This window comes from Mobula hypostoma, chromosome 10 (genome assembly GCF_963921235.1).
Source record: "Mobula hypostoma chromosome 10, sMobHyp1.1, whole genome shotgun sequence".
Classification (NCBI taxonomy): domain Eukaryota; kingdom Metazoa; phylum Chordata; class Chondrichthyes; order Myliobatiformes; family Myliobatidae; genus Mobula; species Mobula hypostoma.
The window spans coordinates 117174582-117297928 of record NC_086106.1 but is presented as its reverse complement, the minus strand read 5'-3'; the positions used below and the strand labels follow the sequence as shown (position 1 = coordinate 117297928).

At 44.6% G+C, this 123347-nt stretch overlaps 1 protein-coding gene across 4 annotated transcripts; it reads right to left on the bottom strand.

The window, feature by feature from the left end:
* Positions 1–9345: 9345 nt before the first annotated feature.
* Positions 9346–86281, bottom strand: LOC134353138 (septin-6). 4 transcript variants are annotated; one of them, XM_063061090.1, is made up of 11 exons: positions 86116–86281; positions 62899–63013; positions 36047–36242; positions 33997–34183; positions 26851–27012; positions 23197–23293; positions 18976–19144; positions 16488–16620; positions 16147–16337; positions 14602–14644; positions 11826–12868 (listed from the first exon to the last, which is right to left on the bottom strand). In XM_063061090.1, the coding sequence occupies exons 1-10, from the start codon at positions 86143–86145 to the stop codon at positions 14641–14643; spliced, it is 1284 nt and encodes a 427-aa protein (XP_062917160.1). In that variant the 5' UTR covers positions 86146–86281; the 3' UTR covers positions 11826–12868; positions 14602–14640. The 4 variants fall into 4 exon arrangements, with proteins under 4 accessions (XP_062917159.1, XP_062917156.1, XP_062917160.1 ...); XM_063061089.1 differs by lacking the exons at positions 11826–12868; positions 14602–14644 and adding an exon at positions 9346–10971 and having other exon boundaries at positions 86116–86278; XM_063061086.1 differs by lacking the exons at positions 11826–12868; positions 14602–14644 and adding an exon at positions 11185–11813.
* Between the last annotated feature and the right edge of the window lie 37066 nt (positions 86282–123347).

The window sequence follows — 123347 nt, the reverse complement described above, 5'->3', positions numbered from 1 at the left end:
TAGTATTTTTGCTGTAATACCATGGGCTAGCTTGTTTAACAGCCTCATCTGTGGCACCAGGCCAAAGTAAACAGCATTCACTGACTTTCCTTTGCCTATCACTTCCTCAAAGAATTCCAACAGATTTGTCAAGGAAGAGTTCCCCTCAAGGAAACCATACTGACTTTAACCTACTTCATCATGTGCCTCCAAGTACACTGAAACCTTATCCTTCCCAACCATTGAAGTCAGGCTAACTGGCCAATACTACACTCACTTCTGACCACTGACACGTTTGAATTTCAAGCATACTGCTGGTGTCTTCCATAGTGAAGACTGATACAAAATACTTACTCAATCCATCTGCCATTTCTTTGTCCCCCATTACTGCCTCTCCAGCATCATATTCCAATAGTTGATGACCACTCTTGCCTCTCTTTCACTCATTATCTATCTGAAAAAATTTTTTGTTATCTTCTTCTATATGATTGGCTAGCTTGCCTTCACGCTTCATCTTTCCCCTCCTTATTGCTGTTTTAGTTGCCTTCTGTCGGTTTTTAAAGCTTCCCAATCCTCTAGTTTCCCATTGATTTTTGCTGTATTATATGCTCTGTCTTTTGCTTTTATGCTGACTTTGACTTCCCTTATCAGCCATGGTTGCCTCATCCTCCTTTCAGAATGCTGCTGTTTCTTTGGAATGAACCAATGCTGCATCTTTCGAATTAGTCCCAGAAACTCCTGCCATTTCTGTTCTGTCATCATCCCTGCTAGTGTCTCCTTCCAATCAACTTTGGCCAGCTCCTCTCTCATGCCTCTGTAGTTCCCTTTACTCCAATGTAATACTGCTGCATCCAATTTTAGCTTCTCCTTCTCAAACTGCTGGGTGAATGCTATCATATTATGATCACTATTTCCTAAGGGTTCCTTTACCTTGAGCTCCCTAACCAACTCTGGCTCATGCAAAACAACCACTCAGAATTTTCTTTACCCTTGTGAGCTTGACCACAAACCACTCTGAAAAGCCACCTCATAAGCATTCTACAAATTCCTTCTCTTGGGATCCAACACCAAGCTGATTTTCCCAATCTACCTGCATATTGAAATCCCCATTGCCCTTTTTACATTCCCTTTCTATCTCCCATCATAATTTGTATCCCACATCCTGGCCACTGTTGAGATTCCTGAATATAACTCCTATCAGGGTATTTTTAACCTTGCAGTTTCTTAACTCTACCCACAAGGATTCTACATCTTCTGATCCTCTGTCACTTCTGTCAATTGATTTAATTTTTATACCAACAGAGACACCCCTGCCCCTCTTCCCACCTGCCTGTCCTTTCAATTTTCATGCAAATCCTTGGACATTAAGCTCCCAGCTGTGATCTTCTTTCTGTCACAACTCCGTGATGCCCACAGTGTCACACTTGCCAATTTCTACCATGCTACAAAATTATCTACCTTATTGCATATATGAATATAACACATTCAGTCCTGTATTAATCACTCTTATCAATTTTGTCTCTATGTGACTGGAAATTAAATTCTTATTCCTTTCTAAACTTTGTTTTTTTAAAATTCTGGAAACTTTGCTTGTTTGTTTTATTCTGGATTCTCCGGTGCATTCTCCTTCCCTTTTACTTTATTCATACTTTTCCAAGCTGTTAAACCCATCTCCCCACTATTTAAAACCATATCTATAACACTAGTTGTACAATTTGCCAGGTCCTTGGTCCCAGCATGGTTCAGGTGGAGTCTGTGCTATTGGACAGCTTCCTCCTTCCTCAATACTCATGCCAATGTCTCACTAATTCATACCTACTTCCACACCGATCTTTGAGCCATGCATTTAGCTCTCCGATCTTAACCTTGTACCAATTTGCTCATGGCCCTGCTAACAATGCACTCTGCATTTCACTGTACGTTTCGATATGCACGTGACAAATGGTTTTTTGGTTGTGCATTATACACTTTGTAATTTAGTCCTTAGTTGCTTAAATTCCCTCAACTGTGCCTCTTTTCTTCTTCTTCCTACATTGTTGGTACCCACATGGACCTCTCCAAATCCTCTGCACGTCAGATAAAATGTCCCAAATCGAGGCACCAGGCAGACAACACAGCCTTTGGGATTCTTGATCCTTGTGACAGAGAATTGTGTCTAATCCCCTGACTATACTATCCTCAATTACCACTACGTTTCTTTCTCTCCCCCCTCTTTAATAACTCCCTGAACCAAAGTGCCACAGTTAGGTTGCCCCCACTCATTCTCAAAGGGAGGAACAATCTCAGACCTGTTGGGCAAGCTCAAGGGAAGAGGCTCCTCCAGTACGACCTCATGGTCCCCCCCCCCCATCACTCTCACTTACATCACACCCTCCTGTCCCTGGCCACGGACTGAATTTGAATTATTTAATCTAATGGGTATAAATGTTCCCTGAAATAACTTCCAGGTAGCTCTCTCTCTCCCTGCTTGATGCATCACAGTGCTAGAGCTCAGATTACAGGTCATAAACTCTGAGCTGGAGTTTCTCAAGCAGCCAACAGATGTGGTCAATGGGAGCCACAATGGGGTCCACCAGCTCCCACATCATGTAGCTACAACACATCACTTGATCATGCATCCCTATTTTACTTGTACTAATTTGGTTATCTTTTTAGTTAACTACTATATATTTTTTAAAAACTTACCTGTTCTTACCTTGTCAAAGTTTCTTGAAACAAACCTCAGATCCTCGGCTCCTCCGCAGGATGGTTGATTCAACATTGTCTCTGCCTCTTCTTGCTGAAGCTTCTTGAGCCAAAGCCTCCATTTCCCACAATGGCCACTCCACTTGAACCTCACTTGGCCCAAGTGAAAGTCACACACAACGAGACTTGATCTTTTTAATAGTTCCCATTTTTGCACTCACTACTCCAAAGTGAAGTCATTAAGTGTGTGAGAGGGTTCCTGGATGATAATACCATGGAATATTTTCCGGAGTATTGTAACAAGGGATAAATGATGGGTAAATCATAAAAGGAGGGAAATCAAGCTGTCATAATGTTTCATATTCACGGAATAGATGTGCATTTCTGTCAATGCATTACACTGCCTATGGTACCTACTGGTGGGACACATCAGTATAGAATAAATGAGAAAAGCATTTTTCTACAGTGATTTCTGGATTACTTGCAGCTGCACAAATCAGCAAGAGCATAAAAAATGGGGAAGGGTCAACAGCATTATGCAGGATGAAAGGTACAAGATTTACAAGCCACCAGAAGGAGACAGGAATAGAAAATGCCAGGGACACTCATCCATGGAGAGAGTAACTGTTCTCAATTCAGATTGAGAACAATTCTTCAGGCAAGAAGCTAGCTGGAGAGGGATGGGGAAAGGAGTAGCGGTGTCCAGGTAGTTCTCATTTACCTTTGCCCCTTCTACCACGTACTAAAATTCCAGATTAGGGTGTTATTAAAGGGGCAGAGAGGACTAGGAATTTCTTCCATAAATGTTGAGATATTCTTCTCATGGAGGAAGGAAACATTGCTGGATCTGGCTTTGGTGAGCAAGGCCAGTAGAACATCATTGTCTTTTTATTTATTTGTGGGATGTGGGCATTGCCAGCTGAGCCAGCATTTATTGCCCATACCTAGTTGCCCTTGAGAAGGTGGTGATGCGCTGCCTTCTTGAACCGTTGCAGTCCCTGAGGTGTGGGTACACCCACAGTGCTGTTAGGGAGGGAATTACATCATTATATCCAAACGTATTGATCACCCATGGAAGAGGGCAATGTCTAAAGTAGAACCATATGTGAACATTAGTCAGATGGGGTGGGGGGGGGGAGGAACAAGATGAGCATCAATAAATTCAAGGGTCAACAGGATAAACTAATAGAACGAGTGTGGCCCTGAAAAGAAACAATTCAGATATTGCTTGGGTCCATTCCAGGCACAGAAACAAGCAGGGAAACAAGCAGGTGATAACATGCGAATAGGGTTAGGATTTGTATTAAAGAAAATATTAGCTTTATTTGTCACATGCATATCAAAACGTATAGTGAAATGCAACATTTCCGTCAGCAACTAGCACAGTCCAAGGATATACTGGGGGCAGCCCACAAGGGTGTCATGCTTCTGCTGCCAACATAGTATGCCGACAATTTACTAACCCTAACTGTTTGACTTTGACATGTGGGAGGAAACTGAAGAATCTGGAAGAAACCCACACAGTCAAGGAGAGAACATACAAACTCTTTACGGACAGCATTGGGAATTGAACCCCAATTTAACGCTGTAAAGCATTACACTAACCGCTACACCAACGTACTGCCTTATTATCAGGGAGATGTCAGAATCTGTGATAACAACCAAGCACCCATCTGTCGAGAGTAATCCTTTCCTAACCAATTTTTATCTCCCTGCCTTCCCATCATCTTACCTCTCCAGATTCTACCACTCATCTATGAGTTAAGGCTAAAAAGCAATTTACAGTGGCCAATTAGCCTATGAGGGAGTAACTCCACTCTGAGTACCCAAGGCTGCAGAACCTGGAGCCAAAAAAAGACCTGTTGGAAGAACTTGGTTGGTCAAGCAGCCTCCGTAGAGGTGGGGGGTGGGGGGGAAGATAGCCAGTATATGGAAGTGAGAGGGCTGGTGGAAGCAAATGAGAGGGTGGAGTGAGGGGGTGGCTGATGGAATAATGGAATCATGACAGAGGGGATAGGGGATGATGAACCAGGGTAGAAGAAACCCAAGTAGTGGTGATGGGCAGAATGAATCTGAGTCTGGGTAATGCAGGGCAGGGTGTGAGAAACATGGAAAAGGTAGGCAGAGGAAGAGAGACCCTGGGTAGACTGGAGGGAATGCAACGATTGCTTGAGGAACATAAGGGAATGGTTTACCTGAAACTGGGTAATTCCACATTCATGCCATTAGGTTGTAGGCTACCCAGGGGGAATACTGTAGGTGGCGCTGTTCTAATTTCTCTATGGCCTCTGCAGCAGTGGAGAAGGCCAAGGACAGACAGATCAGTGTAGAAATGAGAAGTGTAACCTGCCCCCTGCCAACTTGGCTTCAGCCTCTCGCCCCAAATCTGGTTCCACTTATTGCCATTCAGCCTGTCTCACTTCTCCACTCCCCTCTTTCTGGCTGTCTTCCCTCAACGCTGTTAGTCCTGACTCAAAGCCGTGAGCCTGTCAAGTTCCTCCAGAAGTTTTGTTTTTACTCTACCATCCCAAATATGATGGGAATATGAACGTAACAAGGTGCAAAAGGTCAAACTTTGAGAAAGGACCAAGACTGAAAAAAAGAAACCCAGAAGTTTTATTTCTGAGGGTGTTGATGTAATAAGTGGTAAAAGGGTGTGCAAGTCCGAGACGAAATGTGACAGTGTAGGAGTAGGGAACATTCACAGCAGGGTAACATAGAAGTTAGTGTAACTCTTCACAGTGATCGGGATTCAATTCCCACCACTGCCTGTAAGAAGTTTGAAACCTTCTCCCCTATGACCGCGAGGGTTTCCTCCAGGTGCTCCGGTTTCCTCACACATTCCAAAGACGTACAGGAGTACATTATGGGCGTGCTATGTTGGTGCTGGAAGTATGGTGACATCTACAGGCTGCCCCCAGCACATCCTCGGAATATGTTAGTCATGATGCAAAAGGCACATTCCACTCTATGTCTTGATGTGAATATGACAAACATAGTTTATCTTTAAATCTCTTAACATTCAAAACACTCTTGCACTGGTCTGCGGTGGAAGAGGATGATTCTACAATCTCACTGGATAAAGGAGGTGGCTCTACAAAGTACGGCTATACTAGATGTTACTTTGCTTGAATCAAGTGGAGTGTATCTTCAGGTGCCGGGGACTGGAAGTTACAAAAAAGCTGCCCATGACCCTCCTGAATGAGAATGAGCAAGAGAAATAGAGGAATGGAACCCCTGTTCAAGGGAACAAAATCAAACCCAGCAACACCAGACTGTTCAGTTTAACCTTGGTTCAAGGAAAGGTTGGCAGCGATGTGACTAGCACGACACTTTACAGCACGCCAGCTGTAAGATTGGGTTCAATTCACTGTAAGGAGTTTGTACATTCTTCTCATGACCATGTTGCTTTCCTTTGTGTGGTCCGGTTACCCTCACATTCCAAAGACGTACTCACTGGGCTTAATAGATTGTGAACATGTGATGATGGCACCAGAAATGTGGTGACACTTGCAGGCTGCCCTCCAGCATATCCTCCGCATTTTACCATACGTTTTGATGCACATGGACAAATAAAGCTATCCTTTTAGGTTTTAAAATTCCAAAGAAAAATATTAATGGTACTGCCACAGAGAGGCCAAAGACAAGCTAGAATGGCACCACCTATTCCACCTGGATAGCCTGCAACTGAATGGCATGAACATCCAGTTTCAGCTAAATCACTCATCTGTGTGTCTTAACTATTTCCTCCATTCCCCCAGGCACTCTCTCCTATTGTCCACCTTTCCCATGATTCCTCCCCTCCAATTACCTATATTAAAGACACAAGAAAGTCTGCAGATGCTGGAAGTCCAAAGCAAAACACACAAAATGCTGGAGGAACTCAGCAGGCCAGACAGCATCCATGGACCAGTCTTGATGGAGACCCTTCAACAGTCCCAAAGAGTCTCATCCTGAAACGTCAACTGTTTACTCTTTTCCATAGATGCTGCCTGTCCTGCTGAGTTCCTCCAGTATTTTGTGTGTGTTGCTTACCTATGTTAAAGGTACTTAGTAAACTTGAGTTAAAGGAAAACCATTGCAAATGTGCTAAATGTGAATCATATCTGACTAACTCAACAAGTTGTTGCTTTGATCAGGTGGAGAGCGGTGGATAGTTTAGTTGTGGCTTTCATAAAAGGAATGGATAAAATTAAAGAAATTAATAATAAAGGATGTGCTGACATTGGAGATGGTTCTGAGGAAGTTCATGAGAATGATTCCAGGAATGAAGGGCTTTTTGTATGAGTGTTTGATGGCACGGGGCCTGTACTAACTGTAGTTTATAAGAATGAAGGGAAATGTCATTGAAACCTATCAAGTGTTGAAAGGCTGAGATAAAGTGGATGTGGTGAGGATGTTTCCTATAGAGGGGGACTCTAGGACCAGGGGGTACAGCCTCAGAATAGAGGGACGTCACTTTAGAATGGAGGTGAGGGGGAATTTCTTTAGCCAGACAGTGGTGAATCTGAGGAATTCATTGTCACAGATGGCTGTGGAGGCCAGGTCATTAGGTGGATTTAAGGTGGAGGCTGATCGGTTCTTGATTAGTCAGGGTGTGAAAAGCTATAGGGAGAAGGCAGGAGAATGGGGTTGAGGGGGAAATGGAACTGCCATGGTCGAATAGTGGAGCAGACTCGGTGGGCCAAATGGCCTAATTCTGCTCCTATGCCTTATGGGTAAATGAGGGTGAAGAGGATATAAAGGGAATTGGCACAGTACTACAAAACAGCTAGCCTGGACTTGATGGTCCAAGTGGTCTCCTGTGTATACTTCCAACATTGCTTTTTGAACCAAGGTTGTGTTCTGCGTTCTTGAAGCATAACCTTAATGGTCAATTGTGCAGCACACTCTGTCATTTATTGCCTTTGGGTTTGACATCGCTTCAAGAGAGTGAAAATAGAATGACTGAGACAACAGAAATGAGTGCTTGAAGCCGATCAAACGACATCTCCACAGTTGGAACACCAACTCCACGATACCGCCGAACCTGATGAAATAAAGACCCCAAAACGCTGGAAGCACTGTGCAGCATTTACAAGGAGCTGCTTTTCTGGGTTGCTTTTGGAAGCTCGGGGACCTACAGCTAAGCAGTGCAAGTGCTCCTCATCGGCACGTGGAGAACCACAAAGGGCCCACAAGACAGTCGGCCTGCTGACGCAGTCACTACAGCAACTATAATCCCAGCTTCAGCTGCCCCATTTTAAAAGGGAATGGTACAATAATGGGGATAATCATCTAATAACTCTGTAAAGCACTTTTTTTTCTTGACTTTACTAGTTGCCACAACTTTTTTTTTTCCCTCTGCTCAATTGAAGAAAAGGACTTCCAGCTGTGATCAAGGATAATCTTCATTTACCACACCTCCTGGTACCCAATAAAGTAACCATCAGGTGTGCATTCGTGACCTCTTGCTCCTTTAGCCCATCCACTTCAAGGTTCATTGTCTCGTGTGATCAGATGCTCCTTCCGAACTCCTCTGTTGTAACGTGTGATTATTTGAGTTTCTATCACCTTCCTGTCCGACCATTCTCCTCTGACACTTTTGCCCACTGAATTGCTACTCACTGGATGAATTTTGCTTTTCACACTGTTCTTTGTTAACCCTGGAGAGTGTTGTGCATGAAAACCCCAGGTGATCAGCAGTTTCTTGAGATTCTCAAACCACCCCATCCGGCACCAACAATCATTCCACGGTCCAAGTCACTTCGATCACATTTCTTCCCTGTTCTGATGTTTGGACTGAACTGAACCTCTTGACTATGTCTGTAGGTTTTTATGCATACGGTTGCTGCCAAACAATTGGTGAATAGAAACTTGCATTAATGACGGGTGGTCACAGAATGTACATTTACATGCATTATGAATTTGAGGTGGGGGGTTGGCACGGCATGCACCAAAGAACAGCAACGTTCAAAAATTGTAAAGAATAAACAATTATATAAAAAATAGAAGTATGGATATGGAATAAATGTGCAAAACTACATAAATACTAGCATGTACTTAATATAAGTAGCATTATAAAAAGTGGTTTAGTGTTTACAGTGCAGTGACTGAGGTAATAGAGGGAGTGGGAGGACTAGAATGCTTGATCGGATTTTCTTCCCACCGGCTGTTACTTCACTAAGTTTTGTTTTAATAGCCCTTGTATATCAAAGTTGTGGAAAGTGAAGCAGCATCATGTAAAGTTTCAAAGTGCATTTATTATCAATGTATGTATACATCCCCGAGATTCGTCCTGCTGCAGGCAGCATAAAGTGTCCCAATCATAAAACCTTTCTGCTTTTGTTTCAATCCAGGGCTTCCCAACCTTTTTTTATACCGTGGACCAATACCATTAAGCAAAGGGTTCATGGACCCCAGGTTAGGAACCCCCATTTTAATCGGAAATCACATTTTCTTCCCCTTCCCCCCAACTTACTCCCTAATCTCGCCAGGATATGAACAGAGACATCAGTTTAATTCTGTGCATGTAGACCCTGTGTTGTTTTTTTCCTAGCACCCACCTGAGGAAGTGCCTATGTACCAGTTGCCACGCAAGTTTCAAGTCAGACGTCCACTTATTTCAAAGATATTTTAAGAGCGTTGAGAATTTACAATCAGGAATTCATTAGCATGAAACGCAACAAGATTTTTTCTCACCTAGAATTTTATTGAAAAGTTACAGGCATGAATAGCAATGTCAGAAAGAAAAGATCATTTTCTAATGGGTCAAACACTTGAGACCTCTAAACAAAAGTGGAGAGTACACCACTCCAGTAGCTTCACTGGAGTGAAATAAGCAGAAATATATACAGCACAAAGCAAGGTGAAGATCAGAAAGATGCAGGAGTTCGGTGTGATGAGCAAGACAAACAAGGGTTAAAAGACCAATTCAGGAATGTTAACAAGGCAATGTTCAACAAGGCCTTCTGGTCACTACCTTTTAAATCTAATGCAACCACAATTAGTAGCCAAAACAATAACTAGCATGTTTATCAAAAGACATTCTACAATGTATATTTAACATGCCAAAAATAATCCAAAGTATTCCAGTTAAATCTGTTCAACATCCTTAACTACTTTTGCTATTTTATGGGAATGTTAAAAGTTAAACCTGTGTTACAACAAATTTAAGGATCCTTTCATTCTACCACTGAGTGACTGAGACACACACTCCTTTAAGCATAGAACACTACCTAATCTCGTCTCCTTCCACATGCACTACAAAGCCCCCCTTCTCTTGCCTGTTCCTCAGCATTAAATGAATGCATTCAGTTGGAGCTGGGTTCTCCAGCTCCGACTTCCCTTGTCCTACCCATTCACTTACTCAATGGCTAAAATTCCCACCGCCATCTAGACCAACTCACTACAAACCAGGACCTGAATATGGAGCTTTCTGGGACAAAATTTATTTTTATTTAGAGATAGTGTGGAACAGGCCCCTCCTGCCCAAACAGCCACACCGCCCAGCGACCCACCCGTTTAAACCGCAGCCTAATCACAGGACGATTTATAATCACCAATTAACCAGTACGTCTTTGGACTGGGGGATGAAACCAGAGCACCCGGAGGAAACACAATGCGGTTTCACATCATGTGCCATACCTATTTACAGCAGTGTTAGTGTGAACCTGTCTAGCTCCAACCTCTCATATCTGTGTAGGAAACAATTAGACTATTCATTTATAATTATACTTTACTGTATTTCCACAAAACCACTGTACGTTTCTCATAACCACAAGAGATGCTGGAAATCCAGATGATCATTTTCCATCCTTTTTACCCATACTTCAGATCATCCCTAAAAGCTGATCATAATTTAACACCCCTGAATAGCAGCACACCCCGCACCCCCCCCCGTCCCTCCCACAAGTGTAAAGTAACTCACAATGAAACTTTAAAATAAGAGTTTAAATTTAACTTCAGCTCCGCAGTATGTCAATTATATTCCCGGGCGGTGGATGGTAATTTATACAGCACGGTGGGGAAATGAGAGTCCATTTAAACACAGAAGCTTCAAAATATTGCAAAGCTGCAGTCTTCAACAGGCAAAAATTAAAAGGAAAACAGAACATTTCAGACCCATTAGCCCTACTGGTAAGACAGACTGCAGACATAAAATGGACTTGTGGGATGAGCCCACATAACCCACACAGGCTGACTATTGCCCTTTAGGAGTACAGATTTAGTTTCACAGTTAAAGGAACAGCGCAAGAGCCCCCCTGACTCTTCTATGGGTCGCAGCCTTCTCCTCCAGACAGCAGCCCGTGCAGATATTAAAAGAAGCTACAGAGAGAAAAACACAAATGAGATAGATCATCAACACAGCAAGATATTTTCAGACGTGTGCACAGAAAAGGATACTGACCAGAAACTGAGAGAAATAACTAGAGGCAGGGGAGAGAGGGCTGAGGGACCTTGGAGCATGAAAACGTGCAAAGTCGCTGATTGCCGAGGGACCCCCTCAAGGAACTGCCGCGAGGGTCATAATTCCAAATAAATGAAGACACTTGTGGCTGAGATGCAACAGATTTTAATAGCTTAATATACCATAAACGTCCAGAACATTCTGTGGAGTCGCACACAAGAATAAAAAAAAAATCCTAAGTGAAAATTACAAATCTGTGCAAATTTGGCACGACTGTCAGAGAAATGTTATTCTGTAGCTCTGAAAATAGCAGGGTGCTGTCTGACTGGGGTAGCTGAAGAGATGTAATCCCAAAGTCTTGCATTTAAAAATACTTCAGCAAGTCTTGGTATACAGTGTTTAAAACTTTCAACCTCTCTACATTTGCAAAACAAATAGTGCAAATTATTCCTTTTCAAAAACACTCAAATATGATGTACTTAATGCTCGTCACATGGGCCTAAAGAAAACATGCACTTTAAGGTGTACATTTACATTTGTTTTAAAGAAGCCTCTTAGTTTGAGCTAAATGATGCAAGCTTTTCTACTCGTGAAAAGATAAAGACTTCAGATTTTGGATTTCGAACGCCTGGAGACCACAGGCAGTGCACGGCTATCTCAAACTGCCCCGTCTAATATTGGTCACAGCTTAACAGAGTAAAGCAATAATGTTCCATAATCACTCAGGGCCTCTAATTATTCAGTGCAGAGCCAAGGGTTACTGTAAGGAAAGAGTGTACAAAATACAGACAAATGAATTGCCAGTCTGAGAAATTCATACAACTCAATTCACATTTATTTGCATTTAAAGACTACTTCCGTTCAAACTACTTCTTAGCACAACATTAGCATGCCTTCACAACAGAAGGACAATTAAAGCGGTATAAAAGTCATCTTATAAAAACAAGCATGCGCTCAAACAAAAAAGCCCCCGAACTAATCCCTCCAGTGTCTATTAAAATAGAAATGAACAAACCCTACGTCAGTGCTATGCACTGCCTCAGATGCAGCCAGGAACAGATACAGAAACAGTTCCAATGTAAAGTTTTAAATACTGAAACTTAACAAAAATAAATATCTGATTTCAAAAATTGGGGAAAATTAAAAAATACTTATTTCCTGTTCATAATAAACATGAGTTTCCTGTAAGCTTCAATTTATTGCACAATTTCAATTGATCCATTCTCTTTCTGGGACTGTAAACAATATCTTTATTTTGCTCAAAATTGTACTTTATATTTTCCCCCCACCCCACATTAACATGCCTTTTGTCACATGCTGAAAATGTAACAAGTTCCATTTGATGTCAGTTTATAAAGGGAAATAAAAGCAATGATTTGTTAAGTCCATCGTTACATGGTTCAGTAGGCTGAAACACGAGCAGCAAGTAGGCAGCACAAGGGATGAGACATAAATGATGACGATTCATGCATAAGTTTCCTGAGTTATCTAATAACCCATGAACCCCACAAGGTCTTATGTTGGGATTAGTGAGTTGGAGCAGTCTCTGATGCTCACTGGCGGCTTGTGTGAAACCATGCAAGTACTGAAGTGGTAAACTGGGAGTCCTTTTCACAGCTCCATACTATTTATTGCTGGATTCCTCCATTCAGCATGGCCACAGTATCAAGCTTGAACATGTATGTTCGGCATTGAGGGAGGGTGAGGTGACGGTTGGGAGGGGAGTGAGAGAGGGGCAAGTACAGCAACGTATTTGGAAACAAAAGGGAGTTCATTCTCGACTTGCTGAGGAAAGGATTCTACAGGAAGCCTGAACTGAAAATGAAAGAAAAGCAGGATTAATTTTTCATGAGCTACTTTAAACTAGGTGAAATGTTTAGCCAAGTACTGTTCACAATGTAAACAATAAATGAACACAATTCCAGGTTAAATATGAGAATGGTTCATGTAAAACACACATATAGCAAACATTCCAATGTGCACAGCAGTGGAAGTCCTTTACCATACAGTTACTTTATCCAGTCAGCTGTCCTGGATACAGACCGAGGCACTTTGGGAGGCCAGCAAAAGTTGAGGGCCAAGTCGACCACAAGTCAATACAATCTAGATCGCTGTTTCAGTGCAGTGGTCAGGGTGTGCAGCCTTGTGGACAACCTTGTGCACGATCTCGGGTGGATGGAAATAAACGAAGTTGGGACAATAAAGATCTTGTACCCTCCCACTACATGGTAGGAACGTTATCCCCTCATGGCTGTGCATGGAACTCTGTACAGTTCTGCTGCTACTTTTCCAATATCAATAATGCCCAAAGTTGTTCACTGTCTCCAAAGCATCTGAAATAATCCCAACAAGGGACGTGAGTGGGGCCATGTACCTGGTAGCATACACTGTGTCCACTTTATTAGGTACCTTCTGCATCTAATGAAGTGGCCACTGACTGCACGTTCATGGTCTTCTGCTGCTGCAGCCCATCCACCTCAAGGATCAACGTGCCGTGCATTCAGAGATGCTCTTCTGCACAGTACTGTTGTAATGTGTGGTTAGTTGAGTTATTGACACCATCCCGTCAGCTTGAACCAGCCTGGCCATTCTCCTCAGAACTCTCTCATTAACAAGGCGTTTTCACCCGCAGAACTGCCACTCGCTAGATTTTTTTTTTGACTTTCGCACTATTCTCTGTAAACTCTGGAGACCATTGTGAATGAAAATCCCAGGAGATCAGTTTTTGAGAACCTTAAACCACCCCGTCTGGCACCAACAATCATTCCATGGTCAAAGTCACTTAGATCACATTTCTTCCCCATTCTGATGCTTGATCTGAACAACAGCTGAACCTCTTGACCACGTCTGCTTGCTCTTACGCACTGAGCTGCTGCCATGATTGCTGATTAGGTACTCATGAACAAAGTTTACAGGTGTATCTAATAAAATGGCCACCTAGTGTATGTGTAGGCACTTACACCATTCTGCTGTGCTCAGGTTAAAAAAAAACACCACCAAGTTTCCTTTTTTTCCTTTTCAGTCCTGAAGAGTCTCGGCCTGAGACGCTGGCTGTTCATTCCTCTCTATGGCTGCTGCCTGAATTGCTGAGTTCCTACGTTTTGTGTGTGTTGCTAAAAAAGGAACGAACCTCACACTTTCCCCAGTTAGGAAATATCATTGCGTTCTTGCGCCAAAACCCAGACTATCCCATCTAATGGCAATGTAGGAGGACTATCTAAACAACCACTGGCTTCAGGTCATCAACATTTATCAAAGGTGACTACAGACAGACAAATACTGTCCGTCCCTACATTTGAAATCCACATCATACTTGGGTAATAAGTAGTGTTAAACTTTTCTAAAAGTGTGGGATTTAGAACTACCCGATATACCATCAAGGATCTCAGTTACACCACGAACGAGACTTCTGCACTAGACGAAGCTAGATGTACTGCAGATGGAAATCTAGCAAAAACTCAAAAAAAATCATTACTCAATGTACTGGAGGACAGAACTGAGGTAAGATTCCACTGCTGTGATGGGGGTCCGCAATCAATCAAGCTTACCAGAAGTTATGGGTCTCATGCAGCATGCAGTGAACAGCGTTAACTGTAAAACAGTACAATACATGCAAAAAGCTAATGTAGATGAACAGTGGTAAAAGTGTAAACACACACTTGCTTGTTTTCACAAAAACCTTCCCTGCTCCAGAATAAAAATGTTTTTTAATAAGAGCTCACTGATTTCCAATGACCTTGTCACTTTACTTACCAATTGCACACACTGCTTATGATCAGAAGGCCAATGATTACTGGTAACTGAGGTCCCAATTCAGTGACCTAAAGCTTGTGTACTATTAAAGTGCTTTAGCAGACGGGCCGCTTCCTTCAACATCTGCACACTTGCAAGTGCTCCATAACGAGCTCTTGTAAGGAACTTGTGTATGCATTTAATATAGAACCTACAGCACAGTACAGGCCCTTTGGCCCACGATGTTGTGCCGACCTGTTGACCGATTCTAAGATCAATCAAACCCCTCCCTTCCCCCAGAGCCTTCTATTTTTCCATCTAAGTGTCTCTTAAATGCCCCTAATGTATCTGTCTCAGCCACCACCCCTGGCTGCATGTTGCATACACTCACCACTGTCTGTGTAAAAAAAAACTTACCTCTGACGTCCCCCCCATACTTTCCTCCAATCACCCTAAGATTATGCCTCTCCTATTTGCAATTTCCGCACTGGGGAAAAACTTCCTCTGTCCTCTTTACATCTTATACATCTTTATCAAGGGACCTCTCGTCCTCCTTCACTCCAAAGAGAAAACTCCTCGTTCAGCCAGCCTATCCTCATAAGACAGAGTCGGGCAATAGTTCAAACATTCCCTCCTGGTGCTTTGAAATTGGTGGCCGGGAGTAAACAGTGTACACACACAACACAGAACAGTATTGCTTTGGAATCTGACTGAAGGTGTGTGGTCAGCCATCTAAACTGCAGTACGTAGGTAAATCCAGTTTCTGTTCATTGGTGGAAAGACCAGGTCAGAGTAATTACTAGTGGCAAGACTTCACAATCCAGCAAGCCAGCCACAATGATAAAGTGGGAACACAGGTTGACCAAGGTATCACAGTTAGGTGAATGTTCCTACTCCTGCAGCACTGTGTGAATGTGGCTCCCCTTAGAAATGATTAGAACTGGATTTCATTCATCAAATATTGAGCCTGCCCTGCACACTGTCTCCATAAACAGTCTCTCTACCAGACGAGGCACAAGAACAACCCGTTACTGGCTGCAGGCTGCATTGTCCTGATTAAGACTGCAAACACTCAGTGCCAACGTTGCAATGATGAAGTGCCTCAGCGAAGCACTTGGCTGGCACACGGACACATGGAAATGTACATATGGAAAATTGCATCTGCTACCAGAAAGGATCCTTTTACGGGTAACAGTACACCCCAACACCATCCCAGTCATGGTCTCGTTTATATGGGATGTAGAATTGAAAGGAAGCATCTCCTTCCTGAACATAAATTGAAAAAAGGTGATCTGAACTTTGGGGATTGATAAAAGGAGGATAAAAGAAGGCAAAACTATATTTTTTAAAAATATACTTACTTTTTCCGTTCCTTCTCCCTCTTGAGAGTCTGCTGGCTTCCGGACTGCTGGGCTTGTGACTGAAGCAATTCAGCTGCAGTCTTTCGCTGTTTAAAGGCATTAATCTCATCATCTAGGCTCTTCTTCTTATCCTCTAACTTCTTCTTCTCATCCTGATGAAGTTTTTTTAAACGATCAAACTTATCATGCAACTAGAAGAGGAGAGAAGAGAGACATCAGGATACTTGTCAAAAGTAACTAACTGGTAGCCAAAAAAAAACTTGGGACATTCTCAAGCACAATTTCTGATTCTCCCATGTTGCTTGGTTTTAGTGAGGAGGGAAAAAGGTGGCAAAGTTTACCTCTTTCTCTGCTTCCTTCAGTTCGGATTCCTTCTCCTTCACTCTCGTAACAAACATTTGTCTCATCTCCTCCTCCTTCTTCTGCAGCTCTCCGAGAAACTCGTTTCTCTTCGCTTCATACGTTTCCTGCAGACTAGAATAGGGATTAGTCATTCAGAGCTGGAGTCATAGAGCACGAGAGTACAGGAACAGGCCATCCTACCTCGTCCCATCCCTTATTCTGCCTGCACCCAAATCATAGCCTCTCATACCCTTTCCATCCATGCACCTATCCAAATTCCTCTTAAATGCTGAAATCAAACCTACATCCACCACTTCCACTGGCAACTCGTTCCACTCTCTCATCACCCTCCGACTGAAGTTCCACTTCATGTTTCTCTTAAACATTTCACATTTCACCCTTAACCCACCCCAGTCTCATCCAACCTCAACAGAAAAAGCCAGCTTGCCTTTACCCTATCTATGCAACTCATAACTTTATATTGCTCATTATGTTTCGTATGACTTGGGCAATCACGGTCTTTCCGTGACCATGATTGTTCTTGGCAAATTTTTCCACAGAAGTGGTTTGCCATTGCCTTCTTCTGGGCAGTGTCTTTACCAGACAAGTGACCCCAGCCATTATCAACAGTCTTCAGAGACGGTCTGCCTGGCATCAGTGGCCGCATAACCAGGACTTGTGAAGTGCACCAGATGCTCATATGACCGTCTCCATACCACCTGATCCCATAGCTTCACGTGATCCTGAACTGGGAGCTAAGCAGGTGCTACACCTTGCCCAAGGGTGATCTGCAGGCTAGCGGAAGGAAGGAACACCTTACACTTCCTTTGGTAGAGACAGTATCTCTACCCAGCCACGACTTTATAACCTCTATCAAATCTCCCCTCATTCTCCTACGCTCCAGGGAATAAAGTCCTAACCTGTTCAACCTTTCCCTATAACTCAGGTCCTCAAGTTCTGGCAACATCCTTGTAAATGTTGTCTGTACTCTTCCAATCTTACTGACTTGCCAGACAGTGAAGTTTTCAGTAAACAATGAAAATCTTTATGAGGCTACTGCAACCAAAAAGCACATGGAGAGAACTAAATAATTAGAATAACAGATCAAATACATTTGTTCAGTTTCCATCTGAAGCTTAGAAGTCTGAATTTTCCGCTACATCTTGCTAAGCCAGAATAAATCTCCTTTGTCACTAATGAGCCCATGGAGAGAGGAATTTAATGTCAGAACACATTTCCAACATTACATTTATTTCCTTCCTCCACATTATCCAGAGCTTTTGCCAGTCCCTTAAAGACCACACAACTATTCAATCTCTAATAAACTTCAGTTCTAACAGCAACTCTGACATGTGACATTTTGCTGTTTCACTCATCTTAGTCATTGCGAAACCCACCCGGAATTTAAGTAAAATCTTGCTTCCTTTACGACTTTCAACACCTGCAGAAATTTGCCTTTGCACAAGGAGTGAAACACATTGCCTTAAGATTTCCTGCATGTAACGTCGCAATGAAATGCCTGATTCCAACCCCAATACCCCCTGCAGAAACGCAATGGCTCTCAGACCTTTCGAAGGGAAACTCAGAGCAAATTCAGTTAAGTGAGATATAATGTGGAACAGTGACAACAAAAGAGGTGTGGAGAGTTGATGATTAAGCTGATTCAAAGTGAACAGCGGGAATGCTGTTCTTTTAAGGTGATCAATTTGGCCAAATGTAGGACTGTGATTAAATTAGGAACTGTGAAGTTCTACAGCACTTTAAGGATATCAAGATACATTTATAGGAGTTGGTTGAATACAACGGTGCATCACAAAACTAATCTGCAGTTGCTGGAAATCCAAAGCAACACACACAAAATGCTGGCGGAACAGCAGGTCAGGCAGCATCTATGGAAAGGATTAAATAGTTGACGTTTCAGGAAGAGACCCTTGATCAGGACTGGAGAGGGAAGGGGAGAAGTTAGAGCCAGAAACTGGGGGTGAGGGGGGTGGGGAAGACAGGAAGAAGTGCAAGGTGGCAGGTGATAGGTGAAACTGGGAGTGGGAGGGGGAGGATGAAGTAAAGAGCTGGGAAGTTGATTGGTGAAAGGGCTGGAGAAGGGGGAATCTGGTAGGAGAGGACAGAGACCATGGAAGAAAGGGAAGGGGGAGGAGCACCAGGGGGAGGTGATGGGCAGGTAAGGAATAAGGAGTAAGAGGGAAACAGGAACGGGAAATGGTGAAAGTGGGGGTGCAATTACCAGAAGTTCGAGAAATCAGTGTTAATGCCATCAGGTTGAAGGTATCCAGCCGAAGTACAAGGTGTTGCTCCTTCAACCTGAGAGCTGTCTCACTGCACTAGCAGAGGAAGCCAAAGGCTGACATATCGGAATGGGAAGTAGAACTGAAATGGACGGCCACCGGGAAATCTCGCCTTTTGTGGGACTGGTGCACGACGGTGTCCTGTTGGTGTGGACTGCACCTGAGTAACTCATGAACACTGTACCTGAAGGGCTTGTTATCAGGGTCCGTGTCCTTAAATCCCATCTCCTCCAGCTTGCAGCGCCGATACAGCTCATAGTGGCGGGCGTGCGTCTGCTCCCGAAGGTCCTCCATGTTGACGCGAATGAGCATCTCCCGCAGTTTTACAAAGTCACAGTGATTTTCATTCTCCACTGCACCACAGAAGTTTCAGATTTGTTTACAGACAGAAGTGAAAATCAAATTAAATTAAAAACACTCTGCACATTTTCCAATCTTCCCTCTAACTGTTCTGGCATTCTGGTTACCGTCCCCCTGCAACTCTAGTTTAAATCCCATCGTGCAGGGTGGTGAATTTGTGGAATTTGTTGCCACTTGCAGCTGTGGAGGCCCAGTCGTTGGGTGTACTTAAGGCAGAGATTGATAGGTTCTTGACTGGACATGGCATCAAAGGTTACTGGGAGAAGGCCGGGAACTGGGGTTGAGAAGGAGATAGAAAAAAAAGGATCAGCCATGATTGAATGGTGGAGAAGTCTCGATGAGCCAGATGGCCTAATTCTGCTTCCATGTCTTATGGTCTATTAACAAACCTTCCCACTAGGATATTCAGGTACAAACTGTCCCTTTGTACAAGTCTCACCTTCCCTGGAAGAGAAGAGAACCCAATGATCCAAAAATCTTATGCTCTCCCTCCTACACCAACACCTTAGCAATGTATTAAACAGAACCTCCGGCCTGTTTTCCTAACTAATGAATCTCCTATCACCACAGCGTGCCTTTTCTCACTTCCCACTAATCTTTGCTCTATTATATGCCCTCTGTTTGGCTTTTATGTTGGTTTTGACTTCTCGTTAGCCATGGTTGTGTCATCTTCACTTTAGCATACATCTTCCTTTTTGAAATGTACATATCCCATCCCTTCTGACTTGCTTCCAGAAATTCCTGCATTGCTACTCTGCCATCATTCCTCCCAGTGTTCTTTTCCAATCAATTATGGTCAACTCTTCTCTCATCCCACCTTCCCTTCTGAGTCACAGAGGCAGACTCAGTGCCAGAGACCTGACCACTGAGACTTTCCTCTGTTAGGCCAGCCTCCTGACAGATCCAAAGTGATATACCGGTTGTTGAGGGGGATGGCCACAGGGGTACTCTGCACTGATTCCTTAACCCCTTTCCCCTTCCCGACTGTCAGCAAGTTTCCAGTGTCTTGCATCTTGGGTGTAACTACCTCTTTATGTCTTATCTATCACCCCCTCAGCCTCCCGAATGATCCGGAGTCATTCCAGTTCCAGCTCCATCTCCTTAAACGCAGATTGTTAGAAGCTGTAGCTGAATTGAATTTAATTGACTTTATTTCTTACTTCTTGAAGTTGTAGTCGTCAAGGACACTGGAGTTCTCCCTGCCTTCCCACATCCCACAAGAGGAGCATTTCACTGTCCTACCTGGCGTCCCCACTGTCCTAGCTGAGCAGGTATAAAGAGAAGGAAAAAGCTTGAGCTTTTCTTTCCTTTGCTTTCTCTGAGTGAAGCCTGTCTTCGCTGAAGCCTCAAAGAGCTACAAGCCTTAAGATCACCACTCTCCATCCACTCAGACGACGGCCGCCGCGCTTGCCCCGCCTTCCTTTAAGCTGCTCTCGCTAACTGAATCCCAAACGTGATCGGCCGCTGGGCAAAGCTCAAACGACGCATTCCACCGCGTGTTTTGATGTCAGGTGACAAATAAACCTGAAGCAGCTGGAGGGAAAGTACTGACCGGTGCCAGATATTGAAAGGTTGCAATTTGCTCAAATGGCACAGACCAGTGGAGGGACAAGTCTGACTTCTTGCCACGGACACACCTAATGGGGAGCTACCTTCCAGAGCTGTTCCACTAGCAGCTGCCAAATTCCATGGAAATCAGCCACAATCAAAATTCATTTATTCAATGGAAATCATCTCAAGAAGGCAGCATCCACCATTGAGAATCCTCACCACGCGGGACTTGTCCTCCTTGTTTTACCACCACGGGGGAGGAGGTACAGACCAAAGATCCACACTCTGTGTTTACAGAAAAGCCTCCTCCTTCCACAAAAAGATTTTGGAATGGTCCGTGAACCCTACCTCGCTCTTTGTCTTTTGCACTATTTATTTCTGTGACTCTCTTCTCGCTGCCGTCAGGTAGAAGATACAGGTCCCTCAGGACTCACACCACCAGGTCCAAGCACAGTTACCACCCCTCAGCCATCAGGCTCGTGAGCAAAAGGGGATAACGTCACTCCTCCATTGAGATGTTCCCACACCAACAGTCGCACTTCATGCTTTCTCTCTTTATTTATTAGTTTATTTATCTTTGCATTTGCACGGTTTGTTCTCTTCTGTGCTCCTACTCCTTCAGTGATCCTCTTTACAGTTACTGTTCTATAAATTTGCTGACTATGCCTGCAGGAAAAAGAATCTCAGGGTTGTATGTGGAAACATATGCACTCTGATAACAAAATTTACTTTAAAGTTGTACCACCATAAGACGTGGGTGCAGAATTAGGCCATTGGGACCATTAAGGCTGCTCTGCCACACCATCATGGCTGATTTATTACCCCTCTCAATCTCATTCTCTTGCCTTCTCCTCCATAAACTTTAGCAGCCTGACTAATCAAGAACCAATCAGCCTTTGCATTAATCACACCCAATAACTTTGCCTCCACAACTGTCCATGGCAATGAATTCTACAGACTAACCACCCTCTAGCTAAAGAAATTCCTCCTCATCTCTGTTCAAAAGGGACGTCCTCCTATTCAAAGGATGTGCCCTCTGGTTCTAGACTCTCCAGTGTTTGGAAATAACCTCTCCACATCCACTCTATCCAGGCCATTCAATATTGGGTAGGTTTCAATTTTCTAAATTCCAGCGAGTACAGGCCCAGAGCCATCAAATGCTCCTCATGTGATAAAACTGATTATGATCCAAGCATCAGTCCATCGCCTCCCTGCTGATGCCCCCATTTTCACTACACAGTTGTGGATTCCAGCACGCTTCTCAAATTCCACTGTACGCCAAGCCATGACTTCAGAGCAAGTACTCTCCAAGACCTTGCTCCCTCTGGGTGGGCCGAAGGCAAGAAAACTGCAGAACACCACAGAACAGTCCAGCCTTGCGCTCGACAGACCTGCTCCCTCAGCTGCCGTCAGGAGTTGGCTACCAACAGCATGGCCCAGAAATCCCAGGCCTTCAAGCCATCCATCTTGAAAACAACGTCCCATCCGGGCCAGCTAACACAGAGCCACTGAGTAAATACCAATTAAATTAATCTAATGACAATCATCAAGCCATTGAGAACAAAACCAAGAGGGCATAATTTGAAGGTGATTGGAGGAAAGTACGGGGGGCAGGTATAGGGTAGTTGTCTGAGGAAGTTTTTCCCGTGCACACAGCGAGTGGAGGGTGCATGGAACGCATTGCCTGTGGTGGTCGTGGAGGAAGACACATTAGGGAGATTTAATATAGTCACATGGATAAAAGAAGAATAGAGGGCCATGTGGGAGGAAAGGGTTAGATTGATTTTAGGTTAAAAGGTCAGCACAACATCATAGGCCGAAGGTCCTGTTCTGTTCTATGTTCCAAAACCCCCTGTGATTATCCATGGCTCTCACAGGACCTCATCGAATGCTGGCTTTCACCACTTGTAAAAACAACCTGCAGATCTCCTTCATGAATCACTGAGCAGCTGTATAAACAACTTAGTGAAGGCAACTTGATCTGAGTTAGACTACACAAAAACAAGGGCCTCCTATCCTTCTCCCAGGCAAACCCAGCAATACGACCATTTGGGTAGCAGAAGGACGCCATCACAATAAAATATGCTCTTACGGAACCTGTGTGAAATTAGTAAATAAGTACAATTTTTCCACTCGTGTTTGACTTAAGTGGAGATGACAGTGTGCCACACTGCGGACAGAGACAGGACTGCGTGCCGAGCTGTGGACAGACAGAGTGTGTTAGGGAAAGAGAGGAGAAAAAAAAAACAGGACACAGACTGTTTTCTAGGACTGCAAGCCCTCAGTAATGTGGGGGTTGCCTGTACTACAAAATGTACCTGCAGACCATAAGGATCAATGCGGTCATGGTGTGGAAAACTGATTTGCCAGGGTATTTTTCAGTAACAATTTTCGTTGTAAGGAATCGCACTGAACATTCAGAGAAAGTCGGACACAAGATTGCTGCTCACCAGCACAGAATAAAAATCAACTATGAGCCCTGCAGCCAGCTTACCCTGCACGGTGCCCCAGGGGTACTGTCGCGCCTTCATCATCTTGTTCCCAATCTTAACCTCCTCTGTACTTCCAACGACAGCAAAAGGCAGTTGCGCCTGAAATACATCAATATTAGTTCGTAAGAGCGCAGTACTGACAGGGTAACTCGTAAGACTGAATCTGGTTTGAAACTGTACCAGTGGTCAGGAGCTCACTGGACCTTCAAAGACACATCAATTATTTCCCCTCTCCCCCAGCAATTAGTCCCACCCCCATCCTTTGACTATTGCACTGCAACTCTCTCATCAGTCCTCAGTTTAACAGCCGTGATCTCTTCTCACTGCTGCCATTGGGAAGAGGTACAAGGGGCTTGGGCTCCCCACCACCAGGTTCAGGGACAGTTATCACCCTACAACCATCAGGCCCCCGAACCAGTGTGGATAACTTCAAACACCACAACACCACACTGATTCCACAACCTATGAACCCACTTTTCAAGGACTCATGCTCACGGTATTGTTTAATTTATTTATTTTTGCGCAGCCTGTCTTCTTTAGCACATTTTGCATTGATTCAGTTCTATTTCACTGTTCTACTGTGAATGCCTACAAAAAATTGAATCTCAAGGTAGTATATGGTGACATATACAGGTGCACATTCCTTTATCCGTAATTCTGAAATCCAAAAAGCTCTGAAAAGCGAAGATTTTTTCGCCGACAGCTGACGTCACTCAGGTGTGACGTGGCAGCACTGGCAGAGGACACCAGATGTCAGTTGTGGCTCAGCGCTCATACTGGTTACACGTACATTTGCTGTTCGCTGATATTTTGTGTTCACTGTTGACTTTGTGTTTAATTTCACTGTGAAAATGTCAAAAACAGCTGCAGATACCCCTATGGGTAACAATGAGAAAAAGAGAAGGAAGCATCTATCATTATCAATAACGCAGAAAGTGGAGTTATTGCAGAAGCTTGACTGTGGTGTGTCTGTGCAGCATCTTACTGAAGAAAATAGTGTCGGAACTACCGCTGTATATGATTTAAATAAACAGAAAGACAAGTTACTGAAGTTTTATAGTGACAGTAATGTTCTACATTTATTCCAATAAGTCATTTACTATGTGTTTGATTTGGTTCGTTTGAAGCTGTATATTTTTATGTTTTATTGAATGTTTTTGTTGGAAATAAATTTTTTTCTTGTCATTATTCCCTAAACGATACAGTATAACAACTATTTAGATAGCATTTACATTGTATTAGGTATTATAAGTAACCTAGAGATGATTTAAAGTATATGGGAGGATGTGCGTAGGTTTGGTGCACCGCCGGGTCCTAAAGTCCACCGCACGGAGATAGGTTAAATAAGGGACTTAAGCATACGTATTTTTTGGTATCGGGGTCGGGGGGGGGGGTGTCTGAAATCCGAAAAATTCTGAATTCTGAAATGCAACTGGCTCCAAGGATTCGGTTAAGGGATTGTGGACCTGTATGTACCTTAATGATATATTTACTTTGAATTCTCTTTTGGTCTATATCCAAGTTACTGTTCGATCTGCTTCCACCAGCTTTTCAGGGAATGCTTTGCTCAAAAAGAAATCCAATTTTCCCCTTTATTTCTCACTATTTACCTTGCTTTTGTTACAAACGCTTACAGTAGAATTAGTTTCTCCAAATCCACTATCAAAAGGCCCCAAATCAACCTACCCCATAGTCAACTACTCATCTCTCTGCCTGATGCTCCCCCAGACTCTTTAATCCCACTCATCCCACATTCCCCCCTCGGGAAAACCTGTATTACAATCCCAGATTATATTAAAAAGCAACTGCTTCTTGTGTAAAGGTTACAAAATCACTTTGATCCTCAAGTTGGCATCAAAAAAGCTGCAGGGAGAAGGCAGAAGAATGGGGTTGAGAGGGATAATAAATCAGCCATGATGGAACAGGCTGAATGGCCTAATTCTGCTCCTCTGTCTTATGGTAATTTATTTTGTAAAATAATAGATTTTTGAAACAAGGCACACTAATGGGTGGGTGTATGCTAGCTTGTATGTTCCTTTGCCAAGTCTGAAATGGAAATCACCTTTACAATCCGCCCACATTCTTCCGGGAGCAGTCTCTTTTGTTCAGCTCTGTAACTTACTGTCCCCTTCATTCCCCTTAAGGTGATTGGCAAGCCTCATTCTCCAACCACAGCTGCGGTGCGGACAGAGTCCTCACGTAGCACTAACGGGGCCTGATATTTCCAAAGTACAGGAACTGGTTTGACAAACAGTAATTTCCAGTTCAGTGTCGAGTTCACACAGCACATGGGAGAGTACAGCATGGGAACCGGCCCCTCTGCCAAACATCATGTTAAATTAAACCAAATACCTTCTGCCTACACTATTCATATCTCTCCATTCCCCGCATATTCATGCATCTGTCTGAAAATCTCCCAAAGGCCACTATGGCATCTGCTTATACAACTACCCCCGGCAGCCCGTTCCAGACATCTACTACTCTGTGTGGGGGGAGAAAAGATTCCAACTATCTACCGTAACTCTGTTTTTCATAATCTTACAAATTTCTGTAGACTATCAGCCTCTGGCGCTCCACAGAAAACAGTCTAGGTTTGTCCAACTTTTCCTTACAGCTCATATCTTCTAATCTAGGCAGCATCCTGGTAAACGACTTCTGTACCCTTTACAAAGCTTCCTGTAATGGGGTGACCAGAACTGCACACAATACCCCAAGCTGTTTTCGTTCTTTTCGCGCCTTCTGGTGCATCGGGCGACATTTTTGCAGTTTCCATAGCATTTGACCGTTTTTTTTTTATGAGGCCAACTTGCTAACTCGATGCTCAACCCAGCACGGATGGAAAGCATGCAAGGGGCTGGCCGGATTCGAACTTGGGACTACTCGCCTTGAAGTGATGCAAGTACAGCACCGGCCGGCCACAATACCCCAAGTACAGCTTGACAAATATCTTATACAGCTGCAACACACACAAAATACTGGAGGAACTCAGGAGGCCTGGCAACCCTGCTGAGTTCCTCCAGCACGTTATGTGTGTTGCTTGACTTTCCAGCATCTGCAGATTTTCTGTTGTTTGTGATTGGAGTTCTATACAGCTGCACCAGCTCCATCATGGGCACAAACCTCCCCACCATCAAAGAATTCTTCAACAGGCAGTGCCTTAAAAGGATGGCATGCATCATTAAGGCTTCTCACCACTCAGGACATGTCCTCTTCTCACTGGGAGAACGTACAGAAGCCTGAAGACACACATGCAATGTTTAAGGAACGGCTTCTTCCTGTCTGCCATCAAATTTCTGAACGTCCATGAACTCCACCTCAATACTTTGCTCTTCTTGCATCATTTTTACATTTTTCATCGTAACATAATTTTATGTATCGCACCAGACTGCTGCCACAAAACAACAAATTTCTTGACTTATGTCAGTACTCAGCGGCTGATCAGCGAAGGCAAGGCAAGCATGCCTTTACTACCCGATCGACTTGCAACAAGGAGTTACAAGATCCCTCTGCTGTTAAGGGTCCTGCCATTAACTATATACTTTCCCCTTACAGTTAACCTGCCAAAGTACAACATTTTACACTTGTCGCAATTAAAGTCCATCTGCCATTTCGCTACTCATACTTGTAAACTAATCCAAAAGAAAAGGCAAACTCACGTTCATGGTTCCATTGATCTCCGCCACCGTCTCATCGTCTGTGGGGAACTGATAGATCTGAACACCATTGCTGACCAGTTCACTCATTATTTTGATCTTGAATTTCTGGAGCTCAGTTTTGGAGATTGAATCTGCTTTGGCAATGATTGGAATGATGTTGACCTGAAGGATAAGAAAAGGACATTGGCTATGGGCTGAATACAGGACAATGGCGCATGAGAGCTTCTTAGTTGGACCAAAATCCATGCACGAGCAAAATCTTAAGGTCCAAGTTTCTTCAGGAGCAGGAAACAATGGTAGGTTTGTTGCAGTAAGTGACCATCTTACCTGTTGATTGAAAGCCGCTCCCCTGCATTAGCTAGGGATTGGTTCGTTGCCCACTAGTTGCTGCTTAGCTGATGATGTTATGGCACCAGTAGTGTACAAATCCAGCACGCTGAAAGTATGCAATCTCTTTTGCACTTTGGATGGGGCCATAGAAGCAGTTTAAGTGAGAGGTGGCGTGAGTGTGCGAGTGTGCCTGTCTAGTGTCTTGTCCTACTACTTCGTGCACACTTTAGATAAATATTTATAACTGGGTGTAACTTGAAGGATTTACTGAATGTTTAATGTCTGTCTTGACTCCCCAATCGCAGAACCCACAAACTGATTTCACACAAGGTTACAGGAGAAGGTTAGAGGGCAGAAGAGGTGAAGCCCAATGCAAGCTTGAAGAACAGCATTCATCTTTTTACAGAGAATGTCAGAGCCTACAAGTCTCAGTTCAACAATTTAAGATAACCTTCCTTTTTAATATATACACAGAACCAGACTTGTAATTTCTACCCCCACCCCTCTGATTCTGCTGCTAAGTGTTCAAAGTAAAATAAAGATCTTTATCAAAGATTAGCTTTATGCGTCACATGTAAGTTGAAACAGAGGGAAATGAGTTGTTTGCATCAACGACCAGCACAGTCTGAGATGTGGGCTGCCCCCTGCACAAAGTGTCACCATACTTCTGGCCCTAACACAGCATGCCCTCAACTTACTAACTCCAACCCATACGTCTTTGGAACGTAGGAGGGACGGGAGCCCCTGGAGGAAACCTGTGCGGTCATGAGCAGAACATACAAACCCCTGAGAGACAGCAGCGGGAATCGAAGCCTAGCAGTGATTGCTGGCGGTGTAAACTGATTGTGCAAATTGCTACATCACTGTGCCAACCCGACCCCACCCCACTCATCCATATCGTCCATTTCAGATCTACAGCAACAAGTGTTTCAATCTCAGTCCCAGAACTGTTCTTCATCATTCTCCAAACAGATCAGCTCTGATTAACAACTCTTCCCTGTGCTCTTTCAGCAGGCAACAATACATTTCATTCAGTCTTTCTTGGTTTATTCCTTTTCACAGACATTCTCTTTGTTCTCTGGTTCTTGTCTCTTGCTTTCCCTCGTTCTGATGAAAGGTAATCAGCCTGAAACATTAATGCTTTCTCCAGTGACCTGCTGAATGTTTCCAGAAGGAAAACGGTCAGATTTGCATACACAATTCTGAGAGCAGTGGGCAGGCCACACATTTGAGGAATTGCTTCATCTGGCTACAGAGCTGAGAGGTAGGGATGAGTTTTGAGGATGGAAAGTTGGATGTTTAGGACCTTTTTTTAATACCCATTAAGCCCATAAACATTCTGAATTCTCTGTCCTAGAGGGCATAATTCATCCCAGGCAGAGACTGATAGATGGTGATAACGTGTGATGGACTAGAAGGTCTGCCATGAACAACACGAAAGCACAGCAAGGCTGAGGGAACAGTCGGACTGTTCCTGTTCCTTCCGACAGACTGCCAGCTGATTGCTCCAGGTTACAAGAGTGCAGGAGAGGCAAGATACACAACTCCACACAAGGAGAAGGAGAACAACCATATGGACAATCAGCCTCTACGGGTCAAGATCAAGGTTGAATCCAACAGGAAGGACCTTGGCTCGTTGATCATTTAGTCCATTCGGCCCATCACATCTACTCCATCATCCCGTCATGGCAGATTTATTAACCCCCTTCTCCGACTCCATTCTCCTGTCCTCTCCCTATAACCTTTGACATCCTTACCAATCAAGAACCTATCAACCTCCGCTTTAAATGCACCAAATGACTTGGCCTCCACAGCTCTCTGTGGCAACTAATTCCAGAGATTCACCACCCTCTGGCTAAAGAAATTCCTCATCTCTGTTTTAAATGAATGTCCCTCCATTCTGAGGCTGTGTCCTCTGGTCCTAGACTCCCCCACCATAGGAAACATCCTCTCCACATCCACTCTATCAAGGCCTTTCAATATTCAATAGGTTTCAATGAGATTCCCCACTCAATCTAAACTCCAGCAAGTACAGGCCCAGAGCTTTCAAACTCTCCTCATATGTTGACAATTTCATTCCTGAGATCATTCACGTGAACGTCCTCTGGACTCACTCCAATGTCAACATCTTTTCTTAGATAAGAGGCCCAAAACTGCTCACAGTTCCAAGCACAGTCTGACCAATGCCTTACAAAGCCTCAGCATCACCGCTCTGTCCGCCAAAACAGACAGGATCTCCCAGTAGCCACCCACCAACTCTGCTTCCCACTCCCATTCAGGTATGTCCATACATGGCCTCCTCTACTGCCATGATGAGGCTAAACTCAGGTTGGAGGAGCAACACCTCATATACCGTCTAGGTAGTCTCCAGCCCCTTGGTATGAACATAGAATTCTCCAACTTCCGGTAATTCCCTGCCCCTCCCTTCCCCTATCCCTAACCCCCTCCCCCAGCTGCCTACCACCTCCCTCTTGGTTCTGCCTCCTTCTACCACCCATTGTGTTTTCCCCTATTCTTTCTTCAACTTTCCTGCCTATCACCTCCCTGCCTCCCTTCCTCCACCCCTTTATCTTTCCCCTTACTGGCTTTTCACCTGGAACCTACCAGCCTTCTCCTTCCCACCCTCCCCCCACCTTCTTTATAGGGCCTCTGCCCCTTCCCCCTACAGTCCTGACGAAGGGTTCTGGCCCGAAACGTCGACTGATCTTTTCCACGGATGCTGCCCGACCTGCTGAGTTCCTCCAGCGTGTTGTGAGTGTTGCTTTGACCCCAGCATCTGCAGAGTATTTTGTGTTCTTGTTTTTTATATTCTAGTCCTCTCGGACTGAATGCTAAGATTGCACCTGCTGGGAGGGATCTTCTTGTCTCAACGTGCTAGGACAGATCCGGTCGACTGGGCAGATGAGCTCAGTGAGATCCAACCACCAGGAATGCGGTTTTGCAACACTCTGCAGAGAGCGAAAGGCATGAACAAGGCACAGAAGTAGCCATGGCCATCCACTGCAAGCAAGGAAGACCCCAGTTGTGTCGACTACCTATACTACTCGACCTGGACATCCGAGGTTGCGAGAGTGAAACTGCCCCATCACAAATAAAAATCGCCCACACAGGTTTCTTATCATTATTGGATATGATGAACACCCAATCAATTAATAAACCTGATTCTGAGCTTTGACACCCAACAGAATGACTGAGGGAAAAATGCCCAAGGGAGAATGGAGGATGCACTGAAGACGGTGATGAAAGAGCACCCTCATGTGGGCAGTGGATCAGCGGTTGTGCTCAGTACATGGCGTGCAATTTAAGAACAGCTAGACCTTGGAGCGAACAAGGCTGCACATTAATAGCTGACAGTTAATAATTACTGGCAGGTAGATAAAAGTACACAGGATTAGCGATGCAACCATCACCCATAAAGTCATGGGAAAGTTCACCTCTTGGTGCAGTCATAGCAGACATCAAAAAGTGGATAAGGTCAGGTAGAGTTCAGGAATGTAACTCTTGGTGAAGAATCTTATGAAGAATCACCCATGTCTCATGTTAGGGCTGAATATGGTTTTGGATTCACCAAGTTTTTATTTAAGTGTAGCGGGGACTCTTCATTCCCAACACCTGGTCCATCTGCTCCAGAAGGTGGTCTTTGCTTCCTGTCCTCTTTCCACAGACTCCCCCAGACCTAACGAACGTTTTTCAGCATTTTCTGGTTTTGTTTGATGTTGCTTTTGATGGCAAATCTCCTGCTTCTCTAAGCTAACTCCCGATTCCTTTGATTTAGATGGCAAAGACCTTCTGACTGAAGTAGAGTAACAACCCATCTCTCTTCGCCCTCCTCTGAAGGAGCAAGTTGCTAATCGGCTTGAGTCTGACAGGCAGGAGGCAAAGAGTGGGAATAAACGGAGCCTTTTCTGGTTGGCTGCCAGTGACTAGTAGTGCTCTGCAGGGGTCAGTGCTGGGCCGGTTACTTTTCATGATATCGGTCAATGATCTCATTGACAGATCCCTACAAAGGAAGCTCTTGTTATAAAACACCTCACAGACAACCAGTTGATTCCTAGCTTACAGGAGCTGCAGAAACCACTAGCTATGGGCTGCCTTAAGCTGACCAAATTAGCCAAATAAAAGATATGGGACTGGCTTGCTGAGAATTGAATAGCTAATAAGCCACAAATATAACAGGTTTCCTAGATTGGGAGCTCCACCGTTCCTCTCAGTAGCTTAAAAAATACTGCTTCCCGAATTAGTATAGATTTTACCCATTTAGATAAGTTTTGGACATGATGTTTGTAGCCAAGTTTGCAAATGATACAAAGATAGGTGGTGATGGCAGTGCTGAGAAAGCAGGAAGCCTGCAGACGAACTTGGATAGATTAGGAAAGGAGAGTGAGCAAAGTGGCAGTTCTGGGAAATGTACGGCCATGTACGTTGGTGGAAGGAATAAAGGCTAGACTATTTTCTAAATGGGGAGTAAAATCATAAATCAGGTGCAAAGGGACTTGGGAATCCTTGCGCAGGAATCCCTAAAGGTTAATAGTCATAGTCACACTTTATTGATCCTGAGGGAAATTGGGTTTCGTTACAGTTGCACCAACCAAGAATAGAGTATAGATATAGCAATATAAAACCATAAATAATTAAATAATAATATGTAAGTTATGCCAGGAAATAAGTCCAGGACCAGCCTATTGGCTCAGGTTAATCGCAGATTGAGTTAGTGGTGAGGAAGGCAAATGATATGTTCGCGTTCATTTCAAGATGACTTGAAAATAAGAGCAAGGGTGTAATGTTGAGGCTTTATAAAGAATTGGTCAGACTACATTTGGACTATTGTGAGTAGTTATCTAATCCCTTTATCTAAAAGACGTGATGGCATAGGAGGGACCAGAAAAGATTTATGTGAAGGATGTAGGGAATAAAGGGTTAATGTTTGTGGACATATTTGATAGTTCTAGGCCTGTACTCACTGGAGTTCAGAAGAATGAGCGGGGGAATCTCACTGAAACATATCAAATTTTGGTAGGCCTAAATAGAGTGGACATGGAGAGGACATTTCTGTTACTGAGAGAGTCGAAGGGCACAGCCTCAAAATAGAAGGACGTCCTTTCAGAACAGATCTGAGGAGTAATTTGTTTAGCCAGAGAATGATGGATCTGTGGACTTCATTACTACAGATGGCTGAGGAGACCAAGTCATTGGGTATTTTGTAAGTGTAGGTTGATAGGTTCTTAATCAGTAAGCTATCAAAGGTTACAGGAGAAAGCAGGAAAGTAGGGAAAACAAATCAGCCATGGTTGAATGTCTGGAGCAGAATTTATAGGCCAAATGACCTAATTCTGCTCCTTTGTCTTACTATCACCTGACTCATAGAGGCAAATCAATTAGTAACAAATTCTTCGGTCTATACCTTTGGTTGGTCCAATTTAACCCAACCAATATTGCCTGACCAAGTACTGAAAAACCCATAACCCCGCGTAATCTCAAAGAACCTCGAGAATTGGCAACAGCGCAGAATCAGAGGTATTTGCACAACAGCAGCCAACGCACATCCAAAATCGACGCGGGAGGGGGTAGGCGCTGAAGCGATCACAATACAGAGCAAAAATAACTTGTAGTGAGCATAGGGCAGAGGGAGGACTCCACAAGTGTAACAACAAGCTTCTCAATTAACTTCCAGCCGGATGTCACACCCAATGACATCACAGGATATCACTGCTAATGATGCTGCCTCAGCACCAACACCCATCCCTAACCAAGGCAATAAAATTGTCTTCATGAGAGATTTAATGCAGAGGAATTAGGTTAAAAGCCGACAGCACAAACTTCAGTCAAGTCTTTGGCCTAGAATCTAAACACTTTGATTAATTAGTCTGCAATCTTCAGCAACGAAACTCTTAGACAGAACCTTCTGGAAAGCAAACTAACCCTGAAAGAAAATGTGAAAAAAAAACTAGGAATTAAAGCAGATTGTTATTGCTTGAATTTGCTTGATAAGTACAGATTTGTGAAGCACATCACAAACAGACAAATGAAATACTGGATGAGAGTTGAAATACTTGTGAAATGTACAAAATATAAATCAGTCCAAAATCCACTTTTATACACAGCTAAGTTGTACTTCTCTCTTCTGATGATGTCCATGACTGCAATGACCAGTGAACTTTACCAAGACCTCAGGGGTGATGACAGACAGCAGCACTTGTCTCTGGTCCGTCACCAACCCAGGGACGCAAGCACAGGGACTGCTGGGTACCAGCTCCTGGGGCACAAACACACACGGCCAGTGAACCAGTTTAAATGGCATTCAAGGGCACCAATTGAATTTACACGCACCACAAAGGACTGCTGAGGGAAGTATCGGGGTCTCTCTTCCACCCATCAGAAATATTTATCAGGAGTGCTGCGAACGCAGGGCCCTTAGCATTGTCAATGATCCCTCCAATCTGTCCAATTATCCCCTGGACTTCCCCATCAGGCAGGAGGTACCATATCATTAGGACAAGGATGGTTACGATGGCAAACAGCTTCTTCCCAGCCATGAGTCTACTGAACTTCTCTCACATTTTGTTTGTGTTACTCTGGATTTCTAGCACCCTCAGAATGTTTTGAGTTTATCCACTTCAAGAGTGGAAGAGACCAGATTTCAAGCAAGATTTCTAGAGTTTTGAGAGCAAGATGTAAGAACGGAGGAACCTTGCCAATGGAGACGACTCATGGAAAGAGGGCACAAGATTTAACGTTACTACTGCTGAACACTTGCGTCGTTATGTTTACGAGACGGCTTACTGCAAACACAAAGGCTCCTGCTCCTGGAGAACTCACCTTGCTATCCAGTTTCTTCATGGTGACCAAATCAAGCGACTTGAGGGAATGGCCAGTGGGGGCGATGAAGTACAGGCAGACGTGGACACGGCTGTCATGGTAACTGTGTAGAGTACGTTTTATCTTCAGCTCCTCCTGTAGGTAGGCCTCAAACTGAGCGTCAATAAACTCAACGATAGACTTGTAGCTGCCAGGTAGAGAGAGCACAGCCTTTTAAAAAAAATCCCAGTGCAAACAAAAGAAAATTACAAAGAAACCTTTAGACAGAAAAGAGATCCGGATAGACTGTATGAACTGAGTCAAAGGCAATGACCCATCAAAGAGGCAAAGATATTACCTGCTCTACTACCATGCTGGAGACAAGCAAGCAACGTAGCAGAAGCTGGTAGTGGATGGCAGGGCCAGTGTGGGGGTGGGGGTCTAATGTAATGGGGGGGAGGTACAAGTGACTAAATTACAAAGATGGTGTCGTGGGAAGAAGAACCAAAGAACATTTTGAGCCACCTCAATGTTTGACCTCAAAGTCCATCCCCTCAGCTTTGCAATCAGCACTCCTGCAAACTTTGATTTCTTTTGCAACACACACAAGATGCTGGAGGAACTCAGCAGGTAAAGCAGCATCCATGGAAATGAATAGACGGTCAACGTTTTGAACCAAGATCCTTCTTCGGGACCGGAAAGGAAGGGGGAGAACATCAGAATGAAAAGGTGGATGGACGGGAAGGAGGATACCTAGAAGGTAATAGGTGAAGCCAAGAGAGGAAGAATCTAATAGCAGAGTGGACCATCGGAGAAAGGGAAGCAGGAGGGGACCCACAGGTGGTGATAGACAGGCGAAAAGAGGTAAGAGGCCAGTGTGGAGAATAGGAGGGGAGGAGGAGAATTATTTTTTTTAAACCAAAAGGAGAAATCTACATTCATGCCATTAGGGATTTTAATTTTCCACATATTGATTGGGACTCCCATACTGTTAAAGGTCTAGGTGGGTTAGAGTTGTAAAATGTGTTCAGGAAAGTTTTCTAAATCAATATATAGAGGCACTAACTAGAGAGGAGGCAATATTAGATTTCCTATTAGGAAACGAGTTAGGACAGGTGACGGAAGCGTGTGTAGGGGAACACTTTGGTTCCAGTGATCATAACACCATTAGTTTCAACTTGATCATAAATAAAGATAGATCTGGTCCTCGGTTTCCTGCAGTTGTCTGCTATCTCTCTGCTGATTTACTCCTCCAATTCTCGCTGACTATTGGGTGGTCTATAATACAACCCCACTAATGTGGTGATACCTTTCTTGTTTCTCAGCTCCACCCATATGGCCTCAGTAGACAAGCCCTCTAATCTGTCCTGCCTGAGCACTGCTGTAACATTTTCCCTGACTAGCAATGCCACACCCCCACCCTTCATTCCTCTGCCTCTATTACGTCTGAAACATCAGAACCCTGGCACATTAAGCTGCCAGTCCTGCCCCTCCTGTAGCCAAGTTTCATTAATGGCTATAATGTCGTAATTCCATGTGTCAATCCACGCCTCAGCTTGTCAGCCTTCCCCACAATACTTGCATTGAAATAGACACACCTCAGAAGATTAATTGTTGAAAAACAAGTCTTGAAGTGGATTAGAAGGAGTCGGAAACATACACAAAATGCTGGAGGAACACAGCAAGTCAGGCAGCACCCATGGAGGGGAATAATTAGGCCAAAACCACCTTCACTTGTCACCGCTCAGCCTCTTGCTTCATCCCCCCCTCCCCTACCTATCTTCCCCCTCACCTGGTCTCACCTGTCACCTGCCAGCTTGTGCTCTTTCCCCTCCCCTATCTTCTTATTCTGGCTTCTGACCCCTTCCTTTCCAGTCCTGACGAAGGGTCTCGGCCTGAAAAGTCGGCTGTTTGTTCCTGTCCATCGATGCTGCCCGACCTCCTTGAGGTTCCTCCGACATTTTGTGCGTGTTGCTCATTGTTAACCCTGTTCCCCACAGACTGTACAAGGGTTTTGATTTACTATTTGTCAGATTCAACATAGCAGAAAAACGAGAAAGTCGTTTCTCACCTTTCTTCCTTGTTAATCTGGTCCCCAAATCCCACGCTGTTCACGATGGAGAGCTTCAGTCGCACATTACTTTCCTGCAGTTCGTAGCTGTTGGACTTTATGTGAACTCCAGGCTGATTGTGTGGGGCGGGATCACCTTCGAACTTGGTGTTGAACAGGGTATCCATAAGGGTGGACTTTCCAAGACCAGTTTCACCTAAATGTGTGGAAGGGTGAAAAGTATGAAATAAACACTGCTACCCAGAGCAGGACATTCTCAGTGACCGATTAACCTAATCAGACCAGCAGCTGGGGTTAGTGTTGTCACACAAGCTGAGTAATACCATAGTATTTCACATGGACAGCCTGGTAACCTGTTAGACCACACAACAGGCTTTAGAAAAGTTTGGGATGGCACAGTAAAAAGAGGTTAAGGATTAACTTTGTCACATGTACATCGAAACATACAGTGAAATGTGTTGTACGTTGATTTCAGATATTGTACATGGCCTGCAGAGCGTCACCATGGTTCACTAGCACCATATTGCAACTGTCAAATCATCCAGGACTGTCCAAGTATCATCACTCTTCCAGCTTCAACATAGCACACCCACCGTTTATTAATCCTAACCCACCCGTGTATCTCTGGAATGAGGGAGGAAACCAGAGCACCTGGAGGAAGCTCACAGGGTCAGGGTGAGGATGTAGAGACTCCTCACAGACCGGGGCAGGAGTCGAACCTAAATCCTACAGTTAGCGGACTGCGCCGCCACACTGCCCCAAATGCATGGCGTACTGTAGTGGTTACCATGACACTAACGCAGTGCCAGCAAGCCGGGTTCAATTCCGCCCACGTCTCGCTGCGATCCCGTGGTTTCCTCCAGGTGCTCTGGTTTCCTCCCACATTCCAAAGACGTACGGGTTGGTAGGTTAACTGGTCACATGGGTGTGACTGGACAGTGTGAGCTCATTGGGCCGGAAGGGCCTGTTAGCAAGCTGTATCTCGAAGCTAAAATAACTTGACAATTATGCAATTACAGCAATTCCCACACGAGCTGTACACTTTTGCTATTTGCTCTTTGCTCCTCTCCTCTTCCCCTTCAAAAGAGGAAATGGGTGTGGAGGGTAATACCCTCAGACAGGACCAATCCTCACGGAGGGAGTTGAACAAAATGCTACAAACCACAGCTTACAAAGCCTGTGTTACCTAGGGGCATCAGCTGAACACTGAAATCAAAAATGTGGGGATGTAGAATATTCAAAAACAACTTTGTCACAGCACAACATTTCCAGCCGAGACCCCTCATCCGTACTGATGAGAGTCTCAGCCTTTAATGCTGACTGCTCATTTCCCTCTGTAGTCACTGCCTGACCTGCCGAAATCCTCCAACATTTTGTGCGTTCTCAAAAGAGGCAGCCGCAGGCAAGATATTCCCAAATGCCTGTGGGAAAGCTCCGCTAGAATTTATAGCTGTAAACATGTGACCATGAGAAACTGCAGCCAGAGCAATTTATAAATACCAAGCAATTCTGAAAAGAGAGTTTCTCCAAATAAACACAGCTCGTTGTGCGGTTTGGGATTATCAGAAGCAAAATCCTAGTCTCCGAATTAAGAAACGCACACAAAATGCTGGAGAAACTCAGCAGGCCAGGCAGCATCCACGGAAAGGAGTTCAGTTGACGTTTCGGGCCGAGACCCTTCAGCGGGACTGGAGTAAGATGTGGTTAGGAATCCCCGACAGAGTAGTGACCACAGTGATGCATGTCCTGACACCATTCAAGAGCAAACTGATGTCTGCCATTGGAGTCTGTAAATAAATTTGAAGGCAGGACATGAGTGTGAACTTCCTTGGGAGTTTCAGATTTAGTACGTTTCCAAAGACTCTAGCTAGTCTCTATACATGTACCTTGGCCAGCATTCTTGACTGTCTGGTGTGGAAGGGCCACTGCACGGATTTGGAAAAAGCAGCAGAGGGTTGTAGACTCAACCAGCTCCATCACGGGCACAAGCTTCCCATCATCGAGGACAGCATCAAAAGACAGGCCTCAAGACTACGGAATCCATGATTAAGTACATTCACCACCCTGGACACACCCCCTTCGCCTTACGAACATCAGAAAGAAGGTACAGGAGCCTGAAGACACACACTCCATTTTAGGAGCAGCTTCTTCCTCCCTGCCTTCAGATCTCGGAACTGTTCATGTTTGAGGGTCGGCACAACAATGTGGGCCGCAGGGCCTGTACTGTGCTGTACTATTCTATGTTCTATGTTCTACCTGGGGTGTATGGGGTGTCAGGGAGGGGTAGCACCTCTGGTGGGGGAACATGTCACGTCCTTTTCAGGGCAGTTAGTCCACCTTTGGTCCCCACCTGGCACTCAGCTCTCACCTGTGGCTCCCCGTAGCTGTCTGCATGCGACAGCGGCCACACCCCGGGCAACGGCTTCGACAAGCCGGTTAGACCAGGTGAGGGTAGCCGACGGGTCTCAAACCCTCGGTGAGATAGGGAGTTATCTATCCCAGCATGTGAAGACAGACTCCAGCGGATTGAGTGGACGAGACCAGTGGAAGGTCCAACGGTCAAGAAGGCGGTCTCTGCAAGTGTCGTGGAACGTGTAGAGCAGGACAAGACACGGAAGACGTCCTGGTCATCCACTGCGCCTAGTTCCATCTCCAGCTGTCTAGACTCTGTCTTGCCACTGGATCCAGATGGGAATTGGGAAGAGAGAGTGAGGCTGACGCTGCGCAACTCTCCCTCACTTAAATCCAAATCACGCGCTAGTCTCGACACCATCATTATGGTGTCGTGGTCCTCTTCGACGTCAACAATGGACGAACAACATGTTCTACCTCGCTATTTTGCTCTTTTTGCACTATTACTTTTTAGATACACTTACTGTAACTCTTTTTTTTGCATATTGCTCTATACTGCTGCTGCAAAACAACAAATTTCATGAGCTATGTCAGTGATCATAAACCCGACTCTGAAGCAGAGGGTGAGGAGGTAGCAGGCAAGGATGGGTTTTGTGGTGATAGAGGCTTTCGACAGGCCCTCAGCCACTCGAATGTGCAGAGGTGCAAAGGGACTCAAGTCCTTGTGCAGGACTCCCTCATGGCCAAATTGCAGGATTGAGTCTGTGGTGAAGAAGGCAAATGCAATGTTAATGTTCATTTTAAGAGGACCAGGGTACAAGAGCAAGGATGTAATACTGACGCTTCACAAGGCATTGGTCAGTCCTCACTTGGAGTACCGTGAGCAACTACTGGGCCCCTTATCTAAGAAAAGATGTGCTGGTATAGGAGGATCCAGAGGAGGTTCAAGAGAATAATCCAGTAGTGAAAGGGTTAAGGTATAAGGAGCGTTTGATGGCTTTGGGCCTGTACTTGTTGGAGTTTAGAAAAATGACAGGGGATCTCAGTAAAACCTACCGAATAATGAAAGGACTAGATAAAGTTGACGAGGAGAGGATGTTTCCTATAGCGGACCAGAGGGCACAGCCTCAGAATAGAAGAATATCCCTTTAGAACAGAGATGAGGAGGAATTTCTTTTGACAGAGAGTGGTGAATCCGTGGAATTCACTGCCACAGACAGCTGTGGAGGCCAAGTCATTGGGTTTATATAAAGCAGAGGTTGAGAGGGTCTTCAATAGTAAGGGTGGCAGGGAGAAGGTAGCAGACTGGCGGTAAATCAGCCATGGTGGAATGGGGGAGTAGACTCGATGGTCTAATGTACACCTGTGTTTTACGGTTGAAATCATGAAGTGTGGACGGGTGCTGGTGTGGAAATTCATTTAGAGATACACCATAGTAACAGACCTTTCCGGCCCAGGGAGCCTGTGCCACCCATTTACCCTACTAACATTTACATCTTTGGAGTATGGGAGGAAACACATTAGCCCCTTTGCACCTCTGCATGTTCGAGTGACTGAGAGCCTGTTGAAAGCCTCTATCACCACAAGACCCATCTTTGCCTGCTACCTCCTCACCCTCTGCTTCAGAATCAGGTTTATGATCATACCTACAGCACAATACAGGCCCTTTGACGCACAAAGCTGTGCCGAACATGTCCTTACCTTAGAAGTTACCTAGGATTACCCACAGCCCTCTATTTTCCTGAGCTCCATTTACCTGTCCAGGAGTCTCTTAAAAGACCCTATTGTATTTGCCTTCACCACCATCGCCAGCAGCCCATTCCACGCACTCACCACTCTCTGCATAAAAGACTTACCCCTAACATCTCCTCTGTACCTACTTCCAAGCACCTTAAAACTACGCCCTCTCGTGCTAGCCATTTCAGCCCTGGGTAAAAGCCTCTGACTATCCACACAATCAATGCCTCTCATCATCTTATACATCTCTATCAGGTCACCTCTCATCCTCCATTGTTCCAAGGAGAAAAGGTCGAGTTCACTCAACCTATTCTCATAAGGAATGCTCCCCAATCCAGGCAAAATCCTTGTAAATCTCCTCTGCACCCTATCTATAGTTTCCACATCCTTCCTGTAGTGAGGCGACCAGAACTGAGCACAGTACTCCAAATGGGGTCTGACCAGGGTCCTATAGAGCTGCAACATTACCTCTCGGCTCTTAAACTCAATCCCACGGTTGATGAAGGCCAATACACTGTATGCCTTCTTAATCACAGTCAACCTGCACAGCAACTTTGAGTGTCCTATGGACTCAGACCCCAAGATCCCTCTGATCCTCCACACTGCCAAGAGTCTAACCATTAACACTATATTCACTGACATATCTCAGGAAATTTGTTGTTTTGCAAGGGAAAATGTACAAACTCCTCACAGACAAGAGCAGAATTGAACATGGGTTGCTGGCACTGTGATTGCACTATCTGACAAATTATAGACTTCTCCAGTTTGCAGTATGTTGGTTATACATGCACTTGCCAGATCTCCCCTCCGAAAGCAATGCACCTTGTGATAAATTGAAGTCAATTACAGTGTGCCAAATTGAGAGAAACAGACAGATCCTGGGACCCAACTGACCAATGAGTCAAAGGTCCCATGACAGGCCAAACGTCCAAGTCCCAGTGGGAAACAAAGAACCATCAAACATATTATTGAACTACTGTACCATGGGCTCCATTCCAGAAACTCAGATGGCAAACACAATCAATCCCACACAAACGTTCACAGCAGGAGTCACAATAGTAACTACTGTCGACTTGCATTCACCCCAGTGCCTACTTTTCCATCTCCATTTCCTCCACTGCCTGAGGGAACACACTTCCTTCAGTAGAACAGTTTCTACAGAGAGCATACTTGAAATCTTTTTGCAGAAACCAGTGCTGTCAAAACAAATTTAAAAAACAAGTCTAGGAGCTCAAGAACACAAGCTTCTGCGAACAGGCCGTCTGAATCATGTCACAGATGAATTCACTGATTCCAATGTAAATCCCACTCTATAGTCAGCCACAACGTCCACAGCAAACCACAACTTGCACTTGAAAATAAATGAATAAGAGGAAAATTCCAGGAAAAAAGAGACAACTGAACTCCAAATCAAAGCCAGATTACCCAAAGAACAATGTCAATTGAGAGATGGGTGCGGTTTAAGGTGAAATTTTTACAGCTGTGATGCATCAAGCCTAAATAACAAAAAGATGTTAATTATATTTTTATATAAACAGCTGCCAAGCATTCTGCTTAAACTTAAGCCAAGTTCTTTAATTGCATCATAGATTAAAGAAAGGTTTCCATAACACTTTATAGTTCCAAACAGAACATTACAGAAACAAGAGATTCTGCAGATGCTGGAAATCCAGAGCAAGTCATAAAATGCTGGAGGAACTCAGCAGGTCAGGCAGCATCTTTGGAGGGGAATAAACAGTCAATGTCTCGGGCCCTGACTCTAATCGGGACATTAGAGTGTTTTACAACCAATCAAATGCTCGCAGCACAGGTCATTTTGTATAATTTAGTACACAGTTTGCCCACAGGAAGCCTCAACAAAAAGACAAATGACAGAAAAAAGATGTCAAACTAGGCTGAAGATCAGCCAAAATCGCAAAGGGAACTCTAGTTTCCGATTTTAAAGCAGCTCCTCGGGATCCTTCACATTTGGTTGAGGGATTCAGTTTAATTTCCTTGCAAAACAAAACATGGTGCTCCCTCAACACTGCACAGGAATGCCAGCCTTCCCTTGGTCCACTACAACAGCCAGGAATTCCTGGTGGACACCCAATTCATTTCAACTTCCCATTCCCATACTGACACGTTTGTCCGCTGCCTCCTCTATGGCCACAATGTCAATCTGGGCTGTCTCCAACCTGATGGCATGAACATTGATTCCTCAAACCTCTAGTAACCACTCTCCTCTGTTTCTCCTCCCCACTGATTTTTTGGTTTTTCTGGTCATCCCCTCACCTTTTTTCTTCTCCTCCCATCCTCATGACCAGCCGACCACTTCCCTTTGCTTCCCGATCTTCTCCCCTTTCTTCCATGGTCTACTGTCCTTTCCTTTCAGATTCTCCCTTCTTCAGCCCCTTTACCAGCTTCTCACTTCATTTCCCCCCCCCCCCACCTGGTCTCTCTGTCACCTATCAGCTTGTACTCCACCCCCCCCACACGTTATTCTGGCTTCTGCCCCCTTCCTTTCCAGTCCTGATGAAGGGTCTTCAGCTGAAACATCAACTGTATATTTCCCTCAGCCTGACTGAGTTCCTCAAGTATGTTGCATCTGTAGCTGTATACTGCTATTATTTTACCTTGTTCTTCCATGCACTGTATAACGATCTGATCTGTATGAACAGTGTGCAAGGTAAGCTTTTCACTGCATCTCTGTATATGGGGCAATAACAAGACCAATCCAGTTCTGCACTACACTGAAGTGCCAGCCGATGATAAAGCTGCTGCTAGCAAACAAAGTGACCAAAAGTGATGTCCTTCAGACAGTTCATGAAATTACTTCTTTTTACTACTACTACTTCTTCCAAGTATGAACCTGCTACTATTAGAACCTGTGATTTGCATTTTGATGGTGTGTTTTCCGGCTGATTGAGTGATCTGCCACTTTGCCGTCTCTGAGGGAGATTCAAAGCAACACTCACAACTCGCTGGAGGAACTCAGCAGGTCGGGCAGCATCCGTGGAAACGATCAGTCATGTTTTGGGCCGGAACCCTTCATCAGGACTGTAGAGGGAAGGGGCAGAGGCCCTATAAAGAAGGTGAGGGAGGGTGGGAAGGAGAAGGCTGGTAGGTTCCAGGTGAAAAACCAGTAAGGGGAAAGATCAAGGGGTGGGGGAGGGGAGGCGGGGAGGTGATAGGCAGGAAAGGTGAAGAAGAAATAGGGGAAAACACAATGGGTAGTAGTAGGAGGCAGAACCATGAGGGAGGTGATAGGCAGCTGGAGGAGGGGGCAGAGTGAAACTGGGATGGGGGAAGGGAGGGGGAGGGAATTAGCGGAAGTTGGAGAATTCTATGTTCATGCCGAGGGGCTAGAGACTACCCAGATGGTATATGAAGTGTTGTTCTTCCAACCTGAGTTTAGCCTCAGCATGGCAGTAGAGGAGGCCATGTATGGCCATATCCGAATGGGAATGGGAAGCAGAGTTGAAGTGGGTGGCAACTGGGAGATCCTGTCTGTTTTGTGTTTCCGGGGGAGTTCAGTGAGGTTTCGAGCGAAGTGCACGGGCCTGAAGGCCAAGAAGCCTGGAGACAGGGTGCCGGCCCATAATCGACTCCACCTCGCCGATCGAAGCGTTGAGGAAGACTGAAAACCAACGAGGATGAGAGCGGGTTTTCGGCGCTCTCTGTCTGTGTGCAAACGGCCTCTCTCTCGCTGCTCCCAGGGGCAAGTGCCTGGGAGCAGCGTTCAATTCGTCTCCCTTTCTCCCTCTTGCTCGATGCTGCCAGAGTCTTGGGTCTTGGGGAAGGTTTGTGGATCGGACTCTATAGTTCATGTTGTGTTGTGTTTCTCGATGCTTTTTTTTGTTGCTATTTTGTGCAATGTTGATCGAGATAGACGACTCTGCTGTCTGCAGCCAGTGAACAACACAGCACTAGATTAAACTAAATATTCCTGGACTGTTTCAATGACTTTGTAGTTTGATGTTTTATATTCTGTGATTTTTTTCCTGCTTGTTTTTGCTGTTTGCATGTTTTTTTTGCGTTTGGGGTTTGATGTTTTTCTTTGAACGGGTTCCATGGTGTTTCTTTATTTTGTGGCTCTCTGTGGGAAGACAAATCTCAGGGTTGTACACTGCATACATACTTTGATAATTAAACGTACTTTCAATCTTTGTTTCTGTACTCGAGGCTCCTGAATGGGACTTGAACTCTGAACCTTCTGAACCAGAGCCAAGCGAGCTGCCACACAGAATTCAGCTGACTCATGTTTTTCCAGTCTATGGGACAAACAGGTAACAGCCTGTGAGGATTTGGCATCTTCCATCCACTTTCCCAGATCTCTACTCACAGCAGAGAGCATTCACAAACACATTGGACCGAATCCACGGTTTCTCCTTGTATTTTTAAAACCCAAGATTCTGTTCCTTCTGAGAAAAAACTGGTTTCTTTTATCGTATATAAACAGAGGCCCAAACACACTTCGGAGCAAGATGATGGACAGATGGTAGAGCCAGCTAATGAATACGTGGACCGAATAGCAAAGAGGTGGCAGAGAGAGGTTTATTATTGGGCGCCAGCCACACACAGACACAGTCCAACTTTATGTCTGTCGCCATGTTGCCACAAGGCACAGAGTGGCGCTTGTATTCAAAGCCTGAAACCTTTCGTAGACTGCATTCAGCAACAAGGGAAATGGGGAAATTAGCCAATGAAGCCTAGATTGGGGAGGGGAGGGGGGAAACAACAAAAAATAAACCAGCAGCAACACCTCAATCTGTCTGGGTAACCTCCAATCTGACAACAATCTAGCAGAAGTAGCGAAGGTACTTAATGAATACTTTGCTTCAGTATTCACCAGTAAAGGCTTGCTGGTAAAGCTGCTAAAGGACCTTGGCAATTCTGGTGATGACTTTGAGTGACCTGCAACACTTGAGTGTACAGACATTAAGAAAGAGGATGTGCTGGAGCTTTTGAAAGGTATTAAGTTGGATAAGTCAATGGGACCGGACGAGACATACCCCAGACTACTGTGGGAAACGAGGGAGGAGATTGCTAAGCCTCTGGAGATTACCTTTGCATCATCAATAGGGACAGGAGAAGTACTGGAGGAGAGGACAGTTGCTAATGTTGTCCCCTTGTTCTAGAAAGGAGGCAGAGGTAACCCAAGAAATTATAGACCAGTGAGTCTTACTTTAGTGGTGGGGAAGTTGTTGGAGAAGATCCTGAGAGGCAGGATTTGTGAGCACTTGGAGAGACATAAGCATGGCTTTGTCAAGGGCAGGTTGTGCCTCACGAACCTGAGTGAATTATTTGAGGATGTAACAAAACACATTGATAAAGGTAGAGCAGTGGATGCAGTGTATATGGATTTCAGTAAAGCATTTGATAAGGTTCCCCATGTGAGGCTCATTCAGAAAGTAATGAGACATGGGACCCAAGGAGATCTTGCTTTGTGGATCCGGAATTGGCTTGCCCACAGAAGGCAAAGGGTGATTGCAGATAGTTCGTATGCTGCATGGAGGACAGTAACCAGAGGTGTTCTGCAGGGATTTGTTCTGGGACCCCTCCTCTTTGTGATTTTTTAAAAATATATAAATGACCAGGATAAAGTAGAAGGGTAGGTTAGTAAGTTTGCTGATGACACAAAAGTTGGGGGCGTTGTACATAGTCTGCAAGGCTGTCAGAGGTTACAGCAGGACATAGGTAGGATGTAGGACTGGGTTGAGAAGTGGCAGATGGAGTTCAACGTAGGTAAGTGTCAAGTGGTTCATTTTGGTAGGTCAAATTTGAAGGCAGAATAGGTCTCCAGGCAGTGTGGAGAATCAGCGAGATCTTGGGGTCCATATCCACAGGACACTCAAAGCTGCTGCACAGGTTAACAGTGTTGTTAAAAAGGCATATCGTGTTTTGGCCTTCATCATCCGTGGGATTGAGTTCAAGAGCCATGAGGTAATGTTACGGCTATAAGAGACCTTGGTCAGACCCCACTTGGAGTACTGTGCTCAGTTCTGGTCACCCCACTGCAGGAAGGATATGGAAACCATGGAAAGGGTGCAGAGGAGATTTACAAGGACGTTGCCTGGATTGGGGAGCCTGCCTTATGAGAATAGGTTGAGTGAACTTGGCCTTTTCTCCTTGGAGCGACAGAGGAGGAGAAGTGGCCTGATAGAGCTGTACAAGATGATGAGAGGCATTGATCGTGTGAATAGCCAGAGGCTTTTTCCCCAGGGCTGAAATGGCTAACACGAGGGGGCATAGTTTTAAGGTGCTTGGAGATAGATAAAAGAGGGATGTCAGAGGCAAGTTTTTCCACACAGAGAGTGGTGGGTGCGTGGAATGGGCTGCCGGCAACGGTGGTGGTGGTGGTGGTGGAGGTGGATACAATAGGGTCTTTTAAGAGACTTAGATAGGTACACAGAGCTTAGAAAAGTAGAGGGCTATGCAGTAGGGTAGTTCCAGGCAGTTTCTAGAGTAGGTTACATAGTCAGCACAGTGTGGGCCGAAGGGCCTGTAATGTGTTGTAGATTTCTATGTTCTATAAACATTGACTTCTCCATCTTCTGGTTATTTCTCCCCTCTTCCCCTTCTCTCTTTTTCTATTCCCCATTCTGGGTCCCCTCTTACCCCCTTCTCTTCTCCTCACCTGCCTATCACCTCCTTTTGGTCTCACTCCTTCCCTGGTCCACTCTCCTCTCCTATCAGATTCCTTCTTTACCCATCATCTTTTAGCCTCTTACTTCATCCCGTCTCCTAGTTCCACCCATCACCTTCCAACTTGTACGCCTTCCTCTCCCACTCATTCTGGCTTCTTCCCCCTTCCTTTCCTGATTAAAGGTCTTGGCCCCAAAACACTGCCTCTTTATTCCTCTCTGCAGGTGCTGTCCGACTTGCTGAGTTTCTCCAGCCGCTGTGGATTTCCAGCATCTGCCGAGTCTCATGGTTGAAAAAGGTGGAAAGCCAGAGACAACAGTTTCAGGCATTCGAGTCACAAATCAGAGCAGCCAAGGGTTCAGTTAATGAATCTTAATTTAGAAAGGGTGAAAACAAGGCAGAATAAATTGCATTCTAAATGAATGATAAATTAGTCATTTGTTTGATGGGGGCAGTCACCCAGCTCTACCCACACAGAAGCCACTGTAAATATCTCAGTTCTTGGAAACTGTCCAGTGGCAGAAGGACAACGAATGGGCAGTACTGCCGGCCTGATCTACAATCCTGTCCCATCCAGCTACTGGAGCAGAGATACAGGAGCCATTTCAGATACACCAGGTAATAAATCCTCTGGGTTTGCCAATGAATAGATTTACTGTGAAGTCCTTGCCTGGTCAGAGTGCTCCATTCGTCTCAATCAGCTAATGCTCAGAGTATCATAAATATGAATGTGTTGCCCTGAGTTAACCAACTACATTAGTCACAGAGAGTAACTGCCCTTGAGTGTTAGGTAGCAGAGGTCAGAGGTACACACTCTCTGTTGCCAATCAACACAATCCCAGCAAAAACTTACTGAGCAGGTTTCAATGAGATTGAACACAATGACACCTTTTAATCACAGGGTGCAAGGAACGTTTATCAAATTCAAGTCTATTGTCATTCAACCATACACATATATTCTTCCAAGCCAAGGTACACAATACAGCTCATATAACTCATACGCAATACACAAAGTAATATCTCAAATTAACAATGTACATTTACAACACAAGTCAAAAGTAAACTGTATAATACTCCTGACCCTTCATGCCTGATGAGACCTGGGTGGCACAAGGAGTTCAGCAGTCTCACGGCCCAGGGGAGGAAGCCGATTCCCATCCTAAAAGTTCTGTCTTGCCCGACGGTAGAGGGTCAAAAACATCGTTGTCATGGAAACACGTTTCACACAAAACCCTCAACAGCTCAAGATTAACCCTCGACCTTGGAGATACAAGCTAAGCTTGTCGGAGAATCCTACAAAAAGTAGTGGACACAGCCCAGTCCATCGCAACTGAAACTTTCCCCTCCATTGAGCACATCTACATGGAGTGCTATTGCAGCAAAAACCCCCACCATACAGGTTGTGCTCTCTTGTTGCTATCAGGAGCCTCAGGACCCACACCACATGGTTCAGGAACAATTATTACCCCTCAACCATCAGGCCCTTGAACCAGAGTGGATAACTTCATTCTCCCCATCACAGAGACGTTCCTACAATCTACGGCCTCACTTTCAAGGACTCATCATCTCATGTTCTTAATATTTATTGCTCATGTATTACTTCTCTTTTGTATTTGTACTGTTGTCTTTTGCACATTGGTTTGTCCATTCTGTTGGGTGTGGTCTTTCATTGATTCTATTATGGTTCTTGGTTTTAACATAGAAAACCTACAGCACAATACAGGCCCTTCAGCCCCCAAAGTTGTGCCAAACAGGTCCCTACAGTAGAAATTACTAGGCTTACCTATAGCCCTCTATTTTTCTAAGCTCCGTGTACCTATCCAAAAGTCTCTTAAAAGATCCTATCATATCTGCATTTACTGTGAATACCCACAAGAAAATGAATCTCAAGTGATATACATACTTTAATAAATTCACTTTGAACTTTTTAGTACAGGTACTATCTCAGGTGTTGATGTTTGATTCAAATCTCTGGTGCTGTCTATATGGAGTTCACGTGATCTCCCTGTGACTACGCGACTTCTGTCACATATTGCACTCTCCCTGAGACTGTGACAGCTGCCCCACATCAGAAAGCTGTGCAAGTTTGAGGGTTAATTGGTCACTAAGTTTCCCTTGGTGTGTAGGTGAGCAGTGGAACCCAGGCAGAGTTGATAAGAACAAAAATGGGATTGAAATAGGAATAGTGTAAATGGGTAATCCTATCTACAAAGGATTAATGTAGACAGAGGGGCTGAAGGGCCTGGTTATACATCCCCATGACTTACCCCTCAGCTCTAATATGTACAGCCTCTCCTCAGATGTTAAAATACAGTATGCATCCACGCCTTCAATTTGTTAGATTGCACATCACAATTTCTTAAACTGTCCATTGTTCTGCCTCAGCTGAACAGAAACACTAACCCTCAGCCTTGCTGTTGTGCAGTCATAACCGAGTTTGAGTGCAAAAGTTCCGGTGCGAATCAGAGTCGACTGGAGGCCGAAGAATACGGGCTGGTCTCGGGGCTGGAGGACGGTGTACGTGAGAGGGGGAGAGAGAAACAGAGCTCATTTTTGCCACTGCTGGTTTGCATGTTGTGTGGTGTGTTGCTCTGCCGAGCACCCTGGGCATGCCATTTTGGGCACGATTGGGTGACGACACGTGGACTACCTCCAGCACACCCTTGGGTGTGGGTTGTTAACGCAATCAACACATTTCAATACACATGGGATAAATAAACCAGAATCTTGAAGCACAGGATATTAGGTGGTTCCCTAGTATACCGACCATCTCCCTCTTGCATTCGCACCAGTGCCTCAGTGCACAGGTTACATACAAACTAGGAAATGAAAATAGGAAGTAGAAGTGTCAAGGGAAAAAAAAAAGTTGCAAGGTACCTTACAAAAGATATTCAAGATTATTAGAGACACACACAAGGTGGATGGTAACAGTCTTTTCTTCTGGGTAGAAGAGTCCAAGACTAGAGGGATAGATTTATGGCGGGGGGGGGGGCAGGGAATAATTTAAAAGATAGTTCCCCCCACCCCCCCCCCACAGAGGGTGGTGAGTATATGAGCAAGGAAGTGGTCATATACTCACTATTGTAGGTACAATAGTATCATTTACACAGCACTCGGACAGGGGGAGGGGAGGGGAGGGGCTAAACACAGGAAATCAGAACTTGCTACGTGGTCAGCAGAGACTAGTTGGGCCGAAAGGTCTGTATCCATGTTCCATTGGTCTATGACTAGGTGGTGTGTGTGTTTTTTTTAAAAGAGATACATTTTACTGATATTAAACATTGTTCCACCTGTACACACTGAGTAATGTAACAACTTCAAATATTAGACTATGTAATAGAGACAGAGGCTTGGCATGCTCTGCCCACTTCAAATGTCAATTCACACAATGTGAAAGCGTCAGACTGTCGTGCTCCATTTTGTCCAATTTTCCACTGCAAACTCCTTCATGCTGCTAATGGTCTAATGCTTGCAACATCCCATGAAAATTGAGAAATTGTGGAAGAATTTAAGTTCCAAAATGCCAAATGTGGGAAGAGAGCAGGAGCATTTTAAATCCAAGCAAACAGATGAAGTTTTGAGAGGGTCAATCCAAACCATAAATTACAACATTTTACACAACTCAAAAACAGAATCAAGTTTCATTATCAGATCCATTTTATACAAGTTAATATTGAACATGCTTAGTTGCCTGCAACATGGACAAAAATCATGGAGTAATTAAAAATATGGAGATTATGCACAAGTATCAAAATATTGATTTCAGCAAAGCAGAATTCGTGCCATGCATGGATCCAGATTTTGATCCATTAACTCTATGTTGTTCCTGTCCATGTCTTGTGGTGCATCGGGCAGTGACCTTGCCCTTTCTTTAGCACTTTAGTCTGTTTTTTTCCCCCACGGGGCAGAGCTGCCAGCTCAACACTCAGTCCAGCACAGATGAAAAGCGTGCAAGGAGCCGGCCAGATCCAGTTCTGGACCGTTCGCCTCAAAGCTCAGTGCAGATTAGGGTTGCCAACTGTCCTGTATTTGCAGGGACATCCTGTACATTGGGCTAAATTGGTTTGTCCCATACAGGACTGCCTTTGTCCCGTATTTCCCCCGCTAGAGTGTTCCTATGAAACCGTTCATAAGCAGAAATAGCGTAAAGCGAAGAAGCAATTACCATTAATTTATATAGGAAAAATTTGATTGTTCCCAAACCCAAAAAAAACCTACCAAATCATTCCAAATAACACATAAAACCTAATAACACTAACATATAGTAAAAGCAGGAATGATATGATAAATACACAGCCTATATAAAGTAGAAATAATGTATGTACAGTGTAGTTTCACTTAATAGAATCGGGAAGATTAAACCAAAACCAATTATTAGAAAAAAAAATCAGCACATACACACATGCACATGCCACACATGTGCACACAGGTGCCTGCGCAAGGCTTCATGGTCATGGTAGTCTTTCTCGGGGTAAACACCAGTGTCCCATATTTGACTGCTACTTTTGTCCCTTATTTGGGAGTGAGAAAGTTGGCAACCCTATCTGCAGATACTACTACATCACCGGCCAGCTGACTGTCTATGCAGCAGAATTTTCCTCTCAGAAGGGATAAAACACTGGGCTTTACAGAACAAAAGGTATTGTCTGGCTAATTGCTACCAATGATCCAGGTCCTCTTAAAACAGGGGTTCCCAACCTTTAAGCCATGGATCCCTACCATTAACCGAGGGATCCATGGAGCCCAGCTTGAGAATCTCTGTCTCAAAACAAAATCCAAAAGGTCTTTTATTCCCCTCTGAAAGGGGAAGATTACCAAGTTTTTAAAAATATGGTAAAAGGACACATTGGTGTAACCGTTAGCACAATGCTTTACAGAGCCAAATGTAAAACCAGGGTTCAATTCCTGCACAGCCTGTCAGGAGTTTGTTTGTATGTGATGCCCCGACCGTGTGGGTTTCCTCCAACATTCCAAAGATGTACCGTAAGCTGTGGACATGCCATGTGGTGACGGAAGCATGGTGGCACTTGCAGGCTTGCCCAGAACTTTCGCTGATATGATTTGACACAAAATTTCACTATATGCTTCAATGTGACAGATAAAGCTAACCTCTCTAAAGCAGGGGTTCCCAACCTTTATACCATGGACCCCTACCATTAACAGAGGGGTCCCTGAACCCCAGGCTGGAACCCCTGCTCTAAAGCCATCCTTACTGAGGGGGAAGCCCAATTCCAATTCAGCCCACAGGATGCAAACTGCACTGCCAGGATGGGTGTAGGCGAAGCAGTGGTGGGAAACTGCTCATTCTCTGCCCACTGGGTGCTGTGGTGCAGATGCCAATGAGACACCCAAACCAGCAGGAGGGGTGATGCTGAATGACAGAAAAACTGGGAAAGACTTGCAGGGATTTAACAAAAGCTGGAAAAAGAGGGGGGGGCAGGGGGGAAACACATTTCAGTTGCTGGGAGGTTGGAGAAGTTTCGGGGATTCGTTAGATCAAGGGCAGTACAAGTCAGGAAGAGGTTGGGTAATGGGGATAGGACAGAGGCTCATGTATGGGCTGGCTGTCAAGGGTGGCATTAGGAGATACAGACGATGCTAGGAGAGACAGGATTAATTTGGCAGAATTCACAGTATCACCATGGTGATGTCAGTAGAAGGAATTAAATGGTCCAAGTGAAAGATAAAATTGAGGGGATGCTAATAAATTAGTTTCATGCAGAAGTTTATAAAGACATTCCAGAACAAAAGCAACCCAACATGTTTTATGTGCAGAGAGACCCCAATGTTTTATGTGCAGAGAGACCCCAGTTGTGTTTGCAGCAGAATCACAATTTACCATCAAAGCCAAGTAAATAACACAATTTCTTTTATTCCTCTCGATAGAGGCTGCCTGACCTGCTGAATTCCTCCAGTATTTTGGGTCTGTTGTTCAAGATTTCCTGCATCTTGTGATTAGCAATTTCTTTAAGTGCTCCCCTGAATGAATGAATCATTTGGGTTGATTTCCTGTCACACTGAACCACATCTCAAATCCTCAGGATTAAAATTTCGACCGGTTACCAAAGCATAGAAACCCCCATATTTAATAAGTTCTGCTTCCCAGATTCTTGCCCCTTTATAATTAAGTACACACAGAAGTGGAACTGGATACTGGCTTAGATGCTTCCTGATTTGAACAGCTCACTGACAAAGGATTCACAGACTTTTCACAGTGACGCAATTGGAGGCTTCACCAAGCAGAACTGTGTGAACAAAAAGCTGAAACTTACATGCCCACCACCCTCAAAATTCAAGAACTATAGACTGTTCCATTCCAAATTTGGATTGCCCAAAATACTCAGAATTCAAAAGATGTATGGGAAACTTTTTACACTTGGGGCTTCCCAAATAAAAATACCCAATAGGTAATGAAGTTCCAGCATCTGATAATATACTTCTCTCAGCTCCTCAGTTCCAGCAGTGACCAGCAAATGTACAAACTCTAGATTTCAGTGCATTGACTGCTTGGCACTCAGTTCTTTACACATCCGGGGTATCTCCGTCCAAAATGTTATTAGTTTGATTTTGCTGTAGAATGTCTTATATACTGGAAGTTCAATTTTATTTCAGATTCAGGTTTATCCCAAGTACTGTACACTGAAACATACAAATACCGGTACAACCCAGCAAGCCCACAGCATCAACAGAAAGGAATAAACAGTCGATGTTTCAGGCCAACTGTTCATCAGGACTGGAGAGGAGGGGGGAAGCAGCTAGAATAATGGAGGGGGGAGGGGAAGGAGTACAAGCTAGAAGGTGATGGGTGGGGATGAAGCAAGAAACTTTGTGGTGTGATTGGTGGAACAGGTAAAGAGCTGGAGATGAAGGAATCTGATAGGAGGAGAGTGGCTCATGGGAGAAAGAAAGGAAGATCCTCACAGGTAGGTGACAGACAGGTGAGGAGAAGAGGAGAGGTAAGAGGAGATCCAGAATGGGGAATGGAACAGAGAAGGGGGAAGGAGAGAAATCAGTGTCCATGACATCAGGTTGGAGGCTGCCCAGACAGAGTATGTAGTGTTGTCCCTGCAACCTGGGAGTGGCCTCATCATGGCAGTAGAGAAGATCATGGAACAATATGTTGGAATGGGAATTAAAATGGCTGGCCATGTGGATGGAATGAAGGTACTCAAGGAAGTGGTTCCCAAGTTTACGTCAGGTCTCACTGATGTAGAGGAGGTTGCATCGAGAGCATCGGATACAGTGGACAACCCAAGCAGACTTACAGTGAAGTGTTGCCTCGCCTGAGTTTCTTTTTATAAATTGGGGCTTGATAGTCATTAGAGCCAAATGCTTAAAATGACTGCAAGGCCATTAAGAGTTGACGCCAGGAAGAAACATTCTCCCATGCCACAAAAGGAGCATAATTTCCTTCAATTTCACCATTCCCAGTATCCCTTCCCAGTCTGTCTCTCCCCATAGTAAATGATTGGTCTTCAAACTTGGGAATTCTTCTTTTAATTTCAAGATACAACACAGTAACAGGCTCTTCCAGCCCAACAAGCTCACACCACCCAATTATACCCATGTGACCAATTAACCTAATGACCCGCAAGTCTGTGGAATGTGGGAGGAAACTGGAACACCCAGAGAAAATTCAGTCATGGAGAGAATGTACAGACAGCAGCAGAATTGAACCTGGGTTGCCAGCACTGTAACAGCGTTAATACTAACTGCTACATCACCATGTCACCCCTACTTTTGGTCAACTCAAATTTAAACAGCCTCTCTTGCAGAGCTTTGCTGAAGGCAAGTTGGAAAGCCAAGTGAACTATACAACAGCAACGCACAAAAGGTAGCATCTATGGAGGGGAATAAACAGTTGACATTTCGAGCTGAGAGTTTTCATCAGCACTGTTGAAGGAGTCTCATTGAAGAGTTTGGCCGGAAATGTTGGCTGTGTGCTCCCCTCCATATATTCTGCTTGACCTGCCCAGTTCCTCCAGCACTGTGTTGCTATGGATTTCCAGCATCTGCAGAATCTCATCTTCACCGTACCAGAGATTCCCTTCAACCATGTGATGACCGCAACCAAAACGGCCGGGGGGGGGAGGGGGGGGCGGGGAGAGGAGAGAAGGGGAGGTCCTGCAGCGCAGATGTTTTGGGCAACACTTGATTACTCATTCAGGATCTGAAATTTCCCACCTACAACAGATGCACAAAGCATTAACTATACCTGCAGGTAACTTAATCTGATGCAAAGGTCACAAATACATTAAACTCTACATTCCACCTGTGCTATTTTGTTCACCCCAAACATCAAGTCTTCTCTTTAGATATTTTCTCCACTACTCACTCCACACATCAGTTACCATCCATCTGACAAACCTGTCAGAAGTTACAAACTCCCACATGGTGAATGCTTCACTGACTGCACTTGGGTGTGCCAAGTCAAAGCTTGCTTTTTTTTTAAACTACAAATCTCTCTTACTTTTATTGATTCCTATCAAACAAAGGGCTCTCAACTGCTGCTTCAAAAGACACAAGAGCAGAATTAGGCTATTCTGCCCAACAAGTCTTGCCATTCCACCATGACTGATCTATTATCCCCTCAACCCCATTCTCTTGCCTTCTCCCCTACTAATCAGGAACCTATCAACCTGCACTTTAAATATACCCAATAACTTGGCCTCCACAGCCACCTGTGGCAACGAATTCCACAGATTCACCGTTCTCTAGCTAAAGAAATTCCTCATCTCAGTTCTAAAGGGACACCCTTGTATACCCTAAACACGAGGAGTTCTGCAGATGCTGGAAATTCAAGCAACACACATAAAGGTTGCTGGTGAACGCAGCAGGCCAGGCAGCATCTCTAGGAAGAGGTACAGTCGACGTTTCGGGCCCAGACCCTTCGTCAGGACTAACTGAAGGAAGAGCTAGTAAGAGATTCGGAAGTGGGAGGGGGAGGGGGAGATCCAAAATGATAGGAGAAGACAGGAGGGGGAGGGACGGAGCCAAGAGCTGGACAGGTGATTGGCAAAAGGGATATGACAGGATCATGGGACAGGAGGCCCAGGGAGAAGGAAAAGGGGAGGGGGGAGAAACCCAGAGGATGGGCAAGGAGTATAGTCAGAGGGACTAAAATGTGTGGCCACTGATGTGGAATTAAAATGTGTGGCCACACATTTTAATTCCACACCCCATTCCCATTCTGTTATGTCTATCCACGGCCTCCTCTACTGTCAAGATGAAGCCACACTCAGGTTGGAGGAACAACACCTTATATTCCATCTGGGTAGCCTCCAGCCTGATGGCATGAACATTGACTTCTCAAACTTCCGCTGATGCCCCACCTCCCCCTCGTACCCCATCCGTTATTTATATACACATTCTTTCTCTCTCTCTCCTTTTTCTCCCTCCGTCCTTCTCACTATACCCCTTGCCCATCCTCTGGGCTTCCCCCCCTCCCCCTTTTCCTTCTCCCTGGACCTCCTGTCCCATGATCCTCTCATATCCCCTTTGCCAATCACCCGTCCAGCTCTTGGCTCCATCCCTCCCCCTCTCAAATCTCTTACTAACTCTTCCTTCAGTTAGTCCTGACGAAGGGTCTCGGCCCAAAACGTCGACTGTACCTCTTCCTAGAGATGCTGCCTGGCCTGCTGCGTTCACCAGCAAATTTGATGTGTATCCCTTGTATACTCTTGTATGTTTTATGCCATGGACTGATACCATTAAGCAAACGGTCTGTGGACCCCAGATTGGGAACCCCTGTTGCATTCCAAGGCTGTTTCCTCTGGTCTTGTACTCCCCCACCATAGAAATCATCTACTTCACATCTACTCTAGGCCTTTCAATATTCAGGAGTTTTCAATGAGATTCCACCTCAATTCTTCTGAACTCCAGTGAGTACAGGCCCAGAGCCATCAAAAGCTCCTCATGCATTAACTCTTTCATTCCTGGATCATTCCGATGAATCTCTTCTGGACCCTCTCCAAAGGCAGCACATCCTTTCTTAGGTAAGGAACCCACAACTGCTCCAACTACTCCAAGTGTGGTCTGAACAATGCACCCTGTGAGTGCTCATGCTGCTTTTTATCCTGCCGGGATTATAAAGATCAGGAGCTCTTCAGGAAAAGTTCAAACAGTAGGCACTGCTAATAGCTTGGAATTCCACATCAAGGACCTCTAGACTTCAATCCAGCAAGTTATTGAAAACTGATGATCAGGACAGCAGCAAATCAGTGATCAAAGTTCTCAGGAAACTAAAATAAACTTAGTTACTCAAGTTCTGAAACAATCAGATTTTCAAGGTACCCCTACCCACCATTAGTCTTGAGAGTGAGAAAAAGTTTATATTTCATCATACCCACAATGCTCAGCAAACAGTAGTACAGGACATCCCTTTAGAACAGAGACAAGGAATTTTTAGTCAGAAGGTGGCAAATCTATGGAATTCATTGCCACAGACGGTTGGGGAGGCAAAGTCATTTGGGTATATTTAAAGTGAAGATTGACAGTTCCTTGATTAGTAAGGGTGTCAAAGGTTCTGGAGGGATAATACATTAGCCATGATGGAATGGCAGAGCAGACTCGATGGGCAAAATGACCTAGGGTCTGTTACTATGTCTAATGGCCTGATATTAAATATGGCAAGTACTGCATGAAAGCAAAATTACATTTCCCTTAAGAGATCATTGCAGAGTGGCTGAACTTGAGGTACTTCAGGGAAGCAGTTAGGCAAATCCATGCAAAATAACCTTCATGTTCCATTTTCCTGTTTGCATTGCAAAACTAATAAATATACCTCAAGCCCAGAGCCAAGCTGTTCTACATGATCCCATCACAAACATGTTCAATATGAAGAGATATGCCAATTTGCAATAAGGTTATACATTGCCCACAAGGTTGAACAAACCTAGATTGCTTTCTATAATACTGAGACTGGGTGGGGGGAAAACGCTAAGATGTGATGGAAGCTTATAAAGCTAGAGGTTATAGATAGGACAAGACCCCAACCACCCCCTCTGCTCTATGAAAGCATGCACCACCAAGGCCCAAAGACAGCTCCTACCCCACTATTATCAGAGTCTTGAACAGACCTCTTGTACAAAAAGCTGGACTCTTGGCCTCACAATCCACCTCGTTATAATCCACCGGCTCTGCACCCTTAGTAGCTTTTACATTTTATTCTTCATGGTTATCGTTGTCCCTTGTTCGATCACAGTGCACCATGTAATGATTTGATCTGTATGAACAGTTTGCAACAGTAGCTTGGTACACGTGACAATGATAAAGTACCAGTCAGAATTATTTTTGAAAGGTGGAATGTCAAATATTAGAGGGCATAAAGTGAGGAAAATGAAATGTGTGGGGCAAAATTAAAACAGTGGTGGGTGCCTGGCTGGAAAGTGCTGCCAAGGCTGGTGGTGAAAGCACTTGGAGGCATTTAGAGTGACACACAGACACCAGAATCAGGTTTAATATCACTGGCAAATGTCACAAAATTTGTTGTAATGTGGCAGCAGTACATTTCAATACATTATAAAAACTGTAAATTACTGTAAATGTATACAAAGTTAAATATAAAAGTAGTGAGGAAGTGTTCATGGGTTCAATGTCTATTCAGAAATCTGATGGCAGAGGGAAAGAAGCTGTTTCTGAATCGCTGAGTGTGTGCCTTCAAGCTTCTGTACCTCTTCCCTGATGGTAGCAATGAGAAGGGGGCATGTCCTGGGTGAAGGGAGACCTTAATGATGGATGCTGCCTTTGAAGACATCTTGGATGCTGGCAAGGAGGGGCTAGTCCCCATGGTGGAACTGCTGATGAACATGTATGGAATGGAGACCGATGGAATTAGTTTAATTTAACTTTGGCCCACGATGTCTGTACTGACAGTGATGTTAAAGGGCCTGTTCCTGGGGGGCTACTGGTCTATAAATATAGTACTACCATTTTACCCTGTGGGTTACAATAAATTCCAACAAATAATCTAACAAAAACTAATAGAAATGTGGTGACTTGGGAAACAAAACCAATTTGACTCAAGTCAGTCTAAATTCAAGATTTTTGTTTCCATTAGAAGCAAAAATTTACCTTGCACTTTTTAAATATTCAGAGTTTAGTAATATATATCAAAGACCATTGGCACACATCCACAATGCCATCTATCAAGCCATGTACAGTAACATTCATCAGTTCTTGACAGAATTTTGCATTCCCAGCAGTGGAAACATCCTCAAAATTGGCAGTGAGATTTGTACAATATGGTTTGATTAAGAATAGTTGAAGTTCAGAACACTCGCTTTAAATGACACAATGAAAGCGTAGAAATTTGCATGATGCTATTATGGTGTAGCTCGGGGCCGATCCAGGGTTCAATTCTGGTGCCATTCTATAAGGTGCATGTTCTCCCCATGGAATGTGTGGGTTCTCTGGTTTCCTCCACAGTTCAAAGACACAGCAGGTAGGTTAATTGGTCAATGTAAATGACCCCGTGATGAGATCAGGGTTATATCGGGGTTGTTAGGGTGCCGTGGCTCAAAAGGGCTAGAGGAACCCACCCTGCACTGCATCTCTCCTCAGTCATAGACAAAGTGGACAACAACCAGGTGGTGTTACACAAAGTAATCCATGAAAAGACTTTCAGTCAAGATAAGCATAGGCTAATCAATGCCTCACCAAAGAGAAAACAAATGTTGCTTTACAAGATTCAACACAGAGGCATTCAATTACCAATTGTGAATTCTATAACGTAGCTGGTTTGCAGGAAAAGGCAGCAGACACTTTATAACTGCAAACAGGATAATGCCTTATTGTCTTTTCTGGGTGCTGGATTAAAAGCAAGTCAAATGAAATACTATAACTCCCCTCTTCAATCTTTAGGTCTTCCACAGAGCAGAGACAACAAGTTAGTTCAAAGTTCTGATCAGTATTAGACTCAGAAACCGATGCACCAAGCCCAGCATTGAGGCCTCCTGTTCAAGAGTATCATTCAGTAACTCCTGCAGTATAAAACAACCCACACAAAAATATCCTGAAAATAATCTGTCCAGATGCCCTCTGTGTGAAGCAGTAAGACCGCAAGACATAGGAGCAGAATTAGGCCATTCGGCCCATCATGTCTGCTGATTATTTTTCGTTTCAACCGCATTCTCCTGTCTCTCCCCATAACTTTTGTCAAAAATTAAATAAACAACATTAGTGTTTCAGGTCAAGGACTGCATGAAAATTGGGAAGCAGAGGAAGCTCAAGTTGCTGGGGCCCCCATTCTTTTTTATGCCATGGACCCCAGGCTGGGAGCCCTGCTCTAGTGGGATAAAGCCAATGTGATCATGTGGATAAGCTCCAAAGTTCTCTAGTCAGTGAGTAAATGGGAGCAGTCAGAGATGAGAGTATAAACTGAAGAATGCTGGAATACAGAAAAGCAGAGCAGGGCCACCCATCCCTGCACACCAGGGCAAGCACAACCTCCATTCTGAGGGAAGCTGGGGGCAGGGGAAGAAACCAGCTGAGCCAATAACTAACAGGTTTCTGACAGAGACGGCAGCTGAGGTTCCTGAAGGTGTAGCAGGTTGCAATGTGTCCAGATGGAAGACAGGCCTCTGTTCAAGTTTGTACCAGGCCTCAACTGGTCAGCGTGGGTTGGGGATGGAGAACTGGAAACACGTGTCCACCCCCATGGGCTGAACCCAAGTGCTCTATAAAGTATAAACACAAGAGATTCTGCCGATGCTGGAAGTCTTGAGCAACATACACAAAATGCTGGAGAACTCAGCAAGTCATGCTATGGAGGGGAATACATGGTAAACATTTCAGACTGTGACCCTTGATCAAGACACAAAAAGGGGGGCAAAATGAACCTCCTTACCCTTCTTCCATGGTCCACTGTCCTCTCCTATCAGATTCCTCCTTTTTCAGCCCTTTACCTCTTCCACCTATCACGTGACAGTTTCTTAGTTCATCACCCTGCCTCCCCACCCCCTTACCTATCATAGTCATACTTTATTGATCCCAGGGGGAAATTGGTTTTCGTTACAGTTGCACCATAAATAATAAATAGTCATAGAACCATAAATAGTTATTTAGTAATATGTAAGTTATGCCAGTAAATTATGAAATAAGTCCAGGACCAGCCTATCGGCACAGGGTGCCTGACCCTCCAAGAGAGGAGTTGTAAAGTTTGATGGCCACAGGCAGGAATGACTTCCTATGACGCTCTGTGCTACATCTTGGAGGAATGAGTCTCTGGCTGAATGTACTCCTGTGCCCACCCAGTACATTATGTAGTGGATGGGAGACATTGACCAAGATGGCATGCAACTTGGACAGCATCCTCTTTTCAGACATCACCGTGAGAGAGTCCAGTTCCATCCCCACAACGTCACTGGCCTTACAAATGAGTTTGTTGATTCTGTTGGTGTTCGCTACCCTCAGCCTGCTGCCCCAGCACACAACAGCAAACATGATCGCACTGGCCACCACAGAGTCGAAGAACATCCTCAGCATCGTCCGGCAGATGTTAAAAGGACCTCAGTCTCCTCAGGAAGTAGAGACGGCTCTGACCCTTCTTGTAGACAGCTTCAGTGTTCTTTGACCAGTCCAGCTTATTGTCAATCTGCCATCTATCATCTGCCATCTTGTACTCCCCTCGTCTTCAAACGTGGCTTCAGGCCCTTCCTTCCAAGTCCTGATGAAATGTCTCGGCCCAATATGTCAGCTGTTCATTCCCCTCCAGAGATGCCGCTGGACCTGCTGAATTCCTCCAACATTTTGTGTGTGTGACTCTGCAAAAGTGACTGCCCAATGTGCATCAGAGATTACACTGTCAGCTCAGAATGTAATGCGTTAGATTAGAGCTGCAAATTCCATGCAGTAATTATGCCCACAGCTACGTGCACCGGCAGCTTGCTTCAGGAACATCTAGTCCAAGTGCTTGTGTCATCACAATAAAATTGCACTTTGTCTGCTCCAGTCTCGGTTATACACTTAGAACGACACCACACGCCAAGCAGCATAAACTCTTCACTTAAAATGGAATCACGGCACATATCCGTCAAATTGAATCACTGTTAGTGGAGGGAAGATCGCTGTAGGCCCGATTTAACTTACAGCTTCACTGAAGAATAAATACAGAAATCCAAAGTGTAATTATTTGCAGAATTTCAAGAATTTTGAAAAGCCATGTAAACCCAAAGGGAAAGGGTACTGCAATTTCAACCAACTAGCAAAGCAAGGGATTAATTAAAGCAGCAGAAAATTAAAACAGTCATAGGCTGGAGCCTGGGTTTCAATGAATGAAACTGGAACCTGCCATCATGATGGGCCCCAAAGGTAATTTAGATTTTCATCAACTGTAAGTGGACCAAGACACACATTTTACTATTTCAGCTGTATACTCTCACCCAAGGCCACAACACGAACAAGGCAACGGGAACATGGAACGCCAAAGATTAGCTTTATTTGTCACACGCCTATTGAAACAGTGAAACCCATCATTTATGTCAACGACCAACACTGTCTGAGCACGTGCTGTGGGAAGCCCATATGTGCCACCACGCTTCCAACACCATCACAGCATCCCACAACTCACTAACACTAACCGTACACGTTTGGAATGTGGGAGGAAACCGGATCAAACACACATGGCACTATGAATATTTGGAATGAAAATTGAAAAATTATACTCTTGATTTTAAAGGGTATAATAAAATACATCAGGCAGCCTAAACAGCTGACAGGCACAGTGGCAAAAATAAAATGTTTTGACTAGATGGCGTCGGCATTCAGCAGGCCAGTGGTTTATTAACAAGCCACCGATTTCCATTCTGTGTTAATTGTTACAATTTGTAACAGTGTTTAACTTGAAACACTGATAGTGTAAATACGTTGAAACTCTAAAATGCTTCAAAAGGTTGAGGCACAATTATTATTTTGAAAATGTATGGATTATATCCATTAACACATTAATTACAGGGTAATTGTAGCTGCACAGGTGCATTTCAGTTACTGTGCAGCCACTCACCAGCACAGCCGAGAGGGGTCAATGCCTACACCCAATAACGTGCTGCAAACCCTTGACCCTGACAAGCACAGGGCAGATTACGCAGGGAGGCAGGTAGGAAATATTCATCTTGGAGCCCTGGCAGTCAATTACTCACCCACACACAAGATGTTGAAGCTGAAACCCTGACATACCGACTTGTTGACTAACTGGTCTGGCATACTGTCAAAGCCAACGTGACCAGACAGTGACAGGTTCCGGGCGCCTTCCGTCTGCAAAACAGGAGAAACATATTAGTGGGGAGACCGGCCCCACCCACCCAAGATCCTATTCTTTTCTCTTCCCATACGCAGAAGTTTATTTCTGAATCCTTTACCAATACAGCACTTCAAAAGATAAAAGGGAAGGCTCATCACAGAACGCGGGTGGCAACAGTAGCTTATTAACTGCGCCAAGCATAACTGCAAATTAATGCTTGATTGGTGGTTACTGGCTACAACTGGACACCACATCAATAAGCCGGCCAATCAGAATGTCCAGTTAACATCACATCACAGTCCTCAGGAATGCAGGTGATCAATATATTATGACATCTCTGCCAATATGCGACAAGATATTTTAAGTCACAATCTGACAAGTTATAGCTAGGTTTTACATCATATAATCAGCAATACACCCACCCCTCCTTCAAGACTTGCCATATTTAGCTATACATGGCAAGCAGAATAAACAAAAATTTGGAATTCCTTCAACAAAAAACAAACAAAAACAAACAAAAATATAGGAACATAATCAGGCCAATTGGCCCACCAAGTCTGGTCCACCATTTCGTCATGGCTGATCCATTTCCCTCTCAGCACCGATCTCCTGCCTTCTCCCGGTATCCCTTCATCCCCTGAATAATCAAGAATATATCGACAGACACAAAATGCCAGAGGGACTCAGCAAGCCAGGCAGTAAAAGAAAGAAGTTGACGTTTCGGGCTGAGACCCTTCATCTGGACTGGAGAACAAAAGATGAGGAGTCAGAGTAAGGGGGGGGGCAGGGAAGGGGAGGAAGAAACACAAGGTGATCGGTGAAACCGGGAGGGGTGAAGTAGAGAGCTGGGAAGTTGATTGGTGAAAGAGATACAGGGCTGGAAAAGGGGGAATTTGTTAGGAGAGGACAGAAGGCCATGGAAGAAAAAAAGGGGGAACATCAGAGGGAGGTGATGGGCCGTAAGAAGATAAGGTGAGAGAGGGAAAAGGGAGTGGGGAATGGTAAAGGGGTGGAGGGTGCATTACTGGAAGCTCCAGAAATCAATATTCATGCCATCAGATTGGAGGCTACCCAGACGGAATAGATGTTGTTCCTCCAATCTGAGTCTGGTCTCATTGTGACAGTAGAGGAGGCCGTGGATAGACACATCAGTATAGGAATCAGGAATGGAATTCAAATGGGTGGCCAAGGGCTTTCCCTCCTCCACCGTCAATGCTGCTGTCGACCACATCTCTTGCATGTTGCCACATCTGCCCTCACCCCACCCAACCAGGGATAGGGTTCCTCTTGTCCTCACCTACCACCCCATCAGCCTCCGCGTCCAGCACAGAATTCTCCAGAATCTCCACCCTCCAATGGGATCCCACCACCAAGCACATCTTTCCCTCCCTGTCCATTCATCCCTCCCCACTGATATCCCTCCTGCAACTTATCCTTGCAAGTGGAACAAGTGCTACACCTGCCCCTACACCACCTCCCTCAGGGCCCCAAAAAGTCCTTCCAGGTGAGGCAACACTTCACCTGTGAGTCTGTTGGGGTCATACTGTGTCTGGTGTGGCCTCCTGTATACCGGTGAGACCCAACATAGATTGGGAGACTGTTTTGCCGAGGACCTGCACTCCATCCACCAGAAAAAGCAGGATCTCCTGTGGCCACCCATTTTAATTCCACTTCCCATTCTGATACCTCTACCCACGGCCTCCTGCACTGTCGTGATGAGGCCACACTTAGGCTGGGGAAAAAACACCTTGTATTCTGTTTGGGTAGCCGCCAACCTGATGGCATGAACTCTGATGTTTCAAACTTCTGGTAAAGGCCACCCCCCCACCCCCACCAATCCTTCACCATTCCCATTTCCCCCTTTCACCTTATCTCCATGTCTGCCCATCGCCTCCCTCTGGTTATCCTCCCCCCCCCTTTTTCTTTCTTCCATGGCCTTCTGTCCTCTATCAGATTCCCCCTTCTCCAGCCCCACATCTCTTTCACCAATCAACTTCCCAGCTCTTTTCTTCACCCCCCCCACCCCGGTTTCACCCATCATCTTATGGTTCACCCTCTCCACCCCCCACACACCACCTTCTCACTGACTCACCTTTTGTTCTCCAGTCCTGATGAATGGTATCGACCTGTAATGTCGACTGTCCTCTTTCCCATAGATGCTGCCTGGCCTGCTAAGTTCCTCCAACATTTTGTGTGTGTTGCTTTGGATGTCCAGCATCTGCAGATTTTCTCTTGTTTAAGAATCTATCAACCTTCGCCTTAAATACACCCAATGACTTGGCCTCCACAGCCGCCTGTTGCAATGAATTCCACAGATTCAGCACTCTCTGGCTAAAGAAATTCCTCATTTAACTACAAACTGAGATAACAATTCACCACTACACAGAATTAATAATATATTCAATAGCTGGCGACACAATCTGATTATTATTAACAAGAGATCCTGCAGGTGCTGGAAATACACAGTAACACATACAAAATGCTGGAGGGACTCAGCAGGCCAGGCAGCATCTACTGGGAGAATAAGGAGCTAAAGTTTTGGGCAGAAAACCTTCATCAGGATCACTTCAACATTATTAATGTTCTCTGGTGGTAATAATCATCTTCTTGTTAGCAGAGCACCTTTAATGAAATGGCCTACTGACTAACAGACTCCCCCCCCCCCCCCAGTCTGTTTACCAGATTCCCTTGGAATACATTAAACGCTTTACAGTTTGACGTTGTAGAGGTTTGAAGCAAGCACTGAGCTGTTGTCATGGTTACAGCAATTACTCAGCTGTCAAGTCTGTTTGGATTCTGAACTGTTGCAAAAAAAAACACGCCAAAGCCTGAGAACACGATCAATTCAAATCAGAAAGGAGTTAGGATGGGCTTTAAATTTAATATCTCTGGAGAATGTTGGTAAATTCAAACAATTAACCATATAGCAAAATGGCGCTGATAGCCACTTCATATTATGGTGCAATGAGGCATTCAACCATCCAACAGCAGCTTCTGACTGACTGAATGAATACATTTACCAGATGCAACAAAAGCACCTTGGTCACGCCAAGCAAACAATATCTGTCTTTGTTCTTCTCTGTGCACTGCCATGAAGTTGCAAGCCCGGCTGCAAAAGGAGGGGAGTTGGTCACGGGGTTAGCAACCTGTCCCATTAAAACCCAGAGCTACAGAAACGGAAACAGAAGCTCCAAAGACTCACCCCTGGAAGGGGAAGGGTCGCTGCTTAGAAGACATGTGGTGAAAACAGAAGCCACAGGGCTGATCAAGCTTTTACCCAAATTTCTTAGGTCTCATTTTCAATCCACAAGCAAACATGCAACATTTTGTCCTTGCTTGAAGACTCACTTTTTCCAAAGTGTTCTTTGAAAGAAAACGTAGACAAAGTTAGCACTCAACCTTTAACATAAAATTCATCCTTTACTCAAATACTCTCCTCCAATCATCTACCCTCTCAACAACCCCTCCCCTCACAACTGAAACTACTCAAGACAAACTGAACACAATGGATTTTGGTTAATTAGGCCATCGGTTGATCAGGGCTGCCGCTTATTTGGGACAACTCTTAAAGAACAAAAACTATACTGAGACAATAGTCTGGATTTCCTTTAATTGGGAAAAAATGCCACTTAATTGGGACAGGTGATCATTGCCAATTTAAAACTAGTGTCAGTTGCGTGCACTTCTACAGCTGTTAACACTACACTATGCCTACAGCAAAGAGTTTTACAATAGTGTCAGTTGTCTGTGTGTGTTCAAAAAGCAATGATTTTTGTCATTGATAGTTTGTCAGTTGCAAGCAGCAAGACAACTCAACTGCTTTGCTCACTGTGGTTTCAAGCATTCAAGCTTAGAGTTTACAAAAATGATTGGGAGTGAAAATTTCACTACTTCAACAAGTTAGGAACTATAAAGAATTAAGACATTGACAATCATCTTAAATGTTATAATGAAAATGAAGATTTAGAGGATGCAATCATCAAAAGCATTCTATGAACTAATTTTGTTCATTTACAGTCAGAAGAACACAGCAGATGAATTCCTCCATTAAAACTAGTAGTTCCTAACAGTTGTCAAGGTACTGCAGTAGTATTGGTAGTTCTCTATTCTGTATTTTACTTAAATATACAACTTGTTAAATGCCAGTTTGTCTTTTTTAAGTATACTTTTTAACTACTTGCATAAAACATTGGCTAATTAGGACAGCCACTTAAATGGGCTGAAGTGTACTGGTACTACTACATCGACTCAGGCCTAGGAGGCCGGCGTCAGGCAAAATGCCTTACAAGGCGTGAAACGAAAGACCGTGTGGCACGCCACTGCTCACACAGACAGTAGGTGGCCATTGACTCACAAAGAGTTCATCCGCCCTTTGACAGGTTTTGTTTTTAGTCCTGCTGGGTGCCTACACACCCTCCTCCCTGGTTAACCGGAGTGCACCAGGGGGTGTGCCGATTGAGTCACTGACAACCCGACCTGAGACAGGTAGTACTGGGCTACGTGGTACCAGTAGCAAGGCAAGACCCTGACCTGACCACCAAACTGGTACTGATGTGTCCCAATGAACCAGAATCCACTGTACTTTCTTTTGTACACCCTATGGACAGCAAATGAAGTGCGAAAGCATTAGACCCAGCTGCCATTCCCCATTGTTCCTGCCCATCTATCCAATCCCAGCTGCCATTCCCCATTGTTCCTGCCCATCTATCCAATCCCAGCTGCCATTCCCTATTGCTGCTGCCCATCTATCCAATCCCAGCTGCCATTCCCCATTGTTCCTGCCCATCTATCCAATCCCAGCTGCCATTCCCTATTGCTGCTGCCCATCTATCCAATCCCAGCTGCCATTCCCCATTGTTTCTGCCCATCTATCCAATACCAGCTACCATTCCCCATTGCTGCTGCCCATCTGTCCAATCCTAGCCACCATTCCCCATCAATGGAATGTAATCCATTTGTCCACCAGGCTCACTGGATAGTTAGCACTACTGGACATATGTACACAACGGTACCAGAAAGAGGCCAGCAATATCATGAAGGATGCTACCCACCCTCCTCATGGACTGTTTGTCCCACTCCCATCAGCAAAATGGCTATGTAGCAACCACACCAGGGCCACCAGACTCAAAAGGTTACTTTCCCCAAGCAGGAAGGCTGATTGACATCTCCACCCACTAATGTCACCACTACTTTCTTGTTTCCTGTCAGTCACCCGTGTACAGGTACTGAGCCCGGCATCACTTCATGGACACAATGTACATAAGCCATCTTATAGTCTGTTTTTATTATTGTGCTCTTTATCTTAGTCTGACTTTTTGTGCTGCACCAGATCTGGAGTAACCATTATTTCATTCTCCTTTACACTCTTGTACTGGAAATGACATTAAACAACCTTGAATCTTAAGTGCAACATCACATCAATGGTTTAAATGGTTACTTATTTATCCTCACTGCAGAACTCAACACTATCGGTTATTGCCAGGGACCTAAGCCAGACCATAGCTATCGTAATCAACTGCAGAAAATGAAATTTTGAAATATTAAAAATAAAAATCCTGCCATCACACCAAGCCAAATTTAGTTAGGAACTTCAGTGGACTATTAAACAGACTTAATTATTAATTGTCTGCTAGAACCAGTTACAGGTCAAAGAGCAGTGCATTGTTTAGTATTAATGTTATTTAATATTGCATTAGTGTGCACATCACAAAAACATTTAATTCAGTAAACAAAATCTTACATTCATAAACTGCAACATAAATGTAACCAAAATAGTGAAAATACACAAGACAAAAAAAAAGCCATCTGGTTTATCTAACCTGTGCTGCTCAACCTGTGTTTTAAACATCAGCTTTCACTGCTGTCTGCAAGGAGTTTGCACGGTCTTCCTGTTGTTGTGCGAGTGAAGTCACCGGTGAAAAGTACTGGTAGATACATAGCAATTTCTGTATTTGACAAAACAGGTACAACAGGCGTCATGTGGAGACGCTTTCAGTGGAAAGGTCTGCTGGCCCAACGTGGTGCTTGATATTTTGTGCCAAACATCAAAGGACAACTCCATATTTACAATGTATGGACAATGCTTTCTTTGAAACGACATACAACCTTTATAACTCAAGATTCACCTTTCCACCACAGACTCCCAAATGAATTTTAATCAGCTTTGTCTGGACTGGGGTTCACAACTTTTAGGAACCCATTGTTCAGAGTTGCACTCCAAATTAAATCCACAATACATTTTCAGATGTGAAGATTGGTAGCCAAAGTCAATTGCCAAATGTTTATGTCCCAAACCCAAAAATCATTCCAACACTCCCCGTGACCGTGTGGGTTTCCTCCAGGTGCTCCTGTTTCCTCCCACAGTCCAAAGATGTACCAACTGGTAGATAGATTGTCCCATGATTAGGCTAGGATTAAATTGGGGGATTGCTGGGTGGTGCGACACGAGGAGCTGAAAGGGACCGTCTACACTCACTCAATAAATAAAAATAATACATCATATTTCTCCACTCTTATTTACTAAACAACTTTTTTGAAAAGCAGTGTCATTAGAGACCAGAGGAATACAAATCAAAGGTTACGGGGAGAAGGCCAGGAACCGGGGTTGAGGAGGAGATAGGGGGAGAAAAAGGATCAGCCATGATTGAATGGTGGAGCAGACTCAGTGGGCCAGATGGCCTAGTTCAGCTCCTTTGCTTTATGGTCTAAATAAAAATCCTCCGATATATTTCTAACCAAACACTGAATAAAATCTGACAGCCGTGGAGTCAGAGGAAGGAGGTCGATCTTCAAGGTGAAGTGTGATTGGAAATAATTTGAGGTTTTGATCGTTCACACACTGCTTGGTTTCAGGCATGCAGTGCAGAACAGTGACACCTGCAGAAGGGCCTCAGGAATCAAACCCACATGAAGGCAACAACAGTGACAGTCAGTGATGGTTTAATACCACACCTGGCTGTAAGGGGTTTGTACGTTCTCTCTACGACCACATGGGCACCCTCGGGTGTTCCAGTTTCCGGAGCTGTACTAACAGTCACATGGGTGTAATTGGGCAGCCTGGGTGTGTTGCTGTGCAAGAGCCCCTTAGTGCGCCGTATCCTTAAATATTTTTTATTATATAAACTGAAAGGTGCTGCACACAACTAATGCACATAGTTCACAAACAGTAAACCAATAAGAAAATGACCTTGTGGCGGCTGAGAAGTTTGTACCCGACATGTCAGATCTGTAAATCTGAGAATAAAATGTGACTTGATACACATGTACAAGACGATAACAGGCATAGATAGAGTGGAGAGCCAACACTACCCCCCCCCCCAACCCAAGGCAGAATTGAGTAATACAAGAGGGAATAATTTTAAGATGATTGGAGGAATGTAGAGGTAGCAGAGGGATTGGGATAGATCTATTGGTTAAAAAAGAGACCAAATCCTTGGAAAGAGGTGACATAGGATCAGAAGATGTGGAGTCCTTGTGGATAGACTTAAACTGATGGGAGTGGTATACATTTACCCGAACAGTAGCCAGGATACGGGCTACAAATTACAACGGGAGACAGAAAGGGTGTGTAAAAAGGCTGATGCTCAGAAACAGAAACAGGTTTATTATCACCGGCATGTGACACGAAATTTGTTAACTTAGCAGCAAATTTGCGATAGTCATGGGAGATGTCAATATGCAGGTAGTGGAAGTTGGGAAAATTCAGTTGGTGCTGAATCCCAAGCCAGGGTATTTATAGAATGTCCATGAGATGGCTTTTTAGAGCATATTCTGCTTGAGCCCATTAGGGGAAAGGCAATTACAGAGACAGGAGAAGGGAGCAAGCCAAAGTTGATTGGAAGGGAACACTAGCAGGGATGACAGCGGAACAGCAATGGCTGGAGTATCTGGGGAAATTCAGAAGGCACAGGAAAGATGCATCCCAAAGATGAAGTATTCTAAAAGGGAGGATGAGTCACCCATGACAAGGGAATCAAAGACAGAATAAAAGCAAAAGAGGGCTTATAATATAGCAAAGAAAAGTGGGAAGGTGGAGGATTGGAAAGCTTTTGAAACCCATAGAAGGCAATTAAAAAAACCATAAAGAGACAAGATGAAATGCGAAGGTAAACCAGCCAATAATACAAAAAGAGGACACAGTTGCCTCAGATGTACTGTACAAGGAGTAAGAGAGACAAGAGTGGATTACAGACCGCTGGTTAAAATGACACTGGAGAGGTAGTAATGGGGGACAAAGAAATGATGGACAAATTTGATAAGTAGATTGTGTCAGTCTTCACCGTTGAAAACACTAACCAGAGAAGTGGGTGTGACAGGGGGGCAGAAGTGAGTGTCATTGCTATTACGGAGGAGGGGGGACTCTAACCCAGGGAATCTTCTGCAACATTTAAATAGAGGTAAAGGGGGCTGGATAATTGGGGCAGATAAACCTTCAGCAGGGACAGCTGGGCAATCTGACAGGAAGCAGAAGCTACTTTTCAATTCTGAATGAAGGTCCCAATACGACACCACTCTAGATCACATGACCAGTCCCAATCCCTTCTCGGGTAAAGCACGTTGTAGCACTGCCCCATTAAAGCCATTCTGCCTGTAGTTAGAGATGATCAAGTACTTAATGTTCAACGTGTAGAAGAGCTTCTTTACACTTTAATGTTTGACATTCAGTGAACCAGGGGGAGAGAGGGAGGATTCCAGGGCAAAGCCATCCATCAGTGAAGCAATGGAGCAGCAGCGAGAGTTAATTGTAGAGACGGAGAGATTAAATTCAATACGCAGATGGCTCTGAACACCCACTGTAGTTGTCAAGTCAAAAGTCTGGAGGACCACAGGATTGGTTTTGGGACAGCAGCAGATAACCAGATTCTACCGATCAAAATAAATCAGATATTAATTTGGCAAGGACATCCAGAAGTACAACTTCCCCTCTGGTCAGACAGACAGCCCCAGTGGTTACAAAATCTCATCCGATTCAGACGGGCGGATTTGAAATTAGCAACGAGAACAAATATTTGTGGTGGAACTCAAGGAGAAGGTCAGTTCTAAACATCAGCCATGGCTTGGGCTTCTAATGGGAAGAACAGTTACCCATTACAGGGAAATTTCTACCCACCTAAAAGCTTCATGTACAAAATACCTCTGACTATTGATAACAAGGTCTTACGCAAGGGGTTTGCAGAGTAGGAACTGCCTGGAGGAAACAGACTGTGGTTTCCCGTTTCCTCCCTTCACTCCCCTGCAGCTCGCTTTCAACCTTGAAAACAAGTTGTAGAAAAACTGAACTGCTGCACAGAGACAGTACATAAACCACCAAGTGAAAAGTTGTCAAATTAAATTTGATTTTGATGAAGAGCGCAGAGGAGTAGCAGAGGGAATTTAATTCAGACAAGCAAAAAGTGATGCACAGTAAATGACAGGACCCTGAGGACTGTTGTTGAATAGGGACCTCTGGGTACAAGAACATAGCTCCCTTAAACTGGCAACACTGTCGGACAGTATAGTGAACAAGGCACCTATGTGACTCCCTTGTCCACTCCCCCCTTTCAGCACTACCCCTGAAAATGTGGCAAGTGCCACAACTGCCCCTACACCACCTCCCTCACCACCATCCAGGGCCCTGAAAAGTCTTTCCAGGGGAGGTGACACTTCACCTGCGAGTCCATGTGGGTTAGCTACTGTACCCAGCACTCTCCTCTCTACATCGGCGAGACACAGTGGAGACTGGGAGAACCACTTTGTCAAGCACCTTCACTCTGCTCACCACAAAAGGCTGAGATCTCCCAGTGGCCACACACTTCAGTCAGGCTTTCCATTCCAACCCACCAGCCCATGGCCTCCTCCACTGCCTACACTCACGTTGGAGGAGCACTTCATACTCCATCTTGGTAGTCTTCAACTTGATGGAATGAACATTAACCCAGTAACTCTCCCCATTCCCTTTATCCATTACCATTCCGGCTGCCCTCTCACCCCTCGTCTTCACTGCACATCACTTCCCTCTGGTTCTTCACCTCCCATTTACTCCATGGTCCAATGCCCTCTCCCATCAGATTCATTCTTCCGCCCTGATGTGGAAGAGGTAATCACCTCCCAGCTTCTTACTGCAACCACCCTCCGCCACCCACCTTCCTCCATCACCTGCCAGTTTGTACATCACCTCCCGCCACCCCCCACTCCACACACACACACACCCTTATTCTGGCTTCTGCCCTCTTCCTTTCCAGTCCTCATGAAGGGTGTCAGCCTAAAATGTTATCAGTTTATCCCCCTCCACAGATGCTGCCTGACTTGCAGAGTTCCTCCAGCATTTTGTGTGTTACAAGATTTCCAGCATCTGCAGAGTCTCATGGTTATGGCACGCTTCCCTTCATTGGCCAGGGACTGCATAAAGAGTTGAGACATGGTGTTATGGTTGCAAGACATTGGCTAGACCACACTTGCAGCTTGGATTGCTGGCTACAGATTGTGATGAAGACAGAGGGGATGACAAAAAGATTCACAAGGATGTTGCCAGGCTCCTGATACGTTGGGAAGGGGAAGTTTGGAGAACAGATGCTGTCAGGACTGAGTTGAAAGGAGAGGTGACGAGTTGGGGCTGCTTTCCCTGGAACAGAAGAAACAGGTGACCTTACAGAGGTTTACAAAAATCATGGGGGGGGTGGGGGGAGACCCAGAGACACAGCCTTTTTCTCAGGGTTGTAGAGTCCAAAACTAGAGGGTTTAAAGGTGAAGGGAAAGATTTAAAGGAGATCTGAGGGACAGGTTTTTCCACACAGTGGTGGGTATAAAGAACAAGCCACTGGAAGGAATCACACAAGCAGGCATAATTATGATTTTAAAGGTACTGGACAGGTACATGGATGGGAAAGGTTCAGGGGGATTTGGCCCAAACACAGGCAAAAGGGACCAGTTTGGTTGACATGGACAAGTTAGGCCGAAGGGCCCATTTCCGTACTGTATAACAATGACAATATTCCAGTAGCAACACCAAGACCCTCCATTCCAATCGCCCCTGATAAATACAAGTTTCTACAGGTGTACCGTGGACAGCATTCTAACTGGCTGAATTGCTGTCTGGTAAGGAGGGGTCATTGCACAGGATTGGAAAAAGCTGCCGAAAGATGCAAACTCAGACAGCTCCATCGTCAATGACATCTTCAAAAGACGATGCCTCAAAAAGGTGGCATCCATCATTAATGATCCACCATCATCCAGGATGTGCCCTCTTCTCATTGCTATGAGAGAACGAACGAACATACACACACGCTTCTTCCCCTCTGCCAGATTTCTGAATGGACAGTGAACCCATGTATACTACTTCACTACTTTTACCTCTTTTTCCACTGTTATTTTATGTTTAAATTTTGTAATTTAGTTTTAATTAGAATGTATTGCAATATTCTGCTGCCACGTAACAAATTTCACAACATCCACCAGTGATATTAAGCCTGATTTTGATTCTGTCAACTACATTGATGGATCTGAAGTTACATACAAAAAAAAAAGACGGCAAATTTCTTTTCCTGAGAGATGTTAGCAAAACTGATGGGCATTTGAACAAACATCTCACCACTATCAGTTATCAAAAATACTAGACTTACTATCAGATACACTTAAATTTAAATTCTCCAGCTGCCATGGCAGATTTAAAACCCACTAGATACGAGCTCAGTAATTTACCCATGATGGTGTCTTTCCATTCCATAGCACTGACCATGATTTACAGAGTGGTCTTTAACTGCTGTGGCGTTTAGTGACGCGAATCTTCAAGGCAACCAACTGCTCAGATTTTTCTGTTGGAAACTGGGGCTAGATAAGCACATTGAGCCAAACCTCATTAGAGGCTAATTGCCTGGGGAGATTCTGTGAATTTGCAAGTGGAATCTAATTTAATCATCCTTATCTTGGAGGTTAGCAGACAAGAAATTAGCATCTTTATTAATAAAAAGGTTGTGTTGTAGTTTGCTGTCTTAAGACAAATAGGTATAAACATGTTATAACACCAGTCACTAATTACATCCTTTTCTTCAAGCCACTGCTCTCTCACCAGAGGAATGACCTGAACAGACCAGGTCCATTCACCTGAGCTTCTGCTTAATTAAGGGATGCAAAGTTGCTTGTAAAATTTTTAACCTCTGAACCATGAAGTCTGTATGCATCTGTATTCTTTCACACTATGAAGGCACCGTTACACATTCAGACAAATCGACTTTAATAGAACAGCTCCCCATGCTGAGGTAGCCTGAAGTTAGAAGATGAATCACTTCCAATTCTTCCATTAGGTCAGAGCGAGTAAATTTATTTCCTGGGAAGAAATTTGGCTCTTTGACTGGTCCCCAATACTTCCGCAAGGAGAAGTCAGGGAAACGCACATGTCTTGTCAGTGGGGTCAAAGTCAAAGTCTGTTCCGAGCCTTTGTGGCCCACCGGGCTGGTGCTTATGCCGGTTTCTGTGGCGTGAAGCGACTGAGAGCATGAGACTCCTCTCCCTCCCCCGGATAGGACTCCAGTCTATCGCGAGATTAATCCCCAGCGTTTGCTGGTACCCATTTTCAGCTGGGTGGACTGGAGCAGTGCATGGTTAAGTGCCTTACTCAAAGACACAACACGCTGCCTTGTCCGATACTCAAGCCTACGACCTTCAGATCGTGAGCCCAATGCCCTAACACTTGGCCACACGCCACACTCATCAGTGGGATCCGAAGTGGAAAGGGTGAGCAGCTTCGAGTTCCTGGGTGTCAGCTTATTGATGCAAATTAAGACGGCGGCACACCAGGGGCCATGTTTCATTAGGAGGTTGAGGAGATTGTGTGGTCACAAATTTCTATGGATATACCGAGGGGTGAGTACTGTCTGATGGAAGGGTCAATGCACAGGGTCAGAAAATGCTGCAAAAGGGTTGCAAACTCAGGCAGCTCCATCATGGGCACTAGCCTCCCCAGCATCGAGGGCATCTTCAAAAGGTGATGCCTTAAAAAGGTGGCATCCTTCATTAAGGGCCCCCATCACCCAGGACATGCCCTCTTCTCATTGCCACCATCAAGGTGGAGGCACAGGAGCCTGAAGAGACATTCAACATTTTGGGATGGGCTTCCCTCCCTTCACCATTAGATTTCAGAATTGCACCACACAGCTGCAGCAAAACAAACTTCACGGCATATGTCAGTGATAGTAAACCTGATTCGGATTCTATTATATACACATGAATTTCAAGGCTAAATGAAAACCATGGCAAACCATGGACTTGCCACCTCCCCCCACCTCCTCAAAAATCTACGTCAATTTTGCCACTGTGGCGCAATGGATAACATGTTGGCCTTCTATCAGTGAACAGAAAAGCAATTCAGAGGTTACCAGAGTGGGATTTCCTTTATAACGGGGAAAGTTAAATTTACATTTTGAAGGGTGTGAGGGCTACAGTCCAGCTGCAGGTCAATGGGACTAGTCAGAATAACAGCTCGGCACAGACTAGATGGGCCAAAGGGCCTGTGGCTGTGCGGGAGTACATTATGACCATAATTCATATAAACTGGGTGAAAAAACAGTGAACAATAGACCAGCCTTTAAAATTCTCACTCCTCACAAGCATTACAAAGCACCTCCCTCTGCCTCTTAGCCCAGGAAGGGTGGAACGGTAGTGTAGCTCGAAGCTAATCGCTTTACAGTGCAAGCGGTCTCCAATCAGGGTTCTATTCCCACTACTGCCTGTAAGGAGCTTGTACGCTCCCCTCGTGACCACGCGGTTTCCTCTGGATACTCCAGTTTCCTCCCACAGTTCAAAGACACACGGTTAAGGTTAGTGAGCTGCAGGCCAAGCCATGGTGGTGCCAGAAATGTGGCAACACTGGCGGCCAGCTCCCAGCACATCCCTCACTGGTCTGACAACACTAAATAGCGCATTTCACTGTATGTGTAACAAATCAAGCTAATCTTTAAATCGGGCACAGTTTGAGTGGGCAGGGGAAGGGACTGATACTGCACTAGACAGGAAGAGAGCATTAGACAAGCAAAAAGTTGTTAATTGAAACAATACGCATTTGCAATCGTTTTTAATTAAATGTGGGAAGAGATCTGAAAACCAGATATCTGGCTGCATTTTAATTGAACTTTAATGAGAAAGTCTTGTACTGTGGAGTTCAAAAAATAATGTTTAAAAATCATGTTTCTCATTTTAAGCATATTCCATCTGATATTTCCAAAACATCACCTTTCTATAAGTTTCTGAAATACTTGGACGTGGTTACTGATGTGCAATTCATATCATTAACTGGCTGAAATGAGGCAATACATTAATGATCTGTATGATGGGGTGGAAAATTGGATTAGTAAGCATGCAAATGATACTAAGATAAGTGGCGTTGTGGATAATGAAGTAGGTTTTCAAAGCTTGCAGAGAGATTTAGGACAGTTAGAAGAGTGGGCTGAAAGATGGCAGATGGAGTTTAATGCTGATAAATGTGAGGTGCTACATTTTGGTAGGACTAATCAAAATAGGACATACATGGTAAATGGTAGGGCATTGAAGAATGCAGTAGAACAGAGGGATCTAGGAATAATGGTGCATAGTTCCCTGAAGGTGGAATCTCATGTGGATAGGGTGGTGAAGAAAGCTTTTGGTATGCTGGTCTTTATAAATCAGAGCACTGAGTATAGGAGTTGGGATGTAATGTTGAAATTGTACAAGGCATTGGTAAGGCCAAATTTGGAGTATTGTGTACAGTTCTGGTCACCAAATTATAGGAAAGATGTCAACAAAATTGAGAGAGTACAGAGAAGGTTTACTAGAATGTTACCTGGGTTTCATCTCCTAAATTACAGAGAAAGGTTGAACAAGTTGGGTCTTTATTCTTTGGAACGTTGAAGGGGGACTTGATAGAGGTATTTAAGATTATGAGAGGGATAGATAGAGTTGACGTGGATAGGCTTTTTCCATTGAGAATGGGGGAGATTCAAACAAGAGGATATGAGTTGAGAGATAAAGGGCAAAAGTTTAGGGGTAACATGAGGGGGAACTTCTTTACTCAGAGTGGTAGCTGTGTGGGACGAGTTTCCAGCAGAAGTGGTTGAGGCAGGTTTTATGTTGTCATTTAGAGTTAAATTGGACAGTTATATGGACAGGAAAGGAATGGAGGGTTATGGGCTGAGTGCAGGTCGGTAGGACTCGGTGAGAGTTAGACACGGACTAGAAGGGCCGAGATGGCCTGTTTCCGTGCTGTAATTGTTATATGGTTATATTAGATTTACTTTTAGCTGGGTGACCATTTAATTAGGCTAATTAACAGCCATTAAGGAACCATGTTACTCACTGCCTTGCCCTTCACTGGAAGAGTCACCACAACAAAGCCAATCTTTATAATAATAATCTGGGAAAGTTAAATTGCTGTGCAAGTATTATGGACAGGAGATGGCTACTCCACCCCACAAGGCTATTGCATCCCTCAATATGAACATGACCCGTCATCTGCAAGTCTCATTTCCTCATCTGTACTGGCACCCTAAAGCCTTCAACTTCCAGACCTTCAAAAAAAAAAAATTACTTCCATCTTAATGACCCGGCAAACAAAATCAACCCTTTCACACCCAATATCCATATGTTCAGCAAGAGGTATTTGTAACACGTACAGTGAAATGCATGTTGCTTGTGCCAACGGGTTGTGCTGGGGGGTGAGGGTGGCTGGTAAGTGCTGCCATGTTTCCATTGCCAACATAGCATGCCCACAACTTATTAACCCCTAAATGTTTGGAATGGGGGAGGCAATTGGAACTCCCGGAGGAAACGCATGTGGTCACGGGGAGAATGTACAGACTCCTTAGAGGGGTTCCCAACCTGTGGCTCACAGATCCCTTGCTTAATGATATTGGTCCATGGCAACAAGAAGATTGGGAACCCCTGCCTTAAGAGACAGCGGTGAGAACTGAGCCCCAATCTGATCTCTGGCACCGTTAACTAATTGCGCTAACCGCTACCATGCCCAACGAGCTCTACTTTGTCATATTCCATTATCCTGTGTGTAGGAGTCAGCGTTTCCGATATCCTGTTCATCCACACAATCTTTGGCATTCGGATATTTACCCAATTACAAGCCATATTAAAGGGCAGGGAACCTTGGCTGTCATGTTAAAGTCTGCAGAAGTGGACATATCACAATATTGCCCAAAAGCCAAACAACAGCTATCATCAGCAATTTTCGTTTCACAGATAATTAACACAGCAAGATTTCCTTCCAAGTGAAATGTCAGCAGAAGCTGGTGCTATTAGAACTCTCTTCCTACCATAGAAGGCAAAGTCAAACTGTAAAACCTAAGGATAATTGGTTATAATGGAAAACTTGGCAACCCAAAAAAAAGATCAATGTGACTTTAATTAAAGCTTGCAAACCAAGGTTAAATATCCAAGAATTTGTTAGAAAACAACATATCCTTGGGAGCTGAAAGCAGTCAGTTTGCTCTCCCAGATTAAGATTAAATTATTACACGTGGCTTTTTCTACTGAGGTTGAGGGGGACTACAACTGGAGGTTATGGGTTGAGGGTGAAAGGTGAAATGTTTAAGGGGATCATGAGGGGAAACGTCTTCACTCAGACGATCTCGAGAGTGGTGGAACGAGCTGCCAGTCCAAGCGGTACACACGAGCTCGATTTCAAAGTTTAAAAGAAGTTTGGATTGGTACATGGATGGTAGGAAGGCTATGGTCCTGCTGCAGGTCGATAGGACTTGACAGTTTAAAGTGGGTCAGCACAGACCAGCCAGGCCGAAGAGCCAGTTTCCATGCCGTACGCTCATCGCTGACATTGTAACACAATAAAACGTGCTGTTTGCGTTAACTGACAAATCCAAGGCTGTGCTGGGGGCAGCCCACAAGTGTCACCACACATTCTGGCGCCAAGATAGCGTGCCCACAATGCCTGGCAGAAACAACACAAGAAACAGAAAAATAGCAACAAAACAGCAAACAAGAGCCTGTTCTCTCTCCCACCCTACTCACACAACAGTCAGGCTGCCAGCCGCCGCCCCCCCCACCACCCCGACAGGCCACTTCCAAATCTCCAAGCTCCAGCCCCTGGCCCGGACTCACAGAATCAGGCCTTCATCTTCCAGGTACGCCACAGGGACCCCAAGTCGCAGACTTCTGATGCCCAGAACTGGGCAATTTCAACTGAGAATGAACTCGCACTACAAAGAGATTCGTACCTCAACAACATGGCCTCTGGATTAACATCCTTCCTCAACATGACCAGAGACATGGTCATTGGGACAGCAAGGTGCACAGTACTATAGGGGCTGGTGCGATGCTATTGTAGCTAGAGGGGGGGTTGGGGGGGGTGTTGGTGTTCGATCCCAGTGTCCTCTGTAAGGAGTCTGTACACCCTCACTGTGGAATGCGTGGGTTTTCCCTCAGGTGCTCTGGTTTCCTCCCACAGTCCAAAGATGTAGTGGGTAGGTTGATTGTAATATTGTCCCGTCATCAGTTAGGGACTGTGGGATTGCTGAGGCAGCATGGCTTGAAGGGGCAGAAGGGCCTACTCATTGCTTTATTGCTAAATAAATGTGTTGGCACTTGTGCACCTTAGTTTAGTTACAACGGTAGACAATCTCCACAAATGCTCACCGTCTGAATGACCGCAGCTGTAAAGCACTCAAGGCAACACCATCTCCCACCACCACTCAACACCCCCTACCCGAATCCACGCCATTCAATACCTCAGAACTCAATAGCATCATTACTGTTGATAAAGACAATTACACGTCACCAAGCCAACTTCATCTGTACTCAACTTCCAATCATTCAGCAGAATAGCAGTGATCCTCCATTTCACACCATCAAGACTCAGGCACTGTAAACAATTTTTCATTATTTGGCTGGCTTTTCCCTTCAGGGTTAGAGGTCACTAGCGTTCACCACTCATCCCAATAAACCCTAATCTGCAGTAAGGCTATGATTAGGAGGAATTTCTTTAGCTAGAGGGTGGTGTGTCTGTGGAATTTGTTGCCACAGGTGGCTGTGGAGGCCAAGTCACTGGGTGTACTTAAGGCTGAGGTTAATAGATTCTTGATAAGTCGGGTGTGAAAGGTTACGGGGAGAAGGCAGGAGAATAGGGTTGAAGCGGGGGAAATGGATCAGTCTTGATGGAATGGCAGAGCAGGCTCGATGGGCCAAATGGCCCAATTCTGCTCCTATGATTATGGTCCATTTCAGGTCAGTTAAGAGTAACAGTGCTGTGTGTCTTAAGCAACGCACGAAGTGCTGGAAGAACTCGATGAGTCAGGCAGCATCCATGGGAAGTGCTGGAGGAACTCAGCAGGTCAGGCAGCATTTACAGAAATGAATAAATCAACTGTTTATTCATTTCCATATGGAACCTATATTTCCATACAGATGTTGAGTCCCTCCAGCACTTTGTCTGTTACTCTGGATTTCCAGCATTGCAGAATCTCGTGTCTATGGCAACATTTCAGGCCAAGACCCCTCAGCAGCACCGAAAGAGGAAAGAGCACGCTCAGAGGATTGTGCTCGGAGAGGCTGTGTCGGAGGGGCTGGTTGGAGGCTCGAAGTTTTCGGACGGACTCAGAGTCCGCTGTGGTCGGGTGCTTCCAATGGTGCTGCATCGGCAAGTTGGCGGTGCTTGGAGGTTCATGGCAGGGAGGGTTTCTCCCTTCTGCCGACTGCGTGAGATGATAAGGCTATTTGGACTTGGAGACTTTTTTTTTAAACCGTGCCCATGGTCTGCTCTTTATCACATTATGGTATTGCTTTGCACTGTTGTAACTATATGTTATAATTATGTGGTTTTGTCAGTTTTAGTCTTGGTTTGTCCTGTGTTTCTTGTGATATCATTCTGGAGGAATGTTGTATCATTTTTTTTTAATGCATGCATTTCTAAATGACAATAAACAAAAACTGAACTGAACTGAAAAGGGAGGAAAAAGCCAGGATTAGATGGTGGGGGTTAAGGGAAGGCATACAAGCTGCCAGGTGAAGGGGAAGATGGGTGGGTGGGGTGGGTAAAAGCAGGAATGAAGTAAGAAGTTGGGAGGTGGTAGGTGGAAGAGGTAACGGGCTGAAGAAATCTGATTGGAGAGGTGAGTAGACCATGGGAGATAGAGGAGGGGGGACCGTGGGGGAGAGGGGCAAATGAGAAGAGAACCAGAATAGAGAATGGAAAACCGGGTGGGGGGGGGTAGAGAAATCAGCAGACATTTGAGAGAAATTCATCTTTAAAAAAGGTCATTCGTACATCCTGAATATGGTAGGCATTTTAAAATGACAACACAGTAGTTACATTGTCACCATTACTGCTGGGCTCTAGTTATAGTGACATCTACAATGGGGCTGTATTTTCGGTACCTTGGAATTCACTGGAGCACCACAAAAAAACCCTGCAGTTTATCAAAGCCAACCATCAACTCCCACAGGGTAACAAATGCAACCCTTTTGGAGTAAGACAACCTCCAACCTGCCGCACCATCCAGTATAGTCATGGCTCGGATTTACCATTACCCCTCTGGACCATAAGGCATAGCAGCAGAATTAGGCTATTCGGCCCATCAGGTCTGTTCCTACATTCCATAACAGACCATTTATTATCCCTCTCAACCCCATTCGCCCACCTTCTCCCCATAACCTTTGACACCCTGACTAATCCAGAGCCTATCATTCTCTGTTTTAAATATACCCAATGACTTGGTCTCCACAGCCATCCGTAGCAATCAATTCCACAGATTCACTGCTCTCTGGCTAAAGAAACTCCTGTCTCTATTCTAGATGGACGTCTTTCTAGCCCAGGGTTCCCAACCTGGGGTTTATGGAATGGCAGTAATGGTGTGTTGTGCGTGTCCCCTTGCTTAATAGTATTGGTCCATAGCATTAAAAAAGGTTGAGCATCCCTGGTTTCTGAGGTTGTGCCCCCCTGCTCCTGGACATCCCCACTATAAGAAACATCCTCTCCAGGTCCACTATCTGGGCTTTACAATAGGTTTCATTCTTCTAAAATATTACCTGACACTTCCTCTTAAAAGGCAACATATGAATATGCATTGTACAATTTTAAATCTTGTAATTTAAATTCTGGAATTAAAACTGTCAAAACTCAACTTGTCTGCATATTTGCAACGCAGGACATGTTTTCATTCAAAAAAAAAATCCCAGAAGTGCTAGATGTATTTTAATTAACAAGGGATGCTCATTTAGAACTTTTAGATTAGATTATGGGGACACTCAGTCCTCATTTATTGCCATTTAGAAATGCATGCATTAAAAAATGATACAATGTTCCTCCAGAATGGTATCACAGAAACACAGGACAGATCAAGACTAAAACTGACAAAAACCACATAATTATAACATAGTTACAACAGTGCAAAGCAATACCGTAATTTGATAAAGAGCAGACCATGGGCACAGTAAAAAAAAAGTCTCAAAGTCCCAATAGCCCCAATATCGCACGCAGATGGTAGAAGGAAGAAACTCTCCCTGCCATTAGCTTCCAGCGCCGCAAACTTGCCGATGCAGCATCCTGGAGGCACCCGACCACAGTCGGACTCTGAGTCCATCCGAAAACTTCGAGCCTCTGACCAGCCCTCTGACACCGAGCACCATCTCTGCCGAGCGCTTTGACCCCGGCCCTGGCTGCCAAGCAACAGGCAATGCCAAGGATTCGGGGCCTTCCCCCCCGGAGATTCTCGATTGCACAGTAGCGGTGGCAGCGAAACAGGCATTTCAGAAGTTTCACCAGATGTTCCTCCGTGCACTCACGTCTGCCTCCATCAAATCAGAATTGTGCACGGCCTCCTACTTGACAGGTTAATTTAATTTACCAAACATACTGTTACCTAGAATGTTATTCCAGTATAGCAGAGTATTGTTCAAAGTTACTCAATGTGATTTTGATTGCAAATAAATATATCTAAAAAAGAGAAGGCAGGAGGATGGGGTTGAGAGGAATAAATCAGGTATGACTGAATGGGACAGCAGTCTTAATGGGCCAAATGGTCTAATTCCACCATGTCTTATGGTTTTAATCAGCCTTTTTGCTGTGCAGATTGTACACATTCTTAGCTCAAATTAAAACAAATCAACAATCAAAACAAAAATTAATTCCTTTGCATAGAAGCTGCCTGACCTGCTGAGCACTGCGCACATGTTACTCTACATTTTCAGCAACTGCAGAATCTCTGGTATTTAATCAAATCAGAAGTCCCTCATCTTAATGAGTTCTTAATTACCAGATCATCAGCTCAAGAATTCTGTTCACCATATTCTCACTACTCAGTGCACTTCACAGAGCTAAAACTGCAGAAGATACATTTTCTACAGCACAGGACATTGGGGGGGGAAAAAACGCAGTTTCTTGGGCCTTCCTGCCTCAAAGCACTGAGACACCAACCACAACACCAAATGCGAGGCATACGAAAAGGTAAAACAGGAAGACCTAAACAGCAAAATTGATGACAAAGTTTCAAATGATTAAAATACCACAAGCATCTGAGGTAGAAAGCCAATCGATGCTCCATTTTAAAGGCAAAGGTTAATACTACAAAGAGGAGGAATCCAATGCAATAATGAATAAGGTGTCTTGATGAAGAGTTTTGACCCAAAACATCCGCTTTTTATTCCTCTTCATAGATGCTGCCTGACCTACTGAGTTCCTCCAGCATTTTGTGTGTTACTCTGCATTTACAGCATCTGTAGAATCTTGTGTTTAGGAATACAATATACCCCTTTAATAGTCTGTGAAACACTAAGTTTTACCTTACTTCCATTACAACCTTAAAGGCTTTGAAAACTGCTAACAAAAAAAAAGCCAGGCCTCGAATATACACCTGAGCTACTCATGTCTTAAACTGCAAACATACTATATCCTTTCAGTGGTTGAAGACCATCATTGGTTAATATTTCCGAGAATGCCCTGTCACACATTTTATCCAGCAGGTAACACACTTCACTGTCATCCAGAATCACATAAGACGTAGAAGCAGAATATGGCCATTCAGCCCATCAAATCTTCTCCACCATTCTAGCATGGCTGATTTATTATCCCTACAACCTCATTCTCTTGACTTCTCCCCATAACCTTTGACGCCCTGACGAATCAAGAATCTATTAACTTCCGCTTTAAATATGATTTGGCATCCGCTGCCATCTGTGGCAATGAATCCCACAGATTCACCAGTCTCCGGCTGCAGAAATTCCTCATCATCTGTTCTAAAGGAATGTCCTTCTATTCTGAGGCTGGTCCAAGAGCAGAGGAAACATCTTCTCCACATCCACTCTGCCCAAGCCCTTCGATAGGTTCTAATGAGATTCCTGTCTCTCCCCCTCCCTTTCTAAATTCCAGCGAGTACAAGCCCAGAACCAAAAAAGACTCCTCAAACGTTAACCCTTTATTCACAGGATCTGGCTGTGAACCTCCTCTGGACCCTCTCCAATACCAACACATCTTTCAGATTGATGGATAGTAGCTGGGTCTGAGCCAAGCATGCCGATACAATAACGAATGCGGGGACGGGTGGGACCGCTTCCTCTTTAACACCTTCGGTGAAATAATTCAGTTGCGGAAACGGTGAAGCGAACCCACCGCCCCGCAGGGAAGTGTCCGCGTAACCGGCTGTTATTTCCATTCGGAACTTTGACAAATAAAACGGATGGGCGCAGGTGGCCCGGCCCGGCTATAACGGTTCTTTACTACGAGGTAGGAAGTGGTCGGGGAAAGGAGAAGAAAGAAAAATCAGCTCGGGTCGGTAACGGGCTCCGCTCTACGACCCAAATTCCCTTTCACTGAAGTCGACTGAGCCGAATTTCAGAAGCGGACACAAGCCCGGTAGCGCTGCTCGCTGCGGCGCCAATTTCTGCTTCTCCCCACCCGACTGTTGTTTCTCCCTTCGCCCTCATTCATCGCCAGCCGACGCCCAGCGATGTGCACCCAACCCACATCTCGACGGGTGAACAATAGCGGGACTGACCAGCGGTTAACAGCCCGGGGGCGAGGCAGCGCTTCATTCATGACAACGCCGGTAATGGCCCCGGGGGCGTCTGGCAACCCTCCCACCGGGGGCAAACGACCGCATGCCTGCGACAGTGGAACGACCGAAGGCGGGGAAGCGGTGTTTGCACGCACACTCACCGACTGCCGAGCCACCTCCGCCGCCGCCATGGTCGAGCCTTCACCGACTCGCTTCCGAACGCCGCCGCTAGATACATCTGGGCGCTACCACAGCGCGCCCGCGGGGGTGCCTGCAGCTCCCGATCGTCCCGACCCCTCTCTCACAATCTCCTTGCCGGTTACTCCTTCCTGGTCTTCTTACCAATAACAAATCTTGTTGTCTCATTAACAACTTGCTTTATCTAACTGACCTCTGCACAGCAACATCTTCACCATGTGTGGGCGGCAACCCCTCTTTTCATTTTACCCGGGTCCAATTCGAGCGGAAACCTTAAGTATCTTGTTCTCTGCCTCCGTGTATCTTATACATTTAACCACACCGGTTCATAAATTATTTCTTCATTAATAACGGACTCTTGCAACTTGACTTTGCTGCATTCTTTCATTGCGGTAAATAGTTTATTTATCTACACCTCAAACTTTAAAAATATAAGTTATATATTAAACTCAAATTGAAAATATTTGCGCGAAAGTGGTCGATTGGAAATTAATTATTGTTGATGCTTTCACAATTTTGGAAAATCTATTGTGGGTGCATTAGCATGTTATCCACTCTCCAGCAGGTGCGGAAATCTGGTCAGTTCATTGCCATTTTGGGTGCGTCATTCCAGCGAAGTTCTCTTTAGCCCTCCCACTTAATTTATGGTTGATACTTGCGGGCGCTAATAAAGCAGCGACCCTCACACAGTCACTTAAGAAGTGTAACCTTTAGGTGTCTGCATTGACGCAGATCAGATTTTTTTCAAAAGACGTGGTGCCTCCTACTGTAAACGGAGAATAGTCACACACTGTACGCAATGAGTCATTCGGGTGTTTGATCTTAATGCTTTATTTATTTAAGCAATACTTGCATGTGTGGATGTTCTAAATTTCCACGTGGTACGATTAGAATAACAGTCAGAGCGTAAAGGCGGACCCAAACCACATCTAAACCCTAAAGTTGTACGTGTATTTTCTTAGCTGGTGACAAGTGTTTTCCATTCCGATTGGTTTAAATACATTTCTGCCGGGATGCAGGGCAGTACTGTTCCAAAACCATCCAGTAAGAACTGGCCATTTTATTCCGTGTCTAATCTGATAATTTTGGGATTGGATTACAGCACTGAAACAGCCCCTCGGCCCATCTAGTCTATCCATTGTGGTCTCATACCAAGTCCCATTTACCTGCAATCAGACCATAGCTCATCCATGTACCTATCCAAAATTCTCTTAAATTTTACAAGTAACCTCGCTGGCAGCTCGTTCCACACACTAACCAGTGAAGAAGATCCCCCTCAGGTTCCCCTTAAATATTTCACCTTTCACCTAAAAGTATGACCTCTAGTTCCACTCTCACCCAACCTCAGAGCAAAAGCCTGCATGTGTTCACCCTGTCTACACCCCACATAATTTTGTATACCTCTATCAAATCTGACGAAGGGTTTCGGCCCGAAATGTTGACTGATCATTTCCACGGATGCTGCCCGACCTGCTGAGTTCCTCCAGCGTGTTGTGAGTGTTGCTCAAATCACCCCATTCTCCTGCACTCCATTGAATTCAGCCGTTCAACAGTTCCCTACAATCCAGGGGTCCACAACATCCTTGTAAATTTTCTCTGCACTCTTTCAATCTCATTGATATCTTTCCTGTAGGTAGGTAACCAGAGCTGCCCACAACTCTCCAAATTTAGCCTCACCAATGTCTTATACTTTAATATAATGTCTGAACTCCAGTACTCAGTGCCCTGATGTGCCAATGTGCTAAAAGCTCTCTTTAGGACTCTATCTAACTGTGTCACCACTTTCAAGAAACTATGCGTCTGTATTCCAAGATCCCTTTGATCTACTGTACACTAAAGTGCCCCACCATTCACTGTGTAAGTCCTACCTTGGTTTGCCCTCCCAAAATGAAACACCACAAACTTACCTGCATTAAATTCCATCATCTACTGTATTCCTCAGCCTATTTTTCCAGCTGCTTCAGAACTCACTGCGAGCTTTGATTGCCTTCCTCACTGTCATCCCTCACTACATGCTTAATCTTGGTGTCATCTGCAAATTTGCTGATCCAGTTTACCACCTGGTCATCTAAATCATTGCTATAGATGACAAACAACAATGGATCCCACACTGATCCCTACAGTACATCGCTAGTCACAGGTCTCCAGTCAGAGAGACAACCATCTACCACCACTCCCTAGCTTCTCTCATTAGGTCAACGTCAAGTCTAATTGACTATTTCATTCCAAAAAGCCAAGCAACCAAACCTTTAGTCTCCCAAACACGAGGAATTCTGCAGATGCTGGAAATTCAAGCAACACACATCAAAGTTGCTAGTGAACGCAGCAGGCCAGGCAGCATCTCTAGGAAGAGGTACAGTCGATGTTTCGGGCCGAGACCCTTCGTCAGGACATCGACTGTACCTCTTCCTAGAGATGCTGCCTGGCCTGCTGCGTTCACCAGCAACTTTGATGTGTGTTGCTTCAGTCTCTCATGCAGGACTTTGTCAAAGAATCAGAATCGGAAACGTGTTTAATATCATGGGCATATGTCGTGAAATTTGTTAACTTTGTGGTAGTACTACAATGCAATACATGATGAATGTTTCTTAAAACTGAATTACATAAAGTATATCCATTGATAGTCAGAGGCTTTTCCCCAGGGCTGAAATGGCTAACATGAGAGGGCACAGTTTTAAGGTGCTTGTAAGTCAGAGGAGATGTCAGGAGTAAGTTTTTTACGCAGAGAGTGGTGAGTATGTGGAACAAGCTGCCGGCGACGTTGGTGCAGGTGGACACAATAGGGTCTTTTAAGAGACTCCTGGATAGATACATGGAGCTTAGAAAAATAGAGGGCTATGGGTAACCCAAGGTGATTTCTAAAGTAAGTACATGTTTGGCACAGCATTGTGGGCCAAAGGGCCTGTATTGTGCTGTAGGTTTTCTACGTTTCTACGTTATTTTTATATACGTGTGTGTGTGCGTGGTTCCAAGGTTGTCAAGCCGAGTGGTAGCGGGGACAAGCTCCCATTACCTAAAAGTGTTCCTCATGGCGTGCGCCTCAAATAGCCTCTGACAGCCAAGTCCAACTCCTGGCCTTCTCGTTTGGCTTAGCCTCTAAGCCCAGCGGAACTGTTTCTACTGACAGGAGAAGGGGTGAAGGCGGGTCCTGGCGCCTTAAAACCAGTGCTTCGGGTAGATGGAGCTCGTCAGCCTGGGAAGGTAGTCCATCTGAGAGAGGGAAACATATCAAAGTTGCTGGTGAACGCAGCAGGCCAGGCAGCATCTCTAGGAAGAGGTACAGTCGACACTTCGGGCCGAGACCCTTCGTCAGGACTAACTGAAAGAAGAGTTAGTAAGAGATTTGAAAGTGGGAGGGGGAGATCCAAAATGATAGGAGAAGACAGGAGGGGGAGGGATGGAGCCAAGAGCTGGGCAGGTGATTGGAAAAGGGGATATGAGAGGATCATGGGACAGGAGGCCCAGGGAGAAGGAAAGGGGGCGGGGGGGGAAACCCAGAGGATGGGCAAGGGGTATAGTCAGAGGGACGGAGAAAAAGGAGAGAGAGAGAAAGAATGTGTGTATATAAATAAATAACGGATGGGGTACAAGGGGGAGGTGGGGCATTAGCGGAAGTTTGAGAAATCAATGTTCATGCCATCAGGTTGGAGGCTACCCAGACGGAATATAAGGTGTTGTTCCTCCAACCTGAGTGTGGCTTCATCTTTACAGTAGAGGAAGCCATGGATAGACATGTCAGAATGGGAATGGGATGTGGAATTAAAATGTGTGTACCCCTTGCCCATCCTCTGGGTTTTCCCCCCTCCCGCCTTTCCTTCTCCCTGGGCCTCCTGTCCCATTATCCTCTCATATCCCTTTCGCCAATCACCTGTCCAGCTCCTGGCTCCATCCCTCCCCCTCCTGTCTTCTCCTATCATTTTGGATCTCCCCCTCCCCCTCCCACTTTCAAATCTCTTACTAACTCTTCCTTCAGTTAGTCCTGACGAAGGGTCTTGGCCTGAAACGTCAACTGTACCTCTTCCTAGAGATGCTGCCTGGCCTGCTGCGTTCACCAGCAACTTTGATATGTGTTGCTTGAATTTCCAGCATCTGCAGAATTCCTCATGTTTAAGAGAGGGAAAACTCTGATTTCAAACCTCCATGCTTTGCGGCCATACTCACTCATGGGAAAGGCTTCGGGAGTAAACCCTGAGGACAAATCCGGAGCTGGAGTCCCTAAGGCAGTCCGACGTTGCCTTCAACCTCATTCTGGCAACTCCTGCGATGACACTGGTGCCAAGCTGTATCAGCCCTTGCCCTTCCCTTGGGCAACATTGGTGTCGTGGAGAGGGGAGACTTGCTGCATGGGCAACTGCCAGTCTTCCATACAACCCTGCCCAGGCCTGCGCCCTGGAGACCTTCCAGGAGCAGATCCATGGTCTTGCGAGACTAAAAGATGCCACCATGTACGTGTGTGTATATATACATACACAGGGCCGGACTTTAGGTAGGGCTAGGCTGGGCTGCAGCCCAGGGGCCCGAGCTGCAGAGGGGCCCAAAATAGGTAGCTATCATCATGGCGGACAAAAAAAATACCGGAGTGGAGCACAGAAAAGAAAACAGGAACAAGAAAAAGAGGACCATGAGAAAGAAGCATTAAAAAGGACATTGAAATTGAAAGAATTTTTAAAACCTGTTCTCGACGATGCAGCAGTACCATCATTCTTGTCACAGTCTGAGGCTGGTGGACAAATGGAGACTTGTTCAACAGCTAGCAGTAGCACCAGTGTTAGCACAGGACCACCATCCTTCCCACAGTCAGCAGCTAATGTTGAAGAGGCAGAGAGCATGACTTTGGGATTCCCGACCACAGAGGCCTCTGAACAACCAAGTCGGGCCACCATTAATGTTAACGTTACCGCTACTGGGGATCCTTACAGCACTGATCCTGCTCGCTGGGGAAAGGAAACGTTAGATGATTCAGTCCAAGCGTACTGGACTAAGAAAGGGCCAGAGCCCTGCCAGAATAAGGATGTGGATATCAAAGCTTCGGAACGAGTATACAAACAGCAGAGATGTTTATTCTCCAACTTTCACTTCAAACGCAAGCTCATAAATGATGAGTACATATCAACGCAATGGCCCTTATATTCCCCTTCCACCGGCTGTGTGTTTTGTTTTGCATGCCACATCTTCAGTGATGGTAACTGTCAGTCCATCTTCGAAACTGGCTTTAGCGACTGGAAACATGCTGCTGAGCGCATAGGAGAGCATGGAAATAGCGAACACCACAGGAAAACGATACTGACCTACGTTACACTGGAGTCTGACAGCGGAAGAATAGATACAGAACTGCAAAAACAGTTCGAGCCAGAGTGTGTCTACTAATAAGTGGTCTTTACTCTGCAAGCCACACAGCACAGCAATAGGTTAGTATGTGCTAGATCTCATTTTTCAAAAAGATTGTTGGAGTATTGTCAAGTTTCCTAGTTTGCCATAGTGGGATCTCTCTTGGCCTTTTTGTCTCTCATTTCCATTTTACTTTCTCAGAACACACGGTTGAGAAAAATACCGAGATAAAAATGCTTTGGGATTGTTTGAGAAATAGGGCCTATGGTATATGCAGCAATAGCTATATAAAGATTTAAGATTGGATACATCATACTTTGTCTCCCTCATAACTTTACTAAGACAACTAAGCCTAGGTCAATTTTTGAGTGCTTTAGATGCTGTCCTTCAAACTAAGAATCTGCATTACTTTCTGTCCTCCTTCTTAAGGCCTGTAAGCTTATAGCCTACGTATTGTACTAAACCAGTGTCTTGGTCCACAGCTTCAATATTCAGACCAGTACGACCTTTGCTCTTGTTCTTGCCTTTTTTTGCTTGGTACAGCAGCATTTTACAGTGTTGGCAGGGACCCATCAGTTCCTCCAGCCCAGGGGCCCTGGCCTCACTAAATCCAGCCCTGTGTGTGTGTGTATATATATATATATATGTAAAATAGCTAAGTTAAAATAAGTTGTGCAAAAACAAAAATTATTTTTTAAAAAGTAGTGAGGTAGTGTTCATGGATTCAATGTCCATTTAGAAATCAGATGGCAGAATTGAATTGCATTGACTTTATTTCTTACATCCTTCACATACGTGACGAGTAAGAATATTTATGATACATCTCCGTCTGAATGTGCAATGTACAAATTATAGTAATTTGTAATAAATAGTATGTACAGTAAGGTATACAACAGAACAGTCAATACAACATATAAATAAACGTATCCGCATGAATTAATCAGTCTGATGGCCTGGCCTGGTGAAAGAAGTTGTCCCAGAGCCTATTGGTCTCGGTTTTAATGCTGCGGTATCATTTTCCGGACGGTAGCAGAGGGGAAGAGGCTGTTCCTGAATCGCTGAGTGTGTGCTTTCAGGCTTATGTACCTCCTTCCTGACAGTAACAAAGCAAAAAGGGCATGCCCTGGGTAGTGGGGAACAGACTCACTAATGACAGACGCTGCCTTCCTGAGGCACCGCTCCTTAATGATGTCTAGGTAAAGTCCATGCAGACAACATCCATCACCTAACCTTCTGAGTAACCTCCTGAAAAAACTCTTAAGATTATGTTGGACATGACATGCCATGCACCACCCATATTGACTATCCCTATTCAGGTCCTGTCTATCCAAATGCTTATACACTTAGTGGCCAGTTATCGGTGACCTCCTGCACCTAATGAAGTGGCTACTAAGTGTATATTTGTGGTCTTTCCTGCTGTAGCCCATCCACTTCAAGGTTCACTGTCTTGTGCATTCAGAGATGCTCTTCTGCACACCACTATTGTAACACATGGTTATTTGAGTTACTGTCACCTTCCTGTCAGCTAGAACCAGTCTGGCCATTCTCCTCTGACTTCTCTCGTTGAAAAGGCGTTTTTGCCCACAGAAATTATGTCACTGGTGTTTTTTTGTTTCTCGGATCATTCTCTGCAAAAGCTCTAGAGACAGTTGTGCATGAAAATTCCAGATCATCAGTTTCTGAGATATTCAAACCACCCCATCTGGCAGCAACAATCATTCCACTATCAAAGTCACTTAGATCACATTTCCTCCCCATTCTGATGTTTGGGTCTGAACAACAACTGAACCTCTTGACCATGTCTGCATGCTTTTATGCATTGAGCTGCTGATTGGGTGATTAGATATTTGCATTAAGGAGCAGGTGTACCTAATAAAGAGGTCACTGAGTTTATAGCCTGTCCCTCTAATTCCTTCCTGTAACTTATTTACCCACTACTGACATCAGGATCACTGGTCTATAATTTCCCGGCTTATTCTCTGAGCAGGTGAATTTTCGAGCACAGATCACCAGTTAGTGAGTTCCAATTATGGCTTTCTGCTCTTGTAGCTCAGAGTATTCAGAATCAAGTTTACTATCACCGCCATGTGTTATGAATTTTGTTAACTTAGCAGCAGCAGTTCAATGCAATACATGATAATACAGTATAGAAAAAAAAGTAAATCAATTATAGTAAATATATATGTATATGTGTGTGCATATATATGTATGACTATATCTATATTGAATAGTTAGATTTTAAAAATAGTGCAATACAGAGATAATGTATAAAAAAAAGTGAGGTAGTGTTCCTGGGTTCAATGTCCATTTAGGAATCGGATGGCAGAGGGGAGGAAGCTGTTCCTGAATCGCTGAGTGTGTGCCTTCAGGCTTCTGTACCTCCTACCTGATGGTAGCAATGAGAAGAGAGCACATCCTGGCTGACAGAGGTCTTTAATAATGAACATCACCTAATGTTCAAACTCCTAATGAAATATTACCGCTGTCTTGCCTTCTTTATAGTTGCATTCATATGTTGGGATCAGTTTAGATCCTTAGAGATCTTGACACCCAGGAACTGCTCACTCTCTCCACTTCTGATCCCTCTATGAGGATTGGTTCATATTCCCTCGTTTTCCCTTCCTGAGGTTCACAATCAGTTCATTCATCTTACTGATTAAAGTTGTGACACCACTCAAATAACTGGTATATTTTGTTTCTGTACGCCCTCTCATCTCCATCTGAGATTCTACTAACTATCATGAACAAATTTATAGATGACATTTGAGCTATACCTAGCCACACAATCATGGGTATAGAGAGAGTAGAGCAGTGGGCTATGCACATATCCCTGAGGTGCGCCAGTGTTGATCGTCAGCAAGGAGGAGATATTATCACCAATCTGTACAGATTGTGGAAGTCGAGGATCCAATTGAAGATGGAGGTATGGAGGCCCAGGTTCTATAGCTTATCAATCAAGACTGTGGGAATGATAGTGTTAAACACTGAGCTATAGTCAACAAACAGCATCCTAACATAGGTGTTCGTATTGTCCAGGAGGTCTAAGGCTGTGTGAAGAGCCATTGAGATTGTGTCTGCCATTGACCTATTGTGGCGATAGGCAAATTGCAATGGGTCCAGGTCCTTGCTGAGACAGGAATTCAATCTAGTCATGACCAACCTCTCAAAGCATTTCATCACTGTAGATGTGAGTGCTACCGGGTGATAGTCATTAAGGCAGCTCACACTACTCTTCTTGGGCACTGATATAATTGTTGCCTTTTTGAAACAAGTGGGAACCTCTGACTGTAGCAGTGAGGGGTTGAAAATGTCCTTGAATACTCCCGCTGGTAGGTTGGCACAAGTTTACAGAGCCTTACCAGGTCCTCCATTGAGGTTCACCCTCCTGAAAGACAGCCTGACATCGACCTCCGAGGTCGCGGTCACAGGCCCACCGGATGCAGCAGGGATCTTCATAGCTATGGTTTTATTCTCCCTTTCAAAATGGGCTTAAGCAGCATTGAGCTTGTCTGATAGGGAAGCATCAGACAAGCTACCATTCATGCTGTTGGATTTCACTTTGTGGGAAGTGGTGTAGCATTAGTCCTGCAAACCCTGCCAGAGTTGACTTGCATCCAATGTCACCTTGAACCTCACTCGGAAATGTCTCCGCGTCCTTGAGTGTGAGTGTGGATAATGAGAAATCCTAACTATTTACTTTATGTAGTATCAATAAAGTATTGTTTTGGGGGAAAAATAAAGACTGATCTTTTTAAACCTTTCCTTCTCTCAGCTTAAGCCCCCGACTTAAGTTTTTGATTCTCTTTCCCTGTGAAAAATGCTGTGTTCATTCACTCTATCCATACCTCTCCGTGATTCTTTGACACCTCGGTAAAATAACCTTTCAAGTGACCCTCGCTTTTGGGAATAAATCTGAACCTACCCAGCATCATCCTCGAGTCCAGGCAACATTCATGTAAATCCTCCTTGGAGTTGAATGGCATCATTTGCTGACACAGAGGAACCCCTTCAAATACTTCAAATGACCGAACCTCACAGTCCTCAGGTGCGGAGAGGTCCAGAGACTCACTGGCCTGTGTGAAAATAATATTCTATTTCACCTCTGTCTGAAATGAAAGGCTCTTTATCATTGTAACTGTGTCTCCTAGTTTGAAACTCTCCCACTGGTGAAAACATAGAATGTAGATTAGTACATGCTCTTCGGCCCACAATGTTGTGCGGACTCTACTCTAAGATAAATCCAATGTTTCCCTCCCAGATAGCTCTCCATTTTTTTTCATTCATGTGCCTCTTTAGGAGTCTCTTAACTGTCTGCTTCTATCGCCATCCCAAGTAGTACATTTTACGCACCAACCACTCTCTCTGTAAAAAAACTACCTCTTATATCTCCCAAATGTATTCCTCCAATCACCTTAAAATTATGCTCTCCCATATTAGCCATTGCTGCCCTGGGAGAAAGGTGCCGACTGTCCACTCTTTTCATGCCTCTTATCATCTTATTACTTGTTCATCCATCGTCATCGTCGATGAGGACCTCGACACCATTATGATGATGATGGTGTCGAGACTAGCACATGATTTGGATTTAAGTGAGTGAGAGTTGCGCAGCATCAGCCTCACTCTCTCTTCCCAATTCCCATCTGGATCCAGTGGCAAGACAGAGTCTAGACGGCTGGAGATGGGACTAGGCGCAGTGGATGACCAGGACGTCTTCTGTGTCTTGTCCTGCTCTACACATTCCACAACGCTTGCAAAGACTGCCTTCTTGACCATTGGACCTTCCATTGGTCTCGTCCGCTCAATCCGCCGGAGTCTGTCTTCACATGCTGGGATAGACAACTCCCTATCTCACCGAGGGTTTGAGACCCGTCGGCTACCCTCACCTGGTTTAGCCGGCTTGTCGAAGCCGTTGCCCGGGGTGTGGCTGCTGTCGCATGCGAACAGCTATGGGGAGCCACAGGTGAGAGCTGAGTGCCAGGTGGGGACCAAAGGTGGACTAACCGCCTTGAAAAGGACGTGACATGTTAACCCACCAGAGGTGCTACCCCTCCCTGACACCCCATACACCCCAGCTTATCATCATCTTATACACCTCTATCAAGTCACCACTCATCCTCCTTCACCCCAAAGAGAGCTTACGCTTTCCTTATAAGACGTATAAACATCTCAACATCTCCCCCGTCATGACCCTTTCATACATACCATGTATGATTCCATAATTGCCCACTGGCTGAAGAAATTTCTGCTCAAAGTCTTGAGTGGCCATTGCAAATTCTGAGGCTCTGGCTCCTGATTCTAAACTTTCTGCCATCACTGATATGAATTGCGAAAAGTTCCACGCCACTTTCTGTAGCAATCACTGTTCCCTCTAAGCTGCGCGGCCGCGCAGTAACTAAAATGTTTCCGCGCACATAGCTTTTGTTACCGTTCAGCTGGAGTTTTCTTTTTATGTCATGTTTTGTCAAAGTTCTGCGCAATTTAAAAATTTCCTGTTCGGTGCAATGGTTGATCTGCACAGCTGTAAAAAGTATGAGAGGGAACGTTGATGGCAACCACTAGCCACAAATTTCAAACCCAGTAAATGACCTATTTACAGACCCTCCCTCGGTTACACTCGCCCAACTTATCAACGCTGTACATATGAACCACTAGCTACAGTCCTCAAACCTAAAGCCAAAATACTTATAGGTCCCTCCCAGGCTATGAGTGCCTGACTTACGCACAGCCTGTACATATGAACCAGCGTTTGTGCGAACAGTCAGATGGATGGGGATGGATCTGCTGGCTGCTGCAGGAATGTAGGCATCTTCTGTCAGGTGAAAAGGGAGCATTTCAACGAGCCTTGTCTCCACCCTACCCCATCCCCTGAGCCACAATAAACAGGGGTTGGGTTGAGCTGAGCAAAGCTGGGAGCATGCTCCCTGACTTACTGAGTCAGTGAGGCTGGCCGACGGCCGCTTCTCTCAAGCTTGTTCGCTCTCCTGTCACCGCTGTTTCTGTGGTCCTCTGACACACTAATGTTCATATCTGACTAACAAACATTTCAGATTACAAACAATCGTCAGAAATGCAACTCTGTTGTAACCTCGGGACTGCATCTCTTCCAAATCTTTACTTTTTTCTCTATTAACAAGTCCTCAACCCATGGCAGTACATTATCCCAAATTCATGTCATCTAACTTTACTTAGTAACCCCACGTGAGGCACCTTATTGAAGGTTTTCAGAAACCACATCTGCTGTTCATCCTTAACTTCTCTACAATCTCAAAAACTCCAAGATTTGTCCAAAATGATTTCACTTTCATGAATATGTTATCACTGTCAAATTATTCATCAAGAGAACTTTTACTGCTTCCTAAATAGCAGATTCTAGCATTTTCCCTAATGTTACCAGTTCATAATATAAACCCCACTAAATATGAATGTAAGGAAACGTGCAATTGTGTATTTTTTGCATCTTGCATAATTTTATAAATTAATTTTATTTAAAACTACTCTAGTGTTAACCAGAAAGTTATTTTCTATTATTGTCAAACCGGCATTCAGACCAATGTAAATCAAGGTATTACAGCATGTTTAAACAGTATTTATTTACATGTAAGACTGGTGAACTCTGGTGACAAACCTCTACATCTGGCCATGAATACCAACAATAAACTTGTGTTTATGTAAAACATTTAACACAGGCATGAGTTAACTTCTATGTACTGTCACGTACACGTAACCCTGGGGAAAGTACCGGTTACATGCATGCAACACTAAAAGTATCAGCAGCAATAGAACACACCTGGAGTCTGGTTTTGCTGGCAACAAAACACTATTTTTATTAGTAACTACTAAATATAGTAACTTAACCAGGTGATCAAAAGTTAGCAGAGTCATGCATATATAGGTGCACATATATAAATCCCCCAAACTTATTCAAACTCAGGTGGCAAGAATTACAGTCTTACGATGGTGTGGTAAGAAAGTTCAGTTCAGTTCAAATGCACAGAGTTGTTATTGTTGTTATGAAGGAGATATTTGTAATCCAAGGCGAAATCCACAATAGGAGAAAAACAAATAAGCAGGTGTCGTCGATCTTCCGGTTGTCCTCTGAATGCTCACACGAAGTATCACCAACAGTAGCTTATCACAAAGGGGACCATCTTCAAGGGAACCACCACCCAGGCAAGGGTAGACACACCGGTAGATTCCACACGGTTACCCCAAACACACAACGTGATAGCCACTTATCCAGTTCCACGACATACGAAATAACTCCAACAGTGATTTGCCGTAGGGGTACCGTCTTCCAGTGAAATACCACACCCAGACAAGGGTAAACACACACGTGGTATTCTCACAGGTTTTCTCCTCACCAGAGAACCCACTCCTGTGGATTAACTATGTGACAACCACACTTTCGTATTCGAATGGAATCAAACTCACCCTTACAGGCTACTTAGAAGAGAGTCCAAACGGTGATCTCTTTATCACTAGGTTTCTTCTGTTTCAAACCTTTCTCTCCCCTCCTCTTTCTCTGCAAACTTCTTCTAGTTGCAGTACTTTGTGAGAGTCATTTATCAATATTTTAGATCGATCTCAACTCACCCCTTTTGGGTTACTGAAAGTTTTAACCAGCAACTGACTCACTGGTGTCTTCCACTGACCGAATCCATTTTGGCTCTGAATTGTGTGTGTCTGTAAGAGGATCATCTGACCTTGATTATTCAAAAAAAGCTGCAAGAAACCATAAACATTCATTGTCCATCAAACAACTCCACCTCTCTCACCATAGTAACCAAGCAATTTTGCAGTCAGCAGAAATCCAACAGTGTCCAAAAGTCAGTCTCATTCTCTCAGTGTTTTAAAGTGACAGTCCACAGAAAAAATGAACCCTAGGGGTATATAACAGTATGAAACAGAAAAGTGTAATACTGTAATTAGATATGGAAATAAAGAATCGATGTTCCCTTGTAAGCTAACACACCAGTGAAGCAAGTAATTAGGAAGACTGGTGTTGGCTTTCCTTACGAGATAATTTAACATGTAAGCTTTGACAAACTCTTATAGATGTGTGGTGGAGAGTATACTGACTGGTGACATCACAGCCTGGTATGGAAACACCAATGCCCTTGAATGGAAAATCCTACAAACAGTAGCGGACATGGCCTATTCCATCACGTGTAAAGTCCTCCCCATGAAACATCATCGCAGGAAAGCAGCATCCATCACCAGGGACTCTCACCACCCAGGACATGCTCTCTTCCCGCTGCTGCCATCAGGAAGAAGGTACAGGAGACTCAGGACTCACACCACCAGGTTCAGGATCAGTTACCTCCCCTCAACCATCAGGCTCCTGAACCAAAGGAGATAACTTCACTCAACTTCACTTGCCCCATCATTGAAATGTTCCCACAACCTGTGGACTCACTTTCAAGGACCCTTCATCTCATGTTCTCAATATTTCTTGCTTATTTATTATTCTTATTATTTCTTACTTTTCGTATTTGCACAGCTTGTTGTCTTTTGCAGACTGGTTGAACCCCCAAGGTGGTGCGGTCTTTCATTGATTCTGTTATGGTTAATATTCTAAGGACTTATTGAGTATGCCCGCAAGGAAATGAATCTCAGAATTGTATATGGTGACATACTTGTATGTACTTTGATAATAAATTTACTTTGAACTTTGAGTAGTGTATCAGTTAGTGATTACAGCAACAGTAACCTGGGTTCAATTCCGCCGCTGTCTGTAAGGCATTTGTACGTTCCCTCTATGACTGTGTGAGTTCCCTCCCACGTTCCAAAGATGTACGGATTAGTAGGTTAATTTTCAATTGGGCATAACTAGGTGGCGTGGACTTGTTGGCCCCCAAGGGCCTGTTACCGTGCTGTATCTCTAAAAAACAGAGTAAACGTGTCTCAGTGTGGGGCCTTTGTGCAACTGCGCCTAGTGTACAGTTTATAGATTTCAAGAAAATCCCTAAAAGTGGCGTCACAGCTAGATAGGGTTGTAAAGAGAGCTTTTAGTACATTGGCCTTTATTAATCAAAGCATTGAGTATAAGAGCTGGAATGTTATGATGAGGTTGTATAAGGCATTGGTGAGGCCAAATCTGGAGTATTGTGTTCAGTTTTGGTCACCAAGTTACAGGAAGGATATAAATAAGGTTGAAAGGGTACAGAGAAGGTTTACAAGGATGTTGCCGGGACTTGAGGAACTCAGTTATAGAGAAAGGTTGAATAGGTTAGGACTTTATTCCCTGGAGCATAGAAGAATGAGGGGAGATTTGATAGAGGTACTGTATATAAAATTATAGACAGAGTGAATGCAAGCAGGCTTTTTCCACTGATGCTAGGGGAGGAAAAAACCAGAGGACATGGGTTAAGGGTGGAGGGGGATAAGTTTAAAGGGAACATTAGGGGGGGCTTTTTCACACAGAGAGTGGTGGATATGTGGAATGAGCTGCCAGACGAGGTGGTAAATGCGAGTTCTTTTTTAACATTTAAGAATAAATTGGACAGATACATGGATGGGAGGTGTATGGAGGGATATGGTCCGTGTGCAGGTCAGTGGGACGAGACAGAAAATGCTTCGGCACAGCCAAGAAGGGCCAAAAGGCCTGTTTCTGTGCTGTAGTTTTTCTATGGTTTCATGGTTTCTATGGAAAGTACTTGCCATGTATTAATAAAGTCAATTATAAATGTACTGTATGAGGGCAGAGTTTGCAAAAGTGTACTGGGAAAAGAGATAAAAGGATAGGACTAAAGATCAGCCTTGGCAGACATTTGATGAGATATTTCAGTAAGCTCAGCATAGGTAGGTTTCAGTGAGATGGGGAAGTCTGTCTAAGAAGAGTGCACCTTTGCAGGATAACTGAGAGGTTGTGGTGGGTATCAGATTGAAATGACCTATTGTGCAGGTCAGTGGTAAGTCTGAAGTTTCAGTATTATTTAGACATTAGTAAAGGACAACTAAAAAATAAAGAAAGAGAATGTAAACTCAGAATCAGGTTTAATATCTTTCAGTTTAAGATGGCGCTACCGAAGATGTGTGACAGCTTACTGGTAATTCGAAAGCAAAGCAATTCGATTAAAACTATTATTAATAACACACATTTTTGAAGTACATTGTGGTAAGCTATCACTGCAAGCAAAGGCAAAGCGAATTCATGAGATATGCCCTGCTGGTGCGCTGCAAAATCGACACCCTTGGATTTAGAGAGTGGATGGCTCTAAGCTCCAAGCTCATTTGGAGAGGCCAAGAACGGCTTCCTCGGCAGCAAAATCCAGGGCCAAAGTGAATCACCCTGTTACTCTGACTTTCCCCTTCCTGTCCAGTCCTGAAAGAGGGTCTCAGTCTGAAACGTTGACTGTTTACTTTTCTCCAGAGATGCTGCCTGACCTGCTGAGTTCCTCCAGCATTTTGTGTGTGTTGCTTTGGATTTCCATCACGTGCAGATTTTCTCTTGTCAGTGAAACTGCTGAAACTGAAGAGAGTGTAGAAAGTTTTCAAAGGATAGATCAGGATACACATCAGGTACAGCTATGGGTGGATAATTGGCAGATGGAGATTCCTCTGGGCAAGTATGAGTTGTTGCACTTTTGGGAGTCAAATGTAAGACCATAAGTCACAGGAGCATTTGGCCTATCAAGTCACACCACCCCATCTGTCCTTTGGACAGTAAAGATCCCACAATATTATCTGAGCATCACCTGAATAATTCCTAACTTAATACACCAAATATACTAATTGTTCATTCATTTTACTGCCAGGACATTGGACTTCCAGACCAGCGTACAATCGGACATATTGGTGAGCGGACACAGCAGCAAGCAGTCCCTGTACGCCTGCCACTGACTACAAGTGCTTCTGACTTCTGGGCCAGGAAGTGAAAATCTTACAGGCAGTTGTGCGGACGGTATAGTAGCATAGTCGCTAGCATAATGCTTTACAATGGAAGGTATACAGTTAAAAGCAGTTTTTGGAACAACATTGATGCACAGAGGGATCTCAGGGTCCAGCCCTTAGCTCCCTGAAGGTAGCGACATAAGTAGATTGAGCAGTAAGGTAGCTTGACTTCATCGGTCAGAGCACTGAATACAAGAATATGCAAGTAATGTTGCAACTGTATAAAACCTTGGTTGGAACATGGGACGTGGAACATGGAGCAGGACATGGAACAATAGACATGGGATATAGGGTAAGGGACATATGACATTGGACGTGGGGTGTGGGACATGGAACAAGACATGGAACAGTAGACATGGGATATAGGGTAAGGGATATATGACATTGGACGTGGGGTGTGGGACATGGAACAAGACATGGAACAGTAGACATGGGATATAGGGTAAGGGACGTATGACATTGGATGTGGGATGTGGGACATGGAACATAGAGCAGGAGAGCACAGTCCAGGCCCTTCAAGCACCATGTTGTGTCTGTATTGTATTGTTCTACGTTCTATGACTCTCAGAGGGCAAAAAGTTGGCCAGATGGAACATAATGTGGGAAATGTGAGATTATTTACCTTGGAATGAAAATGAAAGGGAGAATGGCTGTATGTAATGCTACGTGGAGTATCTTTAATTTTTTTATTGAGATACAGCATGGAATTGGCCCTTCTGGCCCTTTGAGCCGTGCTGCCCAGCAAACCCCCAGTTGAATCCTAGCCTAATCACAGGACAATTTACAATGATCAATTAGCCTACTATTGGTACACCTTTGAACTGTGGAGGAAACCAGAGCACCCGGAGAGAACCCACACAGTCATGGGGAGAACGTACAAACTCCTTACAGACTGCCTGTACTGTAAAGTGTTATACTAACCACTGCACTGCCAAGTATGAAAATATTGCAATATAATGAGGGAAACTGGTCTTTATTGAAAGCGGTGTGAGTATAAAAGTTGGGAAGTCTTTACACAACAAAGCAAGTGTAAAGGAATTGTTCAGCAATCAGACATCTTTTAGGAATTATATGAATAGCAGGCATTAATACAAACAAGAAAAACAGGCTGATATGCTGGAGCATGTCAGCATTAAGAAACAGGATGCGCTGGAATTTTTGAAAAACTTTAGAACAGGTAAGTCCCCAGGGCTGGGCAGAATATACTCCAGGTAACTAGGGGAAGCTGCATCTTTGTTGATGAAGTTTGCATCCACACTGGCCACAGGAGTAGTACCAGAAGACCGAAGGATAGCAAATGTTATTCCTTTGTTCAAAAAGGCATTAGGGATAATCAGGGGAATTATAGACCAGTGAGTCTTACGTCAGTGGTGGACAAACTATTGGAGAAGATTCTTAGAGACAGGATTTATGAACATTTGGAGAAGCATAGTCTGATAGAGATATAGTCAGCATGTTCTTTTGATGGGCAGGGCATGCCTCACAACCCTGATTGAGTTCTTTGAGAAAGTGAACAAACAAATTGATGAGGGCAAAGCAGTGGTTCACTTACAAAATCAGGAGGCACGGGATGCAGGGAAAGCTGGCTGCATGGATTCAGAATTTCCTTACCTATAGAAGGCAGAGGGCGGTAGCAGATGGAGCATATTCTGCCTGGAGGTCAGTGCTGTTCCACAGGGATCTGTTCTGGGGACGCTGCTCTTTGTGATCTTTATGAAAGATTCCGATGAATAAGTGGAAGGCTGGGTTAGTAAGTTTGCAGATGACACAAAGGTTGGTGGTGGTGTGGATAGTTGTTGTACAGTAGTTTCAATAGATCAATGGTTCAATTTAATAACAGAGAATGTATACAGTATACAACCTGAAATTCTTACTCTTCGCAAACATCCTCAAAACAGAAAACAAAGAATGAATGACAGGAAACGTTAGAACCCCAAAGCCCCCTACCGCCCCCCATGCACAAGCAGAGGCAAAAGCATCAACAGCACATTGACAGGATGCAGAGCTGGGCTGAGAAGTGGCAGATGGAGTTCAATCCGGAAAAGTGTGAAGTGATTCACTTTGGAAGGTTGAATTCGAAGGCCGAGTACAAGGTTAACGGCAGGATTCTCAGCAGTGTGGAGGAACAGAAGGATCTAGGGGTCCACAACTATAGATCCCTCAAAGTTGTCGCACCAGTTGATAGGGTGGTTGAGAAGGCATAAGGAGAGTTGGCCTTCATTAGTCAGGGGATTGAGTTCAAATGCCACAAGATAATGTCATGTTGCAGATCTACAGTATAAAACTCTGGTTAGACCACACTTGACTATTTCGCTCAGTTCTGGTCCCCTCATTTTAAGAAGGAAGTGAAAATTTTAGAGAAGGTGCAGAGGAGATTTACCAGGACACTGCCTGGATCAGAGAGCATCTTTTACAAGCATAGGTTGTGCGAGCTAGAGTTTTTCTCTTTGGAGTGAGGGAAGATGAGAGGTGACTTGCTAAATGTATACAAGATAAGAGACATAGACTGAGTGAACACCCAGAGACGTTTTCCAAGGTGGAACTGGTTAATACATGAGGCTGAAAGAAAGTATAGAAGGGGCAGAAGGGATAAGTATAGAGGAAAGTATGGAGCGAATGTCAGAGGCAGGTTTTTTTACACAGAGATTGGTGGGAGGGTGGAATGCCCTGTCAGGGGTGGTGGTAGAGGTACGTACATTAGAAAGATTTAAGAGACTCTGAGATAGGCACATGGATGAAAGAAAAATGGAGAGCTTTTGGGAGGGAAGGGTCAGATTGATCTTAGAGTAGGTTAAAAGGTCAGCACCACATTGTGGGCTGAAAGGTCTGTACTGTGCTGTGGTGTTCTATGTTCTAAGTTTAGTTTTTTTTTAAATGATCAAATATAAACTACAAGCAGTAATCAGTTTTGAAATTGAAAGACTGCTATGTAAATGAGCAAAGAAACACACACAAAAGTGTCGAAGGTACTCAGCAGGTCAGGCAGCATCTGTGGAGAAGAATGAACAGTTAACGTTTTGGGCCAAAACCCCTCAAGGCAGCGGATGTCATTTACTTGGATTTTCAGAAGGCATTTGATAAGGTGCCTCACATGAGGCTGCCTAACAAGATAAAGTCCTCTGGTGTTGCAGGAAAGATACTGGCGAGGATAGCAGAATAGCTGACAGGCAGGAGGCAGTGAGTGGGAATAAAAGGGGCCTTTTCTGGTTGGCTGCCAGTGACTAGTGGTGTTCCTCAGGGGTCAGAATTGAGACCGCTACTTTTCATAGTGTTTGCCAATGATTTAGATGATGAAATTGATGGCTTTGTGGCAAAGTTTGCAGATGATACTAAGATAGTTGGAGGGATAGATGGGGCTGAGAAAGCAATGCGATTGCAGCAGGACTTAGACAAATAGAAGAATGGGATAAAAAGTGGCAGATGGAATATAGTGTTGGGAAATGTATAGTCATAGTCATAGTCATAGTTATACTTTATTGATCCCGAGGGAACTTGGTTTTTGTTATAGTTGCACCATAAATAATTAAATAGTAATAGTATGATAATGCATTTTAGTAAAAGGAATGGGGAGAAAATTTGAACATCAGAGATGAAGGGGAACTTGGAAGTCCTCATGCAAGACCAGAAGGTTAATTTACAGGTTGAGTCTGTGGTAAAGAAGGCAAATGTAATGTTAGTTTTCATTTCAAAGGGAATGAAATATAAAAACAAGGAGATAACGCTGAAGCTTTATAAGGCACTGGTCAGGCCGCACTTGGTGTTTTGTCAACAGTTTTGGGACCCATAACTCAGAAAGGATGTGTTGTCATTGGACAGAGTCCAGAAAAGGTTCACAAGGATGATTCAGGAATGAAGGGGTTAACATATGGGGAGCGTTTGGCAGCTTTGGGCCTGAACTTACTGGAATTTAGAAGAATGCGGGGGGATCTCATTGAAACCCGCTGAATATTAAAAGGACTAAATGGGTGGATGTGGAGAAGGTGTTTCTTCTGGTGGTGGTATCCAAAACTAGAAGGCACAGCCTCAAAAGAAGGGATTTTTTTAGCCGAAGAGTGGTGAATTTGTGGAATGCTCTGCCACAGACTCTGGTGAAGGCCAAGTCCATGGGTATATTTCAAGCAAAAGTTGGTAGTTTTATGATCGGCCAGGGCATCAAAGGACATGGCAAGAAGGCAGGTGTTTGGGGTTGAGTGGGATCTGGGGATCAGCCATGATGGATTGGTGGAGGAGACTCAATGGGCTGAATGGCCTAATTCTGCTCCTATGTGTTACGGTCTAAGGATCTTGGCCTGAAACATCGACTGCTTATTCCTCTCCACCAATACTGACTGACCCACTGAATTCCTCCAGCACTTTTGTGTGCATTTCTCTGAATTTCCAGTATCTGCACAATCTCTTGTGTTTACTGTTACGTTGCCGTACTGACTCAGAGCACAGCTACTGACTCACAGCAAGAGCTGCTCAAGAGGTACGGTCTGTAAACTCACATAAACTTGAGTCATTCTGGCATGCAGTAGCCAAACATGAGACAATGGAGCTATGATAATTGATCTCAGACCAGACATCCCACATCTTTAGCTACTTTTGTACCATTGAGACAAAGATAAAGGAAGGTTCCAGACCAGACTGATTATTTTATCACTTGACATTTAACTTGCAAATGTGCAAGGCTTGATCAGTAAGTCTCAGGCTGACACAAAATTAGGTGTTGATTATATTGTGGATTACGAGGGGATTTTGATCAATTGAGAAAGTGGGCCGAGGAATTTCAATGCAAAGTATCAGAATCAGAATGAGGGTTATTATCACCGGTATGTGTCATGAAATTTGTTTACCTAGCAGCTGCAGTTCAATGATAAGATAGAAAGAAAACAAATAAGTAAGTAAATCAATTGTAACAAGTCTATATATGTATATTAAATAGATTAAAAATAGTGCAAAAACAGAAATTATATATATTAGTAAAGTGAGGTAGTGTTCTTGGGTTCAGTGTCCATTTATGAATCAGATGGCAGAGGGGAAGATGCTGTTCCTGAATCACTGAGTGTCTGCCTTCAGGCTTCTGTACCTCCTTCCTGATGGTAGCAATGAGAAGAGGGCACGTCCTGGGTGCTGGGGGTCCTTAATAATGGATGCTGCCTTCTTAAGGTAACACTCCTTGAAGATGTCTTGGGTACCACGGAGGTTTAGTACCCAAGATGGAGCTGACTAATTTTATAACTTTCTGTAGCTTCTTTTTTGTTCTGTGCAGTAGCCCCCCACCCCCATACCAGACAGTGACGCAGCCTGTCAGAATGCTTTCCATGGTACATCTATAGAAGTTTTTGAGTATTTTAGTTGACAAACCAAATCTCTTCAAACTCCTAATGTAATATTGCCATTGTCTTGCCTTCTTTATAGCTGCATCGATATGTTGGGACCAGGTTAGATCCTCAGAGATCTTGACAAACAGGAACTTGAAGCTGCTCACTCTCTCCACTTCTGATCCCTCTATGAGTATTGGTATGTGTTTCTTCGTCTTACTGTTTCTGACATCCACAATCAGCTCTTTCGTCTTATTGACATTCAGTGCAAGGTTGTTGCTGTGGCACCACTCAACTAGCTGGTACATCTCACTCCTGTACACCCTTTCATTTCCATCTGAGATTCTACCAACAATCGTCAGCAAATTTATAGATGATATTTGAGCTATGCCTAGCCACTCAGACATTTGTATAGAGAGAGTAGAGCAGTGGGCTAAGCACACACCCTGAGGTGCACCAGTGTTGATCATCAGCGAGGAGGAGATATTATCACCAATCTGCACAGATTGTGGTTTTCTGATTAGGAAGTTGAGGATCTAATTGCATTGGGAAGTACAGAGGCCGAGGTTCTGTAACTTATCAATTAGGATTGTGGGAATGATGGTGTTAAACACTGAGTTATAGTTAATGAACAGCATCCAGACATAGGAATTTGTATTGTCCAGGTGATCTAAGGCTGTGTGAAGAACCATTGAGATTGCATCTGCTGTAAACCTATTGTGGTGACAGGCAAGTTGCAGTGGGTCCAGGTTCTTGCTGAGGCAGGAGCTGATTCTGGCCATGACCTGCCTCTCAATGCATTTCATCATCGTAGATGTGAGTGCTACTGGACGGTAGTCATTAAGGCAGCTCACACTACTCTTCTTGGGCACTGGTACATTGTTGCCCTTTTGAAGCAGGTGGGAACTTCCAACCGTAGCAGTGAGAAGTTAAAAATGTCCTTGAATACTCCCACCAGCTGGTTGGCATAGGTTTTCAGAGCCATACCAGGTACTCCATTGGGGCCTGAGTTAATGCGTTTTGGAAAGTCAAACCAGAGTAGGACTTGTACTATGAATGATAGGGCAGTAGTGAGTGTAATTGAACAGAGGGACTTGGGGGTTCATTGAAAGCAGCGTCACAGGTAGATCGTTCGCTTGTTACGTGCCGTGTCTTATAAGGTGGACGATCATGGTCTTTCCATGCCATGATTGTTCTTGGCAAATGTTTCTACAGAAGTGCTTCGCCATTGCCTTCTTCTGGGCAGTGTCTTTACAAGATGGGTGACCTCAGCCATTATCAACACTCTTCAGAGATTGTCTGCCTGGTGTAAGTGGTCACACAACCAGGACATGTAATCTGCATCAGCTGCTCAGACGACCATCCACCACCTGCTCCATGACTTCATGGTGACCTTAATCGGAGAGGCTACACCTTGCCCAAGGGTGACCTGCAGGCTAGCGGAGGGAAGGAGCCACCCGCACAAGTAGCCGAGGGGTGTTTAGCACACTGGCCTTCAGCCAGGGCATTGAGCATAGGGGTTGGGAAATTACATTTTAGTTGTCTAAGTCATTGGTGAGTCATTCTCCAGGGTAGGGGGGAGTCCAAATTGAGAGCATATAGATTGAGAGTGAGGGGGAAAAGATTTAAAAGGGGCCTGAAGACAATTATTTTTTCACACACAACATGGTGAGTATCTGGAACGAGCTACTGAAAGAAGTGCTTGGGGCAGACCCAATCATCTCGTTTAAGAAGCACTTGGACAGGTACATGGAGAGACAGAGCCTAGAGGAAGATGGGCCGAATGCAGGACTTTGGGACAAGCTGGTTTGGGCGCAGTGGTTAGCGTGGATTGGTTGGGCTGAAAGGCCTGTATCCATTCTGTATATAATTCTCTGTGATTCCATGAACATATCAGACATGCCAGAAGCATATTTACTCTGTCATTCAGTAATTATGATATCTGTATACCCAAAAGTCAGTCCTCATAACACTAGTTTTGAATGTCTGAGATTTCTCTCCTCAGAAGTTTTTAGACCATTCATGTGAATTACCTTGTCCCAGCAGATGTGTTTGAATATTCAGGTAAGTCATGAATATAAAACGTAAGTCAATGGAAGAATCTGTCTCCCCCAAAATATTGAAGGAAACTCTGTAATTGTAACTATTAAGATAGTATTCGATCAACTGTTATTACCTTTGTACATGAGAGTATAAAGTCTCAATGTATTTTGAGTTCAGCAGGATTCCACTGATATTCCCAGGAGAACATCTTCTGTGAGGTCTCTTCCTGGATGTCCACTTGTGCTGAATAAAGCCCTTGTACATCTGAAGCTCCACTTTCTGTGTGCCTCATTCACGGCCACGGTGGCAAGATGCTGGTGAGACAGTGTCGGGAGCATGTCAGTTCAGGGCCAGTTTCTTCCCACCACTACCATTGGGCAGGAGCTACCTTGGGTCCCACACCACCAGGGTCGGGAGCAATCAACCTTCCTGCAAGTATCAGGCTCCCAAACCCGTGTGGATAACTTCTCTCACTACAACACTGAACTGATTCCACAACCCATGGACTCTACAACTCATGTTCTCAGTATTATGTATTCATTTTTATTTGCACAGGTTGTCTTCTTTTGCTCATTGGTTGTTTTAAAGTCTTTGTTTATGTATTTTTTAAAATAAATTCTATTCTATTTTTTATTTTCCTATAAATGACTGTAAGAAATGAATCTCAAGATAGTATATAGTGACATATGTCCTTTGATATTAAGTTTATTTTGACTTTGACAAGTACAAGTATGTAATGGTGCAGTGAAAACCATACTTGCAGTCACATCAGAGACAGCATATAAGCAGCATTCACAAGAAAAACATAAATTAAAATTACGCACTATTTTACAAGAAATAACACAATTAGGACTAAATAGAATGAAGTCTATTTAAACTTAGTGCACAGTGATCACATTTTTGTCTGCACTGCAAACGTATAGTTTTAGTCTGTATGTTTAACGAAGATTGTACTTGCTAAGGAGGAAGTGCAGAAATGTTCCTTAGGTTGATTCCTAGTATTAAAATGTTGAGAAACAATGCCACCTCGAGCAGGTTTGGCTGTTTTGGTTGGAGCTTAGAGGAGGATTAATAAGGTGAGTACAGAGAGGGAAATTCCCCTGGTGTGAATATCGAGAACGTGGGACATGGTTCCAGAATAGGAGGTTTCCATTTACGATGGCGGAGACGAGTAGAGCGGCAGAGTGGTGTAGTGGTTAGCACAATCGCTTTACAGTGCCAGCGATCACTGATCGGGGTTCGATTCCTCTCTCTATCTGTGAGGAGTTTGTACGTTCACCGAACGACTGTGTGTGTTTCCTCCAGGTGTTCTAGTTTCCTTCCCCATCCCAAAGATGTATGGTTAGAGTTAATGAATCGTGGGCGTGCTATGGATTAGGGTTAAGGTTAATGAGCCGTGGGCGCGCTATGGATTAGGGTTAGGATTAATGAGCCGTGGGCGTGCTATGGATTAGGGTTAAGGTTAATGAGCCGTGGGCGTGCTAGGGATTAGGGTTAGGGTTAATGAGTCGTGGGCGTGCTATGGATTAGGGTTAGGGTTAATGAGCCGTGGGCGTGCTACAGATTAGGGTTAGGGTTAATGAGCCGTGGGCGTGCTATGGATTAGGGTTAGGGTTAATGAGCCGTGGGCGTGCTACAGATTAGGGTTAGGGTTAATGAGCCGTGGGCGTGCTATGGATTAGGGTTAGGGTTAATGAGTCGTGGGCGTGCTATGGATTAGGGTTAAGGTTAATGAGCCGTGGGCGCGCTATGGATTAGGGTTAGGGTTAATGAGCCGTGGGCGTGCTATGGATTAGGGTTAGGGTTAATGAGCAGTGGGCGTGCTATGGATTAGGGTTAGGGTTAATGAGTCGTGGGCGTGCTATGGATTAGGGTTAGGGATAATGAGCCGTGGGCGTGCTATGGATTAGGGTTAGGGTTAATGAGTCGTGGGCGTGCTATGGATTAGGGTTAGGGATAATGAGCCGTGGGCGTGCTATGGATTAGGGTTAGGGTTAATGAGTCGTGGGCGTGCTATGGGTTAGGGTTAGGGTTAATGAGCCGTGGGCGTGCTAGGGATTAGGGTTAGGGTTAATGAGCCGTGGGTGTGCTATGGATTAGGGTTAGGGTTAATGAGCCGTGGGCGTGCTATGGATTAGGGTTAGGGTTAATGAGCCGTGGGCGTGCTATGGATTAGGGTTAGGGTTAATGAGCCGTGGGCGTGCTATGGATTAGGGTTAGGGTTAATGAGCCGTGGGCGTGCTATGGATTAGGGTTAGGGTTAATGAGCCGTGGGCGTGCTATGGATTAGGGTTAGGGTTAATGAGCCGTGGGCGTGCTATGGATTAGGGTTAGGGTTAATGAGCCGTGGGCGTGCTATGGATTAGGGTTAGGGTTAATGAGCCGTGGGCGTGCTATGGATTAGCGTTAGGGTTAATGAGCCGTGGGCGTGCTATGCTGGCACTGGAAGCATGGTGACACTGTGGGCTGCCCAGTGCAATCCTCGCTGATTTGATCTGACGGGAAACAAAGCACATTTCACTGTATGTGTTGATGTACACATGACTAACAAACAAAGAAAGCTAGTTTCTTCTCTCAATGGGTGGTGACTCTTTAGGATCCAGAGTAACAATCCTTTTGTTCTCCCTAACACTTGTGTGCTGAAGAATGACAATAAGCAGCCTTGTATCTTGAAACTTGAGAACGTGGTGGAGGAGGACGTACTGAACATATTCAGGGTGGAGATTATCAAGCACTTCAGCTACAGAGAGTCAAAGAACATGGAGAAAGCAGTGGTGAAGCTAAAATGGGATCAGACATCATTGCATAGAAGGGTTGAATCGGATCAAAGGGCCAGTTAGCTACTCCTGCTCCTATGGCTCATGTCGCAATGGAAATCCACCAGAATGATTCTTGGGAGTGGGGATTTGCCGTTCAATGGGCATTTCTGTAAACTTTAGATGAATGAGAGGTGATATCATAAAAACTTTAAAAGTTCTTAAAAGGCAGGTGTAGACAGAAATTTTCACTTGGTAAGGATTGTCCAGAACCAAGGGTTATCGCATCTACAGAAAGGGATAGGCCATTTCAAACTGAGTGAAGGAACAATTTCTTGGAATTGGGATTGGTTTGTTATTGTTACATGCACTGAGATATAGGGAAAAGCTTGTCCTGCACACTGTTCATACAGATCAAGTGGTTACATAGCGCATTGACGTAGAACAAAGTTAAACAATAACAGAATAAAGTATTACAACTACAGAGAAAGTGCAGTGCAGGTGACAAAAAGGGTCATAATTTCTCAGGCAAGGACATGTTTGGCACAGCTTTGTGGGCTGAAGGGCCTGTGTTGTGCTATAGGTTTTCTGTTTCTATCAGGATGATTATGAGGTCAAGAGGCTAACATATCATTCGAAGGAACTATGTCTGTAAACTATGCGGGGTAAAAGTTGTCCTTCAACCTGATGGTAAGTGCTTCAGCTTTTTGCCAGTGACAAAATTTGCTTTTTGCCAGTGACATGATCTTCTGGCCAGTGACAAAAGGAAGAAGAGAGAATGTCTGGGGCGTGCTGGGGTTTTTGCTTATGCTGGCTGCTTTACTGAGGCAGTGGGAAGTATATCCAGACAGCACAGCTGTAACCGGTAAACCGTTGCTTGACATATGCCTTGCAGTTGTCTGCGTGCTCCAAAGCCAGAGTGGAGAGCCTGTGAGTTCGCTGTAAATTGTTTAATGTCATTTCCAGTACACAAGAGTAAGGGGAATGAAATAATTGTTACTCTGGATCCAATGCAGCACAAAAAAACCCCACAAAAGATAAAGAACATGATACAGTAATAATAATAAAACACACAATAAAAATAAATACATAGTATTGTGGCGAGCATTTGGTCCATAATGATTGAAGTGGAAGCTCGTTGAACTCAACAACCATTTTATTGTGATAGACACAAAACAGACTGGGCACCAACACCCGGAGAGTGAATCCAACCTGTCCCACACCGACGGGGGAGGTGACACCTGGTTACAGTTAGGGTGACCCACAAATACACAAGCTAATAGCGGTATAACCCAAGCTAAAATGTAACAAAAATGAACCTGAACTTCCCACCAGAATCCCACAAAAGCATTTTAACACAGGAACAATAAACAGTACTGGTCATTAGAAATGTAGGGGCGGGCTGTCGGCCTTGCCCCTCCAGAGTGTCACACTATGTTTTCTACTCATAGATTGATCATATGTCCATAAGGTGACACTAGGCTGCACATACGGTGACTGATAGCAAATAATAAAACAGTGGAGGAGTTAGTGGGTGGAGGTGTTGATCAGCCTTACTGCTTGGGGAAAGTTACTATCCTTGAGTTTGATGGTCCTGGCGTGGATGCTACGTAGCCTCCTCCTGGATGGGAGTGGAGCAAACAGTCCGTCTACAGAGTGTGTGAGATCATTCATGATGTTACTAGCCCTTTTCTATATGTTTGTCCTTATTGGTGGCTAAGCCAGTGCTGATGATGCGTTGGGCGGTTTTGACGACCCGTTGTAAAGTCTTCCTGTCTGCTGCAGTACAGTTTCACCCCGTGCAATGGTGCAGCTTGTTAGCATGTGCATCTGTGGAATGACCTGAGTATGGATGTGCAAAGTCCAGCTCTCTTCAGCCTCCTCAGAAAATAAAGGCACTGGTGAGGGTTCTTGACTGTGTAGGATGTGTTCTGAGACCATGAGACATTGGGTGTGATGTGCACTCCCAGGAATTTGAAACTGCTCAGTTTCCACTGTTGCCCAAATGGCATAAATGGCAGTGATCACTCCCCAATGAGCTCGACGTCTGTTATATATGCATCGAAAGGGAGAACAACACCACACCTGTGTGAATCCCCACAACACCTGGCGACCCTGAGATCTCCGTCTTGACAGCTGCGGTCCGAACATCCTCCGAGAGGGTAAATCCTCAGGAAACACCAGGCCCTGATGTTTACCTGGCAGTGTACTGAAAACCCGTGCCAGCCAGCCAACTGGCTGGAGTGTTCAAGGACATCTTCAGTCTCTCAGTGTGGTGGCCTGAGGCTCCCTCCCATCTGCCACAATAGTTCAGCAATCGTTCCGGTGCCCAGGAAGAGCAGGATGAGCTGTCTCAATGACTATCTCCCAGTAGCAGTTACGTCTACTGTAATGAAATGCTTTGAGAGGTGGGTCATGGCTAGAGTTAACAGCCGCCTGAGCAAAGACCTGGACCCACTGAAATTTGCGTACCACCACAACAGGTCAACAGCAGACACGGCCTCATTGGCTCTTCACTCTGCTTTGGAGAACCCCTGGAGCACCTAGACAACTGTGAGACATGTATTAGGGAACTGATTGTCGACTACAGCTCAGCATTGAACACCATCCTTCCCTCTCTACTAACAACCAAGTTCCAAAACCTGGGCGACTGTACCTCCCTCTGCAACTGAACCTCATCAGGAGATCACAGCTAGAGCAGACCAGTAATAAAATATCTTCCTCGCTGACAATCAACATAGGTGCGCCTCCGGATTTTTGTACTTGATTATGGAATGGGACCTCAAACCTGAAATCACTGCCTCAGAGGCAAAAGTGCAAACAACAAAGCACAGACGATTTAATTGATTGTCCAAGATTGGAGTTCTTCTTCCAAAAGTTATACTTCATGTTGGATCTATTTTAGTCTTAAATCTGAGATTGGTAGGTTTTAGCTCATGCAATCCACTATGTGGCCACTCTGTAAGGTATACCTGTGCATCTGCTTGTTAATGCAAATATTTAATCAGCCAATTATGTGGCAGTAACTCATCAGAACATAAGTACATAAGAAATAGGAGCAGGAGTAGGCCATTGGGCCTATTGAGCCTGCCCCGCCAATCAATAAGATCATGGCTGACCTCTTCCATAAACTCAGCTCCATCTACCTGCCTTTTCCCCATAACCCTTAATTCCCCTATTATGTAAAAATCTATCTAACTGTATCTTAAACATATTTAGTGAAGAAGCCTCAACTGCTTCCCCAGGCAGAGAATTCCACAGATTCACCACTCTGTGGGAAAAACAGTTTCTCCTCATTTCCATCCTAAATCTTCTCCCCTGAATCTTGAGGCAATGTCCCCTAGTTCTAGTCTCACCTACCAATGGAAACAACTTTCCTACTTCTATCTTACCTATCCCTTTCAAAATTTTGTATGTTTCTATAAGATCCCCTCTCATTCTTCTGAACTCCAGAGATTATAGTCCCAGGCAACTCAATCTCTCCTCATAAATTAACCCCTTCATCCCTGGAATCAACCTGGTGAACCTCCTCTGCACTGCCTCCAAAGCCAGTATATCCTCCCTCAAGTATGGAGACCAGAACTGCACACAGTACTCCAGGTGCGGCCTCACCAGTACCCTGTATAGTTGCAGCATGACCTCCCTGCTCTTGAATTCAATCCCTCTAGCAATGAAAGCCAACATTCTGTTTGCCTTCTTAATAACCTGTTGTACCTGCAAGCCAACTTTTTGTGATTCATGCACAAGCACTCCCAAGTCCCTCTGCACAACAGCATGCTGCAATCTTTCACCATTTAAATAATAATCTGCTCTTCTATTATTCCTTCCAAAGTGGATGATCTTGCATTTACCAACATTGTATTCTATCTGCCAGACACTGGCCCACTCAGTTAACCTATCTATCTCCCTCTGCAGACTCTCCACATCCTCTGTACAATTTTCTTTTCCACTCAGTTTAGTGTCCATCAGCAAATTTTGCTACTCTACACTCAGTCCCCTCTTCCAAATCATCAGTGTAAATGGTAAACATTTGTGGGCCCAGCACCGACCCCTGCGGCACCCCACTCACCACTGACTGCCAACTGGAGAAACACCCATTTATACCAAACTCACTGCCTTCTATTGGTTAACCAATCCACTATCCATGCCAATACACTTCCTCTGACTCCATGTGTCCATACCTTATTTATAAGTCTCTTCTGCGGCACCTTATTGAACACCTTCTGGAAATCCAAGTATACGACATCCACCTGTTTCCCTCTATCCATTGCACGCACTATGTCCTCAAAGAACTCCAGTAAGTTTGTCAAACAGGACCTGCCCTTTCTGAATCTATGCTGCGTCTGTCTAATGGAACCACTCTTTTCCAAATGTTTCGCTATTTCTTCCTTAATGACAGCTTCAAGCATTTTCCTGACTACAGATGTTAAGCTGACTGGCCTATAGTTGCCCGTCTTTTGCCTACATCCTTTTTTAAAAAGTGGTGTGACATTTGCTGTCTTCCAATCCGCTGGGACCTGCCCAGAGTCTAGAGAATTTTGGTAAATGATTACCAATGCGTCTACTATAACCTCCGCCAATTCCGTCAGCACCCTGGGATGCATCCCATCAGGACAGGGGGGCATCTACCTTTAGGCCCTCTAGTTTGCTCATCAGTATCTCTTTAGTGACAGTGATCTTATCGAGGTCATTTCGTCCATAACAACATTCTTTGGCATATTAGGCATGTCCTCCACCGTGAAGACCAACACAAAATAGTCTTTCAATGCCTCAGCCATTTCCTTATCACCCAATATCAATTTCCCCTTCTCAATGCATAAAAGCATGCAGACGTGGTCAAGAGGTTCAATTGTTGTTCAGTTGGGGGAGAAATGTGATCTAAGTGACTTTGTCGGTGGAATGACTGTTGGTGCCAGATGGGGTGGTCTGAATATCTCAGAAACTGCTCATCTCCTGGGATTTTTAATCAGAATAGTCTCTAGAGTTTACGGAGGATTGTGCGAGAAACAGTTTTGTGGGTGAAAATGTCTTGATAATGAGTCAGAGGAGAATGGCCAGTCTGGTTCAGGCTGACAGGAAGGTGACAGTAACTCAAATAACCACACATCAGAAACGTGTGCAGAAGAGCTTCTCTGAACACCCAATGTATTGGACCTTGAAGTGGATGGACTACAGCAGCAGAAGACAACAAATGTACACTCAGTGGCCACTTTATCAGGTACCTCCTGTATCTAATAAAGTGTCCTCTGAGTGTAGGGCAAAGGTGAGGATGAGAAGATAATATCCATAGATTTCCCATCTTCTCAGCTGCTGCTTCATACATAGTCAGTTCCTGCACCTTAGAAATCCATATCACCTCTCTCTCCGATTAACTCAATCTTTAAACAATTCCGTCTTGTTTTAATTCAGGATGTGTTCAGATAACGTCATAATTATTTTAATTTCCTGATGAATGATGTTATACAGACTGGTTTCGCTTCTACTTCCATAAAATGCTGATTGAAATGTTTTGAGAAAAGACTTTTCAACAATGCTTTTATGTCCATTTAATCACTTCCCATTCACATGACAGCCTGTCCAGAAGGGGAATTCACTCCCTTTAGATTCAGGTTCATTTCTCTATCACATGCACAGGATGATGAGAGGCACAGATCAAGTGGACAGCCAGAGACTTTTCCCGGGGCGGAAGTCACTAATACAAGGGGAAATAAGTTTAAGGTGATGGATTGGAGGAAAGTTTAGGATGATGTCAGAGGTAGTTTTTTCCACACAGAGAGTAGTGGGTGCGTGAAACACACTGTCAGGGATGGAGCTAGAGGCAGGGAGACATTAGGGACATTTAAGAGACCCTTTCATGGGTGAAAGTAAAATGGAGGGTTATGTAGGCGGGAAGACTTAGATTGATCTTAGATCTTAGATTGATCTTAGTGTACATTAAAAGGCTGGTGCAATATCATGGGCTGAACTGTCTGTACTGTGCTGTAATGTTATCTGCTCTATGTACATCAAAACATACAGTGAAATGTGCCATTTGCATTAATAACCAATACAACCTAAAGATGTGCTGGAGACAGCGTGTAAGTGTCACCACACTCTCTGGTGCCAACACAGCAGAATAACCCGAGCAACAACAAATCAAACCCCTTTCCCACCCACTCACAGACACAGACCAGCCTCCAATCCCAGGACAGGCCACAACTGTGTTCTAGGTCCATCTACATCATTATTGACAACGAGGGATTCTTGTGGTGAATGAGAGCACATAGTTACAAGGTTTGGGGCAGTCCTTTGAAACGGAACTGTGTGGGAATATCTCCTGACAAAAGGTGATGAATCTCCAGAATTTTCTACTCTGGTGGGATGTAGATGATAGATCATTGTAGGTACATTTTTGAAAATCAGGGAATTGAGGACTCTGGGGAATGGCACAGCAGAGATGCTAAGATGATCTATGATCATACTGAATGATGGGGCAGGCTTGAGGAAGCAGATGGCTTCCTCCTCTTGATGGTTCCTTGGTTTCCAAGTATTCCAAGTACTTTTAGTTGGGAAATAGGTGGACTTAGGAAGGGGATGGGGAATTTCTGTACAATTTTGTGTTGTGTTTTTCATTACTCCATAAGTAGGTATTGTTGGTGTGTGTGTGTGTGTGAGAATACCAGTCTACCTATTGTTTAGCTTATCTAAGTTTAAATCTATATATGCCAGATTTGTGCAACAACAACCAAAAATGCTGAGAACACTTTGCAGGTCGAGCTATGTAGAGAGGAAGAGTGTAATTTCAGATCGACTGGTACCTGATCTGTGGAGTCGTTCCACCATTTTTGACTCGTCTTTCATTCAACTCTCCCTCGCAGTCAGGTCACCTGGCTATAACTGGTGCTGATTCCTTTGCATCCAAGAGGACCACAATCCAGAGTTGGGTTTGGAGGCTTGTGTGCCTCAGAGACCCGGAGAGCTATGTCGGCTGGAGTCAGGGCTTTATGCTGGAGCTTTTGGTCGGGTCACCCATGCCAAGCAGGTCATAAGGGTAGGGACCAGATTAAGAGCTGTTCTCTGGTCTTCCAAAGTTAAGGGGTTCAGCTCAGGACTGCTAAAAGAAAACTGTTCCGGAAACTGCAATGAAGAATCCTTCTACATCTGAGTGGCCAAACACAGACGGAGATGGAGGACCCTTCATTACTGCCCTAAACGCCAGCGGTGTAACAGGCAGCAAGAAAGTAAGCGACCCAGACAAAAACCACACTAGTAACAATAGGAGAATGACAAAAAATAATCTGCCGTTTACATCATCAACTGAAATGAAAAGAATACACATTAACTTGTTTCCAGTGTTCTAATCTAACTTTTTTAATCGGTGCTCTTAACCTTTAAACCTTTAGTACATTCCATGCATTTTGAGGACTCCGCCTAACAATGAAGATTAGATATCAGCAGCACTGGACTGACTACGAGTTGAAGTCCTGATGCTGGTCTGGGCCCGGGATTCCCAAACTTCTCTTGTGCCATGGAGCCTTACCATTAACCGAGGATGGGAGCCCCTGCCAGATGCTGCCTGACCTGCTGAGTTCATCCAGCGTTTTGAGAGTATTGCGGGAGAACCATCGCCTGCTCGTTGAGATCAGTCTTCTTCCTGCGCAGTTCATGATGAACTTACACAAAGCAGCCCCTCCCCCCCCCCAACAACTGGTCTTATAAATTGTTGAAGCAACATACATCAAAGTTGCTGGTGAACGCAGCAGGCCAAGGAGCATCTATAGGAAGAGGCGCAGTCGACGTTTCAGGCCGAGACCCTTCGTCAGGACTAACTGAAGGAAGAGTGAGTAAGGGATTTGAAAGCTGGAGGGGGAGGGGGAGATGCAAAATGATAGGAGAAGACAGGAGGGGGAGGGATAGAGCCGAGAGCTGGACAGGTGATAGGCAAAAGGGGATACGAGAGGATCATGGGACAGGAGGTCCGGGAAGAAAGACAGGGGGGGGGTGACCCAGAGGATGGGCAAGAGGTATATTCAGAGGGACAGAGGGAGAAAAAGGAGAGTGAGAGAAAGAATATGTGCATAAAAATGAGTAACAGATGGGGTACGAGGGGGAGGTGGGGCCTTAGCGGAAGTTAGAGAAGTCGATGTTCATGCCATCAGGTTGGAGGCTACCCAGATGGAATATAAGGTGGTTCCTCCAACCTGAGTGTGGCTTCATCTTTACAGTAGAGGAGGCCGTGGATAGACATGTCAGAATGGGAATGGGATGTGGAATTAAAATGTGTGGCCACTGGGAGATCCTGCTTTCTCTGGCGGACAGAGCGTAGATGTTCAGCAAAGCGGTCTCCCAGTCTGCGTCGGGTCTCACCAATATATAAAAGGCCACATCGGGAGCACCGGACGCAGTATATCACCCCAGTCGACTCACAGGTGAAGTGATGCCTCACCTGGAAGGACTGTTTGGGGCCCTGAATGGTGGTAAGGGAGGAAGTGTAAGGGCATGTGTAGCACTTGTTCCGCTTACACGGATAAGTGCCAGGAGGGAGATCAGTGGGGAGGGATGGGGGGGACGAATGGACAAGGGAGTTGTGTAGGGAGCGATCCCTGCGGAATGCAGAGGGGGGGAGGGAAAGATGTGCTTCGTGGTGGGATCCCGTTGGAGGTGGCGGAAGTTACGGAGAATAATATGTTGGACCCGGAGGCTGGTGGGGTGGTAGGTGAGGACCAGGGGAACGCTATTCCTAGTGGGGTGGCGGGAGGATGGAGTGAGAGCAGATGTACGTGAAATGGGGGAGATGTAAGCATAAGCGTAATCCGTGTAAGCGGAACAAGTGCTACACATGCCCTTACAAGAAAGCAGGATCTCCCAGTGGCCACACATTTTAATTCCACATCCCATTCCCATTCTGACATGTCTATCCACGGCCTCCTCTACTGTAAAGATGAAGCCACACTCAGGTTGGAGGAACAACACCTTATATTCCGTCTGGGTAACCTCCAACCTGATGGCATGAACATCGACTTCTCTAACTTCCGCTAAGGCCCCACCTCCCCCTCGTACCCCATCTGTTACTCATTTTTATGCACACATTCTTTCTCTCACTCTCCTTTTTCTCCCTCTGTCCCTCTGAATATATCTCTTGCCCATCCTCTGGGTCACCCCCCCTTGTCTTTCTTCCTGGACCTCCTGTCCCATGATCCTCTCGTATCCCCTTTTGCCTATCACCTGTCCAGCTCTTGGCTCCATCCCTCCCCCTCCTGTCTTCTCCTATCATTTTGCATCTCCCCCTCCCCCTCCAACTTTCAAATCCCTTACTCACTCTTCCTTCAGTTAGTCCTGACGAAGGGTCTCGGCCTGAAACGTCGACTGCGCCTCTTCCTATAGATGCTGCTTGGCCTGCTGCGTTCACCAGCAACTTTGATGTATGTTGCTTGAATTTCCAGCATCTGCAGAATTCCTGTTGTTTGCTTATAAATTGTTGATATGGTTTTATCTTGAGATACGAGATTGTTGACGGTGACATGGAGATTTATTTTAGAGCTGTTTCCTGGACAGGGCATCTGAATGAATTTTCAGTTCTGCTTTAATAGAACTCTCGTGACCGGGTTCCTCTTTAAAGAGTCAGGGGTTATTTTAAACTTATGTTAATGTCACGGGAGGGGAGCTTAAAGCAAAAAAAACCTGTTGGGGGAATTCAGCGGGTCAGGCAGATTCTGTGCAGTGAGTGTTTTATTTCAAAAACATTTTGTTCATAATAATACATGTATGGAGGAACAGATAGGTTACAAATCCCTTTACGTTCTTGGTGTCATTTGGTTGATAAACTCAGCGGTGTTAACGCGTTATTTTTTACCTATCGCCGTTGCCGCTGATGTGGATGGGAGCGGATGGTTGACAATACGGGTTGGAGCCCCTCATGGGGACTGAAAGCAGGAGGGAACTCCCACCAGCCAGGCCAGGCTCTCTTCTCGCTGATGCCATCGCGAAGGGGGCTCAGGAACCTTGGATCCCACACCGCCAGGTTCTGGAACGGCCATTAATTACCCTTCAACCATCAGGCTCCTGAACCGGTTTCGCTCACCTCAACTCCGAACAGATTCCACAACCCAGGAGCTCGCTTTCAAGGGCTCTACAGCTCAGATTCTCAATATCATTTATTTACTAATTTTTAAAAATTAATTTTGTATTTTTAATATTTGTCTTTGCACGTCGGCTGTCATTGATTATGTGTAATTTTTCATAAATTCTGTTGCATTTATTTTCCTGTAAATGCCTGCAAGAAATAAATCTCAGTAATATAAGATGACATATATTTACTTTGAACTTTGGAACGGGGCCAGTATAAAGAACGTGAGGGGAAGGAGCTGAGTTTGGAGTTGGGAACAAGATTCACTGAACAGTCGATATAAACACTCCCAGGATTTTCATTCTCATTCATTCATTCATACCCACATAGGAGATTAGTGTGCAAACTTAAAGCACACGGTATTGGGGGTAAGGTATTGGTGTGGGTGGAGAATTGGTTAGCAGACAGGAAGCAAAGAGTGGGAATAAACGGGACCTTTTCAGAATGGCAGGCGGTGACTAGTGGGGTACCGCAAGGCTCAGTGCTGGGACCCCAGTTGTTTACAATATATATTAATGACTTGGATGAGGGAATTAAATGCAGCATCTCCAAGTTTGCGGATGACACGAAGCTGGGTGGCAGTGTTAGCAGTGAGGAGGATGCTAAGAGGATGCAGGGTGACTTGGATAGGTTGGGTGAGTGGGCAAACTCATGGCAGATGCAATTTAATGTGGATAAATGTGAAGTTATCCACTTTGGTGGCAAAAATAGGAAAACAGATTATTATCTGAATGGTGGCCGATTAGGAAAAGGGGAGGTGCAACGAG

Bases quoted from the DNA above. Each gene is read 5' to 3' on its own strand.
- LOC134353138 (XM_063061086.1), bottom strand. From the start codon at position 86,145: ATGGCGGCGGCGGAGGTGGCTCGGCAGTCG. The intron at 16,338-16,487 runs GTAAACTTTGCC...CTCCTCTTCTAG, and splicing joins TGAAGGAAGCAGAGAAAGAG to TTGCATGATAAGTTTGATCG. The intron at 11,814-16,146 runs GTAAGTATATTT...CTTTCCTTACAG, and splicing joins AGGGAGAAGGAACGGAAAAA to TAACCCTTGGCTCTGCACTG.